We start from the raw sequence: 121,896 nt of genomic DNA, 5'->3' as shown, positions 1-121,896 counted from the left end.
AGATGTAGCTCGGGTTCCAGTTCCTCTGAGAAGCCTTCTTGGACTTCCAGTCAGATGATTATCTTTCTTCTTTTTTCCCCAGGGTCTCTGCCCTAACATTTGCCACGCTTTAGTTATTATGCGCTCATCTGCCTGTCCTTCCCCACTAAACCGAGCTGTCTGCAGGAAGAAAAATTTAAAAATTATCTTCTAATTTCCATATTGCCAGAACTCAGCACAGTGGCCGGCAGACAGTAGGTACTCAGGGGAAGTGAATCAGGGCAAAGTGTTACCACTGAAAAGGAAACAACGTGGTCTGGGGAATCGAAATCAGGGTTTAGCGAATCCACTCCTCCTGCAGCACAGGGCTGCACAGGCGTTCTTTAGGCCTGCGTGGATATCCAGTGTCTGCACGTCCTTCTTGTGGCTTCAGCTCACGCAGAATTAACTCGCACAATTGGGGCAGACACAGGGCTGCATCGGCACACGCAGCACAAGGGCTTGCAAATGCACGCCCAGCGGGCTGAGGTCAAATTCTAAACCCTTTGTTCCAGGCAGCGGAGAGCAAGTGGCTCCGAGCCCGCCAGCCCCGGCCTGCCTGGGCGGAATGGCACACAAAAAGCCATTGGGAAACACAGCGTCGGGCAGGGACGCGCGTAGTGCGGGCCCTCTCAGTGCCAGCCTCCCGACCCTGGGATCCCGCGCTCTCCGGCGCCCCTCGCGGGAACCTAGACTCGGAGCCAAGTAGTCTCCCCGGCCCGCTGCCCCAGCAGGCGGGAAAGCGCTCGGCGTCCCGGCGTCACGTGCCAGTGGTTGGGCGGGTGGCGCGCGCGCGCGCGACCGGGGCGGGGCGGAGGCGGGGCCACCACGGCCGGGGCGGGGGCGGGGCCGGGCGGGGCGGGAGCCGGGCACAGGAAGCTCTTGGAGGCCCGAGCCATCCCAGGGTGCCTCGCGCGGCGTGGACTCGGGCCGCTGCCGCCATCCCGCTGGCTAGAGGGAGAGAGAGGCCCGCCCGCTTGCCGGTCGGGCCAGTGTGGGCCAGTGCGTGAGGGCGCGGGGGGCCGTGTCAGCGAGACGCAGAGCGCAGCCGCCACCACTAAACGGACATGTTGGAGCCCAGCGCCGCCGCTGCCTCTTTTTCCTCATCCTCCGGACGGGACTGAGAGGGGGCCCGCCACCCCTCCGCCTCTGCCTCTGCCTCGCCCGCCCGCTCTGCTGCCTCGGCCGCAGCCTCTTCCTGCCCGGCCTTCAGCTCCGCAGCTTATCGCCGCCTCCGGCCCCCCCAGGCCCGGCCGGTTCCCCGGCCCCGCTTCGCCGCGGCGCGAGGTCTATGTGACCGGCGGGCCCGGAGCAGCCGCCGCCGCAGCGCGAACATGGACGCCGTCAACGCCTTCAACCAAGAGGTGAGGGGTGCTTAGGACAGGGGGCGCCGGGCCTGCCGCGGGAGTCTGGGCGTCGTTTCTCCCGCCACCGGAGGTTTAAAGCTTAGGTCGGGGTGGGGACGCTTCCTGCCCCGGTTCCGGGGCGACGGGGCCTGCGCGGAGCGGCCTGTGGCCCCGGGGAGGTAGCGGCCGCCGCGGGAGCGGACCCCACACCCCTCCCCCACCGCCCACCCCTGGGCGGCGACCTCGGTCTGCCCCTCTCGCCCCCTTCCGGTCTTCTCCAGCCCGCGTAGGCGCCGGTGCCTCTAAGTTCGCCCCCTTCCAGGTCCGGGCGCTCTCGCTCTCTGCTTCCAGCCCCGTTACTGGCTTCCCAGTGCCGGGAGCCCTCAGGAGGGTAAGAAAGAAGCGCGGGCGGGCGTGGGGGGTGGGGGACGGGAGAGCGGGAGCATCTGCCGGTCGCCGGTCTGCGGGAGCAGCGGCCTCGGCTTTCCTGTTGCTCGGGCCGCGCCGCGCAACGGTGGCCGGACTCTGATTCCAGGTCGGAGAGGAGTTGGAGAGGGTGTTCATCCCCTTCCCCCGGAATTCCTACATTTGGGAAGTAGGATTAATAAACGGAGTGGAGGTGGCTCCTTATCATACCCAGTCGTGAACACAAGCCCGTTACGGGCTCTGTGGCCCCAACGTGACACCTAAAAAGTTAAATGGGAGTGAAGTGTTTGCTCTGCCTTAGTCCGCTAGAGATCCGGCTTTGGCCTCCAGTCCCCCACCCTCGCACCCTTCCCGCGGTAGTTAATCCTCAGCTCCCTTCTTTAGAAACATTTACATGTGAAAACGTCCCAAAACCGGGAACAAAGCTGCCTGCCTCCCTAAAGCTCTATGGTTTTATCTCAAATCATTCCAGGTGCTGTTTTTGAGGCTAGAGCCCACACATTCTGTTTTTTAGAATCGATTTGGGGAGAGGGGTCTTGACCATTGATGAGTAAAATGTAGTTAATGAGTGGAAACAATTGTCATGGGTTGAGTTGGATTATATTGTTTTTCCAAATACTAAAGATAAATCCAGCATTGACAAACTCAGATGTAGTAGTGCTAGATGTCCCGGGACAGTGTTAGAAACTTGCTGCATCTCACAGTCAGACTTAGTAGTTTTACTTGTGTCAGAATTAGAGTGCTATAACTTCCAATTTACAGTGCCATAGTATCGTACTCTCCAGTAGCACTGCAGTTAGGACCGTTTATTGCCTTATTAATTATCCTAGAAATGATTTGTCTTCAACTAATACATAAAATGTATTAACTGCAGAAGTTGGACAGTGTCTTGCAAAGTTCAGTAGTGATTATTTTCGGAATGGTGAAATAATATTTCCTGATTTTTGATGGCTAGAGAATTTGTAATAGTGCCCCAAAGATTTCAGGGCTGGAAGTTGACTTTGTTTCCTGAAGGCAGAATACACTGAAATGTTGACTCCATGAAGGCAGGGAGTTTCTGTTCTTTGCTTCCTCCCGACAGCATAGCAGATGCTTCCCAAATACTTGTTGAATGAATGAGAATTTATACAATTGGTACAATTTGTAAAATATAAGTATATTTCTTTCTCCAGATAAAGACTTTTAAAATATTTTTAATGGCAACTTAATAAACGAAGAGAAGGATTTTTAGTGTATTCTTAAGATCAGAAGTATTTAGTTCTGATTTAGGCATTATGAAAGTAGACATTAAGCACATTATTAAGCAAAATGTCTTATGTTAATTCCAGAAAAATATGATCAGTAGTTTTTACGTTGAAAAGCCAAAATTAGGAATGATATTGACTCCTGGAAAAAGGAAAATGGTAATGTACAAACTGAGAATTTTCTTATCATTGATTATTTTCCTCGAATAATTTTCATTTCCATTTCTAGTCTTTATCAAGTGCAAATTGCGTTATGTTAGGTTTATGTTACCAATTTCAACTCTCTTCTGCCAGACTTTCTTCTGAAAAAACTTTCTGGAGAATTTAGTCTGACTTCAAAATCCCTCTCCTTGTGCCTGCCTGATTGTAGTGATTTGATTCTCAGTTAATTGTCCCCATTCAGGAAATGTTATTGATTAGTTCGTTTCCTGTAAGCTCAAATCTCCCAAATCTTATCTTCATTTTACAAACTGTTGAGTGCCTGCTCAGCTGCAAACCCCTGTTCTGAATACAATGGCATTACTACTGAGGATCTCTGTCTCCTAGGAACCTAAACTAATAAAGGACACAAAACTTTGACAGGTAACTAATATGTGATGGAACAGCTTCCTTTGGGGCCCTTATAAACTGCTGTAAGATGGCCTTTGGGAGGGGTCAGACTTGAGAGAAGAAGTGTCAGTTTCAGGATTTCCAAAGATGTAGGAGAAGTGATTCAAGGGCAACAGTGGTGAGAAATAAGGAACATTAGTTTGACTCCAGAGGCTGCTGGGAAGTAAGGATGGTTAAAGTAGTTTGGGGACCTGACAAGTTTCATGTCTGTCTAATGTGTTTGAAATCTTTTTTTTTTTTAAGGCTATGGATAAAGTTTTAAGTAGTGGAGTGATATAATCAAAATGCTGCTTGATTTGTAGTATGTTTTATAGAAGGCAGAGATTTGGGGAAATTTGACAGATTGGGGACTGAGATAGGAGAAAAGTAGAATCTGAACTTGGCATGTCCATAGAGGGAATAGAGAGGAGGGGAAGGATGTAGACCGGAAGGATATATAGTCCTGACATCTGCTAGGTTTTTTGCCCTTTTGCCCCTACATTCTAAGTGCTGGGAGAGTGATGATGCCATTAACATGTCAAGCAGTTGTCAAAAGTATATTTAGTAAAGGGGAAAATGTTTGGTTTTTGAACAGGTTGATTGGAGTGAAACAGTAATGCAGAAGTTTTTGGCAAGCAGCTGGTCATGTAGGACTCAAACTTGGACACAAGCAAGAGATGGAGGAGACATGGGGAGTCACTCTCAGATGTGTGGTGGAGAAAATTGAGAGGGGGAGAGAAAAGGAATTAATATTTAATAAGCATCGATAGCATGACAGGCACTTTATGTATACATATCTAATATAATACTGCCACAGCCTTGCAGAGACATCCATTTATAGATGAGGAAACTGATTTTCAAAGAAGTTAGATAAAAATTCGCCCAAGGGCATACTACTAGCAGAACTGAGATTTTAATGCAGATGATTCCATCTTAATTACTGCCTGAAGACAATATTCTTTATAATACCAGAGGAGTGGTCATGGGTTAAGACTTAAGAAAAAGGCCACTAACTTTTTTGAGGGTAATGGGATCTGTAGTTTAAGATTGAATAGTGCTGGGAGAGATAAGAAAATAAGTAGCAAATGTAGATGTTTTTTGTTGTGTGGTTTGGGATTTTTTGGTTTGTTTGTTTGCTTTTTTTAAGAAGTTTGCTTGTGAGAAATTGAAAGGAAAAGTTGCTTCAAGGATGAATGGAAGGAAGACCAATTAATGGTGTACTAAGCACTGGTGGTAGGCCTTTCGTATGTTTATATAGTGTATATATAAGGTCTTAACCTAAATAGTGTTCAAGCTCTAGTCTCTATTAGGTGTAGAAGTTTGAGCATGTTGAAGGAGTTGTGCAGAAAAACAAAGTTTAAAGCAGTAACAGGCAAAATTGTGGATGAGAGGAAAGGAACAGATCAGAAGCATAGTTGTAAAAGGTCAGTATATTCTTGATACAGAAAGGAAGGAAGATTAAAATAGGTGAGGTTATTAAAGACATTTTGATAGGACTTTTATGGCAAGACACTGTGTTCAGTGTTGTAAAAGATGAAAAGATGAGTGAAAAAAATCAGTGCTTACTTAATTGTGTTCCATGTTTATACACAACCTAATGTGAAGAGTTTAGTATTTCATGTGTTGAATGGATAAAGGTTATAGATTGGGGTTTTTTTTAATCCAGTGATTGCAGTGTTAGCCTCTAAATCAGTCCTCTAAATCCAAAAGAATCTCTCTCCCACCTTTTTTTGCAACATCTATGATTTTAAGACTTTTAATTAAAGTACAAGAAAAGTGCAAAGAAAATATAACAAGAATTGACAGTTGTTATTATTTTGTTTTTATTTTAAAAAATAAAATATTATAAAGTCCTCCTTCCCTCTTTTCTCCAGTTCTTTTCCCACCCCTCCACCTACCCCAGTCAGAAACAATCAAATCATGAATTTAGTATCAATCTTTGTGGTCTATATACTATATATATAATAGTCTGTTTTGATACACGTGTGTATATTGTACATATTCTGCAATGTGGTTTTTTGCTTAAACATTATTAATACTATATATTATGTTTTAGTTCTTTCTGACTGCTGTGTAGTTATGTTATCATTTGAATAAATCTTATTTATGTGGTTCCCTAGCTGATGAACATTTGTTTCTCACTTGTTGCTGACAAACACTGCAGTGAACTTTCTCAAACATGTCTCTGTGTAAGTTTCTCTAGGACAGCTGTTCTCAAACTTTTTGAATTTTGACTCCTTTAAACTCTTAAAGACCACAGAGAGCTTTTGTGTCCATAGGTTATATCTATTGATACTTAGCATATCAGAAATTTAAACTGAGAAATGTATTTATTAAAAGTAATAAATCCATTACATGTTAACATAAATAAGATTTTTAATGAAAAACAGCATTTCCAAAACAAAAACTAGAAGAATGACATGATTTTATATTTTTGCAAATCTCATTTAAACTTTGGTTTAATAAAACCTGGATTCTTGTACTTCCTTCTTCATTCAGTCTTTTGTATTTACACACATCAGGTAGCCTCTAGAAAAGTCTGCTGTATACTTGTGAGAAAATGAATGAAAAGGGCAAGAAATGTCTTTATGAAAACAGTTTTTACCTCACAGACCACTAAAAGGAACTCAGGCCCCCCAGGGATCCTGGAATTATTTTTTGAGAGCCACAGCTTTGAGGTGGTGTGCTTATGGATAAGCTAGTTTGAGGGGAAGGAAGGAAGAAAATGTAAGTACTTTTATATTTGTCTTTATCTTTAAAATCAGGCAGAAATTAAGCTTTATGAGTACTTTGTATGAATTGATGTTGCTACTCTTACCCACTTGGGCTGTCAACCTTGAACCTTGTTATCCTGAAGGAAGAATTGAGTTCCACATCTTATTGGGGAGCTTGCCACCCTTCCTATTCCCACTGGAATTGTGCTGTATGGACTATTGCATATTTCACTTATTGATTACTAGGTGTAATTGTCTTCTAGAATTTAGATCATATGATGAGGGTAATTTTTTTTTTTTAGCCTGTAATGTTAATCTCGTTATTTTTGATCATTCCTTCCTTTGAGAGGTCTATCGAAATAAGTGGACAAAGAGTTGAAACAAGGTTCTCACTATGTGGAAGAGATGTAGAGGACCAGGGCAACAGTTGAAGTAAAATTGGCCATGTTACACTATTAATCACAGAAGTTCAGAATATTAAAAGTTAGTTATAGTTTTATTCCTTTGCTTTTGACTCTCAGAGAATTGCTTATTTCCAAAAACAGCAGAGAGCTGGCTTTATGGTGAGTGGAATAAAGCTGACTTTTCAAGGGTTTCTTTAGCAGGATTTATCACTGATGTTCTTGTTGAAAGTATCCCTCTTCCTGGTCTATCATTTTGTTTAGTTTTTTTTTTTTTTTTTCTCAGAAAAAGTTACATACACGTATAATAAGGAATGATTCAGAGAAAAACTAGAATAATGGAAAAGTTGGCTTGTAAATTTTTGTGAAACAATTCAGGAGACAAAAGTACCTAATAAACAGCTGACCCAAAAAAGTTGACAAAGTGGTAGTTGGTTTTTGTATATGTGTGTTTTTGTGGGAGTGTTTTGTTGGTGGCAGTGGTTTTTACCAGGTACAAGTTATAGGTTGCTCTGCTCTACCATGGATCTCGAGTGAATATAATTTACCTAGCATTTCAGGAAATTTTTTTTTTAAGTATAGTTGATTTACAATATTGTGTTAGTTCAGTTGTACAGCATAGTGATTTCAGGGTTTTTTTTGCAGGTTATATTCCATTTTATGTTATTACAATATACTGGATATAATTCCCTGTGCTATATAGTGAAACCTTGTTGCTTATGTTTTATGTATAGTAGTCTGTATCTGTTAATCCTTTATTCCTCAGTTGTTCACCACCCCCTACCCCCTTGGTAATTATAAGTTTGTTTTCTATATCTGAGTCTGTTTCTGTTTTGTATATAGATTCATTTGTATTTTAGATTTCACATAAGTGGTATCATATGATATCTTTCTCTGATTTGTTTCACTAAACATTCGTTAGGTTCACCCGTGTTGCTGCAAAGGGCAATATTTCATTTGTTATGGCTGATTAACATTCCATTGTGTGTGTGTGTGTGTGTGTATAAATATATGTGTGTGTGTGTGTGTGTGTCACATTCTTAAGTGAGTCATCTGTTGATAGGCACTTGGGTTGTTTCCATGTCTTGGCTATTGTAAACAGTGCTGCTAGGAACACTGGGGTGCATGTATCTTTTCAAATTAAAATTTTCATTTTTTCTGGATATATACCCAGGAGTGGAGTTGCTGGATCATTTGGTGGTTCTATTTTAGATTTTTAAGGAACCTTTATACTGTTTTCCATAGTGGCTCCACCACTTTACGTTCCCACCAACAGTGTGCGGGGGGTCCCATTTGTCCATATTCTTTCCAGCATTTATTATTTGTAGACTTGTTGATGATAGCCATTCTGACCAGTGTGAGGTAATATCTCATTGTAGTTTTGATTTGCATTTCTCTAATAATTAGTGTTGTTGAGCATCTTTTCATGTGCCTGTTAGACATCTGTATGTCTTTGGAAAAATGTCTATTTAGGTTTCTGCCATTTTTTGATTGGGATGTTTGTTTTTTTAATATTGAGTTGTATATCAAGTAACTTTTCTATGCATGTCTGTACATATTCAGAACATTTAAAAGGTCCCTTGATAACATGATAGGGAAAAGGTTGTTACATAAATGATGAACCTCTAGTGTTATTGATAACATTTTTTGAAATAATATGCCGAATCTTTTTTTTTTAAGCATACCTCAGAGCAACAGCATACAACTTTAATGATAAGCTAAAAACACGTGTACTGTGTTATCAGGTAGTGTATAGAATAAGCTTACCTATTAACAGTTGAAGTTTTGGTAGAGTTGGTAATTGTTAAATTTGTATTAATCAGGCTTTATCAAGATCTGTTGAGGAACTTAATCTAGAAGAGACACGTCTACCTTTCTGTGTTAATATTAAGTGTAATTAACAATGTATTGTCATGATTTTTTTTTGAGAACTAGATTTTCCAAGCAATATTATAATTTATTATGCTCCTGTCACCTTCATTCTTTTCAGTATTTGCATGGTTTAATGATTACATTTCATTGCTTTATAGTTAGCTCTTTATTGGTGCTTGTGAAGTCATAGATTAAATACTTAGAAACTTTGAATACAAATGAAGTATTGTACAGGTTAGCAGTGAATTCAGCAAGAAATTCAGTGTAACTCTAGAGTGGAGTTAAGAATTAGAAGCCAAGGCTTAGAGGAAGAAAAGTAGCAGAGCTCAGTGAAAGGTGAAAGGCCATCCGAGTACCTCTTGAAAGTGATAATTTCTGTTTGGATAATTTGTGATTTTTGGTATAAATCCATGTGGGTCAGTTGGAAGAGACCATAGAGCAGTAGTGTACCTAGCATATTCGACACCCAGAACAGAACGGTTTCTTTCCTTTTTTAAACACACTCCTTATTCTACAACAAAATTATTTTCAGAAATAATCATGAAATTGACCAAGAAAGAAATTTGAACTTTATACCATTTACACATAAATATTACAACAGAGAGTAGAAGTTGGTTAATATATTTAAATTTCATAAATACTTTTTAAAATAAAAGTAGAAAATCTTATCTATGTACTGGTCTGTCACAATAATGAATAGTAATATTCTGGTTTCTTTTTAAGCCTTAACTTCTGCATATTTGTCAATGACTGTCACAGTTGATTTTCACGTATTTGAGTTCAGTAGACAGTTATGGTCAGATTTAACAATCTTATCTTCCCCCATAATTGATTGAAAAACACTTCTCATTAATTCTAATTACAAAAAGTTGTACATAAAGCAGCAGATATACAGATAGTTGGAAAGTCTTAAACATAAGGTTACTTCGGCAGAAATTTAGAAAAAGTTCACTTCACAGTAAATTCTAGAAATCACAATGCTATCCATGTCTTTTCAGGATTGATTCTAGTGACTTTCAAATGTCCTCTGGGACAAAAAAAATTTCACTAAAGTGTTTTCACTCGAAATTTCAATATAGGTTTCTATTATATTTGATAAACATTTTTGAAATTATGTGTAAATGTTCACTTCCTTATATTTTGTTGAACAGTAATGGCAATCTCCGTAATTTTTGTTCATGGATCTTCAAGCTTCGTGTTCCTTTGTTAAAGGCTGATTCTGGCTGTTTGTAAATATTTATACCAGAAAAAAGATATGTCAGGAAAGAAGAATTGCACACAGCTATCATACTTTAAGTGCACTGTTTAAAAATGTGTGTGTGTGTGTGTGTGTGAGAACCACAGAATTGGAGACATAAACTGAGCCTGAGGAGGGTGCAGGCTATCCTGAACCTCTTTGTAGTGATTCTCCAAATGAACAGGTGTAGTGAATTTGCATGTTTTGCACATTGACCACATAACTGGAGGGTTTTCTAATGAATTTCCACTTAGAATAGATTGCTTATTAAAAGATACATGATAAAAATATACAGATTTGATGCTTATATATTAAAACTCATCAATAACCACAGCAGTAGTTTAAAACTTAAGAATCTTGGTCAACAAAATATTTTAGGGGAAGGAATGTTTTATCCCTGATACTTAGAATTGATGGTGTTTGATGATAAAAGAATTCTCAGTTTTATTATTGTATGTAGAGTTTTTAGAGACCCACTTTTTGCTTTCCGCTGGGTGGACTTCCATTGCCCCACTCTAGGTGTGTTATTACGTTGAAGAGCAATGGTTAAGCAACCCCATAATCTGTAAATCTCCCTCTGCAATATCTCCGTTATATCTTTATGTACATTATCATGACTGTTCCACTTTATTTTCTCCTTTTGTCAGAGCTTAGTTTTAGCTGATGTCGAATTATAATGCCCTGCTTAAAGGAAACCTATAATATGGAAATTTTTGGTAATATGGCTTTTAAGCCTTTAGGAAATGGTAAAATACTCTTTAAATTTTTATGGTCATATATTACCTAGTTCACCTTAATTAAGAGAGAGACGCTAAATGATAAATCACTTTGGAAAGAACAGCCAAGTTTGGAGTTCAATTGGAGATACGTTCAAATCCATAAAGACCTTAACCATTGTTTAATAAATCTAAGAGCATATTTTATAAGTTAGAGGTGGGTTTTGGATATATGAAATACCCAAAATAGGCACATCCATAGAGATAGAAAGTAGATTATTAGTTGAGGGATGGGGAAGGAATGGGAAGTGACTGCTAATGGATATGGAATTTCTTTGAGATGTGATGAAAATTTTCTAAAATTAGTGTTTATGGTTGTATAACTATATGAATATAGTAAAAACCACTAAACTGTACACTTTAAATGAGTGAGTTTTATGGTATAGGAATTACAGCTCAAAGCTGTTTAAAGAAAAAGGCAAAAAAGTCTGGTTTTAACACCAATTTTATTGTTTTGTTGCTTGATCTGATTTTTCTGTCAGTTTGGAAACAATATCTATTAGCTGCTGAGTGGCTCTGTAAATTATTTTGTTGATCCTGAATCCTAAGTTTGTTCAAAGGATATCTTTAGTTTTTACATGCTATTTTAAGAAGTAATCCAGGGGAGACAGTTCAAGGGAAGGACAGGAAAGGAATCCTGCATTTGCTCATTAAATACTAACCAGATACCAGGTTAAGGGTTAGGTGTTTTATATATGTCTTTACATAAACTGGAGGGGTGTTGTCATTTGTCCAAGGTCACACGGTGTAGAAATGGCAGTTCTGAGATTTGGCTGAGTACTGTCAGAGGCTGCCTAAGCCCAGTCCACACCCCCATGTGGCTGTAATGAAGTTTTGTGAGCAGCCAGTCTTTGTCTACTATACTGCTTATGAAGGGAGAGTGCTCCCTAAACAACTTTTGTATATTTGAAGCATGGTGGCAGGTGCACTATAATGTGTACTTGGGAATGAATTTGCCACAGTTTAAGAATAATAAAGTTTGGTAAGTTTGTGACTCATCCCTAGTAGTAGAATAGATGCAATCAGTGTTTAAAACTTAAGATACGCTTTTATAGGCATTTATATTTCATTTGCTAATTAATATTCACACTTAAAATTTTAAAATTGATTAGAGACTTTATAAATGTTGACATTTTCCATTTTAATCCCATGCTTGTGTATAGATCTAGTCATTACAACTTTGTGGGGAGAAAAATAGATATAGATAAAATACACAATGTATGGGATAATTTTTTTTCTTCTAATCAAATGATTTTATATCCTGGAACCAGTTTTTATTTCTTCAGTTAAAGTCTAGGAGGAACTATTTAATTCATGAAAATTTTTTATGGCCAACTTTGGGCAGACACAAAGTTTACTTAAATGAGACATAATAAAAGCATTTCTGAAACCTGTGTCCTATGCTAGTAAAGTAGAGCAATGGCATGGATAAAATATTTGGCATTTCCTAAAATCACATCCTGCCCTATTTCTTGAGCAAGGGAAAACGAAAGAATTGAAGGTTGATTGTAGTTGTTAACCAAAAGGGAGGTGAGGAATAGAAAATGACCTGTTGTAATAAGTGGAACTGAAGGATTTAAAAGCCCTGATGAGAGAGGCAGCCTGGCTTCTAAAGTGAAAAGTTTTGAGTGAAGGATAGACCTCTGGAAATTGTAAGGGAGTTAGTCTTAGGTGAAGAATAAATTAGGGCATACTTTATAGAGTGAGTCGTCAGAAATTAGAAAAGTAGTTCTGCTGGCAGCAAATGGTAACAGAACTAGGGGCTGGTGACATAAATAAAAAGTGTGAAATAATGCAGATGACGTTTAAACTACTGTTTGCTGTATTATTATATTCTGTTTTCTTAATTTTCTTAATGCACATAGAAACATAAGTAGTTAATTTGAAAGTAATTTCATCCATAATAGTAACAGTTCATATTTGCACTTAAGTGTTTTGTAAAGCATTTTCTAGAACTAGGAGGAAAGTTGGCACATTTGTGGGAAAATGTAGTAAGGTAAAGAAATGTAGGAAGAAGTAGGTATGAAAATTTTAAAAACTCCTGTCTTAGGGATATTTTGTATTAATGCCAGGTCTGTCTTGTCTCTATAAATTCCTCTAAGCAAGTGGAAAATTGTTTAAACATTTGGGTTTCAAAGGATTTGACTCTCTGGAAAGTTAACAGAATTAACATGGGAGTAAATTATATATCAGTAGTTAAAGGGATGCTTTCTTTAATGCACAGATGTCAAAAAATATATTTAAGACTGTAATTTCTTAAGATTTGGATTTTATATGCACAAAGGCTTCAGTTATAAAGATTTTAAAGGGCAAAATTTTATATTTTTAAAATTTTGTTGTAGTAATTTTGAAAAGGTGTATTAAAGATTTACAAGCCATTGATTTAAACGTAACTATTAACTTCAAAGACAAGATTTACTCCATGGACAAATTGTGTCTGATAATAACGATTCTACTTATTTATTATATTTAAAATCAAGTTGGAGAAATGCATTTTTGTGTCTCAGACACAAAGTTTTCCATTTTTAATCCATGAATTTTATTTTTTTCGTTTTAAAATCAATGCAAATTAGGTAAATTTAAATTAAAAAACAAAGAAAATATCCCACCTAATACCATTAACATTTTAGAGTGTTTCAGTCTTTTTTTCCCCTCCACTTGTGTTTGAAAATTTTATATGTGGTTACCAGATCTTTTCAGTAACTTATTAACGTATTAATATAACATATTAAATGCCCAGTATTAAGAAATTAGTTGAAACAAACCTTATGTAAAGTATATGTAGAGGTGTAAAACGGAATGTCAGGTAAAAAGGGACTGTAAACTATCCCTTATCTAATTGTTCTAGCAGTAAGCATTTTATGGAGCTGTCCTCAGTCTATATAATTAGATGGACAAAGCATCTTTGCAGAGAAAATAATTTTAAAAGTTTTTTTCTAATTATTATTAAACTTAACATGTATTCTTATAAAGTATATGTTACCAATAAACATTTAAGTTACGTTGGCTTTAACTCTTGATTTGTTTGAAGCCAGTGTATCAGATTTGTTGAATCAAATGAATGAAAGAGGAGGAAAGCTTGTAGAATTAAACAATTTTGTATCTGAGTCTGTCAGAACAGAGATTTGAGTACCAGCCTGTCACTGTGAGTGTATTTCCTTTTGGAAGCATCCATATTTTTTTCTTTATATTAAACTTTACAATTTTTAACAGGCACTTAAGATAAAATTTGTCATTTTGGGCATCATAATAGCAAAGGAAGGAATACTGGATGTGATCAATTTAATTCATTATGAAATAAATTTAAAGAAAGCAAATACTTAAAAGTTTAAGTTTAAGGGGAAAAGGTGGGGGATAATAAGTATCCCATTGAAAGAGATTCTGTCGAAAGATTTCTAGTCACTAGAAGCCAGAAGAGATTCACTAATAATTAATAACAGATCAGATTAAACTTTTTTCTTCTGTGAAGTGTACTTCCTCTAGTGAGGACTCTAAACCAAGTATTTCAGAAAGATATTTACCATGATTTCGTCATGAATAAATTAGAAAACTGTAGACAGGATGAGAGTATTGTTAAGTGATTGTTAGCCGACTGGTAGGGCTCAAGAAATAGCAGATAAGGTCATCCTACAAGTGGGTCCTGTTTTTTTTAATTTTTAAGAAAACCATTGTATTGGAGGAAGCCATATAAAGTAGGTTTATGAAATTTACAAGCTGACTGGAGTAGCTGCTACCTCAAATAGCAGAAAATGATTTCCAGACTACCTACGCAGATTGAAAAGACTGTCAGAAACAAATGTAAAGTCAACATAAAGATCTAGTTTTGATAGAGATTCCAGTGCGGGTCTCAGTTGATTATAAATGTGAGTTAATAATGAATTAAGCACTATTTTTTTTAAATAATGAATGATCTCCCACCCACCCATGTCCATCGTCTGAATCCTAGAACGTGTTATTAAGTTAAGGGTCTTGATTTGGGTTAATTATCCTAAATTATCCAGATGAACCCAATATAACCTGCAGGGTCCTTATATGAGAGAGGCAGGAGAGGAAGTGATATGACAGTTTAAGCAGAGGTTAGGAAAAAGATGCTGTGCTGCCAGCTTTGAAGATGGAAGAGGCAGCCATGAGCCAAAGGAATTTAGGCACCCTGTAGAAGCTGGGAAAGGCAAGAAATAGATTTTTGACTTAGAGCACCCAGAAGGAAGGCAGTCCTACCAACACTTTGATTTCATACTAGTGAGATTCTAACCTCCAAAAGTGTTGTTTTAAGCTACTGAGTTTGTGGTAATGTGTTCCTGCAGAAATAGGAAACTGATGCAAAAGACAATCCACTAGATTTCCACAGGAGCACATCTGGACCCTGTTTATTTTGAGATATCATACTTAAAAGGTTTTAGCCAGGATAGTCAGATCTAGAAACCATATCATTTGGCTAATATTCTAATATTGAAGAGAGAGGGAAACATGCTTAGTTATCTTTAAATATTATAAATATTTTATCACATGAGAAAGATCACTATTGTTATGTGCTCCAGAGGCAGAACTGGAATAGGAGAGGGAAGGTTATCAGAAGGGAGATTGGGGGTCAGTACAGAGAAGACTGCTGGTAACCAGTGGAGCTGATTAGTTGTGAGTTACTAAGCCTGTGTGACTGCATGGAATCTGGCAGATATATTGTGAAAGCAGTTCCGAATTTAGTAGAATACTGGTTTTGATACTAAGGTGCTATATAGCTTTAAAACTCTTTGATACTACTGTGTTTTCAATACAGAGAAGATTTCTGTACATGCAGCACTTGAATAATAAATGTAATACAAAAAAGATAATTATGGTAAGCTGGCACAAATAATTAAAAACTCGGGGGGGTGGTATGTGTGTCAGAATTCCCAGGGCATTATATACCTCTGAGCCATTTGTATGTTATCACGTACCAGGCTAAGAGATTTATATACATTCCTAATAACCTTATGAGGCGAAGTGAGTACGATTAATCCTCTTTCACAGATTTGAAAACTCCTTGAAATTTAGAAAACGTGAACTAAACATCAAAGTTTATACTGTTAGTAAATAGCAGAGTATCATGTTACTTTGACTAACTACCAAACACTATGAATTCTACAGGTGTCACGGGCCAGATATGCTCATTCCTTATGTTGTCTTGAAGCTGTTCTTTATTGATGTAAGGGATCATGATGAGCAATTCTTCATAATTTTTAGAATACTTTGTGTATGAGGCATCCAGCAGAATAGTGTTCGTATTTAGACTTTCTAAAGTGACAGCAAAAAGACAAACTCAGGTCTGCTGCTGGCAAGTATGTTTTTCTTACTAAGACTTTCTAAGAAGGTTTTGTACCTTTTGAGGCCTACTGCTGCTATTATTTTCAGTAAGAGAATTGCATGGTTTCTCCGGCTGCTTTGACACGTTTGTTTTCATTGACAGATTACATTAATTGTGAATACAGAGCTGGAGTAGCGCAGAATACTGCAGCTAGTGACGTTTATGGAGCGCTTGTCCTGTTGCAGATGACTAGTATATCATGCCATATACAAAAACTAGCAGTAGCATTTGACCCTTTCAGATACCTTTAATTTCCAGCATTTATCCTCATGTTCATTTGTCCATCCCCTTTCTCTGTACCACGCTGAAGTTTCTAGTATGCCCTAGTTAATTATATATTCTTGGTTCTCTTCTTACTCATCCTCATGGCTGTGATCCTGTGACCTTTCAGTTTCTAGCCCAGACACAGATCCATAGTCCACTGTCTGCTGAAATCTCTGCCTGGATTTTCAGTAGGCATCCCAAATTAAATTCAGTATGTCTCATCATTATCCCTGAATCAGTACAATATAAATACAGACAGACACAGATGCCTGCTTGATATTTTGTCTGTATTCTCTGTCATAGTTAATGGTCTCTGCATGTGTTTAGTCAGTAATCAGCATTGTATAAGGAGATGAGTATGCTGTTAAGGATTGTGAGCTAATTTAAAATCAACAAATTCTAGTCCAGACCTATCCCTGAGCATCATCCAAAACAGATATAACCCTTTTGAGTATCATCTCAAAAGAGGTGTAACAATCTGTTATTTATTAGTATGATTAAAGTAATGCACCAGCAAACTTAATTCTTCCGTATTCATAAGTGCTCAGTATAGGTTTTCTTCTCTTTTCCGAAGTTGTACTTTCTTTAATAGAATAAACACCCTTCCTCTGTCTCTTAGGTGATCAGTTGAAGGCTTTCTTGCTGGTCTATTTCTTGAATGATGGTTATACTGCTATATGGTATAGTCTTTATTTTAATTTTTTAAGTAGATTATGATTTAAATATAGACTGGAGTGTTTCATCAGAAGTTGCATTGGTCTGTCTGATGTTGCTCAGTTGACTTTGTTGTTGTTGTTGTTGTTGTTGTTGTTGTTGTTGTTGTTTAATACAGCAAGTTCATTACTGCTGAGATAATCAAGAAGTGCTATTTGGGACATTAAGTGAATATTAGCTCTGGCTTAGGCTTCATTAAAACACGATTCTCTAATGTTTTAATGGCCAGAGAAGTAGTCTTACTGTTGCTCATTCTTAAGATCATGTATAAACCTTTTTGCATCTCCTTTCTCTGCTTTTAGGTCCAGAGAAGGAAATAGAACAACAGTAATAAACAGCCATCTTAATAACTGTTATAACTGAGAAGTGGGCAGAATAAACCCTTTCATAAAATGTGTGCTGTATATTTCATGCAGTGTTGATTTTTTTTTTAATTTGTATTGAAGTTGAAATATTTTAAATTTTCTTAGTTTCTCATTGGTTTGTATAATTTCAAAGATTACTATCTCCTCTCTAATAGTTTTTCAATTTCTGAGCATTTATTCTCAAGGAGAATTTTTATTATGTTGGTAAATTAAAGAATCATGACCATATTTATTTATATAATCCGTTTAAATTTTTTTTGAGAAGGGGAGATAATTAGGTTTATCTATTACTTATTTATTTTAATAGAGGTACTGGGGATTAAACCCAGGACCCTGTGCATGCTAAGCACTCTACCACTGAGCTATATACCCTGCGCCCTAGATAATCCCTTTTTAAAAAATGAATTCCTATGCTAATATCTTTGTGTTTCTCTTGTTTTCTGTATCTTGGTATTATTTATAGGAAAATTCTACCTTTATCCACTTAAACAGAGTACATAACTAGTTCATATGTTGATTATATCTGGCATTGCATACTTTTTCTAAACTTACAGTTACCATTACCTATAGTCCCATTGTGTCTGTAGTTCTGAAAAGCTGTGAAAATTCTCTGTTGCTAGAGAATTTAAGATATGTTCCCAGGTAGGGCTATTTACATGGAAAAAAAGACTTTAATTCTTTAGGCTCACCTCTTAGTAAAGGTGATCTATGTCTTAGGGATTCCATATTTGAAATATCAGCATTAATTGGAAAGAAATGGAAATATGATTCATGTAATATGAGTGTTGGTATGATTGAAAGTGCTCAGGAAGCCTTGAAATTTATTTCAAAATATATTTTTAGAAGTGTGTGTATATGTGCCTATGATTAAAACAAAACAAAATTAAGAATTTTTAAGAAATTAGATACAAGCTTAGTAATGTCAGAATTTTATCTTTTTAACTCTGTGAGCTCTCATGTTTTGGTTGGATTTAAAATTTAGGGGGAAGGATTATTATTATGCATGTGTGGTTAAGTCTCATGGGAGCATCTGATTATTGGATTTACTGTGGTGAGATTTGTTAAATATGGTGTCATTTTTATTCCTGACTAAATCAAGAAATTGTGAATTCAAGCTTTATAATTGCATGTTAAATTTCTTGCCTGATTTAATACCTGTGCTTCTCCAAATGAAGCTTAGAATTATTTGAAGTTCTTTAAAATCTCAGTGAGGCTTGGATTGAAATATTAAATACTGAGTCACACTGTTGCCACTTTTGCCCAGGACCATGGTATGTTTGTTTCCATTCAGATCATTTTTGAGTTCTTCAGTAAAGTTTTGTAATTTTTTTCTGTTACAGATTTTAAAGATTTCTTACCTTTTACCTCCTCCCCCCCCCCCCCCATTTTGCTGCTTTTAACAATCTTTTCCCATTATATTTTCAAAGTGATGGTGCTGGTATGTAGGAACACTCTTGGCTTTTCTTTACTACACAAATTGTTAAACTTTCCAAAAATTTATCATTTTTTTAGTTAGTGTATTATAAATATATTTGTAGAACTGAAGGATTAACCGCTAATTTTACTTTTAGTTAAATTTTTTTTTGTTTGTTTTTTGCTTTTTAAGCTCTTTTCACTTATGGATATGAAGCCTCCCATCTCTCGAGCCAAGATGATTCTCATCACGAAAGCTGCTATTAAAGCTATTAAGGTAAGAGTAAAATAAATATATTTAATTTGAAAAGTGTTTTTGAAATTTTGAAATGTTTTTATTAAATGTGGCTTCATCTTGTGAATTAGTTCAGGCCTGAATCAAAGAGCACTAACCAGGTTTTACTGAAGATACATAATAGTACAGTATGGTGCATTTGCATTGTAACATATTGTTTTAAAACCTTATTGAGTTTTTTGTTGTTAGTATTTCCCATTTATATTTTTTAGCTATAAGAAGTATAATTGACAAATAAATTTAGTCATATAATTTAATAAAATATGATTTGATACACGTGTACATTGTGGAATGATCACCTCAATCAAGCTAATTAATACATCCATCACTTCACGTAATTACCTTTTGATTATCTTTTATGTGTGTGGGGTGCTAAAAAAGTTGAACTCACTGAAGTAGAAAGTAGAATGGCAGGGTTTTTTTTTCCATTCAATTCTTACAAATCGTCAGCATATTAGCTTCATTTTTATTTTAAAAAACCCTCAGGCTTCATGAAATTAAATGTCTTACCCAAGATCACTCCTAAATAATTGAGTCACTTTAAAAACTGCATTATTTAGTCCCAATTCCATTGATCTTATTCCTGTCATAAAGTTCTCTGATAAATTGCTTTATGAGATTTACTGATTAAAAGTCTAAGAAAAGGGCCTGCTGTTTCGGGGGATTTTTTTTTATAGTTTTCTGTTTCAGTTAGTTTTTTCCTGATTTGTTAAGATTTCTTAAGTTGTTGACTGTGTGTTGAGTATGAATTATTTCTCATTGTCATTCAGTGGGGAATTAATCTGATTCTGCAAATTTCAAGGTTTTGAGTATTTTCTGATTACAGGAAATGTAGAAATAATGTAAACTGGATAATGATTTTCTTTTAATTCTTTTCAGCTTTATAAGCATGTAGTTCAAATAGTAGAAAAGTTCATCAAAAAGGTAACTATCCATTTCATTACTACTTCATTTTAGTTATGATCAGTAATTGTGATTTACTTTGTAATTTGTAATTTGGATGCTTGCTTCTAAAGCCACTCTACAAAAAAGTTGTCACTAGGAGTTCGTTTTAATCATTAGAGATTTTGGGGGGTTTTTTCTTTAACAGAACAAAAATTTATAGCAGTACTGTTGATTGAACAATTACTGTGAGATAGCCATTCAACAACAGAATTTCTTGTCTGCTGACAAGACTCTCTTCCTTGAGCCTGATAGGTCTCCTCTCCCCTTTGCTGTGTCTACTCTGTTGACATTTAACTCATCTTGGAGTACTTGAAATGAAATCACTGTAAAGTTTTCCAACTTTTCCCTGCTCCCATCATAATTGAACCATTTTTCACTTCCACAATTATATATTGCTTTACAACTGTGTGATTAGCACGTCTGTCTCAGTAGAGGACCGAGAGCAGAGATTTAGACATCTTTGTCTGCTTCCCCAACCTGGAATTGTGTCATGTAGTACACACTGATAAATGTGTATGGACTCCAAAAAAAAAAAAAAAGTTGTGTGTGGAAATGTCTCTGGCCCATGGCCTTTTAATACTGGCTGAGAGATAGGAGTTAGAGCTCCAACAGACCAAAAAAGGATAGTCAGTAGAGGTTTTTATAGTAGCAAATCCAAGTACAAATAAATAAAATAGAAAAAAATTTAAATTACCTATATGCCATCACCCCAGATACTATGAATGTCTTTATTTCATTTGGATCTACTCAGGTTTTAGTATGTACATGTACATTTATAAAAGGAAAAATGAAGACATACTGATTGATAATCTGCTTTCCCACTGAATTTATCATAAACATCTGTGAAGTATTTCATCGTGATTGTTTTCACAATTTATTTTTTCTCCTTTTTTTATTGAATGAAAGATTCTTAAATTCTGTAGTGGTTTAAAAAAAATCTATAATGCTTTGTAATTTTCAAAAGTTTCACACACATGAATTCATGTAATCCGATAATAACCTTTTTCCTCATCCCTGTATTGCCCCTCTCCGTTCCCTTTCCTTACTGATAACCACTAGTTTGTTCTCTATATCTGAGTCTACTTTTTTGTTTCATTCACATTTGTTGTATTTTTTAGATTTCACATGTAAGTGATATCATAGAGTATTTGTCTTTCTCTGTCTTATTTCACTTAGCATAATGCCTTCCAAGTCCATCCATGTTTCTGCAAATGGCAAAATTCTATTCTGTTTCACGGTTGAGTAGAATTTTGTTGTGTATATATATATATACATATACGCACACCCTATCTTTATACACTTCTGTTGATGGATATGTTTTCATTATCTACTCAACCAGTTCCTTACTGCTGGGCATTTCACTTCAGGGGCTAGCTTTATGGGGAAAATTAGAGACATCTTAATTGTTTTCCTTGGAATAAATTTCTAGATGTAGACTTGTTGAATCAAATAAGGCTTTGCTTTTATTGCTAAATCATCTTTCATAAAGATTGTACCACCAGAGATGTATGTGGGTGTCTTTTTCTCTGTTCTTTCTATCTTGCCAATTTGGTAGGCCAACAATGGCCTCTCCTTTTTTGTTTCTCTGGTACTGTAATAGAATTAAAATTAATATGTTGTTAAAATTATCTTTTTGATAATTTTAAAAGGTTAAAATTATATTTTTGAGCAGGATGAATTGGAATAGAGACTTATTATAATAAGTGGATTTGTATGGAAGTGGCTTTGGGATTGGTAAAGTAATGTTGATTCTGTGGAGTTGTGTGTGCGGAGATAGAGGGATCAGAGAAAAGTAAAATATTGGGGATCTGAAGTTTCAAGAGAATGGCAGTTCTCTACAGACTTGTAGGAAATTTGACAAACTAGCCAATAAGAGAACTAAACATTCGGGTAGTTTCTAAATAAAAATAAATGTTGGATATATAGAGTTTCATAAAAGTGAGGTTAATGGGTATCAGATTGTGATTTGCTTTTCTTGTATTGACTTTACATCTTTATCTTTGTAGTGTAAACCAGAGTACAAGGTTCCGGGATTGTATGTAATCGACTCAATTGTGCGACAGTCTCGTCATCAGTTTGGAACTGATAAAGATGTTTTTGGGCCAAGATTCTCTAAAAACATAACTGCCACATTCCAATATTTATATCTTTGTCCATCTGAAGATAAGGTATAGTTTATAATTTTATTATTTAAGTCTGTTTAAATGTATACTAGATATTTGGTACTAGAAAGATAATTATGTAGCGATCTCTGTGAACTTGAAACAAAACCCAGTTTTTTCTGTAGTAGTCATCTCGTATTTATCCATTTTTTTTGTGAAGTCCTTCAGGAATGTTGTATTGTTAAAATTTAAAAGGAGCACCATCTTGCTTTAAAGAAGATGTTGTTGGAAAGATTTCTTGTGTTGAGTGGTAAAGAAATTCTGCAGTAGAGGAAGGCAGTGCTCACCTCAGATTGTTGCTTATTCCAGAAGGGACTAAGAATTGATGGCTTTCCCCAGTATATAGAGATGCTAGAGTGTAAATGGTTTTCATTAGCAATCAGACTATAGTATCTAATTCCTCTCATATATAGCTGGCTTTACAATGTACTATAAAAATATTTTTAAAAAAATTATAGACATGAAAACTAGACTCCAGTATGTGGAAGAAATACACCGGTAAGGTAAACTCAGTGAAGGCTAGAGACTTACAATAAACGGCGCATAAATTTTGAGTATTATGGATTCTGTATTTATACTCTTGGAGGAATGCTCTTCTTGGGAAAGTATACAAGAGAAAAAGGTGATTTCCTTAAGTAGGAGATAAGAATTATACCCATGAATAGCACATTTTCTCTGGATTGCCTTCATATTTACTGGTCCACAAAACAACTTACATAACACTTGCTGGCCAGTTTCTTAATATTTTTAACTGTTACGGTCATCCTGAAAATTTTTTTACTTCAGTTCTCTCGGATAACTATTTTTGTTTCTTTGTAACTATGAATATAATGAAAACTTCAAATGCATTATTATAGTAAATTTCTTTTTATCTAGATTATATTCCTTTTTTTTTTCCCTCCTGTTTCTTAGACCAAATTATACTACTGAAGAAAGGTCAATTAGAGGAGTTTAATCAGGTTGTAATTCAGATGATTTAATTCTTTTTATGAAACAGATCTAATTTGAAGATACTAGCTTAGAGTATTTTTTTTCTCTTTGTAAGAAGTATAATAAATTATTTAAGCAAATATTTATTGTATATTCATGTTTTCTCACACATAACAGAGTAAAATAGTTCGTGTGCTGAACCTTTGGCAAAAAAATGGGGTATTCAAAATTGAAATTATTCAGCCTCTTTTGGACATGGCAGCAGGAACCAGTAATGCAGCCCCAATAGCAGAAAATGTTACTAATAATGAAGGTATGGCCAAGTGTATCTGTAAACTTAGAAATGATATAATTTTTTGTGCATGAAATATTTGGAGTCTATTTATGGTGATGGACTTTTTCCATAAGAAGGAAACTTGAGTTTACATCTTGGAATGTATGGTTTTCTTTCCATAGTTCTTATTTCTAATAAAAGTTTTCAATGCTAGTATAAACTGTAATACTATAATCTATATTTTTACTATGTGTTTAACTGAATGGAGTGTTTTGTATAGAAACTTAATGGAGTTTAAAAAAAATTTATAGGTTAAAGTTTTCTTAGGCCTTAATGACCTTTTCTTTTTTAGGTTCACCTCCACCTCCAGTCAAGGTTGCTTCTGAACTTCCACAGGCCACTACAAACTCTGTACCAACTGTACCACAGTTGCCCAGCTCTGATGCTTTTGCTGCTGTGGCCCAACTGTTTCAGACAACTCAAGGTCAACAGGTAAACCACTTATCCGAAGAAACATTAAATTGTTTATTTAAGATACTGTTGTCAGTTCTTATTTTTCATTCCTAATTATCAAGCACATTTTAGGGAGGAAATATTTCTACTTTTCAACTAGAAAAGCCTTCACCAGGAAGGTAAATGCATAGGGCTAATAGGAAAACTGTGGGAAAGGGTGAGAAACAGGGTAACAGCACACTGAGAAATAGCAGTACCCCTTTGGAGAGAACTTAAGAACTGCCAAATGGCTGGTATGGCTACTCGCAGTTCCAGAATTTCCAGTTGATTTCAAAATTATTTGAATTGGAGATAGTTTTTTACACTTTTCTAGAGTATATATTTACCTTGTTCACAATTTGGTGTATTTTCTTTTCTCTTTGACCATCATTTTCTACTGTTGGGGTTGTTGGCATACATTTTTAACCTTAAGTGACATTGTTCCCTGACATTCACAACAAATGTAACCATTACCAAAAAGTGGATTCTTTTTCCCAGTGTACTCTGTGCCTATGCTATTTTGAGCCACCTGTAAGATTTTCTTTAGTAAATTAACTTTTGATACTATGGTTATACTTTGTTATGTGGTTTATCAGTTTTCCCATTCTTTAAGCTTCAGCAGATCCTTCAGACTTTTCAGCAGCCTCCAAAACCACAGTCTCCCGCCATTGACAATGCTGTGATGGCTCAGGTTCAGGCTATCACAGCTCAATTAAAGACAGCTCCTACACAACCACCTGAACAAAAAGCTGCTTTCCCCCCACCTGAGCAAAAAACTGCATTTGACAAGGTACGCTTCTCTCACATATCCCACTCTATTGTCTATATCACTCAGGTCGGAATGTGGAAGGTTCTCCCTTCTCTAGCTTCTCTGGATTGTCATTTCGTTGCGTTGTGGTTTGAGGGATTTTCCCCCTTATATCAAAACATGGATTATTATTTCTGGTTATAAATGTAATATATACTTGTTGCAAAATTTACAGTGTAACGGAAACAGGAGAACATTCACCATTAACATACTTGAAGATAACATTTTGATGTATATCTTTTCAGAATTAATTTCCTGGGGTTATATACTTTTTCTTTCATTTTATATATGTGTGTACATACATATACATATTAAAAATATATGTATGTCTTTAGTATATATAAACACTGTTTCTGACTTGCGTGTTTTGATCTTAATCTTGTCTCTTTGTTGTTGTTGAGGTTAATAGATGTAGATACACATTTTTACTGAGTGATCATTTAGGAGTATTTCATTCCATGGGCACATCACAATTTAGCCATTCCCCCTATTGATAGACATTGAAGTTGCTTTCTGTTTTTTTGCTGTTAAAAACGTTAATTATATCTATATGAGGGTTTGGATTGGTTCAGTGTCTTCCAACTGTTCTCTTGGGTCTTATATATGTTGAAGGAGCTGCCACTGAGGATATAGATGTGCTGAATATACACAGCTCAGAGCTTCCTGTTGAGATGTTAACCCAGACAACTCCACTTTTATCTTGTCTATGTATTGGATTTATGGCCATACAAAATTTCATTTCATTCTACAGATTTCGCTGCAAAAAACAATAAAAGTTTGAAGATCCTGGAATGATATATCTTTCAGTTTAATCTCTAGAATTTTGATTCTTTCTAGCATTTATATTTATATTTATAATTACAAGATACAATGACTTTATTGCTGGTAGTCCATGTTAAGAATCCATATATAAACAAATACTGGTTATATTGTAGTGATTTATGAATGAATATTGGTTAAAAAAAGGTTGAATGAAATTTTTAAGTAGAAAGGAATACATGTTTATTATAGGGAAAAAAAAGCAAGTAATACAGAAAGTTCCAAAGTAAAAAGGGAATCAGTTCCACTCTGCTTTGAACAGATTTGTTTCTTCTTTTCAGACCTGTTTTCAAGCATATGTGAACATAAATTGTTACGTATTGTGGTTTTGTTTATTAGTCTTCTGTTTTGTGTTATAATTAGGAAAACTCTTCCCACTGGTATTAAAAATTCTGTAGTTCTCCTAGTAGTTTTATATTTTTGTTTTTTATGTTTGTCTCTCAGTCCATCCATCCAGAACCATATTTTAGAATATCTTCATATTTTGGAAACTGCTGATTCTCCCTCACAATTTTTGTCATACACTTAATTCTCGTTTGTTTCTGTGTCTATCTCTAGACACTATTCTGTCCCACTAATATATTTGCTTATTTCTGCATCATAACAATTTAAATACTTGCAACTTGTATTTTATTTCCAGATGTGTTTCTGCCCTTATTCTCTTTCAGACTTTCTTTGGCTATTCTTGAGCATATGTATTAGGGTTCTCCAGAGAAACGGAAGCAGTTACACACGCACACTCTCACGCTCATGCTCACGCAGTTGTCCAGGCTGGCAAATTTGAAATTTGTATGTCAGAATGGCAGGCTGGAAATTCAGATAAGACTTAATGTTGCAGTCTTCAGTCTGAATTCTGCATGGCAAGGTTTCCATATTGCCATCTTGAGAATTCCTTCTCCAGGAAACCTAAATTCTTGGTCTTAAGGCCTTCGACTGATTGGATGAGGCATACCCATATTATGGAGAATATTTATTCAAAATCTACTGATTTAAATGTTTAATCACATTTTTAAAATACCTTTCACAGCAACATCTAGATTAATATTCAACCAAACCACTGGGCACCATAATGTAGCCAAGTTACATACGATTAACCATCATAATATACTTTTGCAGATGAACTTTAAGAAATTTTAGAATTTATGGATTTATATGTTAATTTAAGAAGTACTGATAGTCTCTGTTGCAGAATCTCCATTTATTAGGTTTTTAATGTAAGTTGTATACATTTTTTGTTCCATTTATCCATTCTTAGGTATTTATTCATTTTCCATGTTTAATTTTTTATAACACTTCTATTTAGTTAGTGATGCCATAGATGAAAACTTAATTTTTATTTTATCTTGTAAATGGTCTTGGTATTAAATGCTGTTTTCTAATTGGTTCTCTCAGATTTTCTAGGCTACTAAACTTGAATTTTCCTCTCAACATCAACATAGGCATTTCTTTTTCTTTTCTTATTATACTGGTGGCTAGGACTTCCAGGAAAAAGATGTTGAGTAATAGCAGTGCTACTGGCATTCTTACTTTGTTATTAACTTGAATTGTAATTCTCTAGTGTTTTACCTTAAGTGGGTTAATCAGTGTTTTTTAGTTATATAAAGTTTAGAAGAAGGAATTCTTTGCTTTTGACAAAAAAAGGCCTATTTTAAGCTAGTCAAACAGCTTGACTGGGAACATTTTGTCTGTTTCAGCTGCTTCATAGATCTTCAGTTTCCTAAAAAAGCAACAGAAATGCCTTTTTGGATATAAAAGTTTAATTTTTTAATTGCTTCAAATCTTTTTCCAAAGCAATAGTTATAAATCTCAAATTTTAACACACCTGTATGTGATAAACTGCGAAGATCATAGGGTTTGAGTTTTCTGTAGGCAGTTTAGACTCGAGTTTTAATTTTGGCTCCTGTTATTGACTCTTTCTTAATGTTGGGTTACTTAAATACTCACTGTATACCAGTGTAATAAAATAAAAAAGTTTCTTCTGTGTAGCACAGGGAACTATGTTTAGTATCTTACAATAACTTCTAATTAAAAGAAAATGAAAACGAATATATGTATGTATATGCATGACTGGGACATTGTGCTGTACACCAGAAATTGACACGTCATAACTGTACTTCAGTAAAAAATTTTAAAATAAATTTTAAAAAATACCTATATTTTCTTATTGCCATGAGGGTTAAGTAAGCTAATGTGCGTAAAGCAGCAGGATGCCTCAGCCATATTAGATTGCTCAGTTATAAGAACTTTTAATCACATGGCCTAGAATTACAAAGAAAGGAAGAAAGACAAATGTTGTCCAAGAAGGGGACTTCTTGTCCTAATTTAGAAATCTGTTCAATAGAGTAGAATCAGAATTTCTAGGCAGAACTATCACAGAACAATAGAAATACAGGAATCTGAGGTTGGAAATCCATGAGCAGGAAGGGTACAGCTTGAGAGAGATGACTGCTTGTTTGACACCAGAGACAGGGCTTTGAAGTAGTAAAGACCATTGTCTACATCCTGATTCTATCATTTATTAACTGTATGGTCTTGGTTTTTGGTTCTTAATTCCTGAGCCTTAGTTTCCTTGTCTGTAAAAAGAAGAAATTATATCTACATTGTATGCTTCTTGTGATGATGAAGTATTGTATGTAACCTACCAAAACACGCAGTGGGTGTTCCTATGGAATTAGGTGTATTACTTTCCTTCCTTCCTACCTTTCTAAATAAATGTGATAATATTTTTGAGTGGCTCTTCTTGATGTGATTTTGTGAAGTGCCCTGATTGGCTTTCTTGATTTTTTTTTTTTAAATGAGCGTTTCTGGTAATCTAAGGTGAGCTGCGAAGTTTTAAGAAAGAAGCAAGTAATCAGGTAGACTGTGTGGCCCTGTCTGTGCCATTCTCTTTCTTCTTTGTCGTATTACTAGTATATTCTTGAGCAAGCAGCATATGGACATTTTTCTGTAGGCATTTAAAATGATTAGATGAGATGGTCTTTCTTTTTGTACATTTTACAAAGCTGACTGAAAATGTATACCCATTTTCACATGTGCAAAGTTCCAGAAGTTTTTAGTCTAGTAAAAATCTGTCACTAAATTAGCTATAAAATCATGTAGAAAATACTCAAAAAGAGAACACTACTTAGAATTGGGGAAGAAAAGCAGAATGTAAATAATTATGTCTTTTCAAAATGACATTTGTATAAAAATTGTCTATGAACCAAGGTCCTAAGAGACATAAGGGAAAACGAGATTATACTTGAAAGCATGGTGGGGTTATGCATGATGGTGAATATCTGTTGTTTGTGTAAAGATTTTTGTGCAGTGAAGCATAGTCTAAATTTTAAAATGGAATATTGACATGCCTATTTCAGAAGCTACTTGATAGATTTGATTACGATGATGAGCCAGAAGCTGTGGAGGAATCAAAGAAAGAAGATGCTGCTGCCGCCGCCGCCGCCGCCGCCGCCGCTGCCGCTGCTGCTGCCGCCGCCACTGCTACTGCTGCCAGTGCCGCCACGGCACCTCCTGCTGCTGCCGCACCCCCAGCTCCTGCTGCTGCCGTGCCTTCTGCTGCCCCGGCTGCGGCTTCTCCTCCACAGGCCCCCTTGTGAGTTTCTTTTGATTTCTCAGCAGATACGGATTTAGTAATCATTGTAAGGCATGATGCAGGTAACAATAACATAATCATTTTTCAAAAAAAAATAATCATTTTTCATACAGTCTTTTAAAGAAAATTTTTTTATTGTGATATTACAGGTTTTCTTCTAAATGGAGAGGGTCCTATCAGATTTACAGTAGAAAAATGGCTTTTATGTTAGGAATAATGCTGAATGTGTAAATTAATATAGACAAATGTGTGATTCAGTCAAATGCTGATAATTAATGACTCCTGAGCAGCATTCTTTTAAGTTTCTGTAATATACATGTGGCTAAGAGGCATGTGTTTTTGAATGGGTAAAAAGATTACTCATTTTTTAGTGGATTTCCTGGAGATGGCATGCAGCAGCCGGCATATACCCAGCATCAAAACATGGATCAGTTTCAACCTCGAATGATGCCAATACAGCAGGAGCCAGCGCATCATCAGGTAGGGACATTTTTCTTACAGCTAAGTTTTAGTAACTGAAGATTTATTCATTAGAGCATATGGATTGGACTTCTTAGGTCACTATTGCTAGCTGGTGTGAGTGGCTAAATAGTACTAGAGCTGCAATAAAAGCTGTTGAGCACATAACTGATTTGAGTTGCCTTTTGCTTTAATTAAAACAAGGATGCTAATAAATATTGCATGCTAATAATTTAATACTAGGTATTTTTATTAAAATAGTTTAGAGAGAGATTTTGGTTCTATTTCAGGGAACTGGCTTGTTTAGTTATATAGCTCTTTTCTTATTTCCTCCCTTCCTTCCTTTCTTTTTCTTCTCTGCTTATCTCTCTTCTTTCATTATATTGTGTGATTCAGTGCTTTAGAGGGCTTTCAAGCTCACAGCATTCAGGAATATAGTTTGAAATCTGCAGTAAAAGGAGCATGGTGTACTTAGAGGATTACAGGAAGTTAGTAGAGCTTTGTTCATTGGGTTTATTTTTTAAAATAAATTTTTTTTATTTATTTAAATTGGGTTTATTTTTTAAAATAAATAAAATAAAATAAATTCTCTAATTCAGAGTTTCCTAAACTTGACTGTGCATCTAAATTATGGGGGCAGGGGAAGGATGTTTTAAAAAAATACAAATTTGGCGCCTCTAGTGCTATAGTCACTCTAAAGAATCTGTTGTGGGGTTTTTTTGTTTGTTTATTTGTTTCTAATTGTGTAGTGATTCTGTTTTACAACCAGCCTTGGGAAATACTACTTTATAGACTTAGTTTAGAAAGTGTTCTAAGAAATCTCTTTAGAATATATTCATTTTCTTATCTGTATCATGTTCAGTCCCTACTATAAACTTTCCTTGTTTTAATGTGCTTCACGGATTCTTTGGGGTTTTCTTTTTTCTTTTTCTTTTTTTTTTTAAACAAATTGAAGGTTTGTAGCAACCATGCATTGTCAGATGATTGTTAGCATTTTTTAGCAATAAAGTATTTTTAAATTAAAGTATATACTTTTTTTTAGACTTAATGTTATTGCACACTTAATAGACTGCAGTATAATGTAAACATAACTTCTGTATGTACTAGAAAACCAAAAAATTATTCTGATATTCACTTTATTTTAGTGGTCTGGAACTGAACCCACAATATCTCTGAGGTGTGCCTGCATTTGGTCATATGAAATTGATGCTGTGATTTTAATGACTTGTTGATAAATGACATTTGAAAGATATTTTATGAGCCTGTTTAAAATATGAAGAAAACCTATGAGTTTATTTCCAAATGTTTAACAATTACTTAAAGTTTATAAATAATTTAGAAAGAGTGCTTTTTTTGTGATATTGTAATTACATATTTATGCTTTTAATTCTATTGGTATTGAAATGACACCTGTAGAAATATGTTAGATTGTGGCTTACTCTAGTTACTGTGATATTTGAAACCTTAGAAGTAGGCATATTGGTTGAAACTCCCCCTTGGAGTAGATTTTTTTTAAAAATCATCCCAGAAGTCAATGCTTCTAGCCACTCTTCCTGTTCAAAAGCTTGATTGCCTTTAAAGTTGTAGAGAGTTTGCAGTAGAGTACCTCTGAGCTTCTTTAGTCTGTCTCATTGCTTCCTTGCATAAATGAAGTTATGTTTTTAAATTATAAAACCAAATTTGTGTATTCACAATTATAAACTGAGTTACAGGATTTTTAACCTGTGTGGTTAGATATGTAACAGTTCTTTGGATAAAGATTGTACCTGTAGAAATGTTAATTGTTGTTGCATGTCATAGTTTTTCGTTGGTCAAAATTTATTGAAGATATTTTAGTTATATATAAAGTAACTAAGATTTTTTCGTATTATTTTTGGTAGCTATTACTTAAAATCTGTTCATACAATTTTTTGAAAACCAAAGGTTCCACTTCCTCCTAATGGACAGATGCCAGGATTTGGCCTTCTTCCTACACCTCCATTTCCTCCCATGGCTCAGTCCGTGATTCCTCCAACTCCACCTGTGCAGCAGCCTTTCCAAACTTCCTTTCAGACACAAAATGAACCACTTACACAAAAGACACATCAGGTAAAACTTCATTCTCAAGATTGTTGATTATCTTTTTGGTTCCCTTGACTTCTAGCAGATACCTGCTTGTTGGCTTGTTATCTTCAGTTTTGAATATGAGGAAACACTGTTACCTTAGGTACATATTAACCCTCTCTGTGACCTAGATTTTCATTCGGAAAGTGGATGAATTAATACTACCAGTTTCCATTGGGTTCTCTGAGGATTGAGATGGAGTATGGAAAGCTTAACCAGGGCCTAATTCACTAATTTATTTAGGTGATGGTTTATTGTAACAGTATGTAACTGACATGAAATAATTTCTAGCAGTAGACAAGTATTTCTTCTAATCTTGTAAACCATATAAGACAAAGACTTTTCCCACTTGTGACTGGTCATTGTTAAACTAGTAATACGATCTTAGGTAAGTCCCAAAGAAAACTGCTTCAGAGCAAGGGATTTGTAATTTAGCATTTTTTAGATGTTGTCCTCTTGCCTTTATTTATAATTTCTACTTTCCAGTTTAATGATGGCTTTTGGTTTTGTTTTTAAAGGAAATGGAAGTAGAGCAGCCTTGTATTCAAGAAGTGAAGCGGCACATACCTGATAACAGAAAATCAAGATCTAGATCAGCATCCAGGTAATTTAAAATGTTATTCCAAATCTGTATGTCTTAGGAGATGTAGAATTTAAAATCAAGTTGGATTATTTTTAGATGTGCAAAGTTAATAAACTAACACTTGGTATATTTGTATGTATGTGTGAAGTGGGGGCAGGAGAAGTATTAATAAAAAAAAACTAAGTCAGTCATCTTTAACCCACATTTATTCCCTTTTGAGCTGCTCTAATGCCTGCTTACGGTGTTACATGGAATTATAATATTTATATATTCCAAGTTTCATTACCAATTTACCAACCAAAAAATGGAAATATAATAAGTAATACTATTACCAGATTATGTTTTTAAAATTACTACAGAAAAGGTTTTACTGAGCAGATAGAGAATAGTAGTCACAATATATCTCAATAACATTAAGCTTCTGCACTACAAAGATGTCATTTAGTATAGTACAAATTTTGAAAAATGAGAGATGCAAAGTTAGCAGCCTTATTTATCTTGTTTGTAATATATGCATGCTTTCTAATTTTGAACGTATTAAAAATCTTTAAAATGAATTCCCTACTGTCAGATTCTTACATATCCAAACATTAAATTACCTAGTTGTGTTTTTTCTTTTTTACGTTAACAAACACATGCTTACAATTTCTTTTTCTCTCCACGTGTTATCCATTCTCTCTCCTTGTGAAAATATTAGGTCACCAAAAAGGAGACGATCTCGATCTGGTTCTAGATCTCGAAGGTCTCGTCATCGACGTTCTCGATCTCGATCCAGAGATAGACGCCGACATTCTCCTCGATCTCGATCCCAAGAAAGACGAGATCGAGAAAAAGAAAGAGAACGCCGACAAAAAGGCCTTCCTCAAATCAAATCAGAAACTGCTAGTGGTAAATGAACACTTACATTCAACCTTCCTACGTTATTTTTCATGGGATGGGTGTAAAGTGTTTTATAACTGTTAGCAAAATACTGCTTTATCGTGTTTTGTTTGTACTTTGGCATATACCCTTGGATTTGCTTCTGTACGTTAAGCCAGTTGTAAAGCAGTGAGTGAATCAAACCAACGGTAATGAGTAATAGGTTGTCTTTGATTGAATGTATGAAATATGAAGCCATTAACTAGCTTCCCTGTACTACACAGAGTAGAAAGGTGGTTTGGTCTTTATTTTCCTCAAGAATAACTAATGCCCTCTAATTTTTATAAAGATGCACAGTTTAGAGAATGTATTAACTTGCATTATCTCCTGAATTTCATCATGTATTTAGAATATGTTTAGTAAGATGGGCCAGGCACATCTTATTAAACAAAATTAGTGAAATTTTAATTTATAATATGACTGAAGCATATATAAAACTTCTGACTCTAAGGCTTATCAGCTAGGACACAACATAAGAGAAAAATCATATACATGTGATGGTTAGATAGGGACAGCTACATACAGTGAACCAAACACCGAATTGGTTGGTGATCAAGAGAGTTGGAATCAAATTTTAGCTCTTCCTTTCACTTGCCAAGGGTGATTCTGAGCAAGATACTGCTTCCCTGACCCTGGTTTACATAGATGAAATCTTCAGATGTCTATAAAAGCCATTTTTTTCCCATCTCAAAGGTGTACCTTTCACTATCCTGGTTCCATTTCTGGAAGTACTACCACAGTTTACTAGAATTTTTAAAATGTATGTGGGCTTTTCTACTTAAACTTGATGGAATCATAATGTGACTCATGCATATTTTCTGTAAAGTACAGTGCTGCTCATTATCAAATATGTATATTTTTATGATTATAATTTTATTTTAAGTTTGTAGTACTACACTCTGGGTGGGACAACTGGACAAAAGGACTACTCAGCAAGATGTTGCCAGTCTCTTAGAAGAGTTTGGGCCAATTGAATCAATTAATGTGAGTGTTAAATTATTTAATGACAGTAGATTGATGTGATTAATCTTATTTTATGAAATCAAGGACTTGAGACCTAAGTTAAAATTTGCCCAGATTTGTAGAAGATACAACTAGAGTTTAGGTATTATGATTTCATGTTTAGCATTCTCTGCATTTAACCACATTTCTTGGATAACCAAGTTTAATTTAAAACCTTTTTCTAAAGAAACCTTTATATAACAAAGCTTGGGGGACCGTAGGTTTGTTGATAACTGGCAGTTGAGACTGAACTGGAACTGCCAGTTACAAATTCATTTAATCTCAGATTATAGAACACTGGCTAGAGGGTGCAGGGGGTTGGAGTTAGAGTTGTTAACTGATCAATTACTATTATATCTTGTTGCTCTTTGATTTCTTTATCATATTTTATAATATTAAAATCTTTTGGAGCAGATGATTCCTCCCAGAGGTTGTGCCTATATTGTTATGGTTCATAGGCAAGATGCTTATCGTGCCCTGCAGAAACTGAGCCGAGGAAACTATAAAGTGAACCAGAAATCCATAAAGGTACTGTTTTATATTGTATAATTCATTTCTTTAAAAGTTTAATACATAATACTACACAACTTTTTAAAAACCAGTTTTAGACACCAGAGTGTTATTACATACGCATCTTCTTTTAAAGAGGTTATCTCTTAAGAGTTAACAAAATTTTAAGTCCTACATGCATGGTAGAATTTTGCGGGATTTTTTTTTCAAGATGGATAGATTCATCAGGGTATTTAATTGGTGCTTCAAATATAATGTCAAATTTTGTAAAATATTTTATCTTGTCATTCAAAAAATTGTGATTTTTTTACATTTTAATTTTGAAGTTTGCCATCTCATCTTAGAATTTACTATGAAAAATACTTACTGAAGATAGAGGAAAAGATGTAGGTACATGAGTATTTCCCCCCCCAAAGGGGCCAGAGTCAGTGTTTCCTCAATGTCACAATACCCTGTTATACCCTTAGATTGCACTGCAAAGGACTTTATCTCATGTTGAGTAATCCTGAGGTACCTGAGACTTAAAAGTGTTCCTCACTTTTCTATTCTTAGTTGTATGGGGAACTTCACCCTGTCTCTGGTAACTTTTTCCTTTTCTCTTAAGTTTTATGCTGCCCGAGTTAGGGGGTGGTGAGTTGGTAAGGACATGATTACCAGTCAAATTTACATCCTAGGACAAAGTGGGATAAAGGGGTAACCAGTTTCCTAGTGCCAAATATACCTTTGAGTGAGATCCAGGGATAACCAGGCCAGGTTTCTGCCTTGTTGACCAAGTCTTGGTGATTAGGATGGTGGGAAACAGTTAACGCTCAAAATTTTTGACGTTTTTCTCCCTTATCTTTTTATATTTTAACTAATGGTGAAATAGATTGCCTGGGCCTTAAACAAAGGAATAAAGGCAGATTATAAGCAGTATTGGGATGTAGAACTTGGTGTTACTTATATTCCATGGGACAAAGTCAAGCCTGAAGAACTGGAGAGTTTTTGTGAAGGAGGAATGTTGGACAGTGATACACTTAATCCAGGTAAAGCAGTATTAATTTTTTAAAAAATTTATCTATTTTCTTGGTAGTGCTATGACAAATGTTCTTTGCATTAGGAGTCGATTTTTGAGATAATTTCAAATATTATGTGGGTGCCTGTCTCTCCATTATAAACTGAAGAAACAACAGTGAATAAGACAATTGTGGTCCTTGCCCTCGTGCAACTTATATTTAGTGGGAGAGATGCAGACACAACAAATGAAATAATTACTGATTGTGGGGTTAATTATTAATTATGGTATTAAGTAGATCTTAAGTAGGATTTTTCACTGTGAAAACCTAACAGATCAAGTGAGTCTTAAACTGAACATTGTTGTAGTAAAAATCTACTGCTTCATAATAATTTCTTTGAAAAATGTTTAAATGTTCACAGAGGCTATCAAAAGTAAATGTGTAAGACGAGGAGGTGCAATTATTTGTAGCCTGAATATTAAATGCTGGATGGACAGTGGGATTGGGGAAAATGGCATTGGGAAAATTTGCAGCTTATGGGGGCATGACCTGAAGACTGATACATAGCAGGACAAAGAGGAGCACCGGATGGCATGGCAAAATAGAGTAAATGTTCGAGGGAAGCTTCAGACAGGAGTGATGGTTTGAGAGCCAAAGGGTGGTGAAACAGTGCTGGACTATTCTCATATCCATCCCCCTTCCCTACACGGTGCGTGTTGCCTTCACTTAAGGTTGCCTTTCAATTAAGGCAAACAGGTATCTAGGGTCTACTATGTACCAGGTGTTCTGAGAGGTTCTGGTCCAAGGTAAGAAGAATCCTGCTTCCTTCCCAGGATCTTTAATCCAAACAGTACACTGTTGTGGTTAAGAACATAGACGTTAGAGCCAGATATGTCGGGGTTGAGTCCCGTCTCTGCCAGCTTACTAGATATGTGACTTTGGACAAATTGTCTTTGTTTACCTCATTTATAAAATGAGGATAATAATAGGACCTACTTATAGATGGATGCCTGTGAGAATGAAGGTATGAAGGTATTAAATGAAGGTATATGTAATATATATAATGCTTAGAACTGTGCCTGGCACATAGTAAGCATTCTTTTTGCATGTTTGCTGTTGTTATTCATTAATTTAAATAATTTATATAAAATTAGCATAGGCATTTAATAATCATACTGCTGTCTGATTTTAATATCAGCATTTAAAAAATTACTTTAAAGTTTAAAGTTTGTACTGAAAGTTAAAAGAGTTTAAAGTTACAAACTAAAAGTGTAAGCTTTTGTTACATTTCTCTAACTCTCATAGATTGGAAGGGAATTCCCAAGAAGCATGAAAATGAAGTTGCTCAAAATGGAGGGGCAGAAACCTCACACACAGAACCAGTATCACCCATCCCTAAGCCTTTACCTGTGCCTGTCCCTCCCATTCCTGTTCCTGCACCTATAACAGTACCACCTCCACAGGTAAGAATATTTGGGGCATTATTTAATCTTTTAAATGTGTAGAACATACCTTTCTAATCGTACTGTAGATGTGTGTCTAGATTCATAGTCAAAGACGAGTATGTAAATGAGCATATTACTTTTTTGTGTGTTGGCGTATTATTTATAAACTCTTAAAAACCAGAATAAGTTCATATTGCCTTATATCTGTCTGGATTATTCCATGTTTTACCACATAAGCTTTTTGACTTGAGGTGTGACTTTTCTGTTACATAACAAGAGCTAAGTAAGTAACATTTTGGTAAAAATTATGAATACTTGACCCATACGTCTATGCGTGATCCACTAGATTTTTCTTTTCTTTCAATACCTTCCTTCCTCAGTTTCTCACCATAAAATTGAATCAGATAAATCTGAGTTGTCACCAGAGTAGGTGGCCTAGCTTCTTGATTTTCTCAATGTAAGAAAATTACATGCTTTGATACCTAATTTAGCTGTGGTATTTTATAAATGGATTCCCCAAATCGGCACTCTTCAGTTGACCTTTTGAATATGCTGTTCCAGATACGGAAGGATATGCCTTCTAGATAAGATTCAGTGTTATGTCATGACTCATTTAAAGAAACTTGACTAATCTATAAAAGTTGATCATACTTTTTTTAAAACATAATACCTGACATATGTTGGGTGTTCATTAAGTGCCAGGCACTTAACATTTATTTACTCTTTAATCTCCCTAATTATGTCAGGTTGGCAGTTTTCCATTTTATAAATGAGTAAACTGAGATCGTAATGTAAGTAGCTTGCTCAGTGTCACAAACTGCTTAAAAGGGGGGGCCAGGCAGTTTGACCCTAGGACCTGTGATCTTAATCCTGTGCAAATTACCAGGTAGCTTTTCTTAGTGTTAATTTCTCAAAATTACTGTCCTGACCATAAGACATTTTTAAACATTATATTCTAGCAGAATACCAGTATAGGTGCTAGTGAAATATAGTGTGAATTTGCTGTCATAAAGTAGAGAGCAAATAAATAAGTGATTTCTATTATTTAAAAATGTTTCTATAAGGTAAACATATATCATATAAAATGTATGATTTCTATCACTTGGGGTAGGTACAGGTTTCCACCTATTATCTAATAAGTTTATCATATAGCAGGAACAATTTAGAGAGAACTATTTTTTCAACAAGGTATTTTCTTTGTCTCTACACAGTAAAAGGCTGGGAGGGTGGCTAGATACGTGGCTCCATTTTTCTTTCTTTCTAGGTCCCACCACATCAGCCAGGACCTCCTGTAGTTGGTACTCTCCAGCCACCTACTTTCACACCTCCTTTGGGAATTCCGCCTCCCGGCTTTGGTCCTGGTGTTCCTCCTCCTCCACCTCCTCCACCGTTTTTGCGCCCAGGATTCAACCCAATGCATTTACCACCAGGTACACTGAATTATGTGAGAAGACATTCTTTTTTTAGAGCCTGAAATAAAATGACACAGCTTGAATTGACATTTTTTTTTCTTATTCTAGGTTTTCTTCCTCCTGGACCCCCACCTCCTATAACTCCACCAGTATCCATTCCTCCTCCTCACACTCCACCAATAAGCATCCCAAACTGTAAGCATGTTTTTCCTTTGTGTTCACTTGTCCTCTTGGAGCTGGGAGTAGGAGGGAGAATGGACCAGTAATAGGATCTGTAGTATGGCAAAAGAATGTTGACCGGGGAGATAATTAATTATTCAGCTTCACATGTTGATGTAATTATATTCCTTAGCTACTATCGCTGGTATAAATGAAGACACTACAAAAGACTTATCTATTGGAAATCCCATTCCAACAGTGGTGTCTGGGGCTAGAGGAAATGCCGAGTCTGGTGACAGTGTGAAAATGTATGGCTCTGCTGTGCCACCTGCTGCACCCACGAATCTGCCCACCCCTCCTGTAACCCAGCCTGTTTCACTTCTTGGTAAGTTAACTTTTTTATCATTACTTTTCTTTCCCCTGCCCAAGTTTGTTTTTTTAATAAACAGTGCTAATGTTGGTAAAATATTCTCTGAGGCTAATATTTTTCTTTGAAGATTTTCTTCTTAAATATATGCACTTGGTTTTTACCAAGAATACCCTCCCTCAAGAGACCGCCTCAAAAATCAAATCATGTTTATTTGTCTTGAATTAAAGTTTGGATTTGCACATTTTAATTTGGTATAGAAAAGTGATGAAGCTAATCTCTGTAAAAAAGGAACTGGTACAAAGTTCATGATTGACATAACCCCAGACATCCCAGCTTAATAAGAGATAGCATTTCTTTGACAACATAGATTTTTTTTCCTGTCTGGATTAATTTTTATAATATTTAAATTCCCTGGACTTTGGTAGCTTTCTCTCTGGGTTAGTAAAGAAATCATCTTTGATACATTGCAATAAAATGGCTTTGTTACCTGAGTGACAGTTGCACCACCTAAGGTGTGCGTTTCCACTGACCCCTCAGTTTTCTCCTGCAAGAGTTCATCTGTTGTATTCTTTACCTGCAACTTTACTACTGCGATCAAGGGAAGCATGATTTAGATTGTTTACATCTTTAAGAGGCCTTACCCTTATTTGCTTGAATTCTAAATGAATATGTCATATACTTGTTATAGTGACCAACCTTTCAATAATAAATTGTTGTATTTGAAGTGGAATTGCCAAGTGTAATTAGCACTTGATTCTCCTAATGAATAGTTAATTCGTCCTTAGTATTTAAATGTTCTAGTCCTGTGTGCCCATTGTATTTTTCGGAGGTATATGTGTGTGTGTGCAAATGTTTGCTTTCATAATCTTTGATTTTTTTGGAAAGAGCACATTGGTTACCTTTGCGATACAGAACTGTGGGACATTGGTTTGTGATGTAGGACTTTTACTTTTCACCTACAGCATTCGGCACTGTTGGAAATTTTCACTTTGTTCCATGTACGACATTTATAATAAAAATCAATTTGTTTTTAAATGGCATGCTGTCTTCTGCCCGCTCCAAGACTGAGTTTAGGCTAATAATAAATTTGATTTTTATTTCCTTTAGTATGTGGACTGGGTAATGGTAAAAGGATTTAGGGTTAAAATTTTTCGCAGGTAATGTAGCAGTAGTCTCAATGATGGAAAATGGTTTGTTTAATGAGGAAGTTGCTCAAGAGGTCTATGCCATAATGGAAATCATAGTAGAAGGAAAATTGGAGTAGGATCCAGGAAACCTGAACATCTTTGGAGATCAGTTTTGTTATGCTCCCCCCCCCCCCATATTTGTAGAAAGATGGTTATACAAGAATCATAGAATCTAAGTTGGGTAGAATTTTCTGATCCACCCCTTTCCTCCACCCAACACCCACCCTTGATAATGAATTCTCTTTGAAATAAAATTTCCTGGTCTAGTGTCCTTAGATACTAGGCCACCTGAGACTGTTAACAAAATTGCATGCTTTGGGCTTTTTTTTCTGAGCTTAGTTAGCTCATTGAGTGAGTGAAGAGATTTCATCATCACCAGGAGTCTAATAACCACTACTTTCAAACAACTTTGAAGAATAAATAAACTGCCTCTGATTTAACATTTAAGTCTTGGAGACTCTGCCCTTTATGTCTTACCACGAGTGAAATATATATAAAGTCTCAGCCAACATGTGAAACAAAACAAATCAAAAGTTGATAAGCTTAAAAAATCAGCTTAGTAATAAGCTGAGCGCTGCTAGAAAAATAATTAAATTTTTGACATTTATCATTACCCAACATACCTGTTTGGATGTCCGGCTCCTCCCATCCCCCAGAATGGACGCTCCATGAGAGAGGAACATCTGTTACGTGAGTAAGTGGATAGGTGGATGGTTCTCAGTGTAGGGCTGTTTTACTTCTACCTCTGGTGATGATCTTGGTCTGTAACTTTTTAAACAAAATTTAGAAACTGAAGAATGTTCCAAATATGGAATGGTTAGAATATGACATAACATAAAAATGAAACTGTTTTATTAAAGTAAACACTTTTAGCTAAAATGCAGTAGTTTAGTTCCAATCATGAGAAAGAAGCTTTCCCTGTTCCTTCAGTTGGAAATCTTGAAAAGAATATCCCATGAATTTTGACTTTTTATTGAAATGAGACTTTTTAAATGTGTATCCAGATGAAGAATATTTATCCAAAGGATTAATGACAATTCCATCATACTGATCAAGGAATATAGTAATCACAGGCAGTGTTGCAGCACTGCAGAACTAGTAATCAGGGCTGGGCATTGTTGACGTTAACCAAGTCATGGAAAATTAGAACTAAGATGCTTTCAAGTTTTGTCTTGGTGCTCTAATGTTTTCTCTTATGATAATAAAAAAGCAGTGTTATACTATGCCAGAAAACTTTAAGCCTAGAAGGTGACACTAAACTTCAGTTTTTCAACTGTGTTTCCCGGAAAAGAAATAAAAATGCCACTCCGGGGTGTTGTGATGATTCAGTGAGCTAACATATATAAAACAACTAACATGGGGCCTGCCACAGGGTAAGCGCTCAGTTAATGGTGGGTGCAATATTACAGGTAAGGAATATCCTAGGTGATATTTAGAATACCTAGAGAAGAATATACTTTGAAACTTTGAAATATTACTTTATCTCTGATTTATTTTAAACTGTTCTAATTATTGGCAGACAAAGGGTGCAGTCTTTTCAGGAAAGTATGTGTCTTGGCATAGTCACCTCAGATATTTTCATGGCTTATTAGACCAGATCATAAATCCACACATATTAAAGTTCCATCAGTTGGCTTGCTGAGAAAATGTGTGTTAGTCATAGTGGCATTTCATTTAAATAGCACACTCTAATATCTGTGTTATTCCCATTAATGATACTCAAATCATTTTCTTACAGTGGAAGGTAAATGTATCCTTGAGACTTAACTGAGTGTTTGGATCTTAATTTCTGAAATGTGGCAATATTTTTAAAGTAGAGGGGCCAAAGTTTCAACAGATCTTCGAAAGTTCTGTAGTGAGTCCTGGTTATGAAGGAGGCAGTGGGGTGCTTTAAGATTGGTTTGGCTTAAATAATTTTCTCTTAGTTTGGGAGGGATGAGTATGTATTTCTGGAGCTGAGCTGAGGGTAGCCCACAGTACCAAGTTTGTAGAGACTTAAGCCTCTGGTCTTTCATAGATTTTTATTGTTTTAGTAACTGATAATCTGAAAACATGAAATTATTTGATGCACAGCAGTGATTCATTATCACTTGATTTTAAAGGAATCTGTTCTTAGTACCTCACACTCCAAGATAGCTAGTTAGAGCATTGGTGGTTTCATAAAAGCTAGAGGACACAGTTACAGTTGTTGATCATTTAGGAGAAAAGGAATATTAAAGATGATAGCAATTCAGTGCATTCTCTTTACTGTATAAGTGTATGTGTTTACTTTTCCAAACTTTTTGTATAACATGTATTTATTAATATGTACAGCATATTTTTTTTAAAGTTCATTGTAAATGTGAAATTTGGGTTATTTTGGTGTTCCAAACAATAAAAAAATACACAAAAAAGTTTGTTTGTGTTACATATCTCTATTGTGTTACCAGCATATCCAGGATATCTTTTCAAGGAAAAATTAAGCTAAGTTGGACTCATTCCTCTTGTGGAAAATTAAAGTCTCTTCTCTTGCCAGATACATTTATTCATTATAATTATTAAAATACAGACATTTTATCACACTGCTGTAAGGTGGTGGTGAAATTTATAAATAAGAATTGGCTATGTGTAAGATTGCTTCTTACTGATAATTTTTGTTACCAAAGATTTAAAGTAAAAGTCATGAATTGGTGGCCTCCAGGCTGAATTGCTAGAGAGTGGGATGTACTTCATGCTTGATTTCCACACATCGTTGCCTGGCCTCAGTAGGCATTTGAGTTGATGTTCCAAAATTGAGACACTTCAGGAATTATGTAGACAGAATTGGCTTTTGAATTAAACAGGTGTGTTTGCTTTTATGCAGTAGCTATGATCCTTAAGACTTCCATGAAGGTGAATAATTTCACCATCAAATTCTGTAATTACAGTTGACTCTTGAACAGTGTGGAGATTAGGGGCTCTGACTCCCACACAGTCCAAAATCCACATGTAACTTTGTAATTGGCCCTTCATACCCGCAGTTCCACACCTGCAAGTTACCCAGCTGTGGACTGTGTAGGACATATTTACTGGACACAGTCTGTATATGAGTAGATGATGGAGTTCAAACCCATGTTATTTAGGAGTCAGCAGTACTTTAAAATTGGTAACTGAGTTGTGGTGATTTCACCTAAGCTTTGGATTTTTCTGCCTAGAATTTTGATACATTTATAATTAGCAATTTTTAACATTTTAAATTAGAACATTAGAGCACCAAAATACTGGTATAAATAGCACTCAAAAGAAACGTGAAGAAACTTTTAAAATATTTTTTCTTGTTGTGAACTTTGCTATAATATTGGTTATATTAAATTATAAGCCAGAAGGATCTACCAAGGTGTTTGTTTACCCTATAAAAGTGTTCTTCAAAGCTTTTAAGATATTTGAGTTGATAACTCGAAATACTGCATTATATTATTCCACTAGAGTTAGGTAGTTAGAAAAAGTTCCCAATTACTCATCACAGTGCCTGCAACTTAGTATATAACATTGTTCAGTGAATGACTAATAGTGATTAATCCACAAAAAATATTTACCTTGGATATGAATTTATGCATGAATACACTATTTTCTCAGAAGGTAAAGCACTTCAAACAAAACATGGGGAAGGTCTCGCACAGAAACTTGAAAGCTGCTTATCACATTGTCTGCATCTCCTCCTGCACTTCCTAGACTGCAGAACTCCAGCCTAAAGAGTCTATTTTAAGTTTAAAGCCCTCTCACATATTTTTGGGCTTGAGGAAGGTGGGAGGGGCAGACACTCTGGGCTCTAGATTAATTGTGATAGACAAAGATAATGCTGTGAAGAATTTCAGGTAAGATTTTTTTCCAGCTAACATTGGAAATAAAATACCCTGTGGATAATCTCATTATGTGATGGGTTAACTGTATATCCCAAACATCTTGACTTTTTAATAGTACAACTCTTAACTCAAAGTCACAACTGTTACACTTTGCCAGTTATAGTAAAATAGCAATTCATATACAAACTGAAATTCTTAAAGACAACCATAAATAACCGTAGGGAAATTGATCAAACCTTATTGTACGTTATTTTGCAAAACACCAAGGAGTCATTTCAAAGAGATAATAATAGTCTCTTATTTTTCATTTGAAATTATGGTTTTATGTATTAGATTTTATCAAAACACAATGTACTCTATGCTCAAAATAGATACACATCTTATATATTATTGAAAATTTAAATTTCTCTTATTTATTGCTAACATTCTAAGAATGATTTTTTGGTATAATTATAATGTAATCTAAATATGCCTTTTCTCTTTCTTTGAAAACTAGCTCCTCATTTTTCCAAACTCCCCAGCTCCCAACACAGTGCCTACTATAAGAGTCGCCTGAGAATCTGTTCAAAATAATTAAGCTCTAAATATTATTAATCGGTGAATCTAGGCAAAGGAAATACATGTATGGATTGTACTGTTATTTCAATTTTCTGAAGGTCTGGAGTAAAAACAACAAACATTTTTATGATTAAAATATATGTTTTTTATATAATGTACACATACGAATCTCAGGGTATTGGTAGGAGAGACGACAGTGGTTGATAAATCTTTTTCCTTATGTGAACAAATTTTGTGTTAGGTTCATGCAAGAATGCCACAGAAATTCATTCTGTTGGAATCAAGTAAGGTGGAACTGCGACTAGGAACAGAAAAGAAGGTTGTGAGAGAACACTGCTGCTTTGCTTAAAATAAATTTCAGATCTTCATAGGTTTACAGTGGACTCACTGCCCTGGGGAGAGACCTGGACCTTGTAGGCAGCCACTGCTCTTGCCCCATGAGAGGTATCTTTTGATGAGTTGGTCGTCACTTATGGTGCCATCATTTATTCATTCATACATTCAACATGTATTTACTCAATACCTACTGTGTGCCAGGCACCCTTTTGGGTACTAAAGATACCCGAATGACAAGATACGAGCTGTTTTCCTGGGGCTTACATTCTAGTGGGGGCTTAGATCGTAAGCCAATAATTTTGCATGGAGATGCTCCAATGAAGAGAGTAAAGCAGAGACTGGGATCGGAGGAATGTTGCATGATATGTGCTATTATAAATGGGTTGGCCAGGGAGGGCAGCTAAGGAGATAATACGGAGATAAAAGAGGAAAGAGCCATGTAAATGCAGAGGGAAAACATTTCAGGAGGAATAACAGAAGGGAAGCTTGGACTGAGAACAAACTTGGCTTGTTGGAGGGACTCCAGTGGGCTGTTAGGGCTGGAGCAGGGGTGATCAAAGGGAAGAGCAGCAAGTGATGAGTTCAGAGCTGGTTGTTGGGCTGGTCATGAGTCCAGCAGGAGTTGGTGTAAGACTTGAGCAAAGTGTTGTAATCTGGTTCACATTTCTTAAAGGATTACATATGGGTATTCTGTAGAAACCAAACTATAGGAGTTGGTAAGAGTAGAAAGAGGAGACCAGTATGGATGCCATTGGAATAGATGAGGTTAGAGAGCTAGCAGTGTGCACTGGGATGGTATAGTGAAAGTAGTAGGCAGTCGGATTCGGAATGTATTTTAAAGATAGAGCCTCAGAATGGCCTTATTACTTAAATATGGGAGGGAAAGGAGTCAAGAATGATTAAGTATTTGACCTGAGCAATTGGTAGAGTGTAACTGCCACTCCTGAGATGGGCAGATCTCAAAGAAGAGCAGGCTTAGGAGAAGGATGTTGAGTTAAAATGTTGGATGTTTTAATATTCAGGGGCAACTAAATATTCAGGTCAACTAAACAACTGGTAAATAAAGTCTAAAGATGTAAATTCTGGTATCATCAGCCAATATAGATACTATTTACAGCCACCAGAGCCTGTAAGATTACCTAAGGAAGAAATAAATGTAGGGAAGTAGTGAGAGGGATGAGCCCAGGAACACTTCAGAATTTAGCAGTTGAGAATCTGATATGGAGAACTAAGACATGTTGGGAACTCTTCTAAGTGTTATTTAAGCCTTACAGTCCTTTGAAGTTGACACAGTTACTCCCATTTTGTGGATGGGAAGTCTGAAGCATCAAGAGGTGAAGTAACTTGCCCAAGCTCACAGCACCAAGTGGCAGAGTCTAGAATTCAACACCTACACTTTTAACCACTATCCTGTATTGTTCCATCCAGCAAAGTATACTGACAGGGCACAGCCAGTGGGCAAGGAAGCAAAAATCCTTTAAGCCCAGGAAAGAGAGTTCCTAGGAATGAGGGAGAGATCAACTATCAGATGCCTTTGTTGGGGCAAAGAAGATTGCTGAGACTTGCCAACTGGATTATAGGAATATGAAGGCTTCTGGGTGACCTTGAGAAATGTGGTTTCATTGGCGTGATAAGTTCAAAAGCCTATATAAGTAAATGCAGGATCAGGAGATAATGAGAGGAAGAAATGGATAGTGATTTTGGACATCTCTTTGAGGAGGTGTGCTATACAGGTAACCAGTAAAATGGTGATAGCTGAAGGGAGATGCAAGGTGAAGGAGGGGGTTTTTGTTCATTTTTATTTCTAAAAGACTGACAAAGACTAGAAATTTTTATTGGAAAGCCCAGTAGAGGGGTAATTTCTGATGTAAGAAAGGAGATACTTGCTAGGTTGATAGCCTTATGAAGGTGAGAGGGCACGTACTTAGGATTTGAATAAGAGGCTTCTTCAGCCTTTGGAACACAGTTCACAGACAGGCGGAGTGACACAGATACAGGTGCGGGTAAATTGGTAGATTTGGTGGTAGGCAGGTGGATAAAGTCTTTATAAATGCCTTTTTAAAATGATAAACCAACTAGGATAAGTAAAATCTGGTATTTCTGTATAATGGAATATTCACTGGTAATACAAAGAAATGAAAGACTTACACCAGCTACAACATGGATGGGCCTTGAGAAGATATGCTGAGTGAAAGAAGCCTGTCACAAAGGATCACACATTGTATGGTTCCACTTATATTAAATGTCCAGAATAGGCAAGTCCATAGAGATGAAAAAAATAGAATATGTGGTTGCCTGGGGATTGAGGTGGAGTTAGAGGGAAATGGAGAATGATGGTTAATGGATACAGGGTTTCCTTTTGAGGTTGTGGAAATGTTCTAATATTTACTGTGATGGTTGCCCAACTCTGGATATATTAAAAACCATTGAATTTTACCCTTTACGTGGATGAATTACAGGCTCTGAATTTTATCTCTGAAGCTGTACACAGCAAACCAGCCAAGAGTAGTGGAATTAAGGAGAAACAGGAACAAATGAAACACATTATCTAGAAACATGAGAATGTGAATCAACTAGGAAAATTAGAATTGCTCGCCAGATTTAAGGGAGCACTTGTATTTGTAGTTATAAATTTTAAATAAGACCAGTCAGCATGTTGGGGGTGGTGCGCAGCCGTGTTCATGTGCAGATCAGGTAGAAGAGTTGCATTTAAAACCAACGATGAGGTTTTTCCGGGCAACATGGTGAGGGAGAACCATGGACTCCAAGGCAGGTAAGGAGGAAAGTAAAGATGTGAAGGGCATTGGGGACATGATCCTAGTGGGAATGACAGTTGCTCTGGGAAGGGGGTTAGAGTCGGGTATTTGAAAAACAGAACTCGGCAGTGATAAAGTTATTTGTAATGAAAGGTCCAGGACTTCGTAGAGGCAGTGGCTGTGATAGGATGGAAGCCGAGAGCATGGTGCAGAATAGGTAGAATGAGCACCTTGCCTTTTCTACTAACTTGCCTTTTCAGATATTCCTTCTGCTCGTCCTCCTCCTCCCTTCCTTTCCTTTTTCACATAGCAAATCCTTGCTTTTTTTGAAAGATCCAAATTAAATCCTCCATGAAAGTGTCCAACTAATGTGCTCAGTTGATCACTCCTATAGTGTTTAATTCAAGCCTTTGTAACTTTCTGTATGTCTCTCTAACTACGCAACTGTGGCCATCCTTGGCGGGAAGTGCCCTATTCATTTATGTACATTTGTATCCCTTATTTATAAATATCTTCTAGATTTCAAGGTCCACACTGGTCTCAAGCCATATCAACCTACTCATCCCTGGCCACCCCTTTAGCCTTTTAACATACTTGTTCTTTTTCCCCCATAATTACCAACATCTTTGCTAGAGATAGCAATGGCACCTCCCCTTTAATCTTGACTTAAATTTTTAAATTGTGAAACTGTCAGGTGTTTTTTTTTGGCTTATTGTAAGAAATAACTAGTTAAATGCCTGTGTATTTCTTATACTTCTCTAATTTGAATGCAGACATTTGAGACTGTCACTTTTTTCATCTGCCCTAAAATCCTACTGTATTAGAAAATTTGGAAATTTCTGTCTAGAGTGATATTTCCCTAGGTCTGAACTCTTCCCTTTTTTGTTTTGCCCATATTCTGGATAAGTTAACACCATGACTCTTCTGTGCTCTACCTATATGCATTTAATCAGTTTCTTCAGCGCATTTCCACTGGATGTTGCCCAGGCCCCTCCAACTCTCAGTATTACCATGTAAAATTTATCATGTCTTCAAAAATTGCATCTCTTCCTAAATTTCTGCATTGCGTTGATGTCTCCATCCACTTGTTCATTCAAAGCAGAGAGCTATGTTCCTTCTCTTAAATTCTCAGTTCTGCCTGCTAATGGTCTTAAATCTGCTTCTCAGCTCCAGTACCTCTTTAGTTCAGTCTTTTTCCTGGATTCTTAGATTAAGAGCCTAGCTGCTCTCCAGCTTCCTCCCCCTTGCTTTCCTGTATACAGCTTGCTAGAGGGATCTTTCAAAATGAACATGGGGTCATCCTTGCTAAAAATTCCTCCATAGTTTTCCCATCACTCTAAAATCAGGGTCCAAGTTCCTTGTCATGGCATACAAGATTGAATTGCCCCAGCCTACCTGTTCAGCCTCACAAAACTCAACTTTTTTCTTTTAATTGATAGCTGTTTTTATTTATACAGATTTCTTTCTAGCTGCTTCAGTAATAAACCTCATCTTCTCTCCTTGATTTTCCTCAAATGTTCTATGGCAAGTCTTAAAACAGCACACTTTACTGCTTCACCTTCCTGTTGATAAGCCTTTCAGAAGCTGCTGTTCTCTTGACCAGTAATAACCTTTCTTACTCGTATTGACCTTGTATGTTTTCCCCTTCGAGACCCAATTCAGACATCCCCTGGGATTCCCACTCAGATTCACATACACCAGCTTTATCAGTTCCACCCTTGTCAGCATACTATAGTATGTGCCATCTCCTACAGCAGTTGACATTTGTCTGTTTCTACGAGGCGCTCTCCTGTTTGAAGGGAAGGACTAAATTTTTTTAATCTTTAATCCCTAGCACATTAAATGAGTTAATGTAAACCTCAGATGTTCAACACATGTATGAGTGAATTTTTTTGAGTTTGTAACTCGTGAGTGATACTGCATGTCATACTTCCAAATAAAATGAATAACTGCTTTGAATGCCATTTAGACATGGGTAACCCACTATATATTCTGTCGGCATGTGCATAGTGTCAGCTTTCCTAATAAAAATAAAAGTTAATTTCAGCTACTATGCCTACCAAGAGCTTGTGCCGCCTGATGTATTTTTAAATATAACTTCTATTATAAAAGCTGTACTTTTTTATTTGAATGCAAAACAACAGATAAGCAAAAACAGTCCATAATTTCACCACTTCTGTGGTCTGAAGGCCAACATTTGGAACAATGGGAATATTCTAACAGGGAAATCTATAAACTTTGATGGTCTATGAAGTGTTAGAAGGAAATGGACTTATCTATGAAAAGGGGAAGGGATTTGAGTATATAGTATTTTAAGCAAATCCCAAATACAAATATCCACTTTTATGGACTAGATGAATTAGGCACTAGTTTTTCTAGGCGGTTTAAACATAAAAGTTAACCCTGTCAAATCAATCTGTATACACCTTCAAATGCATATGATAAAGGACTTAGAGATGTGTTCCTAGAGACAGGGTTATATTTTATAAAGAATCATTGCCCATTTGATCTCTTCTGTACAAGGTTGAGGTTGGCCTTGCTTCTTTTGGCAGCTGTCAGATGGGTAGTTGAGGAAGCCAGTCATCATGGAGAAATTAGGAATAGGACCTTCCCATCATTCTGTAAATCAGTGTTTCCTGTTAAAGACTCATCTGAACCTAAAACTTTTGTTATAAGAAGATGCTTTGAACCTCTTCCCCGTTTTTCTAGTGTTATTTTAAAACTTGCTTTTGGCCCTTTGATCCTATAGTTGGGTACTGGAATGTGCTACAGTAACTTTTTAATAGTAAACATTGATCGTTTTAGTCCTTGAACAAAAGCTGGTAGGGGGCATTATAGCTCATGGGTAGAGTGTGTGCTTAAATTAACGTGCATGAGGTCCTGGGTTCAATCCCCAGTACTGCCATTAAAATAAATAAATAAACCTAATCCCCCCCCCAAAATGTTTTTTAGAAAGCTAGTGGGAAAGTAGAGTTTGACTTTTTAAAGTATTTCCATATATACCTCTATTAAAAGAGGTTGTCCCTGGGTACATACTTTTTTGCTGCCTGTTTTGAGTTGAAGTCCACAAATACTGGGACTGCACGATGCATTTAGAAAGTGGGAGAAAGGTGGGGAGGGTGTAGTATAGCTCAGTGGTAGAGTGCCGTGCTAACCACGCACAAGGTCCTGGGTTCAGTCCCCAGTGCCTCCATTAAAATGAATGAATGAACAAACCAACCTAATTACCTCCCCTCCCCACCCCCCCAAAAAAAGTTTTTTAAAAAAAGTGGGAGAAAGGACCTATCTTGGGTGCCTTGTTGTCCTGCTGTATGGTATACGCTCAGATGTTCACTAAATGATATGAAGAATGTTTGTCTGCTGTGGATTTCATGTCAGTCTGATATGGTATAGGTGGTGGTTCTATATATGTTCATTGGAATTTTCCTAAGGACAGTCTGAAGAATCTGTGGACGGGTGAGGTCTTTGCCTTATCCATCTATTTCATCATTTCACCTTTTCACCATGGTAATTAGTATTTCTAAACTTTGGGCCTGGCATATAGAAGCTCAGTGTATTCATATCTTTCCCAACTACCAGAGTGCTTGACTGTAAACTATGGTGGTTTTGGGGGGACCAGGAGAGGCTAGTAAGATCTTAACAGTCAGAAATGAAAAATGCTGTTTTTGCAAAGTGAAATATTTATCATCTGTCAGAATACATGTGTGAATAATAACAAGCACCCAACTGTGTGCCAAGCTCTAAGCTGACTTAGATGTTCATCTCATTTTATCTCAAAATGAGGCAGGTAAGTTGTCCGCATTTCTGAGGCATGTGTCCAAGGTCACCTCTGTGTTAAAACTTGTTTCACCAAACATAGTTCTCTTTAAGCATTTGAAAGAAGATACTCTGTTAAAGTAAATACCAAAGTGGTGAGTCTTCAGTGTTAAGAGAGTTATAGACTGATACACGTATATTTTCCAGTCTGCTCTGTTTAGTGCCTAAGTCTAGCAGAATAGTATTGGAGCACCTGTTTTGAGGAGTGCAAACTAAAGTAGAAATTCTTACCTGTCGTATTAGTATTAACTGTTTATACAAAAAATCTAGGAGCAAACAGGACTTGTTAAATGTTTGCTAAAGTGAGTAGGAGGAAGTGTCTTAAACCGAAACTTATGAGCAAACCCTCCTGTAAATGGGACATAAAACCAGTAAGTCATTGTCACTTTCAGTAGCACTAACTTTATCAGTTTTGCCACCTTTGGGCAAAAAGTGAATGGCTGAACACTCAGCATGGTTTAGCAGTCATTTCAGCCCAGCAGCATACATGTTATGCTGTGCTTTGGAAAGGGGCCTGTTTGTGCACGGGTCATTTGATAAGCATTAGTGTTTAAGTAATGCTTACTGCATAATAACTACGTGAAGCATTTTAGTGACAAAGAGCCCTCTCTCTTTACTGGATTTTCTGGGTCATTGGCCACATTTTCTTCTAGTAATAAATTAAGACTTGGAGTATAAAATTTTCCAAGAGTATACCTGAAATAACCTTCAATTGGTTCAGTTCGGTTCTTTATTTCATTAGGGCACAGCACGTGTTTCTTGAGTATTTTGAATGGTAAAACAGCTACTAATCAAGGCTATGAAAGGAGATTTTCACATACTCTTTCCAAAAATTGATATAATTTCCTTTTGCAGCTTATTTTGACTTCTACTTATATTAGGTACTAATGTTTTTATGTATGTTAGTAATAGATAGCTTTATCTAATTTAAGTGTGTAACATATCTTTAGAACTGCTTGCCATGGGTTGTTACTGGGCCCTCGCATTGAGTTTCTCCCAGGTAGACTGGCAAACAATACAAAGTTTGAAGATTTTGGTCTGAATTTCATTTTACTTCAAGCTCCACAGGAAATAGTTGAAAGTAGTGTGACGTCTTCTATGTTATTTACATTTTAATTTTTATTGCCTCTCAGGTACTCAAGGAGTTGCACCTGGTCCTGTAATTGGGCTCCAAGCCCCATCCACTGGTCTTCTTGGTGCCCGACCTGGCCTAATCCCACTCCAGCGCCCGCCAGGAATGCCTCCACCCCATTTACAGCGATTTCCTCTGATGCCACCTCGTCCCATGCCACCTCACATGATGCATAGAGGTCCGCCACCAGGCCCAGGGGGCTTTGGAATGCCTCCGCCTCACGGAATGAAAGGCCCCTTTCCACCCCATGGCCCCTTTGTTCGGCCTGGTGGAATGCCGGGGCTCGGGGCCCCAGGACCAGGCCCAGGCGCTCCTGAAGACAGAGACGGAAGGCAGCCGCAGCAGCCACCACCAACTCAGCAGCCGCCACCGACTCAGCAGCCGCCACCGACTCAGCAGCCGCCACCGACTCAGCACCAGCCACAGCCGTTTAGAAACGATAACAGGCAGCAGTTCAATGCAGGTAGAGACCAAGAAAGGTTTGGAAGAAGATCTTTCGGAAGTAGGGTGGAGAATGACCGGGAACGGTATGGGAACCGTAATGATGATAGAGATAATTGTAATCGTGAAAGGAGAGAGTGGGGAAGAAGGAGCCCTGACCGGGACAGGCACCGAGACTTGGAAGAGAGGAATAGACGCTCTAGTGGGCACCGAGACAGAGAGAGAGATTCTAGAGATAGAGAGTCTCGTAGGGAGAAGGAAGAAAACCGAGGGAAGGAAAAGCCCGAGGTGGCAGACAGGGCCAGTGGGAACAAAGCCGCTGAACCTCCCCTTAGCCAAGTGGGAACCGTAGACACTGTTTCAGAACTTGGCAAGGGGGAGTCTGAGTCTGCAGTCGTAAGACCTTCTGAAGAGTTGCCTGCTGAGGCTACCTCATCCGTTGAACCTGACAAGGATTCCGGCTCAGCAGCAGAGGCTCCTCGTTAGAGACTGGAATTTGTCAAAATGTGACAGTGACGCTTCCGGAGTGTAGAGCTTGAGGTGTACAGATGCTGTATCATATTTGCTCCTGCTTATCAGCCCCGCAGTAGTTGGCGGGGAATTGTAAGCAATTTGATTGCTTCCCTTCTATTTAAAAATAGCCACAAAATAACAAAAAATACTGAAAATATGAATAAATATTACCCTTTTTGCTGTAACTTTTTAAAAGTTTTGACTTTAAAAAGTTTACAAATCGTAATTAGAAGTGCTATTTTTTTTTTTAATTTAAGACAAGGTAACGGTGAAAGCTCCTCAAAAACAATAGGGATGTTTTTAATAAACTCTATTTTCGTAACAAACTTTAATGTGTGTTATTCTTCCTACACTGCATTAAGGTGGAAAAGGATTGTTCACTATCAAAGTTTGAGCTGTTAATACTGTATTGGAGTCTAAATTAGACTTGTTTATTTGATGGAAATAGACGTCTTTATGTAGTTACTCTCAAACACTTTTCATTTGTAATATTTTTGATTTTTAGCATTTCAGTCATAAGGTAAAGGTTAGTGGTTTTAATGTTAACTGAAAAGCTTGTTTTGCAACTCAGTCAAGGTTTTCTTTTTTTGCCGTTGTCTTTGTGGTAAGTGTTGCCCTAATTACTCTGTAAAGAAAAATTTTGCTGGCGGAAAAATTGGATCCCGACGTTTCCCTACCTGTTGTACTATACATTATCTGATTGGGTATTACTTATTTAGAAGGCTGGGTGTTTTTTCTGCCATCCCGTTAACTTTTTCAAAAGGATGAAAGAAATCAAGGTTAACATTTGCAAAAGCTTTTTGTCTTATATCTGTTCAAGGGCTTGAATGCAACCTATTCTACAGCCTTGCCTGTTGCCTTTCCTTATCATTTTTTAAACTCCCTGCTGGGCATAGGTAAACTGAACCTTTTGCCACATATACTTTTATCTCTTCTGTAAAATTGTTGGGTTAACTAGGAAAAATAGTTGTAGGTATCCAAGAACTATTACATGAAGACATCCAAAGCCAAATCAAACCCATACCTGAAATAGTACAGAAAAGCAGTTACATAAAACCGCTTACCCAGTGCCAAGGAAAAGGCTGCCGTTACACAATCCAAATATTTATGTCCTTGTTGAAGGTTTTTTCTCACATTTCTTAACTGTCCTAGTTTCAGGGTGCTGAGCAATTAACTTTTTCTTTGCCCTCATCCCCAGGTGAAGCTGCTTTATTACTTTGGTTTTAGTTTTCTACAGCAAGATCTTTGTTTTGATGGGGAGAATGTATCTACAGCTATTTTTTTTTTTTGTCCTTGCTTTTGGAAAATAAGAGAATACGTCATTTCATATTTGCAGACTTGAGTTACAAAATTTTTCCTTAATTTTATGTTGGCCCACCAGGAAGTTTAAAAGTCCTAGCTGAAACTGCTTCTAGAAAGAGACATTTAATTAGTGTCCAGATTTCCAAGACTTGCAGCCCTGTATTGCCAATATAAAGTATTTACAGCACTCTATTTGCACGTGGCAAAACCCCAAACTACCAAGTGGTAGTAATTACACTTGAGGCTTTAAAGGACACAAGCAAGTCCTGTACTTGAGCCTTGTCCCATGTATGTAACAAACTACATTAGTGAAGGCCAGTAGTGATTGCTTTTAAACTCCCTGATGATGCGTTTAACAATTTATTGTGAGCAAATTATCACCAATTTAAAAACTTTGAAAACACTAGTCTTTTTCTAAATTAGCTTTCCCTACATTTGATAAAGCCCAAATGATGATACATTTGATAAAGCCCAATATACATTTGTGACCAGTCAAAATTACTTCTGGCTTCTCTATCAGAAATAATATTCTGCAATTTTTCAATTAATAAACTAGCTCACAGTCAAACCTGAGATTAACATTTAAAACCATTCTCTTACAGGTATATATTTACATTAACACGTTGATCACTGACTTGAGGATCAGGTGCCCTTGAGGAAATACAAATGTCACCCAAGTTTGGGTGACATGGCAATCAATGTGTTGAGAAAATAGACTGGAATTCACTACTTGGATATATAAATTCTTATATTTAAATAGAACACATTTCCTTGCTTCCACCTTACAATAGTATAATGCATTTAAGGAGGCTTATCTGAAAGCAGATTGTTCCAACCTCCACTTTTATTATAAACTAAATGTTCGCAGGTCTACAAAAATGGAACATGTGCCATTTTGGCAGGTAGGTAAATTAATCTTACTAGCTAACTGAGGCTCTAACCTGCTGTTCACAATTTCACCACAAGCTATCAAAGGGCTCTCTTAAACCGTAAGATCTACTTTTTAAAAACTTACATACTTTTTGAATCAAAATACCGAAGTGGCTTAAGCAGGAAAAGTAACTTCCCTAAAATTTAACAAAGGATAGCCTATTTGTCCAAGATTAAAGTTCAACTTAGTCTTAGCTAAATTTACCAGTTGCTAAAACTAAACATTTTGGTGACCTCAGTTAAAACACCTTAAAAACAGGGCTCCATGAAATAGTTAATACCTATCAACATAATAATCTGTTCCATTCAAGCTCTGAGTATCAGCTAATTTAGAATTTCAATTTAAATACTTTAACAGGCTCAAAATACAGTGTCAGAGAAAGTATCTGTTTATTGCAGGCTTAAGTGAGAACTGAAGACAGACAATTAAGTTTAATATCCACATGTGATTAAGTGTGGCAAAATACAGAGATCAATGAAACACATTTTAACTGAATATGACTTTTACAAAGATACAAATCTTCCAAATGATCACAAATCAGTTCTCATTACAGGAACGTAAAGCAATTTTTAAAAGTCACACAAATTACACATTTAAGGTTACAGTGTTTAACATTTCTCAAGTTAAATTTCTACAACTAGCAAGACAACAGATGAGTTACTAGGACTCAGACCACGTCCTAGGGAATGCTTATTGGGCGATCCCAATCACGCCGCAGGCCAGACGACTTCCAGCATTTCCCGTCTTTGTACTTTCTTCATTTCCACCTTTGCCCAAGTCATCTGGTTTTTCATGGACCTTTAAAAAATTTTAAGAACATTAACTTAGGGTTATCAAGCAATTACCATCTCTTCTTGCAATACCCAGAAGACTTTTAAGAAACAACATTATAAAGTGGCATGGTAAAATAATCCTACTAGCAGGAAAATATATTCATATTTAATCTAGTAGTAAAAAGTAGAAACTACTACTCAAAGGTTTTTCTTGATAATGCAAAGGCATGTGTTACCCCTAAACATAAACACTAGGTAAGCATTGCTGTCTCTAAATGAAGTACTAAAAGCACACAATTAGGTTAAAAGGCCGCCACATGCTGAATCCCCCATGGGAAACTTTAGTAAGCTCAGTTACAGTAGTCATTCTTTGAGTATAAATTGCTGTGGGGAAAAAAAGTGAACCAGAAAGAAACTTATCAAAATCGTGCCTAATGAACTACAGGTCCATAAATAAGAGGTAATCCTAAAAATGTCTCAAATATTCACACAATAATATTTAAATTTTTGCTCATCAAACACTGATAAATGATTTTTCTGCTTCATAACTATAGCTGAAGAAAATTCTAAGGATAAAGGATCAACTGAAAATAAGTGTCTACTGAATATTAACGGCCCTCTGGAGCAAGCCAAAGGGAGCCGAGACGGCGTGCTTTGTCTGAACCAGCTGCAGCTCCCTACATAGCTTGGGCAGCTGCTTCCCACGCGTGAAACAGGTGATGATAACCTGCAGACAGGAGTGAATACAGTGCTGAGGTCCACCCCAGGTTTTAGACTAAAAATGTTCCGGTTAACTGCAAGGGGAAAACCAAATGGCGAGAAAACAGCCATTTTAAAACTAGACGGGGCAGGGTACAGCTCAAGTGGCAGAGTGCGTGCTCAGCACGCGTGAGGTCCAGGGTTCAATCCCCAGTACCTCCATTAAATAAATAAACCTAATTCCCTCCCCCTCCCCCACACAAAAAAATACAAATAAGACTAGATAAAGACCAATTCTGTTTCTGTAACACAGATCTAATATCAGATATAATCTGCCTTATTACTGCATCTTCCTTATTTAGCACAACAGTGTTCTAACCAATCTAGATCATTAACTCATCTTTACTATAACCATCCAATAAAATAATTGCTTTTCCTAATCTGAACTAAAGGTACAATTTATGTGGATCCTTAGAAACCAGGATTAATAATCATGAAATCATGAAAGGATACATGACCATGTGTTAGAAGAAATTTTATGCATATCCTTACTATACAAAAACTTACCACCATTGTGCGGCCAATGATGGAATGGTCTCCTGAGAGTGAGATCACAGGATCTTCAATAGACACAATGGCCACACCATCTTTGCCAGCAGTCACATTGCCCAGGTCTCCAACATGCCTAACATTGAAAAAGCATTAGAGGAATTAGGACTGATTTACATTTAACTTCAGCTCATGAGCTAAATTAAAAACAGACTGAATCAGAAACGTTAACAGTGGGCTAAGAGGTGGATATAGTCTATGTACCAAACAGGACCCACTTTCCAGGCTGACAAAATTTTGTTTGAAAACATACAAGTTTAAAAACAAGTAACTAGATGTTCTAGATACAAGGCTCTTCAAACAAGGCTTCAAGTTTATAAAGCAAAGCTCTGGGAAGTCGTGGGATGGGGGTGCACTTCTAATTTCAGAGGTAAAGTACCAAAGGGTAAACCTTAAGTTATTGATGCCTGTTCAGTGTTGGCATGGCTAAGACAGCTATGCCCCCAGGCCTCTGACAGAAAAATAAATTAATCCTTGTCCTTATATTTAGTATTTTCCTGAAAGGCTCTCAGAAAACAAACACATACAAATGAAGTCTCAATGAATTTTCAGTATCAATTTTTTATCTACAAATCTTCCAATGTTTCACACGATGATGGTTTATTTTGCTAGTGGCTGACAATACTGTTACTCATGACATTTCCTGTATTAGTTCCCTTTGGCTCTTGTATTAGTTCTATGTTCAATAAATGCTACAAAACCAAATCGTTTCTAAGTGTCCCCATTTGTCAATTCCTTAGCCTAGGGAGTAAGGCATTCTAGCACCTGGGGGCAAAAGGTTACATGGGGGCAACAAGTTCAAGAGCAGAGGTGCAATTATCTTAGCATGCACTCTGCAAGTAGTATACCCATACTGACCCCCAAAAGTCATCCCTGTTAATTTCAAAAAGAGTTAAGGTCACTCACCTCTCTTGATCCTTTGGCCCACCATGTTTTTTGGACAGAGGATTAAAGTGAGGACCTGCACTGGTACAGCCTATTTACCAAGAAAAGTAGCTAAATTATGAATCAAAATTCCAAAATAAATTCTAGAAAGAAACTGATTATTGCTAAAACCTCAAATGGAAAAAGTACTGACCCACATTGTGACTTGTAGGCTAATAAAAACAGAAAGGAACACCTTAAAATGGGCAGGGAGTAGAGGCAATTTCTAACCACTGTGTGGTACTGGTAAAGTTAATAACCTTCTCTGGGCTTTGGTTTCTTCACTGCTTTGTAAAATAAGAAGGCCAAAAATTGACCTTCAATGGTGGTTCTACTATTAAAATCCCATGATGATGATTCTACTTCATAAGATGACAGCATACCCTAACTACAAAAAACTTATCTCCCTAGCAACATGCTACCAAGCAGCTCTCCCATTTGTGGCCTTTACTTGGGGGCATCCAGGATATAATATGGCACCTTACGCCCAAGGGCTGTTGCCTCACACAGCTCTAGGGGATGGCACTCAGGTTATATTCTGTAAAAATGGCACTCCTGTGCACCAGGGAACACCATTCACACAGAACACAACCACAACAATGCAGGTTCTTTTATGACATGGTTCTTCATCCAAAAGCTGATGGAAAGTTTCCCCTGTTTACAGCTTTTATCCATACTCCACTGCCCCCTCAAGCCCTCCCACCCCAGGGAGAAGGCATGCAGGTTACAGGGTGTGGCACACTTAAGTCAAAGCCACAGAGCAATCACCCCCCAAAGCAGAAGCAGTAAAACCAAGAAACCACTGGAGGAATTTTTATAATTGTTAAAATGGATCAAATCTGATCATTAAATCACTATAGGAACAAAATTATGGAACATTAAAAACAAGTTTTCCAGCAAAATGAATCAAGTTCTCATCATTAAAAGTCTAAACATTGTTTAGATTACTCAAATATGGCAAAAGGTCACTAAAAGCAATTTAACCCATAAGCTTTTAACTTGCTTCTAATCCTAAATTGAGAAAGTGAAACTCAGTCCAACAGTTTACAATCATCCTATCATCAGTTTGTATCTTACTTCCCCCCCCACTGAGGATCCCGAGTCGGAGGTGTGGAGCTATTCTTAACGGGAACGCAAATACACGCACCCTGTGCTCGCCACACCTGCCCTCGCCACACCTGCCCTCGGCCTGCAACTCACAAACGTGCAATCACTGATAATCAAACCATAATCAAGATAAAAAAAAATCAACTCCTTTCCCTTTCATTCCACACGTTAAGAGTCAAAAACCACTTCTGTGACTAATACATCCCTGAGGTAGTCACATAACTTGACTTTTGTTTTTTTCATGCTGAGTTTTTAATGCCTGGGGGTAACTCTACCCAGTTTCCCTCACTAGATTAAATCAGCGCAAGTCACCAGACCAGCACAACACCCACCTTGTGTGTTATCTCCAAACTGATGGACATGGAATCCATGATCGCCTTCGGCCAATCCTGAAATGGACCCCGATACCATGACTGGCCCATTTTCCTTTATTCAAAGAAAAGGGCGAGAAGTTTGAGAGAGCAAAGGCTTCTGAACAAAGAAAACAGCCGAATTATCTTTACCGTTCACAGGAAAATGGAAAACAACGAACATGGACTTGGGAGTTGAAAAATCTGTGTTCAAATTCCAGGCCCACCACTTTCTAGCACTGAACCTCCAGGAAGCTGCCTAACTATTCATTTAAGTACGTTCTTGTTTATTCTGTAAATAGTACAAACAGGTTGTACTTGCGCATGGTGAGTGTGTATGTACATATCAAATGTTTTAATCCAAATGTCAGCACATCATACTTCTTTTTTTAGCACCTTGCTTTCTTTATGCAGACACTCTTCCATACTAGCAAACATACAGATCTGCCTGGAAGGAAGGAAGGAAGGAAGGAAGGGAGAAAGAGAAAAGAAAAGAAGCACCCCGGGAGTGACCAACTTGTTACCCAAGGATCCCTGTTCTCCACTCTCCACAAGAGGAGTGTTTACCAGTTTCCAGCATAGAATATTTTTGATTCACAGCCAGAAAATACCCTACCCCACTGCTCCTGGAGGACTGATTCTAGTCTAACCAGAAGTACTGTTTTCTCTAGTCTTATTAGGCACTGAAACCTAGATAACCTTTCCACTCTAGGAACTGAAATAAAACATACACATCATCCCCACCATACAGTAATACGTGATGGTGTCTTTGCCTTTAAAAAGCCAGGACCAAAAATTACAGGAGGTGTTAACCTTGAAGATCTGACTTTTCACTGGCTGGATACCACTGCTCAAACAAAACAGCATGGTGACCACTGCCTTTTGTGTTTCTTTTTGAGAATAGATATTATTCTTCCAGGTACAACCTTTAATTTTGGAAAAACCCAAATGTGAATGTTATCCCCCCAAACACACCATGTTATCAAAAGCAGAGAGAGAAACATGACAGGTTCTGCCAACCCCCCATCTAACAGGTAATGCACAGAGCACACGGAAGTAGTCCGCCAGTAAGCTGCCCGGGTGCAAGCCCACAGGGGCCAAGCCACTATCTCAAATGAGTAGAACAGTTCAGGGAAGGAGGAGGAATGGAAACCGGTCCCGCACAGTTTTGCCCCGGACTACTGAAGCCTCAGTACAGGCAGATCACCAAGTTTTTCAAGAGAAGCTAGGAATTTGGACTTACGGGTGAAAGTTTCTGATTTGTAAAAATTGGAAACTAATCCAAAATGTTAAAACACCCAATAGGCCGAGAAATAGTTTATTGCTAATTTAATACATCTGCATTAAAGGAGGGTCTTTATCAGGTACAAACAGCACCATCAAAATGAATTTCAGAACATGAAAGAGGGAGCCACACACGCCACTCAGGGAAGGTGGAAAAACTAAGGGAACCTCAGTTATGAATGGATTCACAGCCTGGCTTCTGAATGTAATGCCAAGAGCTGTTTCTCAGCGTTTAGAGGGAAGGGATTCCTCAGAGGCTTCTAAGATTCTCTAGTGGGAGGAAGGAAGGTGGACAAAACAAAGTCTAGCAAATAAAAACAGCAAAATTTAGTCAAATGCCAAAGAGCCTTTTCCAGAAAATTTCAAAATCACTTAAAGGAAAAAATTAAGCTCAAATTAAGTTCTCCCTCATATAAATTTATAGTTGGGAAAGTTACCTAGATGACTTTTCCTGTCCTCTCACATTCTAATAAACCATTTTAGAGACTAAATCTCATACATACGTTGAACAGTCCCTCATGATTAACAAGCCATGCACAACATAAACAATCTTCCACTGGTCACCTAAGATTTGGGGAGACAATCTTAACACAAGCACCTCCCTTACAACACCTGTGTTTTGCAACATTACTGACGAGTGTTTCTTTAGTTTTATTTTACAAGGTTTGTTGGGACGCTTACCCTTTACCATCTCATTACCAGGCCTACTGGTAGAGAATTTTCAAAGCCACTTTACAAAGCATTTGGCTAAACAAATGCTCCAAGAGCAGAGTTAAGTAACAATTCCATGCAATGGAAATACTCCAGGTCTCCCAAAGTTGGAATCCCAAACCCCATCCACCATTCTCTACCAACAGGAATTCTCAATCCTCCATGCACTGTTAAAAACCACTTGGGAAACCTTAAATATAGCAAAGTGCAGAATGCACCCTAACAGACTCTGATGTAACTGGTCCAGAGCTGGGTCCTGGTAGGTGCATGTTAAAAAGCTCCCCAAATGAGTCTACTGTGCACTCGGAGTTAAAAATCACTCCTCTGGAAAATCCCCTCCAAGGCAGTCTGCTAGATCTCTGGCTTTTGGAGCTTTGATCAAGGCCATTTCCTTTACCCTTATAGCCTGACGATGACCTAGAGCAGGGGTCAGTAAACTTCTGTAAGGGGTCTCCGTCGCATACTCTTTTCCACATGTTTAAACATAAACATAGAAAAACATATAAAAACCACTCTTAGCTCAAGGGCTGTACAAACACCGCCCCCGGGACAGATCAGGCCCGCAGGCCGTAGTTTTCTGACCCCTGAATTAGCTCAAGCTGGAAAGGAAGCCCCAAAGGGATAACGGATGCTACAATTCCCAGGTCTCCCGACCGCACCCGCCACCCCCGGATCTCAAGGGCGGCCGGCGCCTCGGACTGCGCAACTCAGAATCTGCAGGATCTCAGGACCCAGAAAACGACCCCGCAAGAAAGGGCCACAGCCCTGGAGAACACCAGGGAGGCCTCCGCCCTAGGCCGCCGAAGGGGCCCCGGGAGGGGCATCCGGCCTTCCTCCCTCGCTTCCTCGCCTTTCTCTGGGGCCCGCGCTTGCTGGCACCCACGGGGTCGGCCGGGCGTTCCCTCCCTGCACCCTCGCCCAGGCCTCGCCACGCGCTGCCGCCGCCGCCGCCGCCAGGTTCGCCCGCCCGGTGACTCAGCACTTCGCGGCCGCGCGCGGGTGACGGCTCCGGCGAACCGCGCGACTGCAGGGCAGGCCGGCCGCACCGACCCGCCGACCCGCGCGCCGGGGGCGTGGCAAGGGCTGCCCGAGGCCCCGGCGGCCGGCCGCTCCAAGGCGCAGGTGCGCAGGCACAGCTCGCCGCCGGCCTCCCTCCCCTGCCCTTGCCTTCTGCTCGAAGTGGATGGTGCCCTGAACCTGGCCGTCGCCCTTCAGCACGCACACAGCCTTCAACGCCATGACTATCGGGGACGCGCGCCGCTCAGGGCTACGAGGACAACTCAGGCAACGGGAGACGCTGCAGAAGACGCCGACGCAAAAAGCTACCTCCGCCGCGCGAGACTTTTATAGGCCGGCCGCCGAGCCCCGCCCACCCTGGCCCGGAACCAATCACCGCCCTCGTGCTCAGCCCGCTCCCCACGGGGGCCCTCGGGACGCGAGTGGCCTGGAATGACCGGGGCGGGGCCACGGGGCCGCGTGGGGAGCCCAATGCTCCCCGTCGCCGGCTTTTTCCGCCCCGCGGCTGTAAAACGCCCAGGAACCTGGAACAGTGGAAAAACCAGCCTTTCTCCTCCAAAGGGTGTAACTCGTGGATTGCAGTACACGAAATTGGGAACATGAGGTATACATGGCACGCCTTGAAGATCTGAAGCCTATTTGTCTGGAAATGTCATTAGTTATAACTGACTTTGGTCATAATGTTGTCGCGTTTGTTATTTAGGGATGTATCAATCTGGTTCCGTTGGATAGTTCTGTTATTGTCTTGTGTTTTGGGTTTCTGTGAGCATGTAAAGTCGATACATCTCAATCCTTGGCCTCACCTTTTCTTCCCTGTAGTTTTCTTAGTCCTTGGCACATAGAGTGACTTGTTTGGTTACCCGAATTGTGTATTCTTTTCAAATATTTCCTGTTTGGCAAGGCCACAACCCTAAAAATACCAACAATGTCAACTGATTGATTTCTACATACCTCTGTGTTTTGTCTGACTCTGCCACAACAGATTACAAAAACATATGAAATGAGCAAACAGTACAAACTACTTTTGTGGGGTTTTATTTAAAAGTATAAACGTCTTTGCTTGTGTGCTCAGAAACCTTGAGAAAGATGTATAGGAGACTGCAGGTGGGTACCCTTGGGGAGTGCGAACTTTCACTAATGTTCTCTTAAAACTTTTTTTTTCTTTTTTGCGGTGAACATGCATTTGTCTGCAACAGTTTGGCTTAGAATGAGAATCCTCTTGCACCAGATACACATACTAGTGTTGGGGGAATAGTTTAGTAAGCTGAGGGCTCCAGAGGGGGCATTGAGGAGAGAAAAAAAATCCATCTTCCCTCCCCATGGTGCTGCCTGCATAACAAAGATGAGTGAACCGTTTTCGGAGCAGGCAAGGTTAACTTAACCTGGAAGCATGTCTTGGACTCACCCAGAGAGCTCATTAAACTGCAGGTTGCTGTGTTTCTGACTCACTGAGTCTGGAATGGGAACATGGAATTGGCATTCCAACTGTGTTCCCAGGTAGTGCTGATAATTCTGGTCTGGGATCACACTTCGAGGAACTCTGACTTGCAGGTGTTTTTCACGCTCAGTGAAGTATACAAGTTGGGGGCAAGAGCTGGACCCACTTGACTCAGAAGAGGAGATGGGGAAAGCGTCCTGAAAAGAAATGGGGAGTCAAGGAGACCCGGGCAGGGGCCAGTCAGGGACCTAAGGGAGAAGAGCTCGGGCTGCTGGGGATTTCTTTTGCCTTTGTTTTGTGGGATTGAAATCCTTCCCATCTCCCCTAGAACTCCAACAAAATCCACGTAATGCTCCGTAAGAAGGATTTTATTGTGAGGAGGATGTTGAAACACTGAGGCATAATTCAAGGCCAGAGTGAAACAAAGCAGAGTCTTGCTTCAGCCCCACATCTTGGCTTACAGTACTTATTTATTTAATTATACTCTTGGTCTCTAAGTCATCTTCTGTCAGAGGTACACAATCTACATTTTTCTTTATCATCCTCTAGAAAGTATATATTTGTAATTTTGCTTATTGTACTTACTAGCATTTTCCAGATAATTGGCATAGGCTAGGCAGTTGCATAAATGTGCCAATATCAGCCAAAGGGCCTTTGCCCAAGGCTGAAGTTTCTTTGGGTTCTTGGAAGTTGGAATCAGATTTCAGTTCACTTGCCAACAAAGCAGCCCACGAATACAAAAAGGGGCCCTGGGATCATGAGTCCCTCCTCTTTTGAGATAGGTAGACAAAGCCTGGGTCGGTGCCAGGGCTTGTGTTGCACAGGATTAGAGGACCCGTGAGGTTCATTCCTAGTACTGCCCTCACACCTGCGCATGGGGGTCCCACACTTTAGAGGGCCCTTTTCTGTCCCTGTTCAGTCCACTTCTCCCATGGGGGAAAGAGTGTGGAGCCAAGAAGGTGGTCCCACCCAGAATCTTACCCCTCTTTCTAGAGCAGGGTTAAGGAATTTAAATATGTGATCCTGAATAGCATTATTGTCCTCCTAAATTAAAGCAGGGTATCTCAACCTCGGCACTGCTAATATTTGGGGCCAGATACACCTTTTTTGCAGGGGGCTGTCCTGTGCATTGCAGTATATTTAGTATCATCCCCGGCTTCTTACTTCTAGATGCTCTAATCACCCCCCTCGCCGAGCTGTGACAACCAAAATTTCTCCAGACATTGCCAAATGTTCCCTGGGAGGCAAAATTGCCCTCAGTTGAGAACCACTGTTCAAGAACAAGCATTAAGTATCCAGGACCCTGGCCCTAATAGCCTTCAGTCTGTTTCTAGGACCTGGACAGGCTACTGATGGACTGTACCACCATGGGTACACACCTAAACTTGACCATAGGCCCCTCTCAGTGCAACCTGGAGCCCTCCATGGGGAAAGAAGGAGGAAAGACCAGGGTGGGGGCATCCGGCTCTCATTCTACTGCCACTTTCCTACAGAGACGTCCAAGAATTCCAAATCTGAACCTGCCTTCCAGGTCTTCGTAAAGCTATATTTGTGAAGGCAGGAGGATAAATTACATTTTATTTAGCTGTGTTATTTTGATTTAAAATATTTAAACATACAGCATATGATAGGAGGGCCTCCATTTGTGCCCTTGCCCATGCCCTGTAAATGTTAGGGCGGCCCTGTTCATTTTGACCTTGAGATTCCATGATCCAATGGCTTTGGGGTGCTCCTGCCCAATAATCTAGTCATGGAGTTCATGTGTGTGACCAGAGAACCCAGGCAATTTTGAAAAGTTCAAATCCCATTGAGAGTCATTATCTCCAAGAGATCAAGCGAATCTGAAAGCAGCCTGAGTTGTCTTGAGCCCAGGAATGAGGCTGGAATCTGATAGTCAGAATTGGGCACAGGTATTCCAGGGAGTCTCTGATTTTGTGGGGAATGATGAGGGCTGGCGGCTTCAGATCAGACTGCAGCTCATGCAGATGACTAAGCAATTGTCAGTGTGTCATTCTGACCCCTGAGGATGAAAATCAGTCTTTGAGGACCTCTGTGATTAGGAGGGTAACAAGAAGGTAGACCAGAAGCTCAGTCTTGCATTTCCGTCATTTTCATCTTCTTCCTCTTTTCTTAGAACCCATTCTTCTCTTCTCTCCTTTATCTCACCTCTCTCTTCCCATAAATCATTTTTCCTTCTGTAATTCCAGGTAACCCCCCTCAACATCTTCATCATTCTCAGTAAATAAGCAATTTTCTATTAATCTCCTCCATGTCCAGCATCACAGAGGCGTTATCACCAAGGCCTTTGCTGATGAAAAAGTGTATATTATGCAAATCGTAGGACAGTGTCAGAACTAGAGGAAATCCAAAAGAAGCAAAGTACAAAAAGAGAGGCTTATTCTAATGCTAAGAAATAAATGCACTAATAACTAGGGAGCAAATTAGAAACCGTTAAAGGCAGTTTTAGCTAGTCCTACCAGCAGACATTTAGTGTTAGTAAATCCCTAAAACAGAAAGCTATTACCAGTAAGCACTGTAAGAAGATTATATCACAGAATCATGAAGTAGCTGAGGCATTTTTAAAAGTTGGAGAGGAGAAAAAGTATAAAAATAAATTTAGATTGTTAGTAAGCAGGACTGAACAGCCTGCAATTAGAAATTTATGAACTGTAATTGACAGCTGTATATTTAATTATCTTGGCAGTAGCCTATTTCATATGATCTCTGTTTAGCAGTTTCAGCCTGGGCTCTAGCCCACTCTGGCCCACTCTTTCATCTTGGATAATTCTCTGTAGAGCTCAGCTGTAAATCAAAGATACCTGGGTTTGGTACAGGGGTTATCAACCCTGACTGCACCTTAGAATCCACCTGGGAGCTTTTTGAAAACAGTGCTTGGGCCCAAGTATAGTCACATCTTCAAACGGTATGTAATGAAACTGTAAGTGCACATTATATTACTGTAAGATACATAAGAAACAACAATGATTTTCACTGGAAAGGGGCTACTTACCTTGTGCTTTCTATCCCACAAGGAAAATAAACCTTTATTTGGCTACACAAGGATAACCAGGTTTCTGTTACATGTGGTCGAAAGCAATTTCTAACTGACAGAGATGAGAAGCCACCAAAGGAGTTTTAGCAGGAATTGACATGATTATGCTCATGTGCAATAAGGACTTCAGTGGGTAGATTGAAAGGGGTGGGGTGAGACTGGAGGCAGAGAAGCCCTTTGGGAGAAGTGATAAGGCCTTGGCCTGAGGCCATTGCAAGAAAAAGGGAGCGATAATAGAAAAGGAACCTCCAGTCTCAGGCACTAACTAGACCTGCAGGTTGATGGGCGGAGAAGGCAAAGGTTTGGGGGCTTGGGTGACGGAAGCGGGGGGGTTGTGCACCTGGGTGCCTGAGGAACCTCGAAGTGCCGAGCTGGAAGCGGCCATTTGGACACAGATGTGAACCTCAGGGTCACCCCCCAAGTGTGGACCCTGCCTCAGACTCAACCCCCATGCTATTCAGATTTGTAACAAAAAAGTAGTTACTCACTTCCTTCAGGGATATCATTCTCTTCGTGATTCTCTACCAATCTGGGTGGGCAGGAAACTGGTGAGATTTAGGCACCAATTATATTATCTCAAGTTCACCTGGTTTAAACAATCTCTTTAAAGCAGTGATTCTCAGACGTTAATATACCTTAGAATCAGCTGGAAGACTTGTTAATACACAAATTGCTGGTCCCCACCTCCAGAGGTTTTTTCTTTAAAAAATAAAAACAGCTTTAATAATATATAATTTATGTATGATAGAAATTTCACGCATTGTAAGTGTACACTTCAGTTATATTTTTAGTAAATTTATGTAGTTGGCAACCATTACCAAAATGCAGTTTTAAAACATTCAAACCAGCCCAGCAAGTTTCTTCATGCTGGTTTTTGCTTAAGCTCTCTCCTACTCCAAGCACTAGGCGACAATTGGCCTGCTTTTTTCTCTATGAACTAGCTTTTTATGGACATTTCTTGTAAAGAGAGTCATACGGTATGTAGTCTTGCATCTGGTTTCTTTCACTTAGCATAATGTTTCAGAGCTTAATTTTGTTGTAGTAGATAATGGCAGTTTTCTCCTTTTTATGTCTAAAAAGCATTCCGTTGCATGGACCATACCATAAATTGTTTTTCCAATCACAAGTTGTGGTGGACATTTGGATTTGTTATGGGTTGAATTGCGTCCCCTCCAAAATTCTTATGTTGAAGTCCTAACCATCCCCCTCACAAAGTGACCTTGTTTGGAAATACTATTTCCAAAGGTGAGACACTGGAGTAGGATGGACCCCTTATCCAATATGACTAGTGTTCTTACAAAAAGAGGAAATTTGGACACAGGCAGGCAGATAGGGAGAACGCCACGTGGAGATGCAGGTAGAGATCGGGGTGATGCTTCTACAAGCCAAGGACCACCACACACTGCCAGCAGAGCCCAAGATGGGAGGGGCGAGGGACAAACTCTCCCTCCAAGCCTCAGAAGGGACCAACCCTGCTGACACATTGGTCTCAGATTTCTAACCACCAGAACTATGAGCCAGTTTCTGAATTTAAGCCACTATGTTAGATTAGCCCTCACAGACAAATACAGGATTATGTCTGGGTTTTGACTGTTACAAATAATGCTGCCAAGAATATTGGTATTCATGTCTGTGTGGACATATGCTTTCATTTCTCTTTGGTTTGCTAGTTTTTTTTGTTTTTTGTTTTTTTATAATATCTGGGGTTTTTTTTAGTATTCCTCATAATTTTCTTTTCTTTCTTTCTTTCTTTTTCTTTTTTTTTTTTCTGTTGTTGTTGAGGGGGGAGGTAATTAGGTTTATTTATTTATTTATTTATTTATTTATTTAGAGGAGGTACTGGGAATTGAACCGAGGACCTTGTGCATGCTAGGCATGTGCTCTACCACTTGAGCGATATCCTCCCCCTTGGTTTTTTGTTTTTTTTTAAAGAACTGCCAAACAATATTTCAAAGTGGCTACATCATTTTGCATTCCCATCAGCAACACAAAGGTTCCACTTTCTCCACATCCTTGCCGACACTTGCTATTCTCTCTCTCTTTTTTAATTACAGCCATTTCAGTGAGTGTGTGGTGGGATTTTCATTGTAGTTTTCATTTGCATTTCCCTAGTGACTAATGATGTTGAGTATCTTTTCATGTGCTTATTGGCTATTTATGTATCTTCTTTGATGAAGTGTCTATGCAAGTCTTCCCCCATTTTTGGTCTTATAACACTGGCTGGAATCTCCAGTGCAATGCTAACTAAAAGTGGAAAGAGCTGAGATCTTTGGGCTGTTCCCAACAGTTTAGGGAAGCAGTCAGTCTTTTACCATTAAGTATGACGTTAGCTGTAGGTTTTTCATAGATGCCCTTTATTCAGCTTGAGGAAGTTCCCAGCTATTCCTAGTTTGCTGAGTTTTTGACCTGAAAGGGCATTCGCTTTTGTCAAATGGTGTTTCTGCATCTATTAAGATGATCATGTGGTTTTTGTCCTTTGTTCTATTAATATAGTGTATTACGTTGTTAGTTTCGGATGTTTAACCGGTCATGTATTCCTGTAATAAGTCCCATTTGAACAGAGTATATAATCCTTTCTATATGTTGACAAATTTGATTTGTTAATATTTATTAGGGGATATTGTTCTATAATTTTATTTTCTTGTGATGTCTTTATTTGATATCAGGATAGTACTGCTGTCACTGAATGAGTTGAGAAGCATTTCCTCCTCATCTATTTTCTGAAAACGTTTGTGAAGAATGAGTGCTATCTGTCTTTAAAGATTTTTATAGAATTCACCAGCAAAGCTCAAGCTTTTTATTTGTGAGAAGAAGATTAATTACTAATTCAATTCCTTATTAGAAGTCATGTCAAATATTCTGTTTCTTCTTGAGTTATTTTTGATAATTTATGTCTGCTAAGGAATCTGCCTACTTCATCTAAATTGTCTAGTTTGTTGATATAGGGTTTTTCCTAGTATTTTCTTATAAACTTTAAATGTCTATAGAATTGGTAGTAGCACCCCCCTGTTTCGTTCCTGATTTTGGTAATCTGTGTGCTGCTCTTGTTTTGTTGGTCAGTCTAACTAAGCCACTGTCAATTTTGTTAACTTGTCAATTTTGTTAACTTCAAAGAACCAACTTTTGGCTTTATTGATTTTCTCTATTGTCCTTCTATTTTCTATTTCACTGTTTCCAATTTGATCTTTATCATGTCTTTTCTTCTGCTTGTCTTGGGTTTATTTTGCTTTTCTTTTGTCTAGTTTCTTAAGGTGGAAGCATAGTTTACTGATTTGAGATCTTCTTTTCTAGTGTAGGTATTTAAAACTATAAATTTCTTTCTAAGCATTATATTAGCTACATCCATAACATGATATGTTACATTTTAATTTTAATTTAGTTTGAAATATTCTCTAATTTCTCTCATGATTTCTTTTTTCTCCTATGCATTCCTTAAAAGTGCAGTGCTCAACTTACCAATATTTAGGGATTCCCCAAATTTCCTTCTGTTGTTGATTTCTAATTTAATTCTATGGTGAATTAAAAGAATGTGTTGCTGAAAAATCAGCCTCCTTACTCTGAAAAGTGAATTCAAACTCAGAGGCAGAGTTTTGGAAGCAAGGAAAAGAGCAGCTTTACTGCTTTGCTGGGCAAAGGCGAGTCACAGCAGACTAATGCCTTAGTGACGGTGAATCCATCCTGGGGTTGGGGTCTTGAGATTTTATAGAAAAACTGGATGGAAAAGAAAAGGTGACAATCAGGGTGTTTTACAGGGTGTTGCATTCTCTTCATCTTGACAAAAACTTGCTGTTGTTATGGAGGAACTTAGGAAAGTCTGCCCATTTTCTTGAGGTTCGTCCATGACCTTCTCTCAAGACCTTTAGGGTAAAAAGGATTAAGTTATTCTAAGAAAAGAGTGCGCAGGGAGGGGAGCCTGTTGGTCATAAGATCAGTTTAGCTGAAAGTATGGGCCTGAATAACTCAATAGCCATCTTGTTAGTTTTCTACTCTTTCAAATGTCCTTTGTCTGATTTCATTCCTTTTAAATGTATTAAGACTTGCTTTATGGCGTAGCATTTGACCTGTTCTGGAGAATGTTCCATTTGCTCTTGAGATGAATGAGTCTTCTGCAGTTGTTTGGGTGAAGCATTCTACATATATTATTAGGCTGCATAGATGGATAGTGTTTTTTAAGTCCTCTGTACCTTTGCTGATTTTCTGTCTAGTTTGTCTATCAATCACTGAGAGTGGGATAGTGAAATCTCCAACATCTGTTACTGCATTGCCTACATTTCTTTTTAATTCTGTCTATTTTGTTTCATGTTTTTGAGGCTCTGGTAGTAGAGGCATATACATTTATAATTGTTATACATTCCTGATATAGTGGCCTTTTATCATTTTGGAACACACCTCTTTGTTTCCAGTAATATTTCTTATCTCAACATTTATTTTAGCTGACAGCCATATAGCTACTCCAGCTCTCTTACGGTAACTGTTGTCATGGCGTATCTTTTCTCATCTTTTTACTTTCAACCTATTTATGTCTCTGAATCTAAGGTGTTCTCCTGCCGACAGCATATAGTTAAATCATGTCCTTGTTGTTGATATATTTTATATATGGCAGTGTATATTTGTTAATCCTAAACTCCTAATTTCTCTTTTCCCCCTTCCCTTTGATAACCTTAAGTTTGTTTTCTATGTTTGTGAGTCTGTTTCTATTTTGTAAAGAAATTCATTTGTATCATTTTTTTAGATTCCATGTGTTAAGTGATATCATACAGTATTTGTCTTTCTCTGACTTACTTCACTTAATATGATAATCTCTAGGTCCATCCATATTGCTGCAAATGGCACAATTTCATTCTTATTTATAGCTGAGTAATATTCCAGTGTGTGTGTGTGTGTGTGTGTGTGTGTGTGTGTGTGTGTATGTATACAACTTCTTTATAAAGTCATCTATTGATGGACATTTAGGTTGTCTCCAGATCTTGGCTGTGTGAATAGTGCTGCTATGAATGTTGGGTGCATATATCTTTTTGAATTAGAGTTTTCTCTGGACATATGCCCAGGAGTGGGATTGCTGGATCATATGGTAAGTCTGTTTCTACTTTTTTTAAGGAGCAATACTCCATACTGTTCTCCATAGTGGCTGCACCAATTTACATTCCCACCAACAGTGTAGGAAGGTTCTTTAATATTTTAAAATTTATTTTATTAGTGGTTGCTCTGTAGATTGCAACTTATCAAAATCCAGTTGAGATTAATACTAATTTAATTCTGATAAAATACAGAAACTTGGGGGTAGGGTATAGCTCAGTGGCAGAGTGCATGCCTATCATGTACGACGTCTTGGGTTCAATTCTCCAGTACCTACATTAAAAAACAAACAAACAAACAAACAAGCCTAATTAACTCCCTCCCCCAAATTAAAAAAAAAAATATATATATATAGAAACTTTGCTCCAGTGTAACTCCATTCTCTCCCCTCACCTTTGTATTATTATAGTTACATGTATTACATTTGTATGTGGTATAAATGCAACAGTACAGTGTTATGATTATTGTTTTACACAATCTTATGTCTTTTAAAGAAATCAGGAGAAGAAATCAGGAAAATACATTTATAAAGTCTTTTATATTAACTCACATATTTACTATTACCAGTGCTTTTTATTTCTTCCTGTGCACTCAAGTGTGATCTGATGTCACTTCCTTTCAGTCTGAAGGACTTAAAAGCAGGGCTGTCGTCACTTCCATTAACTTTGTATGCTAACAAGTGGGAGGATTATTCCAACTACTTTGGGGAAAGGGCTGGGATTCCCAGGAATTGGGCCACCACCCACTTTTTGACCTTTTACGGTCAGCCTCGGAACTGTCATGGCGCCTGTGGGAGTGCCATTTAGCATGCTAATACATTACAGTGAGTGTATAATGAAGCTCAAGGTCTACTGGAAGTCAGATCTCCCACTATCTTGGCTCTTAAGGCCTCCTGGGAGATGAATCTCCCACCATTTTGGTGTTAATTGCTGTGTCATTCCTTGAATGGCTGTGCCCTGCCCCCTTCCTTCATGTCTCATTTCCACACTCCCTGTTCTACTTTTGTATTCACAAGCACCTGTTGGGAGGCCAGGCAGGTATCATGATCCCCATGAGAATTAAGACTCAGGGAGGTGATCACACTCTAGAAACGGCAAAACCCCAGATTGAACTCAGACACTCTGGATTCCAGGCCAGCACTCTTTGAACCATACCATGGAATCTGTTTTAAAGTCTAAAATGACACCTTATCCTTCTTCTGACCTGTTATTCTAATTTGGCATATTAAGCACGATTAACATAACTAAACATCATAAGACTCCCAAGTGTCTGATTCAAACAAAATGCAAGCTAATTACCTCAGGTCTCCAGAGTATGTTTGGTTTTCTGTTTCTAAAAGTAACAATAATTTTCCTTCATATGTCTCTTGATGAGGAATTTTTCCCCCTTACAATTTTCTTACAAATGTGCTTCAAGTTAACCGTTTAGTGCCTTATAGAACAAGGTTCAGAATCACATAGATTCTAGAAGTGATCTTTTTATTACACTTGACAATGAACAGGTCTTTAAATGTATAGCAGTCCTGTTGCATATGCATTTGTTGTTTGTGAATTGGCGTGGAATGTTTTTCTTCTTGTGAAGCTCTTCATTTGCATGGGATTAAAAACTCTGAATTGGTTTGAAGTGAGAAATTTAGTCCAGTTTTACTAAGGAAGACAAGTCAAACCAGTTTGGCTGGGTGAAAAAGTTGTTTTCTTTTGTTTTGTTGTATTAAGAGCCAGTTATTTTACCAGGAAAATGAGTTTATTTGGGAAGAGTAGAGGAATTACAATTCACAACAAGCAAACTATGGTGAACCATCCTGAAAAAGTGGTTCTTAATAAGTTGGTTTGAGAGTGAATATAGAATGTGGGGTTTTTTTGTTGTTTGTTTTTAAGATGAGAAATGTTCCAGAAATATAAATAAACTGAAGTTTTCAAAGAGCAAATCATTTTTTAAAATGTTCAGGGAAGTCTGATCATGACAAAATGTGTTTGAGATTGAAAGGAGGCTTCTCCTCTAATTATTCGTGTGCACATTAATAGTGAAAACACCGTTATTAACCAGGAGCTCTTGTGTGGAGTGTTGATTCTTCTATCTGGTGTTCTTGGATCTCAGTTCCTTATCCTGCAAAATGAGCGGTTGACAAGATGTATAAGTTCCTATTACTATTGTAATGTATTACCACAAACTTGGTGGTTTAAAACAACACAGATATATTCTCTTACATTTCTGGAGATCAAGAGTCTGATGGGGGTCTCACTGAGCTAAAATCATGGTATAGGCAGATCCATGTTCCTTTTTGGAGTCTCTTGAGATGAATCCATTTCTTTGCCTTCTCCAGTACCTAGAGGCTGCCTGCATTCCTTGGCTGAAGACTACTTCCTCCATTTTCAAAGCCAAAGCCAGCGATGGCCAGTTGAGTCTTTTCTCCCATTGCATCCCTTTGACCCTGACTTTTCTGCCTCCCTCTCCCTCTTTTAAGGATCTTTGTAATTACATTGATCCAGCCCATCCAGAATCATCTTTTTATTTTAAGGACAGCTGATTAACAACCTAAATTCCATCTGTGACCTTAATTCTTCTTTGCCACGTAACCTAACATCGATACAGGTTCTGGGAATTAGGATGTGGACATGTTTGGGAGACATTATTCTGCCTATGATATTAGGCAGTCTCTGAGATCTTTCCAATTCAAAATTTTGTGATAAAAAAATCAACATAATTGCCCTCTATTATTTTGGTTTTAAAGTGCAATATGTGAAACCCAAACAACTAAATTATAGGGAAAGAAATAAAATGATATTTTCATTTGTGGTTTAAATTTTATTTTATTTTTATAAAAGGAATTATATCTGTGTAGTTCAAAAACCAAAACATAGTAAGAAATAGATTGAGGGTCTTGACTCATCCCTAGTCATGTGTATGTACCATTATTTATTGAATCAACCTCCACTGTATTACTTTCCTAGAGCTGCCATGACAAATGATAATTAACTGCATAGGTTAAAATAACAGAAATGTATTCTCCCACAGTTCTGGAGGGCAGAGGTCCAAAATCAAGGTGTCAACAGAGTGTTGATCCCTCTGAAGGCTCTAAGGAAGTATTCTTCCTTGCCTCTTGTAGCTTCTGGTAGCTACAGGCATACCTTGGCTTGTGGCCCCATCACTCCAATCTCTGCCTCCATGGTGGCATGGCCTTCTTTCCTGTGTGCATGTCTGTGTGCCCTCTCCTCTTCTTCTAAGGACACGAGTCATTGCATTTAGGGTCCACCCAAATCCAGTATGACCTCATCTTAACTAATAATATCTACAAAGATCCTATTTCCAAATAAGGTCATGTTCATAGGTGCTAATGGTTAGGACTTGACCTTATCTTTTGGGGGACATAATTCAACCCATTACACTATGGACGGACATGTGGCTGTTTTCAGTTATTTGCTATTAGAACAGATGCTTCATGGTTTCTTACAGACCTGTGCATATACTCCCATGGACTTGTGAAATGCCTCTGAAATACAAATTCCTAAAAGTGTACATGTTGAGTCATGGGTTTCTGCCAAATTGTGCTTCAAAAGGCTGCACTTATTTCCATTCCCATCCTCAATGTTTATCTCCCTACAGCTTCACCAAACCCCCATAATACCAGTCTGTCTATCTGCCAGTCTGAGAGGTGAAAAATAAACCTCATTTTTCATTTCCACTTCTTCGATTACTCATCAGATGAGCACACTTTCGTGTCTTTATTGAATTTGTAAGTATGTGAATTGTTGGTTGTCTCCTAGTCCCTCCTGAGCTCCTGGTCTATTTTTAAATTTGATCCATTTAAGACGCTTTAAGTCCTTATTTTTTTTAGGTCACTGTTTTTCCTTTGATCTTTCACTTGAATGGAACTTGATCTTTTACGTAAACCTAAGACCAGAGACTATGTGAAAGTACATATCTATAGCAGAGGAGTGTTAGCTTCTCACTGTTGAATTTCTATGAGGCAGCTGTGATGTGAGTTTGGAAAGTACTGAATAAGCCTCTGGTATCTGCAGTGGGTGCAATTTCTGTACAGAGAGAGCAGTTTTATCAGAAATGAGATATGATTGAAAGTATGTCAGTGAGTGGGACTTTATATAAATCTGTGGGAAGGTAAAATCCCTTTTTCTCTTTTTTTAAATGATGGGGCTTCAGTTAGGTTATCAAATTGGTGGTAACCATCCAACAGACTGCATGTCCATCCTGGCTTTCTCTTCCCAACATACAGTCATTCAGTTTGTAATTAAGAAAAGTGAGGAGGGCAACTCCAAAAAGAACTGAAAGCAAGGCATGATCAGGTCGGGTATTTGTACACCCGTGTTCATAGCAGCATTATTCACAACAGCCAAAAGGTGGACGCAACCCACAGACAGATGAACTGATAAAAGAATTGTGGTCTATCCATAAAATGGCATATTATTCAGCCTTGAAAAGGAAAGAAATTCTGACCCGGGCTTCAACACGTGAACCTTGAGGACATCGTGCTGTACTTTTGAGTTAGACACAAAAGGACAAATACTGCTTGATTTCACTTATTTTGGTACCTAGAGCAGTCAGATCCATAGACACTGAAAGTAGAAAGGTGGTTGCCAGGGACTGGAAGGAGGAGGGAGAGGGAAGCTGTTGTTTAATGGGGACAGAGTGTCAGTTTTACAAGGTGGGAAGAGTTCTGGAGGTGGATGGTGGTGATGGTTGCCCAATAACGTGAATGTACCAAATGCCACTGAACTGGACACTTAAAAATGGTTAAGATGATAAATTCTATGTGTACTTTACCAAAATTAAAAATTAAAAAATTTTAAAATGTAACATTTATGTTAGATATATTTTACCACAATTAAAATAAAGGAAAGAAGGAAGGAAGGGAGGATGAAGAGGGGCTGCTTATGCCTTGTTTCGCAGCAGGTAACTCCTAACACATGGGGCAGCCCCAGGACAGTGGGCCCTGTCACTGGTTTCTGCTCACGTTCCTTTATCCCCAGGCTCCACCTCCAACCCGCGGGCTGTAAGATGTCATCCTAGAAATCAGAAATGGCTCCTTGTTTAGAACTGGCAGTGTGGAGCACTGCTTAAGTATGAAAATTAGGTAGTTCATCGGGATTCCTGTGTCGGGAAACCTGTCTTTGTTGAAGAAAGGCATAGTGTAACAGCCTTTGGGAATCCTTTGCCCATGGAAGAGGCCTCAGTGGTGGACACAAAGCCCTTGCCTTGTAGGTCATTTAAGGAAGGAGGGATTTTCGCACCCCAACATGAGGCTGTTTAGATTGTAGTTAAGAATAGGGAGGTAGGGTATGTTTTTGCCTTGGTTCTTACACTGGGCACTTATCCACCCACCCCTTCCCAGCTCTTCACCTCCAAGAAAAAAAAAAGTTGTGTTTTTTTTTAATTGAAGCATAGTCAGTTTACAATGTTGTGTCAATTTCTGGTGTACAGCATAATGTCTCAGTCATACATGTACATACATATATTCATTTTCATATTCTTTTTCTTTGTAGGTTATGACAAGATACTAAATATAGTTCCCTGTGCTATACAGAAGAAACTTGTTTATCTGTTTTATATATAGTAGTGTATGTCTGCAAATCTCAAACTCCCAATTTATCCCTTAAGAGTTACTCATCCTTTTTTTTTTTGTATTTTTAAAAATTGAAGCATAGTTAATTTACAGTGTTGTGTCAATTTCTGGTGTACAGCACAATGCTTCAGTCATGCATGAATATACATATATTCCTTTTCATATTTTTTCAGCATAAGCTACTACAGGATATTGAATATAGTTCCCTGTGCCATACAGTATAAACTTGTTTATTTATTTTATATATACCAGTCAAGTTGCTCATTCTTATAATTTACTTACCATATTTATTTTTCACCTTGCTCCGCACGTTGGTATGTGCACTCTCTCGAGGACAGAGACTTTTGTCTGTTTAACCCACTGATGTGTCCCAGATGTCTAGATCAGTGTCCAGCAGCCGTAAGCATTTGAGAATGAACGACTTTCGTCCCTACTCCCAACAGCTGGTTGGATATGTGAACCCAAGGCGTTTCTTGGGGATTGGGGACTTGTCCCACCCCCACCCCTCAGTCCAGCAAGTCAGAGCCCCTGGTCCAAGGGTCTAGAATAGGCCTGAGGAGGAGGGAGGGCTGGCTAGGAGGCCTCCCTAGGCCCTAAGCCTAAACTTCCCCTACCAGCTGTGGGGGAGGGAACCAGAGGTGGGGTTGGGAGGGAGGGAGGGCCTGACTTACCTGTATAGCCTTTTGGGCCATTTGACTTTACCATGCTCATGTCCTGTGCTACCTTTTCCAAAAATATTTTATTCTACATTTTACAAATGCTTAGCTATTAAAAATACGCCTAAGTCAAATTTTACAAGATATAAGATTCACCTCTGGTTGAGATGGTTAAAAACAAGACAACTGGCCCCAAATGGAGTCACTTATGCTAAGCCCCATGTCACCACACCAAGTAAACTTAATGGCAGTGTCGGCTTTCCCAGAAATGGAATCTTTAACCAGTCAATCAGAAATTGCCTGATTCCTAGCACTAGTGAGGTCATCTGCCAGACAGAACCTTTTCCCCTAAAGGAAAGTAACCCACTTTAACCAACCCACTTTTTTAGCTTAGTGTAACTTCCTTCTCTCCACTCCCTTCTGCCCTTCAAGTCTTTCATTTTGTGCAGCTCCTCAGAGCTCATTTCCATCTCCTAGATTGGATGCTGCCTGATTCAAATCAGTTTGTGCTCAAAAATTCTTAAAACTTTTAATATACCTCAGTTTATCTTTTGACACGACTGAGCTAAAGTTTTCAGTCCTCAGAGAGTTTTTTTTCCTCTAGAGTTAAAAATAACTGAAAGCTGTCTCAGAGTGGTGCCTTTCTTCAACTTCGATCTTGCCTGTCCTGTTCATCATTAAACCTCCCCAGCCAGCATAGCGCCAGGCACAGAGTAAACCGTTAATAAGTATTTGACGAGTAAATCAATTGGTATCAAAACAAAATGCAGGCTGCTTTCATGTTCCTCGATTCTGCATTTTCCTAAAGAAAGGATATACGCGTCAGAGTATGATAATGTAATTAAATATATATTTGGTCTTTGTCCATTTCTGGCACTGAGCACCCTAAACCCTTGCAGTTTCCTAAGTGATGAGAGGAGACGGGTGTCTTTTGTTATGTTAATGAAGTGACTTTTGGATCCATCTAAGAATGGGGACTGGTTGCCTGGAGAACCAACCATGTGATTAGAGGGTTGGAGTTTTCTCTCCCATTCCCTGACCTCCTGGGAGGGAAGGGAGCTGCAGATTTTGTCAGTCACCAATGGCCAGTGATTGAATCAATCATGTCTATGTAATGAGGACTCCATCAACCCCCAAGGGGATAAGGTTTGGAGAACTTCTGAGCTGGTGAACACATGGTGATGTGGGGAGAGTGGAGCGCCTAGGGAGGGCGTGGAAGCTCTGCCCCCCTCCCCCCGTACCTTTCCTTACATCTCCTCCACCTGGCTGTTCTTGAGCCATGTCCTTTTATAATAAACCAGTAATCTAGTAAATAAAATGTTTCTCTGAGTGCTGCGAGCCACTTCAGTCAATTAATTGAAACCAAGGAAGGGGTCGTTAGAACCTCCAATCTATAGCTGGTCAGTCAGAAGCATAGGTGATAAACTGGCCTGGTGACTACCTTCTGAAGTTGGGGAGGGGGGCAGTCTTCTGAGACTGAGCCCTTAACCTGGGGGTTCTGATGCTATCTCTGAGTAGATGATGTCCAAATTGAGTTGAATTATAGGACACTGAGCTGGTGTCTGGAGATTTGTTGGAGGATACGGGGAGCCCCTCCCCTCCCCACTGTGGAGGTGGGGCGCCCCAGGGTATGTGATCAGCTTTGCACAGTTCTCTGGTTGATGGTGATCAATCCTTAGGCGCCAGAATGTCTGGGGACTATGCGCTCGTGATCATTGACCATCAAGTATTTCGTTTCTTCCACACGTACATGTTGGAATTGGTGCTAGAAACATTTTACATAGAAATCACCCCGTCTGAGAATGTCAGCTGAAGCCCCGAACCAAGAATATAAATGACAGGTGACAAGTCCCTGACATTCCAGAGGGATGTAAGGACATGCCCTCATAACTTGCTAAGAGGTGGCTGGACCAATCTTTTGACCTGGAACCATCCCCCTTGTGTGACGGATAAGTCAGCCACGTGAGAGTGAGATTACTTTGAAGAGGATGGTTGGCTTGGGGAGAAGGGGTGATTTTCACTCTTACACCCTAAACCGAAGGCAAGTGACAGGGCTTCAAAAGAAGCCTTCCTAGAGTGTGGGTGGACTACCAGGAAGAGAGAAAGACTAAATGCCGGGCCGAGCTTGAGGATGGTCAGGCAGTGGGTAGTGGAGGGCAAGAGTTGTGGGATACTGTGGGATGAAGAGTTCTGGGATGGAAGAGGACTTTGCTTTTTATTTTTACTCTCTGTTCTCTTTAGTTTTTTTTTTTCTTTATGTATTTTTTATTTTTTAAAAAGCTAGCTATACCTGTGTTCAAATTACATAAAAGCCACTTTGGCTTCTCATTTAGGAGAGAAAGGCTCAGAATATTAAATCAGTGCTTCTCCAACATTAATGTGCATAAAATCCCCTGGAAATCTGGTTAACAGTGCAGGCTCTGATTCAGTAAATCTGGGGTGTACCCTGAGACTCTGCATTTCCAACAAGCTCCCAGGTGATGCCCAGACTGCTAGTGTGTGGATCACACTTTGAGTAGCAAGAGTTAAGTGACTTGCCCAAGTTCACCCAACTAGGACTAGAATTCTGATCTCCTGCCTTCCAAAGCAAGATGGCCTTACTCTTGCTTTTTTTTTTTTTTTTTTTTCCCAGTTTATGTTGACCACCACTGGAAATCAGGACCTCAGAGATGGTAGTGACTGTTAGGCTGGCTCTTTCCATGTTGGTGTGGGAAAATGGTGTATTTTAAAACAGTTATGGATAATTCTGTTAAATCTCAGGCTTTAATAGAGTTACGCTCCCCTTCAAGCAGTTATATAAGCACTTATGCAACAGCAGATGAGAAAGGGACATTTTTCTTTTGCTAAAATGAATTTGTTGGAAAAGAGCCCTTCACATAGTGAAAGTGTGCCTTCCTCCTTTCTGAGACCTGGGACCACCAAAGGGAACCTTGCTTATCCCACTGAGCTATCCCTTGGGCCATCAAGAACCTTTGATGGGTGGCTGTGCACCATCCTTTGGGGTCCTTTGTGCCTGACTCTGTGACAAAACTCTCAGTGAGTCATCACATCTGACCTGAATGGGAAGGTTCAGTGGACCCCTTTTACAGATGAGGAAACCGAGGCTCCAACACATTATTGGCCTGAAGTCATACACCTGGAACTCAAAGTTCTGTCCCTCTTATACCAGAGTCCCCACTTGTCACCACTCCACTGTGCTGAAAATGATGCAGGTCACCACAGGGGCAAGTCTTGGATGAAGCCCCTGGAATCATTTTGGTGGGTTTTCTTGGAACAGCCCAAGCCTGGCTCTTTTCCCAGCCTTTGCTGCACATGGTGATAATTGTAGCTTTCTTAATTTTCCTATACCTGCAACTAAATTTCTGCTTCAAACACTCATTCCATGAGGTACAGAAGCTACATCTCAGCCAGTTCAGTTCTTCTTAGTTAATGCCACATTTTGGGGGCAAATCAGGGCTTCCATAGTCAAGTCAAGGTTCTTTTTCCCTCTTCTTTGCCCACAGAATCTCTTAGCATTGCCGGCTCCTTGTCTTTCAAACCTTTATTTCAGTGTCACTTTCTTAAAGAGATCATTCTTACTGTCAATGAAAAATTAATCAGTCGATCTAACAAAGAAATGGAAAATTTTATTTGAGCCAAATTTGAGGATTATAACCCAGGAAGAGCATCACAGAAAACTCTTGAGAAGTGTTCCACTAGTTAGAAGCAAGGCACAGTTATATAAGGTTTTCGATGTACAGAGGGCTGTACATCAAATGACATAATATTGAAAGTTTACATAATCCAGATCTAAGCTTCATCCTGGTGGGTCATGTGACCCCTTACAAGCTCAAGAAGGAATGTTATCTTCTAAGGAGTTGTCTTGATGCTAAAAGAATGTTGCTTTTTATGGTTGAGCAGGTATTCTGCTGATGAGGGAGGTCTGGTTGAGGCATAATGCAGATACACAGTGCACAGTCAGGCAGGGGAGGAGGCCAAACTGTAGCAAGAAACATGGGGCACGAGAAGATGGTCATGTCCCAGGTCTCAGGCGAGTCCCTGGAGCGCGCCCCACCAAGTCCTTAGCTTCACACAGGAAAGAAGTCAAGAATGAACCATAGTTGAGTGAAAGTAGATTTATTTAGAGAGACACACACTCCATAGACAGAATGTGGTCCATCTCAGAAGGGAGAGCGGCCATGAGGTGTGGGGGTGGTTAGTTTTTGTGGACTGGGCAATTTCATATGCTTACCAGTGGGAGGGTTGTTCCAACTATGTTGGGGAAGGGGTAGGGATTTCCAGGAATGGGACCCCCACCCGCTTTTTGTCCTTTTATGGCCAGCCTGGGAACTGTCCTGGCGCCTGTGGGTATGCCAAGAGGCTGGAGGTCTACTGGAAGTCGGATCTTCTGCCATCTTGGTTCTAACCAGTTAATCTGTCCTCACTGCTGTGTCATTCTTTTAATAGTTGTGCCCTGCCTGCTTCCCTCCTGTCTCAAAAGGGCAGAGAAGAATTTTTTAAGTTTAAATTTTTCTTATCTTGCCATAAAATATGAATTTTATTTCACACTGTTCAAACAAAAATCACCCACCCAGTCATTCTGAGACAGGAGGGAAGGGGGCAGGCCACAGCCACTCAAGGAACGACAGCAATTTAACACCAAAATGGGGGAAGATTCACCTCCTAGTGGACCTTAAGGATTAAGAGGTTTAACTTCTAGTGGACCTTGAGCTTCATTATATGCTCATTGTAACAGCGGGATCAAATAACATGCCCGCAGGCGCCATGACAGCCCCAAGGCTGACCGCAAAAGGCCAAAGAATGGGCGGTGGTCCAATTCCTGGTAGTCCCAGCCCCTTCCCCAGGGCAGTTGGACTGATCCCACCTGCAGGCGTGTGAAGCTACTGAGCCCATAAAAAGTGACAACATCACACTTAGAGGCCCTTTTTTGCTCTCTCCCCTTTGGAGATGGCCCGCACTCTGTCTATGGAGCGTGTACCTACTTTAACTTTAACCTGAGCACCCGATTCCCACACCTCTTCCCTTGCCTTTCTCTTGCCTTACACTCTATGCAGTGTGTATCTCTATAAATAAATCTACCTTAATTCAATGGTGCCTCACACTTGAATTCTTTCCTGCGCGAAGCCAAGCACCCACACTTGGCGGGGCACATCCCAGTGACTCAGCCAAGACCTGGGACTCGGCCCCCTCACGCCCCACATCTGTTTTCCTGCATCAATTCAAACTCTTTGGATTCTTTGTCTGTTTATTTTTATTGTCTGTGTCTCCCCATCATCGCTCCCACCAACGCTTGGCCCTAATAGGTGCTCAGTAAATATGTTCTAATGAATAATTAAGATGTCCCTGGGAGGAGCCTTCTGGTTCCTCTGTGGGAATGAAACGGGGGGGGGGGGAGGGGGCAGGAGCAAAATTTCACTCTTATGCCCAAAACAAGCGCCCACCAAGGCTTTGGGAACCCAAGTGTTGGGTTTGGGTCTTTTTTACCTTCTGTCATGAAGAAACAGAACATCTGCCTGTGGGCCCGGCTGCCTATCTGAGGAAGGCTGGAGGAGATGGAAATCCTGAACAGGACCTCGGGTGGGCTGGGGGAACTCGAGAGGAAAGAAACTCTCTCCCCCTCATTTGAGGCAGTCCAGGGTGTGTGGAGAAAGACTGGGGTACAGTGCAAAGCTTTTCTCCTCACTCCCAGCTCCTCTCGCTGACAGCCCTTTCTCCCCATCCCCCGTCCCCCCCAGGCCGGAATTTGTCTTCCTTTCCTCTCCCCTCCCCCATCCCTAAATAGTAAGGCTCGGCCTCATCTCCGTTGAACTTTGTCCCATTTGGAGGAGGCAGATTTTTTCCAACTGTCATTAACAGTCCCACGGTGAATAAGGAGGTGTACGAACTTACATCTTTTGTACAAATTGAAGGGCAATTTTCATTGTAACATCACCCTACTGCAAAATGTAATTTGATAGAAGAAAGAGGTTTGTTAATCTTTCAGATTCCTTTTTTTTTTTTTTTTGGCTTTTAAAAATTATTTGTTGCCCAAACCGAAAATCGGTGCCACCTATGGGTCCTGGATGCAATCAAATCAGAGAATGATAGTGAGGCCAGCAGGGCCTGACTCAACAGACTAGAGGGCTTTCCTTCCATAACTGATGGATGGAGGAAAACACTGGATGTGAATTCTTTTTAATTGAAGCATAGCCAGTGTACGGTGTTGTGTCAAGTTCTTGTGTACAGCATTATGTTTCAGTCATACATACACATACATGCATGTATTCCTTTTCATATTCTTTTTCATTACAGGTTACTACAAGATATTGAATATAGTTCCCTGTGCTATACAGTAGAAACTTGTTGTTTATCTATTTTCTATTATAGTAGTTAGTATCTGCAAATCTCAGACTCCCAGTTTATCCCTTCCCACCCTCTTCCTCCCCAGTAACCATAGGTTTATTTTCTATGTCTATGAGTCTGTTTCTATTTTGTAAATAAGTTGATTTGTGTCTTTTTTTTTTTTAGATTCCACATATAAGTGATATCATATAGTATTTTTCTTTCTCTTTCTGACTTCACTTAGAATGATGATTTCCAGCTCCATTCATGTGCTGCAAATGGCATTATTTTATTCCTTTTATGGCTGAGTAGTATTCCATTGTGTGTGTGTGTGTGTGTGTGTGTGTGTGTGTTTGTATGTGTACACATATATATACACACCACAACTTCTTTTGGATGAGAATTCTTAATAACCAGACTCTACTGGATTTTTTTTTTTTGCAGACTGGCTGTCGGTTTCTGTGTTCCAGCCCTGCTGTTTTATCCAGGTGGGATTCCTCTTCATTCCAGGTACGTGGGTGTGCAAGCTGGGCTCTTCCTCCAAGGTCATGAGCAGGTACTTGCACTGCCATGAATGTATTACAAGGAAAGGGCTGTCGACAAAAAATTAATCAGTTAATCTAAGAAAGAAATGGAAAAATTCTATTCAAGCCAAATTTGAGGATTATAACCCAGGAAGAGCATCTCTGAATATTCAGAGAACTGTCCCACCAGTTAGAAAACAAGGCACAGGCTTGTAAGTTTTTTGATGTACAGAGGTACATCAAATGACATGTTATTGACAGTTTATACTGTGGGCACAGCGTGGTGGCCGGTCGGTGTCATGGTGACACACAGGTTGGTAAAAGAATTTGCCAGAGATAAAGTATGAGAATAGAAAAGGAATGTATTAGGTGACCCTGCCATAGACAACAGCAGGCCACTCAGATGAGTGGTGCCTGTGTGAGCACCGAGGGCCAGTTACTGGGGTCTCTTATAAGGTAGGGTCACAAGGTGCCGGATCGGCTTGTGCTCAAATCCCTGATTGGTTGTAGATGAGGTAAGAGGTTTAGGGTGGGGTTTATGGCTCTAATAAGCTGGGCTGAAACGAGCCAGCCTGAGCTATTGTGAGATTAGACATTACCTGGGGCTCTTAGTTTGTTAAGGGAAAGACGCCCAGTAAATAATGTACTTAATCTGTTGAGGGACCACAGGCAGATATCGGAGAGCCTGGACATGGGGGTCGTTGGACACTGAAGGACCTCAGCTGGCCTACCAGTTTACACAATCCAGATCTAAGTGGGTCGTCCTGGTGGGTCATGTGACCCCTTATAAGACCAAGAAGGAATGTTATCTTTGAGGAGTGGTCTTGCTGTGGGGAGAATGCTGCTCTTTATGGTTGAGCGGGTGTCTCTGCTGATGGGGGGGGGTCTGGTCCACACGTAATGCAGATACACGGCGCACAGTGGGGGAGAGAGGAGGCCAAAGGGCAGAGAGGAATGTTTTATGTTTAAGTTTTTCCCTTCTTGCCATAAAGTGTGAATGTCATTTCAGAGGGCACTGTATGATAAAGAATCTAACCTTGCCGAGAGAGAGCTCTGGTCTTTGCCCCCGTCTCCCGGGAGGTGATCACTAAGCCCTTAGACTCTCCTGCCTGATCAAAGTGCCTTTGTGTTACTGAAAACTTGGGTCTGCTCATCCACACGCAGTAAAGCCAATCTACTGACACCGGGTTGTGGTGACGGGAAGTGCAGCGTTTATTGCGAGGCATGAGCTGAGGAGTTCAGGGCAGCTAGTGCTCCAAACCGCTTGGGTTTCAGGGAGGCATTTTTAAAGGCCAGGTGAGGGAGTGGAGCCCCAGTTATGTGATCAGCTTGTGCACAGTTCCCTGATTGGTTGATGGTGAGGGCACAGGGCAGTGTCACAGGGGTTACATTTTCAATCCTCAGACCCAGTAGGGCTGGGGAGTACATGCTCGTGGTTATCCAGTAGTTAACTTCTTCTGTTTGGTGGGGGTTTTAGCATCTATGAAATAGCTCAGAAAATGTGCACCAGATATTGTTATGTGGGTACTTCAGGGAGGAACTAAAGCAGGGCACGTGGTGGGGAGGGGGTCTGTCCCAGGAAGGGTCCTGTTCAGTGACATTTGTTTACCTGGACGTCAAGGATGGACCTCTCCTGACTCTACCCTGTGTGTCTCTTCTCTTGGCTGATTTTCATCTGTATCTTTTTGCTGTAATAAACCATAATTGTGAGTGTAATAGCTTTCAGCGAGTTCGGAGAGTCCTTCTAGTGACTTACTGAATTTGACAGTGGTTGTGGGGACCCCCGGACCGGCCGTTGGTGTCAGAAGTGAAGGTAGTCTTAGGGACTGTGCCTTAACTTTGAACACATGGTCTCTGGTCCTGGACTCTCCTATTGGGCTGAGTGAACCACTTCATCTCTTTGATGAAGGTGCCTTTGCCTCAGTGCTCAGTGAGGAGAGTGTTATCTGTGTGCCCTCTGGAGGAGGTTGCTGTGGGGACTGGGATGGGACAGGGCTGTGTAAGTTGTCCAGCTCCATGCAAATGCCCCCTCTTGGCACCAGTGGACTGAGTGCATCCTCACGTAAACATGAGACACATTTGACAGTGATGGTGACAGTGAGGACCCCATGCCTACAGTCTGACTAACCTCATCTGTCTATACAGGGAGGTGAGAGGTGTTGGGGCCAAAGAATAGGTACCTGAAGCTGAGTCAAAGCCATTTCTCTAAAATAAGATCTTCACAGCCACTTACTGGGTGGAAGAATGCAAACTCTACGCACATGAGGAGACAAACCCAAGTTACAATGCACCTGTCATTCATCAGAATGGCAAAAACTCAAAATCTTGACAAACCACTCTGTGGTGAGGCTGTGAGGAAGTGGGCACTCACATAACATGACTGGTGGGAGTACAAAATGCCTCATCCCCTGTTGAGGGGAAGTGAGCAATAACTAAGAAAATGACACAGCATTTACTCTTTGACCTAGAGATATCACTTCTCAGTACTATCCTGAATTACCTCTAACAATACAAACAATTGTAATGGTTATTTATTACAGCATAAATGGTAATTCAGAATATTAAAAACAACCTAAATGTCCATATATAAGAAATTGTTTGACTAAATTATAGCACAATGAAATACCACATTGCTATAAAAACTGACAAGGAGGAACTCCATGAACTGATACAGAGGGAAAGCCAGCTATATGGTTGCATGAAGAAAGCAAAACAAAACAAGAACAGAGTTCACTAAAATGATTATAGATGTCATAGCACATTGAGTAAAAAAGAATCTGTGAATCAGAATGATACCAAAGAACACATAAACAGGAAAAGTAAAGAAAGCTCTTCTTTCATCATAAGGGACAGTAAAATGCCAACTAATAAATGTAGGGAGACTAATACAAGTAGAAAATCAAGTCACCACTTTTCACACATCATAGCAAATCATTGATATCATCACTGACTCAGGCTTGACATAATGGATGCTAAACCTACTGAGTTAAAGTTTGTTGGGGAAGGGGATATTTATAATATGTATACAACCTGAAAGCTGTTCCCCCAGATTACTTCTCAGTTACATACTTACCGGACTTACCATACTTACTTAGTCAAGAGATTAAAATCAACATCTCAATAATAGGACAAAGTGGTGACATGCCTCCTGATGGACGCACTGAAAAGACCACAAGATCCCAGATATAGTATTCCTGCCAAAAACGCACAACCTGAACTAAATCATGAGGAACAATTATATAAACCCAAGTTGAAGGCATTCTACAAAATAGTGGCCTGTCCTCTCCAAAAATGTCAATGTCATGAAAGGTAAAGAAAGGCCAGGGAATCTGTTTCAGATTTTAAAAGACTAACGACTACATCAAAATTTAAAGCTTTTGTGCACCAAAGGATACTATCAAGCGAGTGAAAAGGCAGCCCATAGAATGGGAGAACATATTTACAATTTATCTATCTTTTATTTTTTAATGGAGGTACTGGGGATTGAACCCAGGACCGTGTGCATGCTAAGCATGTGCTTTACCACTGAGCTACACCCGCCTGCTTATATATCTTATAAGGGGTTGATATACAGAACATATAAAGAACTCCTAAACTCAACAACATCAAAAACAAGACCATTAAAAAATGAGCGAAGGTCTTGAATAGACATTTCTCCAAAGAAGTTATAGAAATGGCCAATGAGCACATGAAAAGATACCCAGCATCACTAATTGTTAGGGAAACTTGAATCAAAACCACAGCACATAACACACAACACAGGTGAATCTCAGAAACATTGCACTGAAAGAAGTCAGACACAAAAGTTTACCTCTGGACATGATTCCATTCAGAGGAAATGCTAGAAAAGGCAAAGCCATAGGGACAGAGAGCAGATCAGTAGTACCTTGTGGTCCAGATGAGGGCAGCAATGAGAGCAAAGATGCAGGTTGGAACTTCTCCGGGGGACGGAAGAGCTCTAAACAAATACAGTGGTTGCAGGACTGTATATTTACCAAATGCATAGAACCCTAAAGTATACCCCAATAAAGCTATAAAATAATAATATGAGGAGAAGGAGGAAGTCTGGAAAAAAACCGTATCTCAGACTGAAATCTGCCACACATACTCATGAGCAGGCCGACCCAGTAACCCTCGGCACCTCGCCTAGCAGCTCCAGGGTGTCCGGCTCAGGGTCTCAGCCTCCAAGCTTCCTTCCCTGAAAGGTTCGCTCAGGGCAGATGCAGTGCTCAGGCCTCGGGACTCGGGAACAGACGCCTCCCATGAACGTCTGCACATGTGCGTGGTCCCGAATCTTCAACCCCAGGTGCTGCTCAGAGGGGCTCAGGCCACAGGACTGGCCGGATTCTTATCCCCTGCTCATGCCTGGGGGGCCTTCCTGGTAACCCCAGCCAACCCCCCTGTCTGAGCCCTGTGATTCCACAGTGAAAACTGACTTCTAACGTGCGTCAGCTAATTAACGAAGCCTCTGTTGTTGATCGGAATGAGGGTGGCTGAAGCCTTTGTAGTAGCTGACTCCGGGTGGTGGGCTTTCCTTCCCTTTAGCTTTATATTTGGAAAACATTCCAACCCACAAAAAAGTTGGAACAACGGGACAACGAACCTCTTTATGCCTTTCATCTAGATTCACCAATTGTTAACATTTTTGTCTCATTTGCTCAGACCCTTCTCTCTCTCTTTCCATTCCACATACGTACATATGTGTACGTGTGTCTATAGAAATATATGGATATATGCACACAATATCTATACCTGTGTATCTAATATGTATAGAGACTGACTTTTGCTGAACCATTAAGTCTAATATGTCCCCTTTACACCCAAATAATCTAGAATATAGCTCCTAAGAACAAAGGCGTTCTCTTACATAATCTCAGGGAAATCGTCAACTTCAAGAAATTAATATTAATACAATATTATTGCATAACATATTTTGCCAGTTGTCCCAATAATATCATTTATAACCCTTTGTTTTCAAGTTGGGCTCCAGTCCTGGATTAAGCAAGACATTTAATTGTCAACCTCATTAGTCTCCCCTAATCTGGAACAGTTCCCTCAGCCTTTCTTTGTCATGACATGGACATTTTTGAAGAGAACAGGTAGGGGGCCCCTCAGTTTGGGCTTGTCTGATTGTATACTTGAGATTATTCTGGTTCGGTTATACATTTTGGGTCTGGAGTGACGTGATCTCGGTGTGTCCTCCTACTGATGCGTTTGAACGTTGGACACTTGCGGTGGTCGTTCACATTATGATGTCTGGGATAGTTCTCCACTACAAAGGTGCTTTTTCCTCTGTACCATTAATAACTCAGCTGTAGGGAGATACTAGGAGCCTAGGTGAATCTCCTGCTCCCAAACTCATTCACCCCAAAGAATCAATAAACTCGGACTTCTCAAAGAAAATGCGTCTCCCCTGAACTCGGCAAGATTCTAAAATTCATCCATCAATGCTGGACCTGTTTTCAGAATAAGCTGGACAGCTTCGTGCTCAGAAGTGCCTAACTGGTGTCCTCAAGGTGTCCTTGGATAGAATTCAGGGGGTCTTAAACGTAGCTGGGAAGGCAGCTAGGTGATTATTTTCACCAACCTCCAGCTGAAACTGAACACCCTCTTCAACTACGAGTCAGAGAACAAACCACAGCAACACCAATGGCTATGCTACCGATGGGAATTCCAGGTGTTTTACATCACATTACATCTGGTGCAGAGTACTATTTACATTCATCACTCCCTCAAAATCATAGAAGTTATTAGATTCATCGCTAGAGCTTGTTATTTAATGCGTTCATCAAAAAGCAGATATATTACATATCACAGATTTTAAATGCATTTTGGCGTTCAGCAATGTTCCCTTCGTAATCCTGTGTGTTCTGTTTTATGCACCTGTCTTAGTCTGATTGGGCTGCAATTACAAAATACCACTGGTGTCTCTTTCAGTTCTGAGTAATCTTTTCTGTGCTTTGATTGTCTATGTTTCTAGCCCAGATCAGCGCCTGGCTGGCTTGGCTACTACTGTCTGTCCTGCTGCCTTTCTGTCTGTTTTTCCTACTGAATGATTAGCTCTGTAGGACCCCCCCTTCATCCTGTCAGCACCTGACCCAGTGCTGGGACACTGTACCTGGTTGAGAAATGCTTGCGGAGTTGAATAGATGCAGCTCCCCACTTTGGAGTAAGAACACTCAGGTTCAGGTGAGAAGTAACAATTGGAACCTCAGGGCTAGAACCCAAGGCTCTCAGTCCCTGGCCTGATCCACTCCAGCACACCAAGGGCCTGGCCAGTTTGCTTTCCTGACGCAGAATTTCAAACAACTGTTAGTTACATTGTCTTCCTGGATTGAGTAAACAGTCTCCCCACCCCCACCCCCTGCCATTTTGTTTTATTTATTTATTTTTAAAATTTTGTAACCAGTCTTTTTGTGACAGGCTTAATGCAAAGATAAATGCATCAGTGAGAATTATACCCATCAATTTCTGTTTGGATGTGATTTTTAAGATGTTAAACGATTCCTAAAACCCCTGAATTTCTTCTTCCCAGGGGGCCTCTCAGACCCTTTTTAACTTTTGTATACAAAGATTTTCAAATATTCAGAAAAGTATAGAGAATGACTTAATGAACCCATCACTTAGATTTAACAGGGATCATTTTGCCCCTTTTTTTGCTTCCTGTTTTGTTTTATATAATTTCCTGAAGCATCTTAAAGTAAATTACAAACATCATAGCATCTCAACCCTAAATAAAGAAGACAGTGTCTTTCAGAACCGTAATTCCTTTGTCACGCATAAGGAAATTAATTCCCTAATACCATTTTACACACAGCACATATTCAAATTTTCCCAGTTGTCCTTGAACAAACCACTTTATTATTGCTGGTTGGTTTGAGTTCATGTTGAACAATCCCCTGCTTTTCCTTTGTTTAATTCCATTGTCTTCTTGAGAAAGCCAAATCAGTTTTTCTGCAAAATGTCCCACATTCTAGATTTGGTGGGTTGCTCTCTCATGGAGTCATTTAACCTGTCTTCCTGTCACATGGAATTTAGATCTAAAATACTGCTCAGACTTAACAAAAATATTAAACATTTTTGGTAAGGCTGTTTCAAAGATGACGTCTCATGCTTTGTATTTCAACACACCAAGATGCTTGAAATATCGGATTGCCCCGTTACTAGTGATGCTAAGATTTGGCGAGTTCCGGTGATGAGACCTGATACCTTCTGGTAGAATTGTATTTCCCTCTTTAACCAGCAAGTAATCTCTGGCCTGACACTTGTCACTCTGCTTCCCTACCAGTCTTTCACCCAAAGGTTTTCTCTTCTATTTATCACTGTGGCCTGTTTTAATGATTTTATTACAGTTTGCAAAATGGTGATTTCATGCTATGATTTTTTCTACAATTATGAGCTGGCATTCTCCTGTAAAGAAGAGGCTTTTCACATCACTCTGGCCTATTTTGGTCACCCTGAAATATAGTTTCTAAAGGGAAGGTAAGAAGAATGTTCAGTTATTTCCCGTCAATGGTCAATTTTCAGAGTAAGGCGTTGGAGCCATAGCTACCTCCAGTGGTGAGAGACACATTGTTCCCAGGGGAGGAACTTTCTCTTCTGGCTGAGTACCCTAATGAGTTCGTGGTTTGGGAGGGTGGGTACTTTAGGTCTCATTCTAGGGTCTCAGATAAAATAGGATTACAGTCGGTCTTCCATGTCCTCGAGTTCTGCATCTGTGGATTCAAACAACCATGGATTGAAAATATTCCAGAAAAAAAATTCCAGAAAGCAAAACTTGAATTTACTGCAAGGCAGCACCTATTTATATAGCATTTACGTTGTATTTACAACTCTTTACGGAGTGTTTACATTGTATGAAGTATTCCATTGATCATGTAGGTTGGCCCAGACTAGGTGGGAGGAGAGAACAGAAAAGCGTAAACACAAGGAGGCAAGGATCATAGGGGCCATCTTAGAAGCTGGCTACACATTTTCATAGCCTATAAAAACAGAGGTCTAATTTACCTCTGGAACTACTTAAAAAAGAGAGAGAGAGAGAAAAGAAAAAAAAAGATAAATTAGCTTAATTTATCTAAAGACGTCGGAGAAGAAAAATAACAAGACATTAATCAGAATTTTCCAGCCTCCTTTGGTATGCACAAAACTACACTTGAAATTTTTCAGAGACCCTGAGAAGAATGAAGCTGCCTTTTTCCAGTGAATACAGGTGTTGTATTATATGTATATTTTATGTCTCATGAGATGTACGTGCCATAAAAACTAGCTGGCTATTAGGAATCATAACTAAACCTTTTACCAGTATTATGAAAAGAAACAGTAGGGTATTATTTTTTAGTGTAAGCATAATTGCTTTTCCATCTCTGTAAATGTCATTTATATGCTAAAAGTAGATTACATTTGTGATTTTACAGTAGTCTATGAAGTTGTAGGGCTTTCTGTTCACCGGGAAGTCAATGGTTTCACTTCTTTATTCTTTGGAAGCATTTGGACTTAGACTGATGGTTACAGAGTCCACTCTGCTATTCGTAGGACAGACTTCCCATGAGTCTACCTATGCTGGCATTTTTGTGCCAAGATCAGAGAGGTCTCTTTCACATTTCTACCCAGCTCAAATGATTGATGGCTCCTTTGGGGACGTTTATGAAGGGGTGTTTCAATGCAAAATCAGGCCACTTTAATAGCACACTATAGTCTCAGGAAATTTATTTAGTAAATCTGACAGCAGCCCAGGCCATCACTCTTTGTTTTTAGTTGAAGTATAGTTGATTTACAATATTGTGTTAGTTTCAGGTGTACAGCAAAGTGATTTGGAGAGATATATATATATATATATATACATATATATATATATATATATATTCTTTTTTCCAGTTCTTTTCCATTATAGTTTATTACAAGATATTGAATATAGTTCTCTGTACTATACAGTAAATCTTTGTTTTTTTTTAATATCTTTTATATATGGTAGTGTGTATCTAATAACCCCATACCCTCCAGATTTATACCCACCACCCCCACTTTTCCCCACCTTTGGTAACCATAAGTTTGTTTTCTATGTCTGTGAATCTGTTTCTGTTTTATAAATAAGTTCATTTGTCTCATTTTTTTTTGAGACAAACATACAAGTGATATCACGTGGTATTTGTCTTTCTCTGTCTGACTTACTTCACTTAGTGTGATAACCTCTAGGTCCATCCTTGTTGCTGTGAATGGCATTGTTTCATTCTTTTTACAGCTGAGTAATATTCCACTGTGTGTGTGTGTGTGTGTGTGTGTGTGTGTATGTACAATGGATATATATAATATATATATTTTATACAGACACACACACTGCATCTTCTTTATCCAGTCATCTGTTGATGGACACTTAGGTTGCTTCCATGTCTTGGCTATTGTAAATAGTGCTGCTGTGAACACTGGGGTGCAGGTGTCTTTTTGAAGTAGAGCTTTCATCTTTTCTGGTTATATGCCAGGGAGTGGGATGGCTAGATCATATGGTAATTCTTTTTTTATTTTTTTAAAGAACCTCCATTCTATTTTCCATGGTAGCTATACCACTTTATATTCCCACCAACAGTGTAGGAGGGTTCCCTTTTCTCCACACTCTCTCAGTCTTAATGTATACACCATTACTCTTAATATGTAGTAGAGTCACATCCAACATACATTTACATATAACTCGCTGGAAATCAATTATATATGTGCATTAGGGGGAGGGGCAAACAGAGACTGAGAGTCAGAGAGAATATGAATTTACATAATGAAGGAGGTTTTTGCCTGTTATTCCCATCAATAAGTTTACAGCCTGGAGAAGGGGAAGATTGGAGATTTGAATCAAATATTCTTTCACAAGCTCTCAGTTTCTAGGTAACTCTCATGGTGTGATCATCTCACCTTGTGAGTGTGATTCTACTATTTTAAGTATATATTGCTTTCTTCTGTAACAAGGCCCTGAATACCCAAGCAATTACTTCAGCTGATGCTCAGTTGAAAACACACACAGTCATCAATCTGCTCATCTCTGGGGTCAAGGCAAAGGACTGTTTTGGACAGCTGACATATCACTCATCAACATACTCTGTTAAGACGGCCCCTCGTTGAGAACTTAAGGTTCATGGGAGTAATTTTGGCAATACTAAATTCCAGCCTTTTATATAGTTCTTAAAACTAAGTTCCTGCGAAAGCAGACTACTGTTTTTATCCTGCAAAATGGCTCTATCTGTCAAGGATCTCCAGAGAAACAATATCAATAGGATGTATGTATATGTATGTATGTATTTCTGTGTGTGTGTGTGTGTGTGTGTGTGTGTTGTGCATAAGGGAGATTGACTTCAAGGAATTGGCTCATTTGATTATGGGGGCTGGCAAGTCCTAAACATGTAGGGCAGGCTGGTAGGCAGGAGACCCAGGGAAGAGTTAATTTTGCAGTCTTGAGTTTGAAGGCAGGCTGATGACAGAATTCCTTTTTCTTCTAGGGACCTCAGTCTTTTCTCTTAAGGTCTTCAACTGATTGGGTGAGGCTCACCCAATTACGCAGGGTAGTCTACTTTACTCAAGTCTACTCATTTAAATATTAACCACATCTACAAAAAATACCTTGACAGCAACATCTAGACTGGTGGTTGACCAAACAACTGGTACCATAGCCTAGCCAAGTTGACATATGAAATTAACCATCACAATGCTTCAGTGGGAATCCACTGAATGAACAAAAGCCCAATTAATTCCTTCACTGACTTCATTCCATGTCTTTGTCATCAAAAGCAATAATTCCCATTTGACATACAAAACTGACATCCAAATGATGGAGGAAAAATGCCAACTTCTTTCCCTTAGAGTCATCAAGACATAGTCCTTGGGACATTGCATGGGCAACAGCTGTACCTTTAGAAGTGGACCATAACTGGAGCTGGAAGGCCCTAGGAGAATTCTAGACAGCTAGAACCAAAGGACATGATCTCTGCTGACACTTCCTTCAGTTTACAGAACTGAAGTTTCTGGACTTCGGAAAGCTCTGAAAACTGTTCTCCTGGTTAGAAATCAAGGCACAGTTATATAAGTTTTTTGAGACAGAGAGCTGTACATCAAATGACATGTTATTGATAGTTTACATAATCCAGATCTAAGTGTCATCTTGGTGGATCATGCGACCCCTTTTAAGATCAAGAAGGAATGTTATCTTTAAGGAGCGGGCTTGTTGCTGCAGGAGAATGCTGCTCTTTATGGTTGAGCGGGTGTTTCTGCTGATGGGGAGGTCTGGTCGATGCGTAATGCAGGCACACAGCGCACAGTGAGGGAGAGAGAAGGGCAAAGGGCAGGGAAGAAGTTTTTATGTTTAAATTTTTCTTGTCTTGCCATAAAAATATGAATTTTATTTCACAAGATTAATGACTAATAAAAGGCAGAGAAATCAGACCACAATTCTGTGACCCTTTCCTGCCCTTGCCCTGGGGCATAGCTTTCTCACGTGGCTGTAAGTCTGGGTGTCTGTATAGTCAAGAGTCCCAGCTGGAAACTGAAGTTGCACTCAGATGGAATTCTAGAAAGAACTTAGCAAAGCATTCACTTTCAGAATAGGGTGTAGGGTTAACGGATACAAAGGAAGATGGAGAAACCCTTAGAGACCAGTAACAATAGTAGAGACAAGGGAAAGAAACTTACCTAGCCTGGTGAGAGCTGGAGCCAGAGAGGAGCCAGACTTGCCGCACGAAGCGGGAAGTCTAGGGAAGAAATACCCTGGCCCCTCTCTCCTCCCGTTCTCTGACCTCTTCTTAGTACCTCTCTCTCTTCAAGCCCAAAAGGAGGCCAAAGGAGAGGGAAACTCCAATAATTCATCTATGGGGCTCAGCCCCCCTGAGGCACAGAGCAGGGCTGAGAAGGGCAGGGAATGGGATGGGTTTGGAGGGGCAAATGGAGAATAACTCACACAGCGTTGTAATGTGTTTCAGGTGCTTCACAGATGCTCAAAGCCCTTTCAACTAGTGTCTTAGGAAGCATTGCCTACCCCCAACAAATCTGGTTAAAGTGAGTTGTCACCTGCACTTGTGAACCTAGAAATGCTGATACCTAAGGAGGCGTTAACCTCCCAGTGGCAGTGTCCTTGAGGAGACAGGTTTGTGGGGGGTGGGGTTGTGCCTTGGGGCCACTAAGAGGGGCTGTGGTGGTGCTTCTTCATTCTACCTACACACCAAAATCACTCCTGCAGGTTCTATGAGGGGGGCTCTCAGGAGAAGGGAAGGGAGGAAGCAAGGTGAGGAAAGAGAGAGAGTAACTAGGTAAGGAATTCACCACTGTCAGTTCTGATTCTGAGACAGGAGGTAAGGGGGACACAACCATGAAAAGAATGACACAGCCATTGAGGATAGGACATAAACTGGTTAGAACCAACTAGGCCCAAGATGGCAGGAGATTTGAGCTCCAGTAGACCTTGAGCTCGTGTGCTCACTGTAATACATTGGCTGCTAAACGGCACCCCCACAGGTGCCATGACAGTTCTGAGGCTGCCCATAAAAGGCCTCAAAGTAGCTGGTGGCCCAGTTCCAGGAAATCCCTGCCCCATCCCCCAGATAGTTGGAATAATCCTTCCACTTGTTAGCCTATGAAATTACCCAGCACATAGAAACTAACAGCCCTTTACCCTGGGGCCTCTTGCCTTCTGAGATGCCCACACTCTGTCTATGGAGTGTTTAACTCCCTGAATAAACCTGCTTTCACTTTACTGTGGTTTGCTCTTGAATTCCTTCCTGGAGAAGCCAAGGACCCTCACTTGGTGGGGTGCGTCCCAGGGACTCGCCTGAGACTTGGGACACGACCATCTTCTCAAGCCCTATTTTCTTGCAACAGTTCCGCCCCCTTGAAGTGCAGGCTGGCACGTGCAGCTCAAAACTCTCCCCACAGAAAAGCGCGAGTGCTGTTGAGGAGGTGGAGAACCTGGAAGACTTGTGCGTTGCCAGTAGGAGGGTAAAATGGTGCAGCCACTGTGGGAAACAGTTTAACACAGAATTACTGTATGATCCAGCAGTTCCACTCCTGGGTGTTCCCGAAGGAACTGAAAGCAGAGTCTCAAACAGATCAATGTACCCCTGTGTTCATAGCGATACCTGAAGCTGGAAACAACCCAAATGTCCATCTGCAGATGAATGGATAAACAAAAGGTGATATAGATCCATGCAACGGAATATTATTCAGCTTAAAAAAATACAATTTTGATACCTGCTGTGCTGTGTCAGTCCCAGCCTATTGATGGTCATGCTCTGGGCTAGGAACACAAGCAGGAGCTTCCCACCAGGGCCAAGAGCAAGGTTCATCACTCCCAGGTCCTGGAGGTTCACGGCGCACTGAGGCTCACACAGTGAGCACATGGGTTGAGAGAACGTGAGTGCAGATCTGGGGCTCTGCCTTTATTGGGGTCTGAGGGTGAGGTGTCTAGGGTTTTGGCTGTTGGCTAGGGTCATCACTGTCTGCTGGCTACTCTGAAGCATCAGAGGGGGAATCAGGGCCCAGGAACATGGAGGCAGGTCACTGAAGTGGTCGGTTTCCTAGGTTGTCCAGGGCTTTCTAAAAGGGGACCTGCATCGGTAGGGCAGACCTACTTCCTCATCTGGTGGTTTTCCCAGTAGCTGTGTTGCAGTGGGCAATGTGCTTTTTCAAAACAATGTCTTTTAAAACGGATGCCTCAACAATCAAAAGCTTAATGTCAGGTGTTTACACTACATGCTACCACATGGACGAACCTTGAAGGCATTATGCTGAGCGAAATGAGCCGGTCACAAAAGGACCAATACTGTGTGATTCCACTTATATGTGGTGCCTAGAACGGGCAAGTTCATAGACACAGAAAGTAAAACAGAGATTACCTAGAGCTGAGGGGACAGGAGACTGGGAGTTACTGTTTAATGGGTATAGAGTTTCCATCTGGGATGATGAAAAGTTCTAGAGATGGATGGTGGTGATGGTTGTACAACCAGATGAATGTACCTAAAGTCATTAAGCTGTACATTAAAAAATAGCTAAAATGGCAAATTTTATAAAGTGGATATTTTACCACAATAAAAAAGAATGAAAACAAAATGGAAACCTCCCAGCTGCTTCCAAAGTAGATGTGCAGCCAAGTCCTGTCTCTGCTCCATCGCCCTCCCTTCCACGTGGGGCCTCTACCTGGGTCCTCTGGGCCTAACCGTTGAACCTGGCTTCCCTCTCTGGTCCCCAGCAGCGTCAGGGGCACTGAACTGGTCCAGTCTGGTTCAGACTGGTCAGGGGCCCAGGCTGAGTACACTGGGAAATCATTTGATCACCACTCCCCTGAAGCCCTTTCCCTCTTGCATTCCTGGCCCCAGGCTTTTCCTTCTTCCCAAGCCCTGTCTTCCTAGCTCTCCCTCCGCCCTCTCCTCCGCTCAGGTTCCCACCCTGCCAACCCAGTTCCCCAGCTGGCGGTTCATCCCTCAGGCTGGAGCAGGGCTGCAGAAGACTTAGGCTGAGGTTTGGGCAATGCCTGTCCCCTGCCCAGGTGGGGCTGCCTTCCTGCTCACTCTGATGCTGTCTTCCCCAGACTCAGTGGCCACCCAGCCTGGGCTATGCTGCTCTTCCAATGCCCCCGCCGTCATCAAGGTGGGGAGTTCAGCATGGAGGATCCAAGTGCCAACTTAGAACCAGATGGCCTGAGTGCCACTACTTACCAGCTGTACAACTTTGGGCAAAAGCTTAACCTCTCTGTGCCTCAGTATTCTCATCTGTGACTCAGTGATGACAAATGTGTCGCTCCAAGGATCACTGTCAGGAAGTTGAGGGTGACTGTGTCACGTGATCCTCTCTGCCTACCCGGAGACCCTCCTTTCTACTCACTGAAATCTTGCGTATGCATGGACCTACCTGGCCCCCATCCATCTCCTGTCAGAGGTCCACCAATTGAGTATAAGCTGCTGGAAAGCACTGATTCCATCAGTCATCTTGCTTCCTCTCTTCTCCCAATCATCCAGAGCTTTCTCAGCCCTTGGAGTGACAGCTCAAGTTCCATTTTTTCTAGACCCTTCTCCGAGCCCTCTAGCTGACCTGCTGGGCTCTCCTCCTCTGAGATCCCTCTCCATTGACGGTCAGGAGCACTCCAGAGGGACACTTTTTCTCCTTCCATTTTGCTTAAGTGAAAATGGACTTCCTACATGGAACACAAAACCTCGTCCTCATTTACCTTTGCTTCTGCTCCCTCAGCACAAATAAAGGCAGGGGCTGCAGCAGACGCTGTTGATGGCTTGCCCAGATTCCCTGCTAGGTCGGTTGTGCCATGAGCGTCGGCCACGGTTCGCAGCTACCCCTTCTTCAGAGAATTGCCCCCTAGGCACAGGAGCACAGGGCACGGGACGTTGGGCTCCCCCAGCCCACAGCTGGTGGCCCCCTGACACAGGTGGACCAAAGGCCAGCCCCCCGCTCCAAGTGGAACCAGCTCTGAGGTGCCACTCATACCAGAGCTTCCTGCGGGATCAGCCTGCCGTGTCCTCCCTCCCCTCCCCCTGAGAGCCTCCCCTCAATAAATCCTAGAGCAAGAATCTCAGGCTCTGCTCCTGGGCAGCCTGACCCAGGACACTCGTTAACCAGTACTTGCTTTGTCCTAGGCACTATTCTCAGCACTTTATATTAATTCATTCAAAACATACTTTAATAACGAACCAGATCCATGACTTTTATATGTCTGTGACCCCTAAAATGCAGTGAGTTTCTACTGATAGATGGTACAGAAGTTCTGTCTGTCTCTCTGGCTCCTCCACTGTCCATTCTCTCTTCTGGTAGAATTCTTGATCTTCCTCCACTCCTTCACTCTCAGTGCCTGGGGTCTGAGTGGGGCTGGCCCATTCCCCAGCTTCAGGGGTGGGCACATGACCCAGAGTGAGCCAATCAGGGCACTCCATTTCTAGGGCCACGGTCATTGGCTCAGGGATGGGTACATGATCCAAAGCCAGACCAGTAAAACTCAATTCCTATAATTTCATTGGACCTTTTGGGGAAGGGAAGCTTTCATCCCACCGCAGTTGCCTAATTGGGAGGATGGGAGACCAAGGCTACCCTGCCCCTGCGTGAAACCATCAGGGAAGAAAGTAGAGCTGGAGCAGCTGAAGAGAAATGGATTCCTGAATTTACCAACCAAGCATATGGATCAAGCCACACCAGCCTTTTAGTTTTTAGGCCAATAAATTCTCTTTTCTGCTTAATCCAGTGAGTCAGATTTTGGTTACTCCCACTGAAATTATCCCAACTAGTACAGACTGATTTCTTAACAGGATACCAGTGAACATTTATGGGAAAACTGTTAGGTAACAGGGCCACCTGATTTATGTTACATTCATTTCATTACCTCATAGATGTCCAAAATCACTTTGCCAAAACCATTTGATAGTGGTGACAACGAATGTCACATATATCCTAAAAGAATTTTGAAAAAAAATTGTGTTCCCCCATATGCTTTTTAAAGTTTTAATATTTAAAAAATCATTTTTCATGTTAAGTTTAAGTTATTGCAAAAGATGTAATTTCTCCCATACTGTAGATGTTGACATTTTCAAATAAAATTCATACCACTTTTTCAGGTATGAATTTCCACTTATGCAAGATGGGTAAGTTCTAGAGGTCTGCCTGCTGCATGACACTGTGCTTATAGTTAGCTGTTCTGTATTGTACACATAAAAATTTGTTAAAACAGTAGATCTCATGTTAAGTGTTTTTACCCACACAAACAAACAAAATCTCTCAGATCACTTTTAAATGTGTCTAGTGGAACCTTAATATCACATTGATTTAATAATCATCATTATTTGAACCATTTACAGAATAGTGAACAAACTCTTTTAAGAGTTAGAAATTTTGCATCATTCCTTTCCTCCTTCAACTTGTATTTCTGTTCTACATCCCCCACAGAATTCTATCCTAATAGAATACATGCTGGAAGATCTTTTGTTGATCACCCATTATTTCTCTGCAGTGAAATTGTATAAATTTAAATATTTTCCACCTCCTATAATCACAAGGTCATAAGATTTACTCTTTCCTTAATTTGGATCAATTTATAGTGACAATAATTAGTAGTGTACAATCTATTAAAACAACAAAAATATTGACAATTAGGAAGCAAAAAGTAATTGTATTAGAAATACATATCTTAAAAAGATGGATAATTTTTTGGTGACAATGAGTTTATCTAGTTGGTAATTAAAATTACTTACTGCTAGAATGAATCAGACTTTGGCACCAATTCTATCCCCACTTTTCATGTATAAAACTACTGTGGAAAACTACTCAGCAGTAAAAAAAAATTGACTCATGCCACAACTTGGATGAATTTCAAGGGCATTATGATGACTGAAATAAATCAATCTCAAAAAGTCAGATACTGTATAATTCCGTCTCTCTGGAAGTGACATTGTGCAGAGATGGAGAACAAATGAGTGGTTGGTGGGGGTTAGCAATGGTGGCGGGCGGGGAGGTGTACGTGGCAATGAAGGAGCAGCACAAGGAAGATCTTCATGGCGATGGCGTGGTTCTGTGCCGTGACTGTGGTGGTGGTGATGTGAATCTGCACACGTGATAAACGGCACAGAACTACCCACATACATCGCACCGGTGTCAGTTTCCTGGCTTTGGTGTTGCACTGCAGCAGCAGAAGGTTAACCATCGGGGGAAGCTGGCAAAGGATACATCAGACCTCTCTGTATTATCGTTGTAACTTCCTGTGAATCTAAAATTAGTTAATAATTTTTTTTAAAAAGATGGATGCTCTGAGAAACTGGCTTCATATAAATCAGAAGATGGTCTAGAAGGAGTTTTGTGACAGCCATGCCATTCAATTCTTTAAATTCCTTCAGCATAATATGCCGGGAATCATTAAGTGGTCTTTCATCAAAATTAATTTTAATGCTCTATTAATGGGCAATTCAGTTAGGTCCTCCTCTAATTCTGTTTAAGACAACGAATGGGAAATGCCCTCACTCATCAGGACTCCGTCATCAGTCATTTCTATCGGGCCGCACAGATACTGCTGTTTCCCCTTTGGTGCCTGGAGGGTCCCCTGCTCCCAGGTCAGGGCACTTTAGTGAGAGCGAGGGTAGGTAACAGGGATGCCTTCCTCTGTAAAGTGGGAGAAGAGCAATTACAAAGGGGGAGGGAGGCTGAAAACCAACCTGACACTTTATCCACACTAGCTGTCGACAGATCAACCTGAGAAGGAGAGTAAATGGAAGTTGAGGCTCTGGAAACTGTTTTTCCCTTTGAAAGTTATCAAGACATGCCATCACCGCCAGGTGAAGCCAGACCCTATTCAAAGAGCCTTTTTATTGTTTTTTTTAATTTCTACTGAACTGTATTCGATTTACAATGTTAGTTTCAGGTGTACAGCAAAGTGAATCAATTATACATATACATGTGTATATATTTTTCAGATTCTTCTCCATTACAGCCCATTACAAGAAACTGAATATAGTTCCCTGTGCTATACAGTAGGTCCTTGTTGTTTATCTATTTTATATATAGTAATGTGTGTCAAAGACCCTATTAATAGCTCCATTTTTATATCAGAGGAAAGGAAGCTAAGAGCACTTAAGTCATTCACCCAACACCACCCAGCCAGCTGATGAACTGGAATTAAAACTTTAGTGATTAACTCCATTTTCTTTCAACCACACTGTCCTGTGAAAACAAGGTTCTTGTGTTTCCCCACATTTTCATAAGGGCAAGTGCAAAATATAACATTGGTGGGCATCAGAAATTGCCTTGTGCGAACACTGTTAATACTCCACTGGGCACACAAGTACTGGAGAAGACTGGTTGTAGGGAAATGCAAAGAAAAACATTAATCATTAATTTTTTCCTTACCACAGCCCTGCCCCAGAAATCCAGCATCACTTGTCACAGAATTGCTGCTTTGTGACCAGCAGGTGGCACCACCACCTCACAGTTGTCTCAGTGACCTAGTCATTGCTGACTCATTGATTTGGGGGAAATTCCATTTCCTCCTCAACTAAAGATTAAGGTGAAATGGAAACAACGTGTGCAGCTCTTTCCTTCTCTCTCACTCTGGCGTCTTCATATGAGTGTTTTCCCCTCAAAGATGGGCAGCCTCAGTATCCAGCTCTGATTTGTTTCCTTAAATTTTCTTCTTTGATAGCAAAGAGGATTTTAGCTTGTAGTTTTGGCTACGAGTAGATGAAGAAAAAATATACTACTGTAAGAACTCACTGGCACTTGGCTTGGATCACTTCATTTAATCCTTTCAGTAAGACAAGGAGGCCAGTTATATTTTGATAACAGTGGTTCAGACCTGGGGCACCGGGATCCTGTTTTATTATTTTACTCCTTAATAACTAACCAGTGTGTTTTGGGAAATGTTGATAAAATGTTCCAACATCGATTTTTCTCATTAGAAGTTTTTTTTTTTATTGAGGTATATTCAGTTTACAATTTTGTGTCAATTTCTGGTGTACAGCACAATGTTTCTGTTATACATGAATATACATATATTCATTTTCATATTCTTTTTCACCATAAGCTACTACAAGATATCAAATATATTTGGAAGTTTATTATTTACAAACTTTTATTGGATAATGTGGTCTATTCTGGGTGACTACAGTAAAATGGGATGAAAAGCAAATGATTCATAAATATTATATATGATATTTTCATTTATAATCATTACATACACATATAATATTTATGTTTACTATATAAATGTATACTTGTGTGCGTGTGTGGTATACACTGTGGGCAAGGCCAGTGGTACCAGTCCTCACCAGCTCACCTGGTGCCATTTCGACTTTAGGCTTTAAAGATTTGTGTACAGATGAAATGTTATTACCAAAAATCACTATATGGCAAAAGATTACCAAACCCAATCATTAGATTAATCCAGTATTACCCAGCTAAACCCCTTACCATGCAGATGAAGATACTGTGATCCGAAGAAGTGGTGATTTACTGAAGACACAGTAGTAGCAGCGGCAAAGCCCCGATCCCCTGACCCTACAGCAGAGTTCCTTCCAGATGTCCAGCTGACCTTGTGCATTTAAAAAAATAATTCTAAATAGAGGGCTTCTCATTTATCTCTTGATAAATGTCATCATCCTGATTTGGGCTTCTTGACGATTTAGATTTCAAACATTCCTGAAATTACCCGCCATCAGTAAGCTGAGTGTTGGGAGAATCCCAGAAACCCACCGTGTGTCTCTCCTAAGAGGAATCCCCTCCATCCCCTGTGGGGAACCGCTGTCCTGGCTTTAGTGGAATTCACCCCCCTGCTTTCTTCATAGTTCTAGTAATTTTCTGTTGTATTTCTAAGTCACATAGTTGAGCTATTGAGCATTCTATGAATGGAACCAGAGTGTATGGAAAATTGGGGGGGTGGGGATGGTAGTGGCTCAGTGGTAGAGCACATGCTTAGCACGCACGAGGTCCTGGGTTCAATCCCCAGTACCTCCATTAAAAAATAAATACAATAAAATAAAAGGTCAGAAAATCCCTTTAACAAATAAAAATAAAATAAAGTAATCCTTGAAAAAAAAGAAAATTGGGACAAACTTTGCCCAACTCTAACCTTTAGGTGTTTCTCTTATTTTGGTTTTGGAGGCGGGAGGTAATTAGGGGTTTTTTGTTTATATCTTTCTTTCTCCACAATTTATCAAAGATTAACGAGACTGATTTCACAATCATAATTGTAAAACCTTTCAGAAAATTTTAGGCCCAAATCATCTAAGTCAGTGATGCGCTGTCATGAGATTTCATCAGTATTCATCAACATGTTTACTTCTCAGGAAATGAGAGACTGAAAATTTAAATACGGTTTCTGCTGAGCTGGATCTTGGGTTTCTTATTCATCTATAAAATCTACTTAGAGAAAAGAAAAATAGTAGTTACAAATATTAGAACATATAAAAACCTTATAAATAATGTGTAAAATATTATACAGGGTTACAGATATTACACAACACTGTTTATATTTGCATTCAGCCCATATTTAGCCCTCTAGTTCCTGCCCTGTGTTTTAAAGTGCTAATCGGTGGAACTGTGTTGATAAAATGTTCTCCTTGACCAAACTTCCGTCGGGTTCCTCTGAGCTCCCTTCTCAACTAGGCGTCAGCCTCGGGCACCCCAGCCTCTCAGTTTCAGCAAGAATCCTACTAAGTCACGTTAAGGAGAATCCCAAACCCTCATCCCCAAACCTTGATGTACAAGTCCTTGGTTTGCCTGTAGCTAGGATTCCATCGGGTCAGTTTAGCAAGAATCCCCTTAACGCTGTTTCCTCTTAGTAATTTTCCACGCATGGGCCTGGTCACCCTGCTCCGTGGCTGTCAATCCCCGCTGGTTTTTGTTGTACTTAGAGTTGAGCCCTCTCTCTCCCCATGGCAATAGTCTTTTCTTTTTTTTAATTGAAGTATAGTCAGTTTACAATGTCATGTCAATTTCTGATGTAAAGCACAGTACTTCAGTCGTATAGGAATATGCATATATTCATTTTCATATTCTTTTTCACCATAGGTTACTACAAGATATTGAATATGGTTCCTATGGCGATAGTCTTGAATAAAGCCTTCCTTGCAGTTTTAACAAGTATCAGAATAATTTTTTCTTTAACAGGCTCTGAAATCCAGGTACCATACCTGGTGTGAGCTGAGCTCTACTTCCCTTCTTTTCATGCTGCCAAGCATTGAAATTCCAGGTTTTCTTCTTTAGGCTCCTTAAGACCCACTGCTTATTAAATTCAGTGTCTTTTTTTAAAAAATCCTAGGGTTTGTCAGCCTATTTTAGCCAGTCTCGTACCTGGAAACCTATAAGCGCCCTGAAGGAGGGAGGGAGAAATTAGCTTCCCACCCCAGGCCAGCCATCTGTCCACCCGCCTCTTCGCTCACAGCCTTGTTAGACTCACAAGGGCGTGCACAAACGTACACACGCACACACACCCCCACCCACCCATTCTCCTGGTAGATGTGCTGCACCGCGGGGTGAGACGTGGGCCACCCCAGCTGCCCGATTCCCTCCCAGACCAAGCTTCTACTTAACTGCAAAGCAGTTGGAGACCCTACAACGTCTTCCCCCACCCATGGTCACTTCCTTTAATTCTGTTAAGGTTCACAGCTATAAATGAGGCCCTATTCAGTATGAGGGACTAGGGGTGGGTGCCCTGGAGAATGAAAAAGGACGATGACACAGGAAGATAATTCATCCTGTAGTAGGTGGAAGAGCAGCAAAGCTCCCTTCAAACAACCGTGTGAAACGTTCAGCGGCGAACAAGCAGCTCACGATCTAGTGGGGGTGGGGGAATCCTTCTGCCCGAAAATGGGAGTCCCAGGGAGAATGAGGTCTCTTAGAGAGTACAGTGTGATTGGCGGGTCGGGTCGGGGACGGAAGAGCACCCCCCTCTACCCCTGCTGATGAGTGAACAAACAGCTCGAGCCAACGTGCAGAGGCCTGGCTCCCACTCCCTCTCACCCACCCCCGCCTCTTCTTCCCCCGCACTCCACCTTATGTTCATCTGCTGGGGGGTTGACATAACAAAATGCCACAGGCTGGATGACTTCAACACAGGCATTTATTTTCTCACTGTTCTGGAGGCTGGAAGTCCAAGATCAAGGTGTCGGCAGGTTTGGTTTCTTCTGAGACGCCTCTCCTTGGCTTGCCTGTATACGGCAGCCTTCTCACTGCGTCCTCACTTGGTCTTTTTCCTGTGTGCCTGCGTCCCCGGTGTGTCTCTGTGTGCACCTGCAGCCCAACCTCCTCTTCTTATAAGGACACTAGTCAGATTGGATTAGGGCCACTCATATGACTCATTTTACTTTAATGGCCTCTTTAAAGACCCTATCTCCCAAAACAGTCACATTCTGAGGCCCTAGAGTTTAGGACTTCAACATATGAGTGTTGAGGCGACACAATTCAGCCTGTAACACTCATCTTGGTCAGTGGTGTCACCATTCAAGACCATGAAACAACAAACATGAGAAGAGTTGAAAAAACCTGGATCCTTGAAGACACCAGTGTCCCATCTCCCTCCAGACTCCTTGTGAAATGAACAATACCTGTACCTGTTACCGAGTCCAAACTCGTTCTGCTCGCCCCATGACAGGCCAGTAAATTGGAAGACGAGATGCTGGGTCAAAGAATAACGACTTTATTTGGAAAGCTAGCAGACCGAGAAGATGACAGACTAACGTCCTGGAGACCCGTCTTCCCCAAGTCAGAATTCAGACTCCGTTTATACTAAAAAGGGGAGGGGGTGTGGTTGTTGCAAACTTCTTGGGGTTGGAATCCTTTGTTCTTGCAGATTTCCACATAGATCAGGTCACGGTGTCCCTGTAAACCTCCGACAAGACAAATGTTATTTTCTATTCTGCAACTTTTTATCTCTGTGTGAATGGGAAAGTATTATATCCTTTAAGATCTGAGCCTTGAGAATGGGCTGTCCTGTGTATGTCAGGCTATAGGCAACGTTCTTTTGCAAAAGGTGCAGAACCAGCATGGCTAAGCACAGGAAACAGAGCACAGGGTTAGAGTTAAAGGAACAGGTCTAACATGGAGTCAGATTTGTTCTTCCCTATTACATACTTGTGGTTTAAGTCACTGTCAGTCAGGTGACCTGCCACTTGAATGAAAGTATTCCTACCTGATACATTTCTCCTGCATCTAACACAGTACCTCGCATACAGCAGGCACTCAATAAATGTGTGGAAACAAAAGACCGCTCCTGCTTCAAAGCCTTCAGTGGCTTCCCATCCCCACTGTTATGAGACGGAAACTCCTTAGCAGGTCATGTAAGACTTTCTCCCTGTTTAATGTCTGGTCTTGCCCCACGTCTCTGGGTTCCACTCGCTCTACATCCCTCCCTTGGGCAGAGTCAATCCTTTTGCTGCGTACAATTAATCCACAGGGATACAGGGAGAACCAACAAGAGAGCAGGGGCTGAATGTGTATTTCAGGGGCTTGGGGAGGCAGAGGTACGTGGGGATGACCTGGAGGAGAGGCAGCCCTAGACGCCCTCAGCAGACAAGTGTGAGGAGCTTTTCAAAGCAGAGCTGGAAGAACCAAAGCTTGGGTGAGAGGTTAGGAGGAGCTCAAAGGACACAGGAAGGATGCGGATCACAAGGTTAAGGAAAGTTTACTTTCTTCTCACAAAACCAGGAGCCATGGTGACGTGGGCTGCCATAGCAAAGTACCACAAACTGGGAGGATTAAAACAACCAGCACTGGTTCTTTCCCAGTTCTGGAGGCCAGAAGTCCAGAATCAAGGTGTCGCTTGGCAGAGTTGGTTCCTTCTTGGGGCTCAAGGGAGAACCTGTCCCATGTCTCTCTCATCACTTATGGTGGTTTCCAGAAAGCCTTAGCATTTCTTGGCGTTTAGCTGCATAATTCCAATCTCTCTCCACCGTCACATGCTGTCTTCCTTCTGTGTGTTTCTGTCTCTTTCTCTCTTCCGTCTTCTCACAAAGACATTAGTCATATTGTTTTAAAGATCAGCCCTACTCTAGTGTGACCTCATCTTAGGTTACATAGTAATTACATATGCAATGACTGTATTTCCAAAAAGTTCACATTCAGCATCCGTGCCAAAATCTACGCTGATTTGCTAGCGTCTCCCTAACAGAGCACCATCTATTGTGTGGCTTCAACAGCAGAAATTGATTGTCTCACAGCTCTGGAGGCTAGAAATCCAAGGTCGAGACGCTGGCAGGGTTGGTTCCCCTCGAGGGCTATGAGGGAGATGTCCTGTGCCCCTTCCTTGGCTTGTAGGTGGCCGTCTTCTCCATCTGTCTCTCCACATCATCTTCCGTCCTTGCGTGTCAGGATTTGGTACAGCCTCTTGTGGGGCACGGCTCAGCCCTCGGCGGCCCCCTGGCGTGTTCTTTCCTGCTCCGGGGACGTCCTGAGTGGCTTTAGTTGGCACCTGCCTGAGCGCCCTGTGATGGCAGAGCTGGGATTTCTTCTTCTTGTATCTTAGTTATTGCTTGTTCCCCATAGCGCCTGACACGGCGCATCCTATAGAATAGGGTCTCAGTAAAAGCCCAGGGAGTTTAGGGGCTTTATTTCCTGTGTGCCCCCAGCAGCAGGGCCAGTGCCTGCCGTTTATAGGAGAGGCTGTGCTGCAGGCCAGCAGCTGGGAGGTTAGACTTTCATGTTGGGCAGACTGGCTTCAGATCCCAGCTTGGTCTTGTTTTGGCTCTGTGGCCCTGGATTAATCCCCTAAGCCTCTATTTGCTCATCTGTAGAATGGGAACCCTCAGGGTATTCACCCTATGTTGCTGTTTCGAGGGAAAAATCCCTTAGTGCAGATAGAACGTTCAGCACTGGGCCTGGCTCGTGGCAAGTACCGAATAGGTGCTACCCTCTGAGGGGCACACATGAAAGTGTACTGACTTGAGCTGTGTGGCAACATGAGACCCAGGTCTAGAAATGCGTTCGCCTCTCAGCCTCCCAGTGTGGACCACGGCACGTGGGGCAGTGCCTGGCTTTTCCTTTGCCAAGTCCAGCCCTAACATCCCTGTCTAGCCAGAATGGTCACTGGATGACTTTCCCATGACCAAGGCCGTCAGCAGCAACGTCAGAGGAAGCTGGCTTTTGTTCACCTGCAGGCAATGATCATCTGATGCAATGATCATCTGATGCAATAATTCATTTCCATGGTTATGAACTTTGCTTTGGTTTGTTTGATCTGGGACTCCAGGTCTTTGTTACTGCATCCGTTTCACAATTCAGTTTAAAGAGAAAAAGCAGCAGAGGGAGGGAGAGCCGCTTGGCAGGAGACCCACAGGAGGGAGTAGGTGGGGCCTGGTTTACCTAACAGCCCCAAAGAGAGGGCGGAGAACCTTTGTTCTGCATCCCTGGCAAGTTGGAACACAGAGGAATGCTGTGTTTTGGTGGCAGGATTCCACTGGCTGCAGCCAACTAGGGGGAGAGGGAGTTAACGAGTAAGCCATTTACAGCCCCAACAAAGGCCCAGAGGATTCCTCATCTACCCCGCCCCTTCCCCCTCACTTTGCAGGACTCTGGTGGGCCTGGGTAGACAGAGAGCTTGCAGAGGAATTTTAGGGTCAACCCTAAATCAAGGTGGAGCTTGGCTTCCCAAAGGCAAAAGTTAAAAGAGGCAGGCAAAAGGGCTTACCTTGCAAAAGGGTGCTGATTTCATCAACTCCAGATGGAGGAAAGTGGTTGGAGCTTGTGGAGGAAGATCTCTGCTTCACGCGGAGATGCTGAGATATCCTGGTAGTGTGGGGGGCAAGGCAGAGGGGTAAAGATTGATGGGGCAAAATGCAGCTGGTTGGCTACAGTCCTCTCACTTTTTAAATAATGATGATAAGAGTTACCACCTCTGACATTTGTTGTATGTCAGGCTTCAAATTAGGTGATTTCCATATGTTGAGGTCCTCTCGACTCTCAAGGTGGACAACACAGGTCCTTTATCTATGACTGTGAAATAAACCAACCCAAGGTAAGTGACATAAAGCCACAGCTACTTTATTATGCTCGCAGATTCTCTGGGTCAGGATTTGGAAAAAGCACCCCGGGGACTGCTTGTCTCTGTTCTGTGATGTCTGGAGCCTCGGCCGATGTGTTCCAACACCGACTCTCTGATACTCACTGATGTCCTAAACTACAATTCAGTTCTGGCACTAACTACCTAGGGTGAGCACAGACACCACAAGTTAAGAGCCAAGTCCTTTACCAGACTGTCCCCACTTCATCAGGCACCAATGCCAAGTTTTAGTTGTCTCTAAGCCACCTGCATGTATGTTCAGCCAGCTACAAATTTGATGCTTCCCACAACCCCTACAAGTTTGATAATTAATGAGAATGATTCATGGGACTCAGGAAAGTGCTGTATTTACAATGACCACTTTAGTATAAAAGATACAGATAAACAGCCAAAAGAAGAGGCACCCAGGGCAAGGTCCGGGAGGGTCCTGAGCACAAGGAACGTCTGTCCACATGGAGTCGGGGTGCACCACCCTAACATTAGATGGATATGTTCACCACCCCGGATGCTTTCCCCGGCCTCAATGTCCAGAGTTTGATCCGGGTTTCTTTATGTAGGCGTGGTTGATGACGTCATGGGCCCTGCAACTGAGCTCAGTCTCCGGCCCCCTCACTCCCTGGAGGATGGTGGGTGGGCCTGAAAGTTCCAACCCTCTAAACACTCAGTCTTTCTGGTGATCAGCCACTCTAGGGATTTAGGAACTCTGGGCCAAGAGCTGGGGACAAAGACCAAATGTATGTCTAAGTACACCACGGAGTTCTTGAACCTCTGAGTCTGGGTCACCTTCTATTTGAGTAAGTGTTGTGGCAGAAGAATTTTCCAAAGATGACCTCAATAATTTCTCCCAGTCCACACACTCTTCTTACAATGAGAGTTTAACCCTCTTCTCATCAAGAGGTGAACTTGAATCTTGGCAAGGGCAGAAGGGATATGATGTGACTTCCGTGTCTATAAAAGGCAGTGAAGCGGGGAAGGTATAGCTCAGGTGGTAGAGCGCAAGCTCAGCACGCGCGAGGTCCTAGGTTTAATCCCCAGCATTGCCTCTTAAAAATTTAGAAGAAAAAGAGAAAAAAGGCAATACAGTTTCCACCTAGCTCACTCTCTTGGGACGCTCGCCGGTGGAACTCGCCAGGCTGCATGAGGAGGTCTCACAGGGGTGTCCTGTTGACAACCCAGCCGAGGTCCCTCGACAGCATCAGCCACTGGGCACGAGAGTGGTGGGTCTCCAGATGATTCTGGCCCCTGCCATCGAATCTTCCTGGTACTTCGAGTCTTCCCAGTTGTTGTATAAGAAGAACTCTGAATAGTCTTTGTCCCCATTCCTGGCACAGAACTTCAGAAACCCTTGGAATTTCCTGAGTGACAGGAGTGTCATTGTTATGCTAATTGGGTGACTTCCGGTGGCCCCTAGGTAGCTTTGGGATAGGGGCTGGTCACCAGAAAGACCAGTCGCACCATTAGAGGGGTGAAACCTTTAGCTGCCCCTGTCCAGAGAGAGAAGAGCTCTATCAAAGACTCAGTTTCCAGGTTGCCAAATGCACCCCTGTGCCAGGCGGGGGGGGCACACTCCAGCTCCGCGGGGACAGAGGCTCCTGCACTTGGGCCCTTCTGGATTCTCCCTGTGTTCCTCTTCATCTAGCTGTTCACTTGTCTCCTTTAGAATAAACCAGTAAACGTAAGCAAAGTGTTTTCTTGAGTTCTCTGAGTCAACCTAGCAAATTACCAAACTTGAGGGGTGTCATCCACACAAAAGAGGGGGTAGCCTGGGCTTCCCATTAGCAGCTGGATCTGAAGTGGGGGCAGTTTTAGGGACTGAACATTTTAACTTGAGGGTGAATAGTGTCAGCCCTTTAGCTCCAAGGAGACAATCTCAGCATGAATTGAATTGTTGGACACCCAGCTGATGCCAATGAATTGGTTGTTGATGTGGAAAAAGCTGCACACAGACTCCCCTGGACCCTAAGCTCCTAAGTTTCAGCTCTGAGATCTGAACCCAGTCTCCCTGGGCTCAGGGCCCTCTCCCCACATTATGGCACCGTGATAACAAAACCCCTAAAGCTCTTGGGTTCCCCTTACACTCCATCTTCCTCTCTCCTCTAGCTGCCAGCTAACCATCATCTGACGTGACACCTTGATACTCCTCCATCTGCTTTTATTTTCCTTTAAACCATTTATTCTCAAATTTTATTTCTGCCAAGAAACAGAGGGCAGATGTGTTCCATGCACAGCACACTCCCTTTGGGGCCCCAGATCGCAGGCTGTGGCCCAGATGAGGGACCTCCAGGGAAGTACCACGGGAGCTAATGTGAATCCCACACTTTGTCCTTCACTCTCTAAAGCACATGACGCCAGTGGGGAGAGGGGACGCATCATTGGGATAGCTTTGCAATCCACCATAAAACATATAAAAAGTGAGTCCTTTGCCACGTGGGGTACTTAAATATTTTTTCTTTTTATTTATTTACTTGGAGGGGGAGGTAATTAGGTTTTATTTATTTGTTTATTTTTTAAATGGAAGTATAAGGGGTTGAACCCAGGACCTCATGCATGGTAGGCAAGTGCTCTACCACTGAGCTATACCCTCCCCTGCCAATATTTTTCCTAATAATCAACAAGCAGCCAGCTTTGCCCCTAGTGGGGGTACTATGGCTTGAGTCCACAGCTTCAGACACTTGGACGTGGTGGACCCACCATGTCAACAGGTAAATAAATGTTCTTTCTATAAATCCAGCTTGCAACCATCCCTATATTGGTTGTTTTATTGTTCATCCATTTTGCATATGTTCCTCTTTAAAACCTGAGGATCTCCAACCTCCTTCTGGTTACTGGTTTTCAGCCCAGCATTCCTGTCCCCTCCCCGCTGGGCCACTCCCTCATCCCCTTCCACCTGAAATCTCTGCATCCTCGTTTATTGATTCCTCCCAGCTCGTTCACATCCTCCAAGGCTAAAGCCTCTTCGGTAGGCGCCTAACATGGGAAGAGTGCTCAAGATGTGCTGCCTCAGGTGCGGTGACTCAACTCGGGGGTCCAGTTGTCTCAGTCTTCTAGGGCCACCATAGCAAAGTACCATACTCAGAGAGGCTTAAGGCACAGAAACTGATTTCCCCACAGTTCTGGAGGCTGGGAGCCTGTTCGAATTCTTGGTGAGGCCCTCTTCCTGGCCTGCAGACAGCTGCCGTCCAGCTGTGTGCTCACACGGGGGCAGAGAGGGCACACTCTCCACTATCTCTTCTTAGAAGGACACGAATCCCCTCATGGGGCCCCACCCTTTCATCTAAATCTAATCAACCCCCAAAGGCCCTGCCTCCAAATACTGCCACACTGGGGGTTAGGGCTTCAAATATAAATTCTAGGTAGACATAATGCAGTCCATAGCACTGATTAATGCATTTTAGAAGCTTTCAAGCTTCGATGACATCCTCCCCAGGGCTAGCTGGCAGTGCAGATGGGAAAACGCCACTCACTGTTCCAAAGAGCTTTCCATTCAGATTTCCAGTTTCCTGTTTCTCTTACGCAGCGTAGAGCAGAAGGGCTTGGAAGATAGGCATCCTGGGTTTTGAATCCTACTTTCTCTGTTTACTGGCTGTGTGACCTTGGGCATGTAGCTTAACCTTTCTGTGCCAATAATGATTCCTACCTATATTATATGACATTATATGACATAAGACGGTAAAGTGCTTGGCACTTAGTGAGCCTCTTAAAAAATGTTGGCTACTATTCTTCTCATCTAATAGTAGAAGTAAGCTTGTTGAAAAAGTGTAAAATGTAGTCCCTTGTTGAAAGAGTGTAAAATGCAGAAAAAGAAAGAGAAAGGGAGATATTGGAGGAGGAGGGGAAAATTGGGATGGAGGTGGGGTTAGGACAAGTCTCCAGAAGGACTTACTCACTGCCCTAAAGCAGTGCTATCCAATAGAAATACGCTGCAATCCACACATGTGACTGCAAATGAAGCCACTCGTGTAATTTTAACTTCTCTGGTAGCTGCATTTAAAAAGTAAAAAGAGACTGGTGAAATTAATTTTAGTATATTTTATTAAACCCCATTTATTTAACCCAAGATGTGATAATATATTTTATGCAATCCAATATTTAACCCAATATATTGACTGCTGTATGAAATCAATCTAAAAATACTACTGGGATAGTTTATATTCTTTATTCATACACAGTCTTTGAAATCCAGTGTGCATTTTATGCTTACGGTACATCTTTTTTTCTTTTTTTTTATGATTGTACCATAGCGTATTTGCAAATTTTAGGCTGCTTCAGTAATTTTGTCCTTATGGATAGTGAACATATGGACATCCTTGCACATAAATTGGCCTGCTAATTTCCACAGAAGTTGAATTCCCAGGTCAAAGAGTAGAACATTTTTAGAATCTTTTAGACTCAGTGTATTTTGCAAGCTGCTTTCCAGAAAGTTTTTCCCTGTTTACATTTGCATCAGCCACAAATGATTATCATCAAAAAATAGAACTTTGTTGACTTGAATTGTAATAAGCAAGTTTTTTGATTTGCCTTAATGTAATTCAATTTTTAAAACTTTTCATTATGGTTTTAATTTGCTTCCCTTTGATTACTAGTGAGAATGAACACTTTAGTGTTTATTAGCCATTGTATTTCTTCTGGGAATTGCTCCTTCTATTATTAGGGTATTAGAATATTATCAGTTTTTTTGTGTACTTTCCCATTTTATGTGGTTCTAAATTTTATTTGTGTCTATGATTTTTTAAAAGCTAAAGCTTTTTACAAACCTGCAACTAGTAGATAAATCAGCCCTGAAGATCTAACCCACAGCATAGGGATCAGAGCCAGCAATACTGTATTACATGTAAGCTTCAAAGTTGCTAAGAGAGTAGATCTTAATTGTTCTCACTGTAAAAAAGAAGTAATTATGTGACGTGATAGAAGTGTTAGCTAACACTAGGGTGGTAATAATATTGCAGTATATGAATGTATCAAATCAACACTTTGTACACCTTAAATCTGCACAATATTATATGTCAATTACATCTAAATAAAAATTCATTTTTCTAGGGGAGGGTATAGCTCAATGGTAGAGTGCATGCTTAGCATGCACAAGGTCCTGGGTTCAATCCCCAGTACCTCTGGTTAAAAAAAAAAAAAAAAAGAATTAAAAAGTTTAAAAAGAGAGAAAAAAGGAGATTTTTTCCCCCAAAAAAGAATGTTTGTAAAAGTACCTAGCAGAGTACCAAGCATGAAGATAATTTCTTTTCCTTTTTAAAATTAATATTTGTTTAAAAAAAAAAAGCTAAAGCTTAAAAAACTTTTTGTGTCATCAAATCTCTCATTTCCTTACAATTCCTTCTGTTGTTCATATTCTTAGACCCTCGGGAGTCATCCAGAGGTCACCTAGGTTTTCTCTGTTTGAAGAAGCTTCATCTTTCAGGAATTAATTTTGATACATGAGGTGAGGTATCAATGTTTACACCCCTCCCCACCCGGTATAGCTGTTTTCCTTGCAGCACATCCTCGTTCAGAACCCCTTTCCAACTACTTGTGACCACGTGTGGCCAGCGACCGGACTGGATGGCACAAGTCTCATATTTCAGACCTTTATTCTCATGTCCCTGAGTATTTGTCTGAGTGACTTGCAAGCGCCACGCAGAGAGGATATTTTTAGCTGCTGCTGACAAATCAAAGCTCTAGGCAGTGACCGTCCAGCTCGCTGCTGCCGCAGCCCCGTCCCTTGCCATGACATCAGCTGATTTCCTTTAAGGTGCTGGAGCACTTCTTTTAGCATCCCACTCGAGGGCTGAGATTTAAGGGCCTGTCTTGGTTCCATCCTTAGTTTTGAATTCATGTAACCCATGGCAACAGTGAGGCTCCTGGAGCTGACTGCTGTGTTCAGTTTCCACCAGGCTGAATTGAGAAGTGGAAAGGAACAGTTGGCCACAGCGTGCAAAGTGGCAGCAGGGCCGCAGGGGGACAATGCTTTGGCCAACTTGATGGCCTGTTGGCCACGCGCCCGCTGAGAGGCTTGTGACTCCTTCTCAAAGCTTTCATTAGTGGGATGAAGTCCTGAGAGCAAAGTTAGTGAGGCCAGGATACTGGCCCCATGAGTCACCTGTTTGCATATGGATAGACAATGTTTTCTGTCACAGCCAAAGTCACCCACCTGGGTCAATCTCTCAAAACCGTGCGCTTATGATTATGCCCAGGGGAAGGTTTGAACACTGCGTTTGAGTACAGGGCCACTACCTCCCTCCAAGAGGTCCCATTTCCACTGCATTTTATAGAGGTTAGTGCCCCATGGACTGTGTATCTTCTCGGAATATAATGAGGAATGTGCCCCACCCCCATTTGTACAGCCTGCACCCCTATTTGAGGAGGCAATTTGGGAAAGGTGTCAAGAGATCTGGTTCTGATCCCGGCTCCGTCATTGACTAGCCTTGGGACTTCTCTCTGAGGCCATTTTCTCATCATGAAGGGTGATTTGACTGGTTGATTTGTATTTTGCGGGCTTCTTCCAGCTCCCATTCTCCATGTTTGTGTTTTGGGGAGTAAATGACCACCCCTGGGGAAACAGTGGAAAAGAAAATGAACTGGCAGTTAGCATCATCTTCCTGTCCCTCCTTACAGACACCAACCCTGTGCCTCCATGATTAACCCCACATCTCTTTGAACATCGGTAAGATCCTTCACCATCTCCAAACTTGTGCCCCACTTCTCCACCTCCTCATCCTGTGCTCTAATTTTAACATCTCCTCAAGGTCTCAGTACCACCCACTCTATGTCTTTCCTCCAGCTCTTTCCTCTTTGTGGAATCCCCTCTCCCCCTCCTGATTAGGGAAACCCTAGTACAGAGAAAGCTTTGATGTTGCCTCCTCCAGGGAGTCCTCTCTGACGCACTCTGGCTGAATCAGGGCTCCTGAGACACATGACTTGAACATGATTCACTCCATTCCTGAGGGTGGCCAGGCGGAATGTGTTCTGTTCCCAGGCTTCCTAGCACAACCCCTGCCCATAGTGAAGCTCCTGTGAATTCCAAGTTTTCTGTATCAACTCTGCACACCTTTGTATTAAACAGAAAAAAAAAAGAGTAAGAATAACTAAACAAATGCTACGACTCAGTGTAGATTATACTCAGCAATGAACATCTGAATGCCCAATCTCAACAGCTCTTTGCGTTTTGGGGCCAGAGCACAGAAAATATGCTACAAGCTGCCTGGTCCTTCACCTTAATCGCTCACTCTATCAGTTTGTTTAAGCAAAAGGAGAATGCTAAAATTTCTTTTGGGGTTGGGGAGGAAGGTATAGCTCGAGTGGTACAGCGCACGCTTACCATGCACGAGGTCCTGGACTCAATCCCCTGTACTCTGTACTCCATTTAAAAAAAAAAAAAACTAATAAAAAATAGACTTAATGACCTCCCCCCCAATAAAAAATAAAATAAAATTTCTTTTGAATTTACACTTTTGAACATGGATAAAACCTCCCCCTCTTATATAAAAATAACATATCAGATTAGTTAGGGGTCTTAGAAATAGGGCTGCCACATAAAATGCAAGCCAATCAGTGAAATCAGAATTTCAGATAAATGACAAATAAATTTTTTAGTATAATTATGTCCCAGTGTATAAGGTCCTCATCACAGGATATGCTCACATTAAAAACTAATTTATTGTTCATCTGAAATTCAGATGTAACTGGTGTCCTCTGTTTTTATTTGCTAAACCTGGCCACCCTACTTAGAAATCATCTGCCCTAAGTCCCCTCCAGCACGGGACCCCCTTTGACACCATCACTGACCTGTGACCATCTTGCCTTTCTTAAATCATCCTATGAGCCAGTCCATTTAATTTGAGACAATTTTCATTGTCAGAAAGTGCTTTGTTATAGTGAGGCAAATTCTGATTTCTGTATTTTTCATCTCGTGTTCTTCTAGTCTTGAAAAATGCCTCACCACTCTTTAACAATTTTAAAAACCATGTATTTTGTTGGCAACGAAGTTTACACTGAAAACAGCATTTTGCTGTTCCATCCCTTCTCAGTCCTGAATGTTTCTTTCTAAACTTGTCATTCTTTCTTCTGGTAGAGGATTAATACTGCTATTTATTTTTTCATTATTATTTAATTATTTTTATACAATTTTACTATGAAAAAATTAAAAAAAAACAGGGAGGACATGATAATAAGTCACACATACCCATCACCCTGTTTCAATCATGATCAGCTCGTAAACAATCTTGTTTCATTAGACTCTCATACCCTGCCCCTCCCCTTTCTCCCCCTGCTGGTTCCAAAACATCATGTCATTTCATCTATAAATGCTTCAAATACAGCTACTTCTTTATTCAGCACTTTGGTCCTTGTCTGTTGGGTCTATCTTAGTCCTTTATGGCTGCTATAACAAAATAGCACTGACTGGGTGGATTATAAACAACAGAAATTTATTTCTCAAAATTCTGGAAGCTGGGAAGTCCAAGATCAAGGCACCAGAAGATTCAGAACCACTGCTTGGTTCATAGACAGCTTCCTAAAACGGCTCATGGCAGGAGGGCTATGGGAGCTCTCTGAGTTCTCTTATATAAGGGCTCTAATCCTACTCATGAAGGCTCCACCCTCATAACCCAATCACCTTCCAATACCATCCCAATGGGACTAGGATGTCAGCATATGAATGTGGAGAGGGACACAAACATTCGGTCTATAGCAGAGTCCTAATGTATAAGCAGATCATTTGGCACCTTGAAGCGTCCGTTGTCCCTCATTTACTTCCTCTCATCCTCCCGAACACATATGATACTTTTTCGGTAAACCAACGTGTCAGAGTTACTTATTATGATTAAATGGAATATCAGCCATTGGTGAGCCAGCTGGTATATATATACCATGGCTCCGTTTCCTTGTACACATTTTTTGCTCTTCCTGGAGTTGGTAAGCACTTCTTTTTTCCTAATAATCCCCCAATATCCATCCTTCCCTTCTTCCTTGTCACAATAGAAGTCGCCCACCCAGTGTGCCAGTTTGTGACATGGCACCCAGAGAAACAGAGCTGATAGGAACTAGTTGGATGGGTACACAGAGAGAGGGAGAGGGAGAGAGACTCAAGATGCAATCCCAGGAGCCAGAGGACAATGAAGAAATACCTTTAGAGATCTGCAGGAGAATTATTATTGACCCAACAATCTACATATGGTCAAACTGTACAAACTGGTTCACATTCTTTTTTTTTTTGGTATATTGACTTCTGTCTCTCAACATCTCTCTTGTCTCTCTCTGTCTCTATCTCTCCCTCTCCCTCTCTTCCTTTGGGATCTAGCTTTGCAGCATTCTAGAATGCCATAGTGACATGCCTTGGGGCTTTTTCCTCTTCCTGCTGGAATCAGGAAACTCACATCTCTCAATTATGGAGCATTTTCTTGAATTATTTCTATAATAATTTCCTCTCTGGTTTCTCATTTCTTTCTACAATTTACCTACGATTTGGATGGTTACACCTCATGTCCTTATCCTTTAAATTTTAAAGTC

The 121,896-nt window shown here is 40.0% G+C and overlaps 2 protein-coding genes across 3 annotated transcripts; one reads left to right on the top strand and one right to left on the bottom strand.

Annotated features, from left to right (window-relative positions):
* The first annotated feature begins 919 nt into the window (after positions 1-919).
* SCAF4 (SR-related CTD associated factor 4) lies at positions 920-53,878 on the top strand. Of its 2 annotated transcripts, none has more exons than XM_031458753.2 (20): positions 920-1,382; positions 18,913-18,996; positions 19,894-19,938; positions 21,966-22,127; positions 23,229-23,364; positions 23,678-23,817; positions 24,431-24,607; positions 28,801-29,036; positions 29,408-29,516; positions 31,419-31,583; positions 32,117-32,202; positions 32,879-33,069; positions 33,983-34,083; positions 34,516-34,629; positions 35,480-35,636; positions 36,912-37,069; positions 38,316-38,481; positions 38,572-38,658; positions 38,816-39,007; positions 52,600-53,878. In XM_031458753.2, the coding sequence occupies exons 1-20, from the start codon at positions 1,353-1,355 to the stop codon at positions 53,523-53,525; spliced, it is 3,462 nt and encodes a 1,153-aa protein (XP_031314613.1). In that variant the 5' UTR covers positions 920-1,352; the 3' UTR covers positions 53,526-53,878. The 2 variants fall into 2 exon arrangements, with proteins under 2 accessions (XP_031314613.1, XP_031314617.1); XM_031458757.2 differs by having other exon boundaries at positions 921-1,382; positions 38,882-39,007.
* Positions 53,879-56,157: 2,279 nt separating this feature from the next.
* On the bottom strand, positions 56,158-63,562 carry SOD1 (superoxide dismutase 1). Its single transcript, XM_031458765.2, has 5 exons — positions 63,410-63,562; positions 60,230-60,323; positions 58,773-58,842; positions 57,825-57,942; positions 56,158-56,583 (listed from the first exon to the last, which is right to left on the bottom strand). Exons 1-5 carry the CDS (start codon positions 63,479-63,481, stop codon positions 56,476-56,478), a joined length of 462 nt encoding a protein of 153 aa, XP_031314625.1. The 5' UTR covers positions 63,482-63,562; the 3' UTR covers positions 56,158-56,475.
* Positions 63,563-121,896: the final 58,334 nt, after the last annotated feature.

The sequence above is a fragment of the Camelus dromedarius genome, chromosome 2, assembly GCF_036321535.1.
Source record: "Camelus dromedarius isolate mCamDro1 chromosome 2, mCamDro1.pat, whole genome shotgun sequence".
Taxonomy (NCBI): Eukaryota; Metazoa; Chordata; class Mammalia; order Artiodactyla; family Camelidae; genus Camelus; species Camelus dromedarius.
The sequence above is the reverse complement of the archived record's forward strand: the minus strand, read 5'-3'. Positions and strand labels throughout refer to the sequence as shown.

Excerpts from the sequence above, each read along its gene's own strand:
- SCAF4 (XM_031458753.2), top strand. The coding sequence starts at position 1,353 with ATGGACGCCGTCAACGCCTTCAACCAAGAG. Across the intron at positions 29,037-29,407 it reads TCTCCTCCACAGGCCCCCTT|TGGATTTCCTGGAGATGGCA; the intron begins GTGAGTTTCTTT and ends CTCATTTTTTAG. Across the intron at positions 29,517-31,418 it reads AGGAGCCAGCGCATCATCAG|GTTCCACTTCCTCCTAATGG; the intron begins GTAGGGACATTT and ends TGAAAACCAAAG.
- SOD1 (XM_031458765.2), bottom strand. The coding sequence starts at position 63,481 with ATGGCGTTGAAGGCTGTGTGCGTGCTGAAGGGCGACGGCCAGGTTCAG. Across the intron at positions 60,324-63,409 it reads CCATCCACTTCGAGCAGAAG|GAAAATGGGCCAGTCATGGT; the intron begins GCAAGGGCAGGG and ends CTTTGAATAAAG. Across the intron at positions 58,843-60,229 it reads GTTTGGAGATAACACACAAG|GCTGTACCAGTGCAGGTCCT; the intron begins GTGGGTGTTGTG and ends CTTGGTAAATAG.